The sequence below is a fragment of the Theropithecus gelada genome, chromosome 5 (genome assembly GCF_003255815.1).
Source record: "Theropithecus gelada isolate Dixy chromosome 5, Tgel_1.0, whole genome shotgun sequence".
Lineage (NCBI taxonomy): Eukaryota > Metazoa > Chordata > Mammalia > Primates > Cercopithecidae > Theropithecus > Theropithecus gelada.
This window is the reverse complement of record NC_037672.1, coordinates 107046199-107190377: the sequence shown is the minus strand read 5'-3', so window position 1 is coordinate 107190377 and position 144179 is coordinate 107046199. Positions and strand designations below refer to the sequence as shown.

General features: G+C 39.3%; 2 protein-coding genes and 3 pseudogenes across 2 annotated transcripts in view; 2 read left to right on the top strand and 3 right to left on the bottom strand.

The window, feature by feature from the left end:
• The window catches only part of MCUB (mitochondrial calcium uniporter dominant negative beta subunit), a 108162-nt gene extending 44055 nt beyond the window's left edge, over positions 1 to 64107 (bottom strand). The window contains exon 1 of the mRNA XM_025385309.1: positions 63853 to 64107. Within this exon, the coding sequence (XP_025241094.1) occupies positions 63853 to 63951 (99 nt within the window). The 5' untranslated portion in view covers positions 63952 to 64107. The remainder of the gene's footprint in view (positions 1 to 63852) is intronic.
• Positions 64108 to 67157: 3050 nt separating this feature from the next.
• Positions 67158 to 67727, bottom strand: LOC112625119 (annotated as a pseudogene).
• Positions 67728 to 68775: 1048 nt separating this feature from the next.
• LOC112625409 lies at positions 68776 to 69651 on the top strand (annotated as a pseudogene).
• Positions 69652 to 82451: 12800 nt separating this feature from the next.
• SEC24B (SEC24 homolog B, COPII coat complex component) lies at positions 82452 to 141573 on the bottom strand. Its single transcript, XM_025386313.1, has 21 exons — positions 141471 to 141573; positions 131757 to 131837; positions 127822 to 128063; positions 117266 to 117450; positions 113365 to 113467; positions 111362 to 111488; positions 109589 to 109698; positions 106834 to 106946; positions 102725 to 102843; positions 102014 to 102069; positions 101565 to 101771; positions 98207 to 98330; positions 97648 to 97806; positions 96696 to 96869; positions 95687 to 95797; positions 92360 to 92535; positions 91490 to 91627; positions 90265 to 90369; positions 89318 to 89410; positions 84376 to 84479; positions 82452 to 83349 (listed from the first exon to the last, which is right to left on the bottom strand). The coding sequence occupies exons 1-21, from the start codon at positions 141571 to 141573 to the stop codon at positions 83235 to 83237; spliced, it is 2745 nt and encodes a 914-aa protein (XP_025242098.1). The 3' UTR covers positions 82452 to 83234.
• On the top strand, positions 103942 to 104068 carry LOC112625664 (annotated as a pseudogene).
• Positions 141574 to 144179: the final 2606 nt, after the last annotated feature.

The window sequence follows — 144179 nt, the reverse complement described above, 5'->3', positions numbered from 1 at the left end:
AAAAAAATTTTGCAGCCAGATCATTTATGTATCATCGGATTCATATTATCTAACTGAAAAAAAACTCCAAAGGAAAAAACAATTTAGATAATGAAGAAAAAAATTTTTTTAGAGATGGGGTCTCACTTTGTCACCCAGGCTGGAATGCAGAGGTATGATCATAGATCACTGTAGCCTCCAACTCCTGGGCTCAAGTGATCCTCTCACCTCAGCCTCTTGAGTAGCTGGGACTACAGGCTTGCACCACGAAACCTGGCTGATGGTTTTTTATTTTTTCAGAGACGAGGTCTCGCTATGTTGACCAGGCTCGTCTTGAATTCCTGCCTCAAGTGACGCTCCTACTTCAGCCCCCCAAGTAGCTGGGATTACAGGCAGAAGCCACCGCACCCAGCAAGGATTCTTTTTTAATCTGATAAAAAGAAAAAAAGCAGCTATGTTTCCTGTGATACTGTGAAATATATATTTGGTCTACATCCCCGTTTCCTGGCAGGAGCTCTTAAAATCCCTGGAATCTTTAAAGTGATAAGTGTCTTTCTATATGCTAATGTGTTGACTGATAGCTGCCAGCTCCTAGGTGGCTTCAGGACAGGGGCTACTCATTAGAAGGACCAAGGCAGGATTAGAGGGTTGGGACTTTCAGCTCCACCACCCATTCTCCAGGAAGTGGGAGAGAGGCTGAAGTTAAGTTGATCACCAATGGCCAAAGGTTTAATGAATCATTCCTACATAAAGCTTCCCTAAAAATCCAAAAGGACTGCGTTTGGAGAGCTTCCAGGTAGTTGAACATATAGATGCTCCTGGGGGTGGCATCCCCAGAGAGTGGATGGTAGTGCCACACCCTTCCCACATGCTTTGCCTTATGCATATCTCCATCTGTATCCTTTGTAATATCCTTTATAATAAACTAGTAGATGTGTTTCCTTGAGTTTTCTGTGAGCCACTCTAGTAAATTAATAGAACCCGAGGAGAGGACAGTAGGAACCCTGATTTATAGTCAGTCAGAAGCACAGGTAAAACAACTAGGGTCTTTAGATTAGCGTGGGAAGCCATCTTCAGGTATATAGTGTCAGAATCGAATTGAATTAGAGGATGCCCAGCTGGTATCCATTGCAGAATTAACTGACTGATGGCTGGTGGGGAGAAAGCTACATTCAATTCTTGGTGACTAGAGGTCACAGAAGTCTTCTGTATTGATTGTTGTTGAGTAAGACAATAGAAAAAACACTGATTTTTATTCCTATATTTTCACATTCCTCGAATCAAAATTTCTAGTAAACAGTCTAGGCTGGACAAAAGCTCTAACTTAAGCTCTTCAGGCTGAGGAGGAGAATCACTTGAACCCAGAAGGCAGAGGTTGCAGTGAGTCAAGACTGCAGCACTGCACTCCAGCCTGGGGGATAGAGCAAGACTCCATCTCAAGAAAATAAAAATAAAAATTAAAAAATAAGAAAAAAATAAAAGTTCTAAGGAGGACTGACTGAAGTTTAATTTAGGGAGATGAAGAACAAAACATAATCTAAATATCTCTAAGACTCTACCTAACAGGTCCCACAAAATAATTCTATACCACCAAGTCCTAAACTGCTGCTCCAAATGTTTCACTCTTTGGTGGCTTCTACACCTTTGGCCATGGCTTCCTTTGCCTTGAATGCCCTTCCTCCTAGACTCTAGTCTGTAATTCTAACCATGAAGCCAAACAAGGGTGCAAGCTTCAGAGCCAGACTGCCTGTATCGAAGTCCTGGTTCTATCTGCAGGGCCTGTGTCCACGTTCTTAACCTTTTGGAACCTCACTTTGCCCTCTCTCAAGAAAATCTCAATTTCGCAGATGGGTAGAAATTATTTTCTCCCTACACTCAGCCCTTCACCTACTTTTCCCTAGCTCAGTAAGTGGTACCGCCATAGACCCAGCTGCCCAAGCCAAAAACCAAATTTTCTCTTTCAAACATACAATCCCTCAGCTAGTGCTATTGAGAGAAGAGAGACAGACCCTCTCATATTGTTTTATACTCAAAAAAGGAAAGGAAAGCAAAACAAAAGTCAGGTAGCCCAGCGCCTAGGAACCAGACCCGAAACCGAGGAACCAGATCCAAAACCAGGCCTGGGCCTGCCTGATCTAAGCCTGGTAGTTAAAGATCGACCCCTGATCTAACTGGTTGTTATCTATAGACTCTAGACATTGTATGGAAGGACACTGTGAAACCTCCCTTTCTGTTCTGTTTCACTGTGACCACTGGTGCTTGCAGCCCCTGTCACGTACTCCCTGGCTTGCTCAATCGATCATGACCCTCTCACGCGGACCCCCTTAGAGTTGTGCGCCCTTAAAAGGGACAAAAGTTAAGCACCTGACGAGCTCAGATTTTAAGACGCTAGCCTGCCGATGCTCCCAGCTGATTAAAGCCACTCCCTTCACTATCTCGGTGTCTGAGAGGTTTTGTCTGTGGTTAGTCCTGCTACACTATCAAGTCTGCTTTCAAAATAAACTCCAAATCAATCAAATCTGTTCTTATTTCCACCATTTCCACCCTTATCCAAGTCATCACCATCTCTCCCTGACTACTATGCCTCCTAACTGGTTTCCTGGCTTCTACTCTTGCCCTCTGCAATCATTCCCCATATAATAGCTAATGTGATCTTCTAAAAGCATAAATTAGATTGTTACTCCCTTGCTAAAAACTCAATATCCCACCATTATCACTTAGAATTAAATCTCTGCCTTGTCTGGCCTCTGCCTACCTCCTTTATTTCATCTTCTATTTCTCTTTCCTTCGCTCTTTCCTCTCCAGGCACACTGGCTTTCTAGTGTATTCCTTATATACATTCTTAAATACAATTTCATTGCTGCTTGTGGACTTTGCATCTGGCCATTTCTTCTGCCTGAGATGCCCTTCTATCAAATCTCTGTACCACCGACTCCTTATCATTCAGGACTCGCTCAAATGTTGCCTCCTCAAGAGGGTCTCTCTTGACCATCCTATCCAATGTTGCCCCTGCCCCAGGACTCTGTGTCCCATACTTCTCCTGTTCTAACATCTTCCTAATTCCTATTTCAACCTGAAAGCAAATGACTTGTTAGGTGTTCTCTTTTTTATTGGCCTCTCCCTACTAAAGCTTCAAGAGAGCAACGATCCTCTTTTTTTTTTTTTTTTTTTTTTTTGAGATGGGAGTCTCATTCTGTCACCCAGACTGGAGTACAGTGGTCTGATCTCAGCTCACTGCAACCTCCACCTCCTGGGTTCAAGTGATTCTCCTGCCTCAGTTTCCCGAGTATCTGGCATTACAGGCACGCACCACCATGTCCGGCTAATTTTTGTATTTTTAGTAGAGACAGGGTTTCACCATGTTGGCCAGACTGGTCTCGAACTCCTGACCTTAGGTGATCTGCCCACCTAGGCCTCCCAAAGTGCTGGGATTACAGGTGTGAGCCACTGTGCCCGGTCTAGAGAGTAACGATCTTGTCTCTGTGTTCTCAACTTTATCTGCAGCACCAAGGGCCATGCCTGACACATGGCAGGCACTCATGAAAATACCTGCTGAATGGAGGAATGATTGTATAAACAACTACAAGTTAATGTGACAGCCACTGTAATAGGGTTATGAAAAACTGCTATGGGAGCACAGCAAAAAGCTCTTCATTGCTGAAAATGCTTGACAGATTCCATTTGAGGAGGCAAAACCTAGACTCTTTCAGTTCCCTGAAATCATATATCATATCACCTTATCCTGAAGTAATTATTGAGATTAATGCCTCTTCAACAACAAAAAACCAAACTACTTCTTTTGTCATTCCTTCCAAAATGCTTCCAGATATATGCCAGCAAACATGGTCATCTTCTGTCAGTCACAAAAAAAGTGAAGAATTAGGATTTATTTGGGCATAAACGAAGTATATTGAGGACATTTCTGAAAATATGAAAAAATTAAATTTAGAAATAGTGGTAAATAATAGAAGACTAGAACTGAAAACTAAATCTCCCTAGCAAACGTTCATAATGGAATAATTCATCCATTAATTCAACATATAACATTAGCAATTTTAACATATTAATGCCTATGTTTTGTCCTCCTTTGCTCTATTTACCCCTTAATGTTGAATAAATATCTCTAAATAAAATTTGTTTTGTCCTAAAAGAAAGAAAATCAGGCTGTTTTAATTATAATGTGACAAAATGCAGCAAATGCTCCTCAAGTTGTTCACTACACTCTTGCAAGTACGAGTGCTATCCAGGCTTCTTTTTTTGAGTCGGAGTCTTGCTCTGTCACTCAGGCTGGAGTGCAATGGCATGATCTCAGCTCACTGCAACCTCCCCCTCCTGTGTTCAACTGATTCTCCTACCTCAGCCTCCCGAGTAGGTGGAATTACAGGCATGTGCCATCACACCCAGGGTTTCGCCATGTTGGCCAGGCCTGTCTAAATCTCCTGACCTCAGGTGATCCACCTGCCTCAGCCTCCCAAAGTGGTAGGATTATAGGTGTGAGCCACTGCACCTGGCCCAGGATTCCAATTTTTTTAAAAAAATCCTGATTCTCAAAGGACTTTTCATGAGCCTGTATATTCAGAATTATAACTACTTATCTGTGTAACGATAGAGATCATAGCACCTATGTACTACAGCCATGATTTCTGAATATTAAATTTTTGAGTATTAAATCTACTAAATCTCTTCTATAAAGCCTTTTACACTCTTCTTTAAAATAGCTTATTTATAATCACTGGAGAAGAATATTGATGAGAACTTTTTTTCTTGTAAATTTTCTCTGCCAGAAAAATCTTCCACATATTTCCTCTAAGAATTTCAGGAAAGAATTTGGGATTGGTGAGAACTGTAAAATTAGTCCAGAAGGAAATTATGTAGTAGAGAATCAAGTGCTTAGTGTAAACAGTGCTAACAAGTCAGTTTTGTCACAGTCTTAGAACTTAAATTTTACTTGGGGAGTTACCTCAGAATGCAGGACACTGGCCAACAAAAACCCTAATCTAGGACATTTATTTGTAACTAAAACAATGATAGAAAAAGGTTAGAACTCAATCCTGTCTGAGCTTTAACACTGAGGACCAGTGCATTCCAGAAAAATCATTAAGGAAAAGACAACAACCTAAACAAATTTTTTTATTTGAAGATAATTTAAGATAACCTAAAGAAATAATTTTCTGACTACTGTATACCCAATAGAAACTGCATTCCTCAGAATGATGAGATGCTGTACCTCACCCTGTATCCTCTTTCTCCCAAAACCATTTATTGACCACTTACTATATTTGCTATATAATGCACTAGACTCTGGAAATCTACTAGTAAACACGATACAGTCCCTACTCCATGAGATCAAAGAGTGATTGTAATTGTAATATGGATGCTCTTTAGCTTATGATGTTTTCATTCCAAGAACCCATTGTAAGTTGAAAATGTCATAAGCTGAAAATGCGACTAACCTATTAAAATAAACTTCATAGCTTAGCCTAGCCTACCTCAAACGTGCTCAGCATGCTTACACTAGCCTACAGTTGGGCAACATCTTCTAACACAAAGCCCATTTTATAATAAACTGTTGAATATATCTCATGTAATTTACTGAGTATTGTACTGAAGTGAAAAACAGGATAGCGGTATGGGTATTCACAATTAAGTAATGTACACAGGTGAATGCATACTGGGCCTGAAGAAAGTTTGAAGCATTAACTAAAATTAATTGCTGGATGATGGGGATGCTACTGCAACAGGGTCATCAATTTCTCTTCTGATGAGGCCTGCGATTAGTTTAGAAAATGCACTGGGGCATCGATCCTTTTTAATGGTTTAGCAGGCATAGAGTTCTTCGGGAAAACATCAAGGTATTTTTTTTTTATTTTTTAATTTTAATTTTTTTTTTTTTTTTTTTTGAGACAGAGTCTTGCTCCTTCACCCAGGCTAGAGTGCAGTGGTGCAATCTCAGCTCACTACAACCTCCACTTCCCAGGTTCAAGAGATTCTCCTGCCTCAGCCTCTCGAATAGCTGGGACTCAGGCGTGCTCCACCACACCCAGCTAATTTTTGTATTTTTAGTAGAGGCGGGGTTTCACCATGTTGGCCAGGCTGGTCTTGAACTCCTGACCTCAAGTGATCCACCCACCACCTTGGCCTCCCAAAGTGCTGGGATTACAGGTGTGAGTCACCAGCCTGGCTGACATCAGGTTTGGACTACACAGTTTGTTTCTCCTTTTCATTATATATTTCTCTATAGCAAGCAAGAGCATCCTGAACTGCATGTCAGCTCCTGTGAATAATGACATCTCTTTCCTTTAACTTCTGAATGACACTGCTGATAGTGACAAATATCTCTGCCAGTTTCTTTGCCGTTAACTTTCTTGGTGCCTCAGGTATAACTTCTTCCTCTTTCTCAATTTCTTTCTTCCTCCAGTTTGATCATCTCCTCACTGGAAAGCTCTTCAGTTTCAATGCCAAGAAGCTCATAAATATTCTCTTCACCAACGTCCAATTCTAGCTGTTCTCCAAGCACTAGTATCTTGTTACTGTTTCATCAACAGCAGAATCTTGCTAAGGCCTTTGAATGTGTTCACATGTCTTCAAAACTTTTTTCCAAATGCCATTCATGCATTGCTGTGTGACTTCTTCCCATGCCCCAGTGATATTCTGGATAGCATTTAGAATGTTAAAACTTTTCTAAAACTCTAGGAGCATTCAGCCAGATTCATTCACTTCAACAGCCTGAGAAAATGCCTGGCATAAATAGAGTGCTTTGAATGCAGCTATTGTGCCTTGGTCCACCAGTTGAATGAGTGTGGTTGTGTTTGGCAACAAATTCATAACTTTCCATAAGGATGCATGTCACCTATATGCTGTGGGTGCCCTGAAGCACTGTCTAAGATCAGAAGAATCTTGAATGGGGCCAGGTACAGTGGCTCATGCTTGTAATCCTGGTGCTCTGGGAGGCTGAGGTGGGAGGATTGCTTGAGGCCAGGAGTTTGAGACCAGCCTGGGCAACATAGTAGAAGACCTTGACTCTACAAAACATTTTTAAAAATTCAGTCGAGTGTGCTGGTGTGTATTGTGGTCCTAGCTACTTGGGAGGCTGTGCCAGGAGGATCATTTTCAGTCCAGGAATTCAAAGTTACAGTGAGCTATGATCACATCATTGCACTCCAGCCTGGGTGACAGAGCAAGACTCTGTCTCTCTAAAAATAAAAAATATTGAATGAAGTGGTTTTTTGCTTACAATAGTCTCTTGCCTGTGGAATAAAAAACAGTTCAAAAGTCAGTCTTCAAACAATGCTGAGGTCCTCCAGGGTTTCTTGTTATGGTGATAATAAATGAGAAGTGAATGCTTGCTCACTTGTTCAGTGTTCTTAGGTTCCCTGAGTTGTAAATTAGGAAAAGCTTTAATTTGAACCCTGCAACATTTCCACCCAAAAGCAGCATTACACAGTCTGAATGCCTTAAGTTCTTGATAAATGCATGTATGCTCTGGCATATGCTTCCAGAGCAACCTTATTTTATTGACACAAAATATTTGTCCTGGGAAGTATTTATTATCCACAATTATCCTCTACAGCTCTTCCTAAAAGCTTTGACACATTCAATATCAGCACTTGCTGCCTCTCTGCTGACCTTCACATTAAGAAAATTACGATGCCTTTTGAAGCACTAGAATCAGCCATGACTTGACATAAACACTTGTGTATACACAGGATCATCAACACATTCATTCACTCTTTTAGTGTAATCAAAAACACTTCTTGCCCTAGCTGGCATCATCAGTAAGTAGTATGCCCATCTATATCTGGTCTTACATCCACATGACAAGTAATTTTTCCGTATTATCAATCAGCCAAGCTCTTTTCTTCGTGATGATAGTGGATTTAACCAATGCTGACGATTTCACTGCCTCACTGATTCACTTCTTATCCTTTAAGATGGTTGACATCATGGATCATGAAAAGTCCCAACTCTTGTGCAATGGCCATTAATCGCTTGCTGCCTTCGTGTAGGGCAATTATCTTGAGTTTCATCTCAAGAGTAATTGCCTTTCTCTTCTTCTCACCAGAAGCAGGAGGCATAGATGAGTATACTGTAAACATGACAGGATGCAAAAGCACAAAACACAATGTCCAAGAAATGCCAGTCACACAGTACACAGGGGAGTGTTGTTTACCTGCATGATGTGTGGCTGGCTGAGAGCTGTGGCTTGCTGCTGCTGCCCAACATCGACAGAGAGTATTGTACTGCATATTGCTAACCCCGGAACAGATCAAAATTCAAAGTACAGTTTCCACCAAATGCACATTGCTTCACACCATCATAAAGTCAAAGCCATCATAAATCAGGCACCATGTGATAAGGTCTATGATGGATTAAGTTTGGGGTGCTGTGGGCACACCCATGGAGGCATACATAGATTTAATCTTGAAGTGATTGGAGTAGATTTTATCAAAATTACAATCTCAATTATTGGTTTTTAAAGTGCCTCAGAGATCCTCAATTTTAAATCAAACTGACATTTCTGCAAGAAATGAAACATCCTTGCAGTCCAGGATTGCTTTCCAAAATCTTAAAGTTCCAGAGATCTTTCTTAGTAGATTTTAACTTTCAGTTTCCATCCATTGAAATCTCTTGGCCAATAAATAATTTGGTTATTTTACATATTTTATCCCAAATTTCATAAACATTAGATTTTCTATCCCTTATTAAAAAAAAAATTTTATTTAAAATAAACAAATATACACTACAGGTTGCCATAGGATGTGTGAAGTGAGAGGCAATGTAGAGAACAGACTTTTGTCTTTGCTTTCTAACACCTGATCCTTCAAGTTCTTTTTACAAGCAGCATGTAGTCCTTTTGTAATTGAGAAACAAATACATATATTTATTAAAAATGGTCACTGGGCCCAGTGGCTCACGCCTGTAATCCCAGCACTTTGGGAGGCCAAGGCGGGGAGATCAGTTGAGGTCAGGAGTTGGAGACTAGCCTGGCCAACATGGTGAAACCCCATCTCTACTAAAAATACAAAAAGTAGCTGGGCATGGTGGCAAGCACCTGTAATCCCAGCTACTTGGGAGGCTGAGGCAGGAGAATTGCTTGAACCTAGGAGGCAGCAGTTGAAGTGAGCCAAGATCGTGCTTCTGCACTCCAGCATGGGCGACGGAGTGAGACTCCACCTCAAAAAATAAAAATAAAAATGTCCTAAAATCTCCACATTATTCAAGTTTCATGTTTTCTATGATGAACAACAGAGGTGTAAGTACACTAGTCATTTCATTGTGATTTAATTATTCCTCGGCAATAACTTGTAGTGACATTATAATTTTGTGACTTGACATTATGCAGGCCAAGTACAAAATAATAATGCTGTATTTAATATACTCTGCCCCTTATTTTATTACAGTGTAGAAGCTTAAGGGATAAAGTTTGCTTTATTTCTTCTGTGTATAGCCACTGTAGAATATTATGTTCTTTTCTCTCAGGATATTGTAATTCAATACTGCTGACGTAAATTCATGTCCTTTTTCTTCCAAGCATTTCAAAGTGTCATTTGCATTCATCTATCTTGTAACATTTCTGTGTGATATATTAGTAATAATTAGGGTAATCCCTTTTTTCCTCTAAAATATGCAGGGCAAAGATGGAGGATGAGTATATAAACTCTTTGTACCACCCAACTCTAAGAGTAGTCTTCAACTGTATAATTTGTAACAGTTATGGAATCAACTAAACTCTTTATAGTATCTCAATCATTACTCCTCATCCCATTCTTCCCTTCCAACCAATTCAGTCTATTAATAGCCACTGAAAAACAACAAAAAAATTCAATCAAACTGGTAAAACTTACTGTGGCTTAAAAGTTAGAATGAGGGGGCCAGGCGCAGTGGCTCACACCTGCAATCCCAGCACTTTGGGAGGGCGAGGTGGGTGGCTCACGAGGTCAAGAGTTCGAGACCAGCCTGACCAACATGGTGAAACCCCATCTCTACTAAAAAAAAAATACAAAAATTAGCCAGGCATGGTGGCATGCACCTGTAATCCCAGCTACTCAGGAGGCTGAGTCAGGATAATCACTTGAACCTGGGAAGCAGAGGTTGCAGTGAGCCGAGAGGGAGCCACTGCACTCCAGCCTGGGTGACACAGAGAGACTCCATCTTTGAAAAAAATTAAAAAAGAATGTTGAAGTTCCTGTTCTTTGAGCAAGATATTTAGCCTTTCTGACCTTCTGTCCCATAGCCTGTAAAAGTAGGGATAAAGATGCCTCTTGTCTACCTGGAGTTGCTCAAAAGCTTAGAGGAACGGGCTTTGTGAATTATAAAGCATCATAAAGACAATACGTTATTAATATAATCAATACTCTTTACTTTTAATCAACTGCCAGTCTCTTTACATCAACAACAAAGAGAAAAACAAAATTACTGCCATAGGATCATTAATGCACAGAGGCAGTTATGATAAAAACTGAATGCTAATTTATACATACATGAGATTATAACACCTAGCACTTGGGAGGCTCTCAGCAAACACTTATCTTCTACTGCCTTCTCCTGTTACATCTAGTATGTTACTTGAAGTTTCCTCATAAATGGCTCTTTAGGGCACATGTAAAATAAATTTTAGGGGCGGGGGGGGCAACTAAAATCCTGCTATAATTGAATAAAATTCTGATACAATAATTTATCATAATTAGTACTGTCCAGTGAGGAACTATTTCCTGCCCACAGTGTGCCATAAAGAAAGAAATCAGGATGTACAGACAGGCCTCACTTCTGACCTGTTACTGAAGTTAGTGTGCCTGGATTCGCCCCTCAGAAAACCTCTGTTTTGGGATATCAGAATTTAAATTTACACTGCAGTTAGAATTAATCGAGGCATCTGTCTGGCATTTGTTGTGCCTGTGAGCAAAACGAGAAGGAACAGAACGCTTGGTAGTTGACCATGAATCCACTCACAGTTCCTCCAACACGGTCCTTAGGGATATCAGACTGATCCCTAGAGGCCTCAGAAACTATCTGATGAGCATGAAGAGTTTAAGGCAGAGCTCAGTTAGGCAGGCAGGGATGGGTATCCACACTGTCACTCCATACCTATGTGACATAGGTACCTTAACTTCTCTAAACCTCAGTGTCCTTATCTACACAATGGGGATAACAGTACCTACTTCACAAGGCTGACACAGCATTAAAGATGAGCAGGCTTTGTGTAAAGTGATATATGCCACAATATCACTATTACTGTAACTATTATTATTATTATTTCTCAGGCAGAAGGAACATGTTCCCAAAATACAATTATAGACTAATGTACTGATGATCTAAAAGCTTTGTTATTTTTATCTTTTAATTTTTCAAGACGGAGGCCCGCTCAGTCACCAGACTGGAATGCAATGGCGTGATCTCAGCTCACTGCAACCTCCACCTCCCAGGTTCAAGTGATTCTCCTGCCTCAGCCTCCTGATTAGCTGGGACTACAGGTGTGTGCCACCATGCCCTGCTAATTTTTGTATTTTTAGTAGAGATGGGGTTTCATGATGTTGGCCAGGCTGGTCTTGAACTCCTGACCTTGTGATCCGCCTGCCTCAGCCTCCCAAAGTGCTGGGATTACAGTCATAAGCCACCGCATCCAGCCTTTGTTACTTTCAAGAAGAGCAACACATCATAGAAAGAGGTTTAATGGTCCAGGCATGGTGGCTTATGCCTGTGATCTCAGCACTTTGGGAAGCCAAGGCGGGTGGATCACCTGAGGTCAGCAGTTTGAGATCAGCCCAGCCAACATTTGAAACTGTGTCTCTACTAAAAATGCAAAAAAATTAGCTGGATGTGGTGGCAGGCACCTGTAATCCTAGCCACTCGGGAGGCTGAGGCAGGAGAATTGCTTGAACCTGGGAGGCAGAGGTTGTAGTGAGCCAAGATCACATCTTTGCACTCCAGCCAGGGTGACAGAGCAAGACTCCATCTCAATAAATAGGTAGGTAGGTAGGTAGGTAAAGAGGTTTAATGTTCAATAATGAACTTGAAACCAACTGGGATTTCTGGTGTGTACATTTACAGAGGGTAATAAGTGCATCTTCTAAAAACTTATTGTTATGTTGGCAATTTTATTTATTGCATGTAAGTAATAAGCAAGAAAGATTCTATAGAAAAAGACCATTACTTCTAAGCACATTTTAGACTATGTAACTATTTAAAGACTAATGGTATTTACTAGAAAATAATACCTTCGGTTAGGTCATATGATACTTTATTTCCCCTATAGGTTCTATTTAACTTTGGCCCACTGATTTTGTTTCTTTGCTAATTATAATCTGTTACCAGGCTGTTTTCTCACTTGCCATTTAGTTAGGTTAAAGTATATCATATGAATTTAAGAAGAAGCATAGTAAACAAAAAAGCCTTAACATACGAATCTTAGTTTAGGTTTCCCCAAAAGCAGAGCCTAAGACAAGGATTTGGGTGTAGTAACTTCTCTGGGAGGTCATCTTATAAAGCAGGAGAAAGAGAATGGGAGGCATGATATGGGAAGGAAGAAGAGCTAATGTAAGAGCATTACTGAGGTCACTGCTAGAGACAACAGGGGACTCATTCTGCCAGTACCTACGAGTAGCACTTAGAATATCACTCACAATTGTCCATCTGAAAGACAAGAGGCTGAAACATTTATTTAGCCATATGAGGGTTGTCCTCAGCTCCCTGATATGGGAGCAGAAGGGAGGTAGACAGGGGAAGGAGGGGTATTAACTTCACAGCCTTCCCCTGCTACACTTGGTACACAAGCTCAGCAAACTCCCCAGTTCCTGTGCTGCTGAAGAAGGCATTGAGCAGAATACAGAAAGACTAGGTATAGCTTGGGTTTGAGATGAAACACCAGCAATGGAAGGTGAGTCCGAATTTTTAAGAAACTATCCACCAGTTACAGATGAAATCAGAGGTGGGCAAAAATGGATGCATGCAAGGGCCAAAGGCATCTCCTACAAATACAAGAAATTACATGTGAAAGCAAGACTTCCCAGGCCTTTCCAAGAAATAAAGAGAAGCTACTCTTATCCTGATCTTCCCCAAGTAACTCTGAGAACATCTTTACCTAAAGTAGGTATAAAAAGAGATCAAAAGTAGAGAAAATAAAATTTTTACGTATTTCTTATTGTGGGTTTAATACATAATTAGATTTTATCTATAAAGATGTTAACTGCAACATTATTTATAACAGCAAAAAATTGAAAACAATTGTCCAATAATAATAGAAGGGTTAATTATGAATCTGTAACATATGATTATTATGCATTCATTACAATTGCTTTCAAGAAAATATTAATGATACAAGAAAAGATTCATGACAATGATACTTTGAAAAACTTTAGACCCAAAACTATACATAATGTTATTGCAATTGTGGCCTTCAAGTTTCTTAAACTTCAAAACCAGCACTTCCATAATTATACATTTTCACTTCTAAGCTACCTTTACATGAAATTTGGACTTCAATGCATCAGCTACCCAGCCATGGTCGTCCCTCCCATCCCACACACACTAAATGTGGAAATGTGTGGGGAGCCTTATTTGGTTGTCATATTGACTGATGGGTGCTAAAAACATTTAGTATACAAGGTCAGAGATGATAAACATTCTGCAATGCACTAAACAGAACATACCAAAAAATTGCCCTACCAAAATGCAAAGAGTACCACAAGTAAAAACAATGAGCTAAGGGAGTAAACACTTAGAATGATCCTATACCAGCCAATAGGCCAGTTTTGCAAGCATCTGTGCCAGAGTTGAGGCAAATTGGGTCTATTAATTTGCATAAATCATTATTTTATAAAACAGTGAAGAAAGGTAAATCAAAATGCTGATAGTACTGTGTTTGCTACAAAGCAGAGAGATCACAACAATATGGCTAGGACAAAGAAGGACATCAACTAGAGGTGCAAAGAATGGTGACTAACATAACATAGAATTAGATATTCAGGCTTTGGCCAACTGAATATGCATACATTTGGTTATAAATTTAAAAACTAAAATGAAAGCCCATGTTCAAATACTGGAAATCCATAAACACTAACTGTACCTAAAATACATAATTTGCAATTTTAATACATGTTCTTGCTTTTTTGGAAGAGGGCAAATCTATAGAAAGTATATTTTATACTTTTGTACCTCTGATTGTAGTACACGTTTTTAAGAACATATTATATACAAACATGCTTGTGCATAGAGAAGATTGGAAGGAAAGATACCAAAATATTAATATGGTTATTTCTGAATGCTGGAATTAAAAGAGGTTTTCCTTTTCTGTACTGAAATTTCTTAAAAGAAAGACCTACGGCTGCAGCTCTCTCAAGAAAATCCAAAAGTCAGCAAGACAGGCGAAGTTAAACATGTTTAAAGTGTCAGGTCCAAGTAAAAGCAAAATAGAGCTGGGCCACATGAAAGGAGAGGATGACAAGGTTTAGGGCTATGTTTTCTTCTCACAGCTGGTTATTCTGTTGGGTAATAAATGGCTTACGACTTGGACAATACAGCCCCATTGTGCATATTCCACTAGAGGTAGGGTACTGTGAAGAAATTCTCTGCAAGATTCATAGAAGTGAAAGGTACATTAGGCAGGACAGTATACATAATAAAGGCATAAAAAGCATAAAAATTGTCCAATTACTAAGATAAAGCAGTAAAAATAAAATGCAGAATTCTCCAGCAAGAGGTAGCTACAATTTAAGCAAAGCTGGTTCCTGGGAAAGGAAATAAGTTAATTAAAAGACAATCTAGAAATACGCACTGAAGGGAAAAAACAAGTAGCAAAATATTTATTTATCCACTCTGCAAATGTTTACTAAATGAGAACTAACTGTGAGGCACTATGGATCTATCACTCATCACTTCACATATATCCTTTCGGAACTGAAATTTTTGGCCGATGCCCTTTCTGTGGTAACCAGTTTCATAAGTTACTACTCACCATGTTGGAGGTACTTCCTTTTCTTGTCCTAAATGAACATGATGGTGCACAGGTGGTGACACCTGTCATTCATTGATCACCAGCACTGATGTGGACTGACAGGTGTTTCTAGTCAAAAGTCCCCTCTCCCTCAGCACTACATATAGTGACCCTTCTCAGATGTGCATTTGGAAAAGAGACAGTCTTTCACTGATAAAGGAAGACTCTTTGATTAGTATATTTGTCCTAAAACCACCTTCTTTAAATGAAATCTTTGTTTTAGCTTGCTGAGACCTATCAAATAAATTCACATCTATGATAGTAATATTGTTGAGGATTTCATACAATGCCAGTATCCTCAAGTCCCTTCTTTTGGGTTGGCCATATTCCCTACAAGAAGACTCTTCTCATCTGCTTGGAAAGTATAATCCTGGGGGTCGACATCTGCAATATGGGTAAAGAAACATGGTTCAACTTCACTAGGTTAACTTTCACCCGGTTGTTTTCCACAGAGTATGCAGGCTCTCAACTGTGTCAGGTATCATCAAGTCTAAAGAAATAAAACTGAAATTCCTTCCAGGTGGGAAAGAGAGCACTTGCCCAGCTGTGCAGAGTAGAAAAACAGTTTGGAATCTAATAGCTTCTTGAGCAGAATTTCAACCAATTATCATGCTTCTAGCCTACAATTTACCCCATATTTCTGAAAGCACTTGTTCTGTCAAATCCTAAGGTTAAATGGTATAAACTGGTTGATTCATAGCTTTTCCCACTGCTGCCTAATGATAAGCTTTCTGTGCTGTGTATCAGTTGGGTTCATCCAGAGAAGCAACTACTATGAATGTGCACGTGTGACTATACAAAGATTTGTTACAAAGACTTGGAGTTGTGCAACTGTGGAAACTGGTTAAGCAGTCTCTAAAGGCTGTTTTCTTCATGTCTGATTCCAGAGCTGAGGTCCACAGGGAAGGACGTCAGGAAAGGATGGATGCAAAGTGGGGAAATGCAAAAACAAGATGAAAACCACAAGCACAACCTTGAGTCCCTGGGGGTCTCAGTCAATACAGGATGCTGTAACAGAAAACCACAGACTAAGTGGCTTAAACAACAGAAATTTATTTCTCACAGTTCTGGAGGCTTAGAAGTTCATTAGGGTGCCTGCATGTTCGGTTCTGGTGTGGGTCATCTTCTGAGTTTGCAGATGGCTATCTTATTGTATGTCCTCACACAGCGGAGTGCAGGAAGAGGAAGCAACTCCATCCTGTTTCTTCTTATAAAGGCACTAATCCAACCATGATAGCTGTATCCTCATGACCTAATTACTTCTCAAGGGTCCTATCTCCAAAAGCCTCCATTGAGGCTTAAGGTTTCCACAGATGAATTTAGGTGACACAAACATTCACTCCTCAATCCTATAGCATGGGTTTATAGATGGAAAGAGACTGTATTTGGAGCTGTACTCAATACTGATTCAATTGACACAATTCTGAACTTTGAGCTGACGCTGTAATGTTCTGGACTTTGGGCTGACAATTTGGGGGCATTGGGAGGGGGTTAATGTATTTTTGCATTATGAACCAGTATTGTTTTGCATTGTGAACCATTGGGTAGACTGTTGCATGCAGCTTTCAAATACAGTCCTCTAACATTAGCAATCTCTGATTGTAGTGGTGGATACATGAACCTACACATGATAAAAGTATACAGAAGTAAACTCATGCACACAAGCACAAGTAAAACTGGGGCAATATAAATAAGATTGGTGGATTGTATCAACTTCAATATCAGTCAATATCCAGGTTGTGATATTATACTACAGTTTTGCCAAATGTTACCTTTGGGGGAAAATGGATAGAGTATATACCAGATTTCTCTGTATTATTTCTCACAAACTGCCTGTGAATCTGAAGTTATCTCAATAAATACTTTAATTTTTTTAAGAATATGGCACTCAGTGATCCTGCCTCCTGGTATTCTGACCCTTACGTAAGTGTAATTTCTTCCTCTTTTTTTTTTTTTTTTTTTTGAGATGGAGTCTTGCTCTGTCGCCCAAGCTGGAGTGCAGTGGCGCGATCCTGGCTCACTGCAAGCTCTGCCTCCTGGGTTCACGCCATTCTCCTTCCCCAGCCTCCCGAGTAGCTGGGACTACAGGCGCCCACCACTGCGCCCGGCTCATTTTTTGTATTTTTAGTAGAGACGGGGTTTCACCGTGGTCTCGATCTCCTGACCTTGTGATCCGCCCGCCTCGGCCTCCCAAAGTGCTGGGATTACAGGCGTGAGCCACTGCGCCCGGCCAATTTCTTCCTCTTGAATGTGGGCAGGACCCAGTGATGTGCTTCTATTAAATGGTACAGAGAAAATGATGGGCTGCGTCTTCCATGATTACACAACAAATGAATGACGTCTGTCTGCTAGATTCGCTCTGTTGTCTATCAGCTTGCATACTTTGATGAAACAAGCTTCCATCCATGTTGAAGAGGACCAGGTGGCGGTAAATTGAGGGCAACCACTGGGCAACAGAAAGGAAGTCCAAAGCCCATTCCCCGGTAAATAACTGAATCCAGCCAGCAACCAGTGAGTGTACCTGAAAGCTTTGCAACAGCCTTTAATGACTACAGTTCCAGCCAACACCATGATTTCAGCCTGCGAGAGACTTCAGCATACCTGGATTCCTACCTAGACTACAGAAACTGAGCTAATAAATGTGTGCCATTTGAGCCACCAAGGTTTGGCACATTTTGTTGGGCAACATTAGATAGCAATAGTAGATAATTAATAGAAGCTTGTTACTATTTGTCCCTCTACTTTCTACTCCAATACTTTGTTGCCATTGTCTCCTTTCCCAATCTGTTTATCCTTGTGGGCTGATATATTTTTTAATTCCTGTATTCTTGTTAGGATTTCAGGAAGGAAATTTATGTATTTGTCAAGCCTGACATCTTTTACTGGAAATCATCCCAGGTCTTCTGTTATGAAATAAATATATGTATGTCCCCCTCTCCCCCCATTTATATGTTGCAGCCCTAACTCCCAATGTGTTGGTATTAGGAGATTGAGCCTTTGAGAGATAATTAGGTTTAGAAGAGCTCATGAGTATGGAGCCCCCATGATGAGATTAGTGGCCTTTAAAAGAAGAGGAAGAGGCCAGGTGTGGTGGCTCACACCTGTAATCCTAGCACTTTGGGAGGCCGAGGCAGGCAGATCACCTGGAGTCAGGAGTTCAAGACCAGCCTGGCCAACATGGTGAAATCCCATATCTACTAAAATACAAAATTTAGCTAGGCATGATGGCAGGTGCCTGTAATCCCAGCTACTCGGGAGGCTGAGACGGGAGAATCACTTGAACCTGGGAGACAGTGGTTGCAGTGAGCCGGGATCATACCACTGCACTCCAGCCTGCGTGGTTGGCTGAGTGAGACTCTACCTCAAACAAAAAAAAAAAAAAAAAAGGAGGAGGAAGAAATACCAGAGCTTTCTCTCTCCTGCTGTTGAAGAATGCAACAAGAAGGTGGCCATCTGCAAGCCAGGAAGAGAGCCCTCGATAGGAAAACAATCTTCCCACACCTTGATCTTGGACTTTCCAGCCTCGTGGAATGCGAGAAATAACTGTCTCTTTATAAGCCATCCAATCTATAATATTTTGTTACAGCAGACTATGCAGACTAATACGCCCCAAGACTAACACAATTAATGGAGACAAAATTAACAAGCAGTCTGTTTTAAATGAGTTATTCTAAAATTTTCACACTACAAGCCTAGTCAAGGAGATCAAGAGAAATTCTATGTTACAAAATGTTCTTTCATTTTAATCACTTGATCAATGCAGCATCATCATAGGGCTTTATCTTCTTCTTATAGTTTTAGCCAGCAGTGGAATTTAAAATGCCCCAGTTTGCCATCTGCTTCATTTTCACAAGCATGAACCATACCAATAAAAAGAAATGGCCTTCAAATCATCAGCCTTTTTTTTTTTTTAACCAGAGAGAAAAGAAAAAGAGAGAAAAAGAACTAAATGTCTAGATTGTGGCTTCTATTTGAACTGTAGTGAGGTTTGGTCCTAATTTTGAGAAATCCTCACTTGCATGATATATAAGTAATTGAATATCCCTATTATCTCCACTAAGTCACAATTTTTTTGTTGTTAAATAATAGGGAACATCAGAATTGTGTAAGTATTCTTTGTAGATATGGGGAAATAAGACTTCTCTGGATTTTGCTTAGCTTCTGTAAAAAGCCCTAGCCTCCCGAGACATGGAAATATATACACCAAAAGCTAGAGAATTTGCTTTCACTTCCCCTAGAAGCATTTTACTTTTCACATAACCTGAGGATTAGCTCTGTAGCCATTTGTCTACTTAACTTGTCTAATCCAAAAGGATGATAAAACTTCTCTTATCTCGGCTGGGCGCGGTGGCTCAAGCCTGTAATCCCAGCACTTTGGGAGGCCGAAACGGGCGGATCACGAGGTCGGGAGATCGAGACCATCCTGGCTAACACGGTGAAACCCCGTCTCTACTAAAAAATACAAAAAACTAGCCGGGCGAAGTGGCGGGTGCCTGTAGTCCCAGCTACTCGGGAGGCTGAGGCAGGAGAATGGCGTGAACCCGAGAGGAGGAGCTTGCAGTGAGCTGAGATCCGGCCACTGCACTCCAGCCTGGGTGACAGAGCAAGACTCCGTCTCAAAAAAAAAAAAAAAAAAAAAAAAAAAAAAAACTTCTCTTATCTCTACAAGTGAGTCAAATGGTTAGAGCCCAGAATAGGCCCCTGGGCTAAGTTCCAAAGTGCCAGGAAGACTCTCTCTGGGTATTTACAGAAGCCTAGACCTTAGAAACATCTCCTGATAATAACTTCTCCACTCTCTCCATGATGGAGATGTTTATCTGGCCCTTGGAAAGTCATGTTTACATTCCAAATGGTTTTAAGAACTCAAGATTCTTCTTATCCTGTCTCAAAGGAGTAAAAGTTTTTCTCTCTCTTTTTGGAAGAGGAAGTGGGTGGCTACCTCTTTTCTGTATACAGAGAAAATACATTATGCTCTATCACTTTTCTGTGGGGTGAAACCTACCACCTACATAAAAAATTTCCATTGATTCTCATCACAGGCCTATGGATCTGGGTATGGGAGAAGATGCTCATCTTTCTGAGTTACTATATTTTTACTGTACATTATACATGTTTAGATACACAAAAACTTACCATAGTGTTGCAACTTCCTACAGTATTCAATATAGTAAGATACTGTATAGGTTTGTAGTGTAGGAACAATAGGCTATACAACATAGCCTAGGTGTGTAACAGGCTATGCCATCTAGGTTTGCATAAGTACACTCTGATGTTCCCATGATGATGAAATTGCCCAAGGATGCATTTCTCAGAATGTATCCCTGTCATTAAATGATGCATGACTGTTACCTATTTATGTACATCTCACGTAACTTTATAAATACACTAATATCATACTCTTGATAAAACAGTAGGGAACAGCAGATCTAAGATCAAACAAGCAGGTTAGAAAGGGAACATCCACTAGGAAATGAACACTATCTCTCAACATATTTCATCATATTCGTCTTAGAGAAAAGCTTCCCCAGAGGTGAGAGATGCTTATAGAATCATTAAATTAAAAGATGTAATAGGAGAGAGGGGCAGAGAAAATGGCCAGATCCAAGCTGCTACTGATCATCTCCAACCTCCAACAGGCACACCAAATTTAGCATCTACACAAAAAAGCCACCTTTGTAAGAACCAAAAATCAGGTACCCGTTCGGCCACAGAGGGTAGAGCACTGAGCAGGCTCCTGGGGTCTCCCATTCCAGTCACTGGCTCTTAGACGGCATTTCTGGACCTGCTCTGGGCCAGAGGCAAGCCCACTTCCCTGAAGAGTGAGTCTCAGGTCTGGTAGCATTCACCATGAGCTGACCGAAGACCCTTGGGCCTTAAGTGAACATTGGCAGTACCCTGGCTGTACTACCCACGGGCCTATGGTGGCAGTGGTTGTGGAAAGGGGAGGGAAGAGTAGGAGGAACTTTGTCTTGTGGCTTGAGTGCCAGCTTAGCTGCAGTAGAACAGAGAACCAGGTAGATTTCTAAGGTTTTCAATCTCCAGTCCCTGGCACCTGGATGGCATCTCTGGACCTGCTCCAGCCTTAGGGGAACTCACTGCACTGAAAGGAAGGACACAAGCCTGGCTTGCCTTGCCACCTGCTGATTGTAGAGTCCTAAGGTCTTGAGTGAAGATAGGCAGTAGCCAGGGAGTGGCTGCAGTGGGCACTGGGCAAGACCCAGTGCTGTGTTGGATTCAGGTCTGAGCCAGCGGAGTCCCAGTGGTGGTGACCGTAGGGGTGATTGTGTCAAGAGGCATTTGAGCCAGAGCAATTCCTTAAATAGGGACTGGGTAAAATAAGGCTGAGAGACCTGCTGGGCTATATTCCCAGGAGGTTAGACATTCTAAATCACAGAGTAAGACAGGAGGTCGGCACAAGATATAGGTCATAAAGACTTTGCTGATAAAACTGGTTGCAGTAAAGAAGCCAGCTAAAACCCACCAAAACCAAGAGGGCAACAAGAGTGACCTCTGGTCATTGTCACTGCTACACTGCCACCAGCACCATGACAGTTTACAAATGCCATAGCAACGTCAGGAAGATACCATATATGATCTAAAAAGGGGAGGCATGAATAATCTACCCCTTGTTTAGCATATCATTAAGAAATAACCATAAAAATGGGCACCCAGCAGCCCTCGGGGCTGCTCTGTCTGTGAAGTAGCCATTCTTTATTCCTTTACTTTCTTAATAAACTTACTTTCACTTTGCACTGTGGACTCACCCTGAATTCTTCCTTGCACGAGATCCAAGAACTCTCTTTTGGGGTCTGGATCAAGAGCCCTTTCCAGTAACAACTGTGTCACCCCACTCCCAGCTCCAGGCAGCTCAGCACAGAGACAGAGAGACCCCATGTGTTTGGAGAAAGTAAGGGGAGATAACAGAGTCTCTGTCTGGTAATCCAGAGAATTCTGGATTTCATCCAACATCAGCAAGACAGGACCTCTACAAGTCTTCAAGAAACAGTATTACTGGGCTTAGGGTGCTCCCTAATGCAGATATGGCTTAGATCACAACACCCAAGTCCGTTCAAATATTTGGAAGCCTTCCCAAAGATGGGTACAAACAAGCCCATACTGCGAAGATTACAGTAAATACCTAACTCTTCAGGCTGGGTATGGTGGCTCATGCTTTTAATCCCAGAACTTTGGAAAGCCAAGGCAGGCAGACTGCTTGAGCCCAGGAGTTCAAGGTCAGCCTGGGCAACATCGCAAAACCCTGTCTCAAAAAAAAAAAAAAAAAAAAGAAAAAGAAAAAATACAAAAAGTAGCTGGATGTGGTGGTGCATGCCTGTAGTCCCAGCTACTCGAGAGGTTGAGTGGGAGGATCGATTTAGTCAGGGAGGTCATGGCTGCAGTGAGCCATGACTGCTCCACTGCACTCCAGCCTGGGCAACAGAATGAACCCTGTCTCAAAACAAAACAAAACCTAACTTTTCAATGCCCAGACATCAATAAATATCTACAAATATCAAGACCATCCAGGAAAACATGATCTCACCAAATGAACTAAGTAAGGCACCAGAGACAAATCCTGAAGAAACAGAGATACGTAACCTTTCAGACAGGTATCTCAAAATAGCTGTTTTGAGGAAACTCAAAGAAATCTAAAATAACAACAAAAAGGAATTCAGAATTCTATCAGATAAACTGAACAAAGAGATTGAAATGATTTTTAAAAATCAAGCAGAAATTCTGGAGTTGAAGAATACAATGGACATACTGAAGAATGCATCAGAATCTCCTGCTAGCAGAATTGATCAAGCAGAGAATTAGTGAGCTTTGAGACAGGCTATTTGAAAATATACAGTCAGAGGAGACAAGAGAAAAGAGACTTTTTAAAAATGAAGCACATCTACAGTATCTAGAAAAGAGCTTTAAAAGGTCATATCTAAGAGTTATTGGCCTTGAAGAGGAAGTAGAGAAAGAGACAGAGGTAGAAAATGTATTCAAAGGGATAAATAACAGAGAACTTCCCAAACCTAGGAAAAGATAACATTCAAATACAAGAAGGTTACAGAACACCAAGCAGATTTCACCCAAAGAAGACTACCTCAAGGCATTTAATAATCAAATTCTCAAAGGTCAAGGATAAAGAAAAGGATCCTAAAAGCAGCAAGAGAAAAGAAACAAATAACATACAATAGAGCTCCAATATGTCTAGCAGCAGACTTTTCAGTAGAACTCTTACAGGCTAGGAGACAGTGATACGACATATTTAAAGTACTGAAGGAAAAAAAAAATCTTTTACCCTAGAATAGCAAATCCAGTGAAAATATCCTTCATACATGAAGGAGAAATAAAGACTTTTCCAAACAAAAGTTGAAGGATTTCATCACCACCAGACCTGTTTTACAAGAAATGCTAAAGAGAGTTCTTAAATTTGAAAGAAAAAGAGGCCGGGCATGGTGGCTCATGCCTGTAATCCCAGCACTTTGGGAAGCCAAGGCAGGTGGATCACCTGGGGTCAGGAGTTCGAGACCAGCCTGGCCAACATGGTGAAACCCAGTCTCTACTTAAAATACAAAAATTAGCCACGCATGGTGGCAGGCACCTGTAATCCTAGCTACTCGGGAGGCTGAGACAGGAGAATTGCTTGAACCCGGGAGGCGGAGGTTGCAGTGAGCCAAGATCGCGCCACTGCACTGCAGCCTGGGGGACAAGAGCAACACTTTGAGGAGAAAGAAAAGAAAAAAAGAGGAGATGGAGAGGGAGAGGGAGAGGGAGAGGGAGAGGAGAGATGTTAAATGAGCAATAAGAAATCACCTGAAGGTACAAAACTCACCAGTAATAAGTACACAAAAAAACACAGAATATTGTAACACTGTAATTGTGGGGTATAAACTATTCTTAGGCACAAAGACTAAAAGATGAACCAATAAAAAATAATAACTACGGGCCAGGCGTGGTGGCTCACACCTGTAATCTCAACACTTTGGGAAGCCGAGGCAGGTGGATCACTCAAGGTCAGGAGTTGGAGACCAATCTGGCCAACATGGTGAAACCCCATCTCTACTAAAACTACAAAAATTAGCTGGGCATGGGGGCAGGTGTCTGTAATCCCAGCTACTCGGGAGGCTAAGGTAGGAGAATCGCTTGAACCCAGGAGGCAGAGGTTGCAGTGAGCCGAGATCACGCCATTGCACTCCAGCCTGGGTGAAAAGAGCGAAATTCTGTTTCAAAAAAATAAACAAATAAAAATAAGAGTAACTATAAATTTTAAAGAGACAGTAAAATAAGATAAATAGAAACAACAATAAGTTAAAAAGCAGGGGGATGACGTTGAAGTGCAGAGTTTTTATTAGTCTTCTTTATACTTGTTAGTTTGCTTATTTATGCAATCAATGTTAAGTTGTCACCAGTTTAAAATAATAGGTTTTAAGAGAGTATTTGCAAGCCTCATGGTAAACTCAAATTAAAAAAAAATACACAAGAATGGACACACAAGAAACAAAAAACAAGAAATTAAATCATACCACCTGAGAAAATCTACTTTCACTAAAAGGAAGACAGGGAGGAAAAAAAAGAAGGAAGAGAAAACCACAAAACAACCAGAAAACAAATAACAAAATGGCAGGAGTAGGTCCTTACTTATCAATAATAACACTGAATGTAAATGAACTAAACTCTTCAATCAAAAGACATATAGAGTCGCTAAATGGATTAAAAAGAAAAAAACAGGCCGGGCATAGTGGCTCACACCTGTAATCCCAGCCCTTTTGGGAGGCCAAAACGGGTGGATCATGAGATCAGGAGATCGAGACCACCCTGGTAACATGGTGAAACCCCATCTCTACTAAAAATACAAAAATTAAACGGGCGTGGTGGTGGATGCCTGTAGTCCCAGCTACTCGGGAGGCTGAGGAAGGAGAATGGCGTGAACCTGGGAGGTGGAGCTTGCAGTGAGCAGAGATCGCGCCACTGCACTCCAGCCTGGGTGACAGAGCGAGCCTCCGTCTCAAAAGCAAAATGAAACAAAACAAAACAAAGAACAACAACAACAACAAAAAAAAACCAAGGCCCAATTATCTACTGCCTACAAGAAACATAATTCAAGAACAAAGAGACACATATACTGAAAATAAAGGGATGAAAAAAGATATTCTATGATAATGGAACCCCCCCATCAAAAAAGGAGTAGTTACATGGGACAAAATGAATCTCAAGACAAAAACTATAAGAGACAAGAAGACAAGAAGGTCATTACCCTAGAATAGGGTAATACTCTGTCTCATATAAGTGTGAGATAGCAGTCAATTCAGCAACAGAATATAACAATTATAAATATATATGCACCCAACACTGGATCATCCTGATATATAAAGCAAATATTATTAGAGCTAAAACAAGAGATAGACCCCAAAACGATAATAGCTGGAGACTTCAATGCCATACTTTCATCAATGGAAAGATCATCCAGACAGAAAATCAATCAAGAAACATTAGATTTAATCTGCACTATGGACCAAATGTATCTAACAGATATTTACAGAACATTTCATCCAATGGCTACAGAATACACAATCTTCTCTTCAGCACATGGATCATTCTTAAGGCTACATAATATGTTAGGTCACAAAACATGTCTTAAAACATTCAAAAAACTGAAATAATATCAAGTATCTTCTCTGACCACAATGGAATAAAATTAGAAATCAATAAATAACAAGGGGAATTTTGGAAACTATTCAAACACGTGGACATTAAACAATATGCTCCTGAATGACCAGTGAGTTGGTGAAGAAATTAGTAAGGACACATACAACCTACCAAGACTGAACCATGAAGAAATTCAAAACTTAAACAGATCAATAACAAGTAACATGATTGAAGCTGTAATAAATTCTCCCAGCCAAGAAAAAAAAAAGCCCAAGACCCAATGGCTTCACTGCTGAATTATACCAAACATTTAAAGAAGAACTAATATCAATCCTACTCAAACGTGTGAAAAATAGAGGATGAGGGAATATTTTTAAACTTATTCTAGAAGGCTGGTATTCCCCGACACCAAAACCAGACAAAAACACATCAAAAAAAGAAAACTGCAAGTCAATATCCCTGATGAACACTGATGCAAAAATCCTCAACAAAATGCTAGGAAACCAAATCTAGAACACATTAAAAAGGTTATTCACCATGACCAGGTGCGTTTTTATCCCAAGGAGGGAACCACTGTTTGACATATGCAAATCAATCAATGTGATACATAGTATCGCCAGGATGAAGAACAAAAACCACATGATCATTTCAATGGATGCTGAAAAAGCACTTGATAAAATTCAACATCCTTTCATGATAAAAACTCTCGAAAAACTGGGTACAGAAGGAACTTAACATAATAAAAGCCATATACAACAGACCCACAGTTAGTATCATACTGAATGAGGAAAAACTGAAAGCCTTTCCTGGATCTGGAACACGACAAGGATGCTCACTTTCACCACTGTTATTTAACATAGTACTGAGAGTCCTAACTAGAACAATCAGACCAGAGAATGAAATAAAGGGCATCCAAATTGGAAACGAATAAGTCAAATTATCCTTGTTTGCAGAAGACATGATTTTATATCTGGAAAAACCTACGGACTCCACCAAAAAACTATTAAACCTGATAAATTTCATAAAGTTGCAGAATACAAAATCAACATACAAAAATCAGTAGCATTTGTCTATGCCAACAGTGAACAATCTGAAAAAATAAAAAAGTAATCTCATTTACAATAGCCACAGATAAAATAAAATATCTAGGAATTAACCAAAGGAGTGAAAGATTTCTGGAATGAAAACTATAAATCATGGATGCAAGAAATTGAAAAGAACACCAAAAAAGGAAATATATTCCATATTCATGGATTAGAATCAATATTGTTAAAATGTCCATACTTACCAAAGCAATTTACAGATTCAATGCAATCCCTATTAAAATGCCAATGACATTCTTCACAGAAATAGAAAAAACAAATCCTAAAATTTATGTGGAACCACAAAAGACCTAGATTAGCCAAAGCTATCCTAAGCAAAAAGAACAAAACTGAAGAAATCACATTACCTGAGTTCAAATTATACTACAGAGCTATCATAATCAAAACAGCATAGCACTAGCATAAAAAGACACACAGACCAATGGAACAGAATAGAGAACCCAGAAACAAATTCACACACACTGAGCTCACTTTCAACAAAGGTGCCAAGAACATATGTTGGGGGAAAAGACAGTTTCTTCAATAAACGGTGCCAGGGAAACTGGATATTTATATGCAGAAGAATGAAACTAAACCCCTATTTCTCGCTGTTTATAGAAGTCAAATAAAAATGGATTAAAGACTTAAATCTAAGACTTGAAACTACAAAAGTACTACAAGAAAACATTGGGGAAACTCTCACTGGAGCGGGCAAAGATTTCTTGAGTAATACCCCACAAGCACAGGCAACCAAAGCAGAAATGGACAAATGGAATCACATCAAGTTAAAAATCTTCTGAACAGCAAAGAAAATAATTAAGAAAGTGAAGAGTCAACCCATAGAGTGGCAGAAAATATCTGTAAACTACCCATCTGACAAGGGATTAATACCCAGAACATATTAAGGACTCAAACAACTCTATGAGAAAAAAAATCAAATAATCCAACTGAAAAATGGGCAAAAGATCTGAATAGACATTTCTCAAAAAAAGACATACAATGGCAAACATCTATCAACATCATTGATCATCAGAGAAATGCAAATCAAAACTACAATGAGATATCATCTCACCCCAGTTAAAATGGCTTATATACAAAAGGCAATAACAAATGTTGGTGAAGATGTGGAGAGAGGGAGTCCTTATATATTGTTGGCAGGAATGTAAATTAATACAACCACTAAGGAGAACAGTTTGGAGCTTCCTCAAAAAACTAAAAATAAAGCTAGCATATGATTCCACAACCCCACTCCTGTGTCTATACCCAAAAGAAGGAAATCAGAATATCAAAGAGATAGCTGCACTCCCATGTTTACTGCAGCACTGTTCACAATAGTCAAGATTTGGAAGCAACCTAAGTGCCCATTAACAGATGAATAAAGAAAGTGTGGTACATATACACAGCAGAATACTATTCAGCCATAAAAAAAAAGAATGAGATCTTGTCATTTGCAACATGAATAGAAGTGGAGATTATATTAAGTGAAGTAAGCCAGGCACAGAGAGACAAACTTTACATGTTATCATTTATTCGTGGGAGCTAAAAATTAAAACAATTGAGCTCATGGAGACAGAAAGTAGAATGATAGTTACCAGAGGTTGGGAGGGGTAATAGGAGTAGGGAAGGGAGTGTGAATGGTTAACAGGTACCCCCCAAAAAAAGTTAGAAAGAATAAGACCTAGTATTTGATAGCACAACAGGGTGACTACAGTAAATAATAATTTAAAAGAGTGTAACTGGGTTGTTTATAACACAAAGAATCAATGCTTGAGGGGATGGATAACATTTACTCTGATGTGATTATGACACACTGCATGCCTGTATCAAAATATCTCATGTACCCCATAAATATATATACCTACCAATTACCCAGAAAAATTGAGAGAATAAATTTTTTTTAAAAAAGATACAATAGGCCAGGCGTGGTGGCTCATGCCTGTAATCCCAACACTTTGGGAGACCAAGACGGGCGGATCATGAGGTCAAGAGATCAAGACCATCCTGGTCAACATGGTGAAACCCCGTCTCTACTAAAAATACAAAAATTAGCTGGGTGTGGTGGTAGGCACCTGTAGTCCTAGCCACTCGGGAGGCTGAGGCAGGAGAATCGCTTGAATCCAGAAGGCGGAGGTTGCAGTGAGCTGAGATTATGCCACTGCACTCCCACCTGGCGACAGGACGAGACTCTGTCTCAAAAAAACCAAAACAAACAAACAAAAAAATATAATAAAAACACGTGTCAAAAACTCAAGTCACCTCATGGAGAGCTGGAGGTCTCTCAATGCTAGCCCGTCCTAACTAAATCTTGTTCTCGAAGCTAAGTTTAGGAACCAGGGTTTTTCTCAGTTCCCTCTCAGGCCTATTCCTACCACTAGCTGACAGAAACCCAGGAATATCCAATTATCTAAAGCAGTATTTCATTCCCAAAGAGCTAACCCCATTTAGGTTAGTGTGGGCTCTCCCAGAGCATCAGATGGGTGACTGTGTTAGACTGATCCTTAAATGGCTTTTAGCCTATGAATCTACCATTTCACTGTAATAAAATAGAAAAGCAGAAAGTGGAAAGGTAACATACTCATGGCATCTGAATGAGAAATGGGATTGTTACAGGCAGTAAGCACTCGTAAGAGAAGGAAAATTGCATCCTAGACTCATAGACTCTAGATCACCTACATCTATGTGTTGGGGGATCATTTTTCAGATAAGGGCTACATGGCCCAAAAAGATAAATGAATTGCTAAGGAACACAGGTAGTGGCAGAACTAAAACTAGAACCAAGATCTCTTGAATCACAATAAAGTGCCACTGCCATTTACTCACTAAAAACCTGTATTTCCAACAGTGGAAATGGGTTGTTCATCACAGGCTAGATAATATATTCCTTAAATCCTGGTCCAACAAACAGTTTTCTGATTGATTTGCATCTCCAAGATACCTCAATATTAGGAAAGCACTGTCCTGCATACGACATACAACACTTCAGACTAAATATCAACATGGGGCGAGTTGGCTCAAGCCTGTAATCCCAGCACTTTGAGAGGCTGAGGTGAGTGGTCTGCTTGAGGTCAGGAGTCTGAGACCAGCCTGACCAACATGGTTGAAACCCTGTCTCTACTAAAAATACAGAAAATTAGCCAGTTATGGTGGTGGGCGCCTGTAATCCCAGCTACTTGGGAGGCTGAGGCAGGAGAATTGCTTGAACCTGGGAGGTGGAGGTTGCAGTGAGCCAAGATTGTGCCACTGTTCCAGCCTGGGCGACAGAGTGAGATTCTGTCTTAAAAAAATAAATAAATATCAACATAATTTCAGTAAAAGGTATAAGTTTGGCCAGCATAGCCTAGTTTTCTCTAGGGCCAGACTACCCAAGGGAACTTACAAAACCAAGATTCTGAATCCTCAAGATCACTCACAGGATCCAGCAAAGAACAATCGAAAGCAGAGCTACCCCCAAGGACCTTCGAGACAGACTTCCCTCAACACTACTGAAGTATAAAGGCTTCAGATACTCTAAAACCACATACTTTGGAGGTGAAAAAATTAAGATTCAGAAAAAAGAATAAAGGTTGCAAAGTTGGTTCCTGTCGTTTCCGTCGTCTTCGTAACTCCCAAGATGTTTTCAATCACATAAGACACAGCCAAAGGAGGCTGAAGAGGAGGATCAAACAAAGCTGGGAGAGGTGGGAAGGGGCTTTAAATGGAAACTATCCCAAACAAGTTTCACCTCATTTGACATGCAAACCTAAGCAAAGCTCAGCACTTGATTAAGTAAGGCTTCAAATTCCACTGCAACCCGCGATATTCAATTCTGTTCTTGGACCACAGAGCTTAATTAAATATCCATTGTTAAGAAGACCTTCTCTACTTTCACCTTTTTCCCCCAGAGGAAGTGATAGGTTTTTAAAAATATATTAAATGTCAAGGACATTCAACACTTTTTCATCCAAAAGTCAAAATGTAAGCATCCTTCATAAATGATTAATGCCTAGCCTATTTATTCTGACAACATTTGGCTGATACAGAATAGCTAATTTACTATATTCAGAAGAGCTGAATATGTATTGGTCTATGGATATACTTTCACAATTATTTCTTTTGTTACCAATTTAGAGAAAATAAAATTAACCATTTGACTATGGAAAGAACAACTGCATATATGTATTCTAAAAGGAAAGGAACTCAATGAGAAGTCTCAGTTTGATGTTCTCGGACAAATTCTCCTTTGTAACGAGCAATAAGAAAAATCAAGAGCCCAGATCATAATTAAAAGAGAATTTGACCCACTTTTCCAGAGGCCTCTCCCTTCCATCCTCACTTCAGGCTGAGCTACTCTGTCTTCTTGAGACTTTCTCTCCAGGGATTATTGAGGGGGCTGCCTTTCCCTCCATTTTTTTTTTTTTTTTTTTTTTTTTTTTGAGACAAGTCTCGCTCTGTTGCCCAGGCTGGAGTGCAGTGGTGCATCTCGGCTCACTGCAACCTCCTCCTCCCAGGTTCAAGCGATTCTTCTGCCTCAGCCTCCAGAGTAGCTAGGACTACCGGCATCCGCCACCACACCCGGCTAATTTTTGTATTTTTAGTAGAGATGGGGTTTCACCATATTGGCCAGGCTGGTCCTCCCTATTTTTAATGCCAGTGTCTAGTAATAGGACAATGGGCTTCACTGTGCCTTTCACAGTTCTTTTGAAAAGCTTTGGGAATCTGAGGCTAATAGGCCACTAGGCCTATTATGACATTCCTGAAGAAAATATGCAAACTAGACCCCACTGTAACCCTCACAACAAAACTACACTTTTTGACAACCTTCACAGAATCTATGAAGCAATTTTTTAGACAGATATTTACTGAATGCCCAATATCCATGTAGACTGTATCCCATGGTAAATACTCTGTTTTAGAAATTCTCAGGGATCTGCTGAATTTGAAAGAGAAGTGACAGGCTAGCAGGCAGCAGGCTGCATTAAATATAAATGGAAGCATTGAGGTATACCGGAACTAAGGCTATACCTCTTCCCACAGGCTTTTCTTCTCTAGTGAGACTGAGTAACCCTTTGCCAATAATTCATGTCAAGGAAAAGTCAAGCTGACAAGTACCTCTAGAGTGCTAACAGTACCCTTGGACTGACTGGACTACATAGCATCCAAAAAGTACAGAGGCAGCACTAGGAAAATTTACTCAGACTTAAATTCTGCTCATTGACTTCCAATCTATGACATGATGCCAGGGAGAAATTGAGCTAAATGATCTGGGAAAAAAAAATTATTATATTTTATTACTAAAGATGATGAAATAAAGAAAAAATCAAGGTAGCTGAAACTTCTAATATGACATAATTAGCTCACTTTTATGACTAGATCCAAAGTGGGAGATGTAAGGGTATACTGCATTGGCAGTGTTAAGATAATCAGGTTTTCTTTTTTTTTTTTTGAGACGGAGTCTCGCTCTGTCACCCAGGCTGGAGTGCAGTGGCCAGATCTCAGCTCACTGCAAGCTCCTCCTCTCGGGTTCACGCCATTCTCCTGCCTCAGCCTCCCGAGTAGCTGGGACTACAGGCACCCGCCACTTCGCCCGGCTAGTTTTTTGTATTTTTTAGTAGAGACGGGGTTTCACCGTGTTAGCCAGGATGGTCTCGATCTCCTGACCTTGTGATCCGCCCGTCTCGGCCTCCCAAAGTGCTGGGATTACAGGCTTGAGCCACCGCGCCCGGCCGCTGATAACCAGGTTTTCTTATTTATAGAGCTGTTTTTCAAGTAAGTCTTTTCCTTCTTTCTAAGCATATTCACTTGATGTTCTAAACAAATTTCACTAAAAATATTCATTTCATAGTTTGGGCACTTTACCTGTGGATCATCGTACACACAGATACAGAAAGGAATGGACACACTTTTCAGAAGGCCCAGCATGGTCTCAGATAATCACCCAGTCCCTGAATCAGTCCGTCTTAGATATGCTTGAAAAAGGCAATAGGGTCGCATCAAGTGGGACTTAAAGTTCCAGTAGGTGCTTTCCCCAACTCCATGGGAACACTGGAAATAACTGACATTTGGTATCTTTTCCCAAGGCTACTTTACAATCAAAGACTGGACTATACTGTTTCTTATTATCCAAGTGATTCCCTATAGACTCATCCAATCTTTAGGGAAAACTCTTTTTTAAATTACATAGGAAAATATTGATTGACATCAAATAAGATTCCTGATATACCTTTGGGTATTATCCCAACTGCCCCTTTTCACCGCCCCCCATCCCTGCCAACACACAAGATGTATGCATTTATATTTGTACACACACACAGAGCCAACTTGCTCTAGCCTTGAAGTGAGCACTGGCATTTTCAGTAGTGAAAGAAGCATTTGTCTGTTTTCTAGAAATAACTAAAGAAAAAATTAAATCATGAGTGGTGTCTCCCAAGTAAATGCGTAAAAAGGAATTTATAACAGAACATACCTTAAAAATGTTTTTTCTGAATCTGTTACTCTCAAAATATCTGTGTGTATATTAGAGCTTTCAAATTCTCTCCATGACTAAGAGAAAGCATGAGAGAACTTGCTGGTGTGATGGAAATGTTTCATATCTTTATAGAAGTATGAGTTAGTAGGTCTGTGTATTGTCAAAACTCCTAAAAGTGTGCACACAGGATGTGTATTTCATTTAATGTAAATTTTATTTAAAAAAGAACTATAAACAAGTATGGAACTAGAGTAGATTTACTTTTTGCAGTGGTATGGAATAGCGGTTTAAAACTACTACTTTCTGTGTATTCTAGGCTTGAGTAAATGGTTAAATATAGTGAAATAATGGCTGACAGTTTCCTCCTATTAGATAATCAGTTACAGAAATGTGGAAGATGAGAACGTAACCTTAAGTGTGGCACTGGAGTTGCTGGTTTGAAATATTAACTTGTGGCATGTTTGTGTTACATAAAAATATCTACAGTGTGTTATAAAATATACAGAAATATATATACATATAATTTTTTGTTGTCTTTTTTTTTTTTTTTTTGAGACAGAGTTTCATTCTGTCACCCAGGCTGGAATGCAGTGGCATGATCTCAGTTCACTGCAACCTCCACCTCCCAGGTTCAAGCGATTCTCCCGCCTCAGCCTCCCGAATAGCTGGGACTGTAGGCCCATGCCACCATGCCCAGATAATTTTTATATTTTTAGTAGACATGGGGTTTCATCACATTGACCAGGCTGGTCTTGAACTCCTGACTTCAAGTGATCTGCCCACCTCGGCCTCCTTTCAAAGTGCTGGGATTACAGGCGTGAGTCACTGTGCCCAGCTGCATTTTTATTAAAGGAGGAAATTCAGCAAATAAAATATAGTTCTTGGAAATTAAAGAATTAAAACAGCAGAAAGAGAAACCTCGAAAGAACATTTAAAAGATCAAGTTAAGAAAATACTGCAGAGGCTGGGCACAGTGGCTCACACCTGTAATCCTAGCATTTAGGGTGGCTGAGGCGGGTGGATCACGTGAGGTCAGGAGTTCAAGACCAGCCTGGCCAACACGGCGAAACCCCACCTTTACTAAAAATACAAAAATTAGCCAGACATGGTGGCGCATGCCTGTAATCCCAGCTACTGGGGAGCCTGAGGCAGAAGAATCACTTGAACCTGGGAGGCAGGGGTTGCAGTGAGTCGAGATCGCACCACTGCACTCCAGCCTGGATAACAGAGCCAGACTCCATTTCAAAAAAATAAACAAACAAACAATGGGACTTAAAATATAATGGAGAAATAACTCAAAAATTCTCTCTCAAGTTACTGATGTAGTCAATGCAACCAAACTATCCACTATAGTCTTTGAAAAATATATACCACTCATATATATATATTTCCCCCTCCCCCAAGTCTACCGAAAGAGGTCTTCTACCAAGTTGAGTGACTGAACCAACAAAGTCTACACAACAGAATTTAACACGAGAGGCCTGACGCGGTGGCTCACGCCTGTAATACCAGCACTTTGGGAGGCCAAGGAGGGTGGATCACCTAGGCCAGGAGTTTAAGACCAGCCTGGCCAACACGGTGAAACTCTGTTTCTACTAAAAATACAAAAATTAGCCAGGCATGGTGGTGCACACCTGTAGTCCCAGCTTCTTGGGAGGCTGAGTTATGAGAATCACTTGCACCTGGGAGGTGGAGGTTGCAGTGAGCTGAGATCGCACCACTGCACTCCAGCCTGGGCAACAGAGTGAGACTGTCTCAAAGGAAAAAAAAAAAATTAACATTTAACATGAGAGAGGACAATGGTACAAGGAGAGAACAAAGTGGCAGTTGCTAGGAAAGGCATGTCAGAAGGCTTCAGGGAAGATTTCTTCAGGAAGATAAAACTGAAAGAATTTCCAATGAGTTTCAATGTATTTGGAGGAGATTTACACAGCTGAAGGAATACTTGAGATTTTGAGATTGAATTACTAAGCGGTATGAAGAGAAACTAATTGCAAATGTGGGTGCATGCATACCAACAATTCATGATTACCTTGTGTGGAAAAGACAATGTAGAGGCCGGGCGCGGTGGCTCAAGCCTGTAATCCCAGCACTTTGGGAGGCCGAGACGGGTGGATCACGAGGTCAGGCGATCGAGACCATCCTGGCTAACACGATGAAACCCCGTCTCTACTAAAAGATACAAAAAACTAGCTGGGCGTGGTGGCGGGCGCCTGTAGTCCCAGCTACTCGGGAGGCTGAGGCAGGAGAATGGCGTGAACCCGGGAGGCGGAGCTTGCAGTGAGCTGAGATCGGGCCACTGCACTCCAGCCTGGGCGACAGAGCGAGACTCCGTCTCAAAAAAAAAAAAAAAAAAAAGAAAAGACAATGTAATCATGGTTTTCTACATGTCTCACCAGTGAATAGCCTTTATGTAGTCACAACAAAGTAAACCCTGAAAAATGAGCTAAGATTATGGTAACACTTTATAGCGAGAAAGGGGAGACAAGTCTGGGGCAGGAGTAAAAAGAGCTAAATCCTCATCTTCTATAGAGGTCAACAGAAGATGCCTAAAACTGAAATATCAAGTGACAGCAACAGAAGTGTATCATTCAGAGACATGAAGGTAAGTAAAACTTACCAGCTAACAGTAGTAAGTGATTGCTTTTGAGGAGTGCATGGAGGTCCACTGTTTTTCAGAGCAATTTGTACAACTATTTCACTTGTAATGTATGCACATATAAACCTGATTAATAAAAACTAAATTTTAAAAACTCAATTTTTTTCTTTAACCCCTTTTACATGGGCTTTCCAATTATTAATAAAAAGCAGCTCAATTTTTAAAATCCCATAAAACAGCTAGATAACACATGGAAACGGCACTGGATTTAGTTTTCACTATTCTAATCAGTGTTTCAAAACTGGAGTAGAAAGTACTTAAACTATAAGCAAACAAAAGCAAAAGGGTAAGCCAATTATAGAGCAACGACGATTGTAAACACCATAGTGATCATAAAATAATTTCAAATATATTCCAGTTTTTACACAAAATTAGCAAAGAAATTGAGGATTATGGGGTTATTACTCAGAATTAAGAAAAATAAGGATTTATTATTTCTAGCATAATTCTAATGGCCTTTAAAAATGTCAACTTTTAAGAATATGTCTTTCTCACAAAATAATAAAAACGAAACAGATAATTGATAGGAATTAGTCTAAACTGAGGAATATTCCTCCCTAGTTAAAAAAAGGAACAACATAGAGAGCTTACCACTAGACAAATTGGTTGATGGTAATTTTTTGGATCTGCATCAACTAGAGGAAAGAAACACAAGATGTTCCTAGCATTCTTATCTAAGATATGATAAGGCAGTGCTAAATAACGGCCACGTCTGAGAAAGAAGTGTGAGGATTCCCGCACGGTCAGGCAGATGGACAACGGTCAGGCAGATGGACAACAGTCAGTCAGGTGAATAGCATGTACAGAGCACCCACTCTGTGCCAGGCACCCTGCCAGCCCCTGAGGATACAACAGTCAACAGGACGTAATCCCTCCTCTCATAGATCCTACTGGTCACATCTAAAAGGAAGAAGAGAGGAAAAAAAAAAAAAAACCCACCACCAGAAATACGCTGATTTCAGTAAGCTGCAATTAAAGCTTACCCAGGCATTTGTGTGACTACTGAAGAGACTCAATTTAATAAAACAATCTGTCTCTGTGTCTCCGTTTCCACATCCCAGCACAGGGGATGGCAACTAAAATGAATATTATTTATAGGATTCTGCCGAAATCCCTAAACCTAAGGGCTTTCTCTACTGCTCTAAAGTAAGTGGGGTGAAGGCTGAAGTATCCAGCACAGGATTCATGTTTGCAGAGAGACAGGAAGAACTTCCTGGGTTAGAGTAAACCAAGGTTTCGGTAAACTCCCTGGAAAGTTATTCTTAGAGGGGAGATAAATGCCAGAATGTAGATAATGAGCTACACCAAGCAGTCAAACTAGTTCTGCCCCGTCTTCTGGCAAACAGAGTTCTCTGGGAATGTCCACCCTACTCATTCACACAAGGAGGAACTGCTGGGCCAGGCATGGTCTGCACCTTGAGGCAAAAGAACTGAGTAAAGACCTTATACTTCAGGTTCTACCTTACAAAGAGATCTGTAGCAGCACCGGTAGCTCTCACTTGCAGGACTATCAGAAGGATGCCAACATAGTTACACAAAAGTAATTTCAAAAAGCACAATATATTAAATGCTGCCCTGTGTTAATTATGGTTGCCTTAATGACATCTGTTAGGACAAGTCCCTTCTCATTATTTCTTTTTCAGAATTTTCTAGACTGTTATATCTATTCTTTTACCAATGAATTTCAAAAATGGTTTACCAGGTTATATGAAAATTTTTATTATACTGCCTTTTTATCAGTCATTCTTTATATCCAATTTACTCCCCAGAAAAATACAGATTTACCAGAACTGAAAACAAAAGCCAAGATTTGATGGTATAGACAGACTATGGAGAGCTATCAGAGTGAAGCATAAAACTTGGCCCTGTCTTCTTGATCCACATGACAGTGAAAAAGGTCAGGCTGATTTATTTACACTCCTTATCTAAAAGAAAGATGTCAGTTTTTCAGGAGAGAATTTTTCGCTGATATTGAACTAAGAAATGTAACCCTTCATAAGAGATAAAATAGCAGATGAAATCTTCAATTTGGGGGGTGGCAGTGGCAGTAAAACAAAATTTTTTTTCAAATGATATTAGCCATTTCCAATATCAAACTTTGCTAAAAGCTGACGGTTTTAGCATCAGAATGCAAACATCAGAATCTCCACAGGAACACTGAAATGTCAGATTAGCTGGCACAGAGTAAGATGCAACTGAATCCAGTGACTCAGATACCGAGCTCATTCTCATTGCAGTCACACAGCAATGTCTCGGTTGCTGCCCAAGGACACAGAATGAGTTACCTGACGATTTGCATCACCACCGCAAAATGAGAAACACATCTATTGGTTGCAAAATTTCACCCTCACTTCAGTGTGTCATCCTTCAGCATGAATATTTTTAAACAATGAGAAAGAGATGGCACATTGTTAAAGATACAGTCTTGACAGTTCAGCCACAATCCTACCTTGCCCTTCAGTTAGGACACTAATGTGAAGAGGACACCACAAAATTTTATTTTGGCTTCTACAGTTGTGAAGATAAAGGCTCCTGCGAAACTAAGTAGTTAAAACTAACTCCTTAAAAGAGAAACAAATGAATCTTTTTAGCTCTGTCCATTAGATACTTAATGCAATGCTCTAAGTTTCTGTATTTTAAATTATATTATAGTTACTAACCACTTAGAATTTTGCTTCTAATTATTTCAAATATATGAAATAGCTATCAAGTTTTCATTTTGACTTGTTATTTTTTTCAGTGCAATAAGACAGTCCAATTATTACTTACAACATCTGCGAAAAGACTTTTGAATTCATTTACAAAGCTTCCAGGAGAGGCTTGTATCTCTTATTTTTATGAGTCTATTTCTTAGAAAAAGTTAAGGTTTTGATCTCAATACTCAGGCAACACTTAAAACAGTTTTATAAATTAGTTATTTTATGGTTGTTTCTTACTAAAATCTACAACCCTTTTTTTTTTTTTTTTAAAGATATTCTCATTTCCTATAAACTTGTTTCAAATCTGTACAAGTAATTTTTTTAAAAAAGTTTTTTGGATTTCTGTTCCAAGATGGCCGAACAGGAACATCTCTGGTCTGCAACTCCCAGTGTGACTGGCGCAGAAGATGGGTGATTTCTGCATTTCCAACTGAGGTACCCGGCTCATCTCATTGCGACTGGTTGGACAGTGGGTGCAGCCCACAGACGGCAAGCCAACGCAGGGCGGGGCACTGCCTCACCCAGGAAGCACAAAGGGTCAGGGGATTTCCCTTTCCTAGTCAAGGGAAGCTAGGACAGATGGTACCTGGAAAAACGGGAAACTTCCGCGCAATACTGCACTTTTCCAACAGTCCTAGCAAACGGCACACCAGGAGTTTATATCCCACGCCTGGGCTAGTGGGTCCCATGCCCACGGAGCCTTGTTCACTGCTAGTGCAGCAGTCTGACATCAACCTGCGAGATAGCAGCCTTGCAGGGGGAAGGGTGTCCACCATTGCTGAGGCTTGAATAGGTAAACAAAGCAGCCCAGGAAGCTCAACTGGGTAGAGCCCACCGCAGCTCAGCAAGGCCTTCGGCATCTGTAGACTCCACCTCTGGGGGCAGGACATAGCTGAACAAAAGGCAGCAAAAACTTCTGCAGACTTAAACATCCCTGTCTGACAGCTCCGAAGAGAGCAGTGGTTCTCCTAGCATGGCGTTTGGGCTCGGAGAAAGGACAGACTGCCTCCTCAAGTGGGTCCCTAACCCCCATGTAGCATAACTGGGAGACACCTCCCAGTAGGGGCCGACTGACACCTCATATAGGCAGCTGCCCCTCTGGGACGAAGCTTCCAGAGGAAGGATCAGGCAGCAATATTTGCTGTTCTGCAGCCTCTGGCGGTGATACCAGGCAAACAGGGTCTGAAGTGGACCTCTGGCAAACTCCAACAGACCTGCAGCTGAGGAACCTGACTGTCAGAAGGAAAACTAACAAACAGAAAGGAACAGCATCAACATCAATAAAAAGGACATCCGCACCAAAACCCCATCTGTAGGTCACCAACATCAAAAACCAAAGGTAAATGAAACCACAAAGATGGGGAGAAACCAGAGCAGAAAAGCTGAAAATTCTAAAAATCAGAGAGCCTCTTCTCCTCCAAAGGAATGCAGCTCCTTGCCAGCAATGGAACAAAGCTGGATGGAGAATAACTTCGACAAGCTGACAGAAGTAGGCTTCGGAAAGTCAGTAACAACAAACTTCTCCGAGCTAAAGGAGGATGTTCAAACCCACTGCAAGGAAGCTAAAAACCTTGAAAAAAGATTAGACGAATGGCTAACTAGAATAAACAGGGTATAGAAGACCTTAAATGACCTGATGGAGCTGAAAACCATGGCACAAGAACTATGTGACATATGCACAAGCTTCAATAGCCAATTCGATCAAGTGGAAGAAAGGGTATCAGTGATGGAAGATCAAATTAATGAAATAAAGTGAGAAAAGAAGTATAGAGAAAAAAGGGTAAAAAGAAACGAACAAAGCCTCCAAGAAATATGGGACTATGGGAAAAGACCAAACCTACATTTGATTGGTATACCTGAAAGTGACGGGGAGAATGGAACCAAGGTGGAAAACACTCTTCAGGATATTATCCAGGAGAACTTCCCCAACCTAGCAAGGCAGGCCAATATTCAAATTCAGGAAATACAGAGAATACCCCAAAGATACTCCTCGAGAAGAGCAACCCCAAGACACATAATTGTCAGATTCACCAAGCTTGAAATGAAGGAAAAAATGCTAAGGCCAGCTAAGCCCAAAATCTCCTAAGCTGATAAGCAACTTCCCACAAAGGGAAGCCCATCAGACTAACAGTGGATCTCTCAGCAGAAACTCTACAACCCAGAAGAGAGTGGGGGCCAATATTCAACATTCTTAAAGAAAAGAATTTTCAACCCAGAATTTCATATCCAGCCAAACTAAGCTTCATAAGTGAAGGAGAAATAAAATCCTTTACACAAGCAAATGCTGAGAGATTCTGTCACTACCACGCCTGCCTTAAAAGAGCTCCTGAAGGAAGCACTAAACATGGAAAGAAACAACTAGTACCAGCTACTGCAAAAACATGCCAAATTGTAAAGATCTTCAATGCTAGGAAGAAACTGCATCAACTAATGGGTAAAAAAACCAGCTAACATCATAATGACAGGATCAAATTCACACATAACAATATTAACCTTAAATGTAAGTAGGCTAAATGCCCCAATTAAAAGACACAGACTGGCAAACTGGATAAAGACTCAAGACCCATCAGTGTGCTGTATTCAGGAGACCCATCTCATGTGCAGAGACACACATAGGCTCAAAATAAAGGGATGGAAGGAGATCTACCAAGCAAATGGAAAGCAGGAAAAAAAGCAGGGATTGCAATCCTAGTCTCTGATAAAACAGACTTTAAACCAACAAAAGATCAAAAGAGACAAAGAAGGCCATTACATAATGGTAAAGGAATCAATTGAACAAGAAGAGCTAACTATCCTAAATATATATGCACCCAATACAGGAGCATCCAGATCTGTAAAGCAAGTTCTTAGAGACCTACAAAGAGATTTAAGACTCCCACACAATAAAAGTGGGAGACTTTAACACCCCACTGCCAATCTTAGATCAAGAAGCCAGAAAATTAACAAGGATATCCAGGACTTGAACTCAGTTCTGGACCAAGCAGACCTAATAGACATCTACAGAACTCCACCCCAAATCAACAGAATATACATTCTTCTCAGCACCACATCACGCTTATTCCAACATTGACCACAGTTGGAAGTAAAGCACTCCTCAGCAAATGTAAAAGAACAGAAATCACAACAAACTGTTTCTCAGACCGCAGTGCAAACAAATTAGAACTCAGGATTAAGAAACTCATTCAAAACTGCACAACCACATGGACACTGAACAACCTGCTCCTGAATGACTACTGGGTAAATACTGAAATGAAGGCAGAAATAAAGATGTTCTTTGAAACCAATGAGAACCAAGACACAACGTACCAGAATCTCTGGGACACATTTAAAGCAGTGTGTAGAGGGAAATTTATAGCACTAAATGCCCACAAGAAAAAGCAGGAAAGATCTAAAATTGACACTCTAACATCACAATTAAAAGAACTAGAGAAGCAAGAGCAAACAAATTCAAAAGCTCCCAGAAGGCAAGAAATAACTAAGATCAGAGCAGAACTGAAGGAGATAGAGGCACAAAAAACCCTTCAAAACAAATCAATGAATCCAGGGGCTAGTTTTTTGAAAAGATCAACAAAATTGATAGACTGCTAGCAAGACTAATAAAGAAGAAAAGAAAGAATCAAGTAGACGTAATAAAAAATGATAAAGGGGATATCACCACTGATCCCACAGAAATACAAACTACCATCAGAGAATACTATAAACACCTCTATGCAAATAAAATAGAAAATCTAGAAGATATGCATAAATTGCTGGACACATACACCCTCCCAAGACTAAACCAGGAATCAGCTGAATCTCTGAATAGACCAATAACAGGCTCTGAAACTGAGGCAATAATTAATAGCCTACCAACCAAAGTCCAGGACCAGATGGATTCACAGCTGAATTCTACCAGAGGTACAAAGAAGAGCTGGTACCATTCCTTCTGAAATGATTCCAATCAATAGAAAAAGAAGGAATCCTCCCTAACTCATTTTATGAAGCCAGCATCATCCTGATACCAAAACCTGGCAGAGACACAACAAAAAAAGAGAATTTTAGACCAATATCCCTGATGAACATCGACGCAAAAGTCCTCAATAAAATACTGGCAAACCAAATCCAGCAGCACATCTAAAAGCTTATTCACAATGATCAAGTCGGCTTCATCCCTGGGATGCAAGGCTGGTTCAATACACGCAAATCAATAAACTTAATCCATCACATAAACAGAACCAACCACAAAAACCACATGATTATCCCCAACAGATGCAGAAAAGGCCTTCAATAAAATTCAACAGCCCTTCATGCTAAAAACTTTCAATAAACTATGTATTAATGGAACATACCTCAAAATAATAAGAGCTATTTATGACAAACCCACAGCCAGTATCATACTGAATGGGCAAAAACTGGAAGCGTTCCCTTTGAAAACTGGCACAAGACAGGGATGCCCTCTCTCACCACTCCTATTCAACATAGTGTTGGAAGTTCTGGCCAGGGCCATCAGGCAAGAGAAAGAAATAAAGGGTATTCAATTAGGAAAAGAGGAAGTCACATTTTTCCTGTTTGCAGATGAGACGACTGTATATTTAGAAAACCCCATCATCTCAGCCCAAAATCTCCTAAGCTGATAAGCAACTTCAGCAAACTCTCAGGATACAAAATCAATGTGCAAAAATCACAAGCATTCCTATATACCAATAATAGACAAACAGCCAAATCATGAGTGAACTTCCATTCACAATTGCTACTAAGAGAATCAAATACCTAGGAATCCAACTTAGAAGAGATGTGAAGGACCTCTTCAAGGAGAACTACAAACCACTGCTCAACAAAATAAAAGAGGACACAAACAAATGGAAGAACATTCCATGCTTATGGATAGAAAGAATCAATATCATGAAAATGGCCATACCACCCAAGGTAATTTATAGATTCAATGCCATCCCCATCAAGCTACTAATGACTTGCTTCACAGAATTGGAAAAAACTACTTTGAAGTTCATATGGAACCAAAAAAGAGTCCACATTGCCAAGACAATCCTAAGCCAAAATAACAAAGCTGAAGGCATCATGCTACCTGACTTCAAACTACAAGGCTACAGTAACTAAAACAGCATGGTAGTGGTACCAAAACAGATATACAGACCAATGGAACAGAACAGAGGCCTCAGAAATAACACCACACATCTACAACCATCTGATCTTTGACAAACCTGACAAAAACAAAAAATGGGGAAAGGATTCCCTATTTAATAAATGGTGCTGGGAAAACTAGTTAGCCATATGTAGAAAGCTGAAACTGGATCCCTTTCTTACACCTTATATAAAAATTAATTCAAGATGGATTGAAGACTTAAATGTCAGACCTAAACCCATTAAAACCCTAGAAGAAAACCTAGGCAATACGATTCACGACACAGGCATGGGCAAGGACTTCATGACTAAAACACCAAAAGGGATGACAACAAAAGCCAAAATAGAGAAATGGGATCTAATTAAACTCAAGAGCTTCTGCACAGCAAAAGAAACTACCATCAGAGTGAACAGGCAACCTAAAGAATGGGAGAAAATTCTCACAATTTACCCATCTGACAAAGGGCTAATATCCAGAATCTACAAAGAACTTAAACAAATGTACAAGAAAAAAACAACCCCATCAAAAAATAGGGAAGAATATGAACAGACACTTCTCAAAAGAAGACATTTATGCAGCCAACAGACACATGAAAAAATGCTCATCATTAGTGGTCATCAGAGAAACGCAAATCAAAACCACAATGAGATACCATCTCACACCGGTTAGAATGGCAATAATTAAAAAGTCAGGAAACAACAGATGCTGGAGAGGATGTGGAGAAACAGGAACGCTTTTACACTGTTGGTGGGGGTATAAATTAGTTCAACCATTGTGGAAGACAGCGTGGCAATTCCTCAAGGATCTAGAACTAGAAATACCATTTGACCCAGCAATCCCATTACTGGGTATATACCCAAAGGATTACAAATCATGCTACAATAAAGACACATGCACACGTATGTTTATTGTGGCACTATTCACAATAGCAAAGACTTGGAACTAACCCAAATGTCCATCAATGATAGACTGGATTAAGAAAATGTGGCACATATACACCATGGAATACTATGCCGCCATAAAAAAGGATGAGTTCATGTCCTTTGCAGGGACATGGATGCAGCTGGAAACCATCATGCTGAGCAAACTATCACAAGGACAGAAAACCAAACACCACATGTTCTCACTCATAGGTGGGAATTGAACAATGAAAACACTTGAACACAGGGCGGGGAACACCACACTTTGGGGCCTGTCATGGGGTGGGGGGAGGGGGAAGGATAGCATTAGGAGAAATACCTAATGTAAATGACGGGTTAATGGGTGCAGCAAACCAACATGGCACATGTATACCTATGTAACAAACCTGCACATTGTGCACATGTGCCCTAGAACTTAAAGTATAATAAAAATAAATAAATAAATGTTTCATGTTCATTTTGGGGGATTTGGTTCATTATTTCTTCTTTAATATAACTGCTATTGTCAGTCAGACTTTAAATCTCATTTTTATTCTGACTCATTCTCTGGATAAATTTAAAGTTGGCAATAATATACAGCTCTTTTCTATGTGGCAGTGGTCAGGATTTTTGCACTGATCCTTAGGTGTCTTTGAGTGAATTTAAAAGTTGGCTTCCTTTCCTCGATACATTCATGGTCATTTGCCAGAAAAGCATAATAAATTTACCTATCCACAATGCAAATGCCATGTCTTACATGTAGCACACTAGATTAAGTGCAAAACCTGCCTAATGCTACGTGGTGGTCCTGCTTTAAGTGTGAGGTTTACACTTTGGGAGGCCGAGATGGGTGGATCACAAGGTGAAGAGATCGAGATCATCCTGGCCAACATGGTGAAACCCCGTCTCTACTAAAAACACAAAAATTAGCTGGGCGTGGTGGTTGGCGCCTGTAGTCTCAGCTACTTAGGAGGCTGAAGCAGGAAAATCACTTGAACCCGGGAAGGGGAGGATACAACAGTGAGCCGAGATTGTGCCACTGCACTCCAGCCTGGCGACAGAGCGAGACTCCATCTCAAAAAAAAAAAAAAAAGTGAGGTTTTAATCAGAGTCTTAACAACTAAAATATGCTATGGAGGAAAAAGAAATCAACCCATACACTTTGAGTTTCAAATCCACAACCATACATTTTAAAGTAGAAAACAGAAGTATCACACATGGTCTCTGACCTCAGAGAATGTCTAGTCTAACAGAAGTAACAAATCATGGGAAAAACCAATGCTCTGTATAGTGTGTCACTGACAACCAAGGCAGTGGAAGCAAGTGTGAAGGAATACTGGAGGCAGGACTCCAGTGAACAGGATATGGTTATGCAAACAGAAGGAAAGTAAGACATAAAAGTCCTGGTACTTTCAAACTTCAAGTTGATTTTTCTTGTGACTTGTTCATTTTTATCATCCAGGAATTAAGGGGATTTCCTTCATAGGGTTTATCTTCAGTTTGCTCATGTCTATTTCTGTGCTTCAAAAGAAAGAGAGGAGAAAAATAGGGCAATGTCGTTTTTTGAAAGCATGAGATTCTTTGGGAGGCCGAGGCAGGAGAAGCGCTTGCGCCAGGAGTTCAAGACCAACCTGGGAACACAGTGAGACCTTGTCTCTACAAAATATTAAAAAAAAAAAAAAATTGGCCAGGCATGGTAGTGCACACATGTAGTCCCAGCTATCTGGGAGGCTGAGGCAGGAGGACTGCTTGAGCCTAGGAGGTTGAGGCTGCAGTAAGTTAAGTAAGCCATGATAGTATCTCTCGACTCCAGCCTGGGTAACAGAGTAAATCCCTGTCTCAAAAAAAAAAAAAAAAAAAAAAGTATGAGATTCATTATGAAGACTTGGACTTAAGTTCTGGCTCCACTACCTACTGTGTGAAACATTTATTTAATCTTTCTGGGCCTCACTTTTCCCATCTATGTAAGATGTATGTCAAGGCCATGTAGAAATTCTATGAGATTGTATGTACAGAAAATACTTTGTAACAAGTTATTTTTAATGAGTTATCAAATTTTCATACATCAACCAACCATTGAGATGTCACGAACTATATTCCTATATATTGGTTTATGAGCACTTAGGAGAATAACTTTAAAATTTAAGATACTGGATTTTTTGTGTGTGGAGGGAGGAGAGATTGGTTTTAAGCAACAAAAGAGATAGCTATGTACTAAACTCTCATTTTGCTACAGATATGATACTGAGCCAAACTGTCTTTTGAAGTTCCTTGCCCAATATTCTTGGATTATTTGAAGTCATACTTGACATCTGACTATGCAAAGAATTAAACTCTCTTTTAATTAATAGAAGTTTTCCACATAAAACTGATGTGGCTAGGTCATTTTTGTGGTGCCTTTTAATATTTAATCTCATAGCTTTTAAAGAATTCAAGTACCTATTTTAGGCTATGAAACGATCAAGTTTTAGCAATATTCAAAACTCTTCTTCAATTAAGTCAGGTGACAGGCTGGGTCTGAGCCTTAGTTGCTTTATCAGCCGATCAGTAAATACAGGGTAATATCAGTACCTATTTCCTAGGACTCCCAGAAGTGAGGGGGACTGAGTGAGACAAAGCTCATGATATCGTGTGGCACATGCTCAGCATTAACTATTGTTTTCCATATAATATTATTATTACTATTTTTTGAGACATAGTCTCGTTCTGTCACCCAGGCTGGAGTGCAGTGGTGCGATCTCGGTTCACTCCAAGCTCGACCTCCTGGTTCACGCCATTCTCCTGCCTCAGCCTCCCAAGTAGCTGGGACTACAGGCGCCCACCACCATGCCCGGCTAATTTTTTGCATTTTTAGTAGAGATGGCATTTCACCGCATTAGCCAGGATGGTCTCGATCTCCTGACTTCGTGATCTGCCCGCCTCGGCCTCCCAAAGTGCTGGGATTACAAGCATGAGCCACTGTGCCTGGCCTTGTTTTACAAACATTATTAATGAAACAAAAGGAGTGCTGACTTCAAAAGCTGCTGGTATTAAAAACTACACAGGATTGACTTTGAAAAAATTAGCTCTGTCATTAAAAATGATTGAATAAAGCACCTGAAGTTTTAACCTGGACTGAGGATTTTTCCATTTCAGTTTTAATGAATGTGTTACAAAGTTCATGATTAAGGGAACCATAAAGAAATAATTTCTGGCTGGGTGTGGTGGCTCACGCCTGTAACCCCAGCACTTTGGGAGGCTGAGGCAGGCAGATCGCTTGAGGTCACAAGTTCCAGACCAGCCTGGCCTACGTGGTGAAACCCTGGCTCTACTAAAAAGTACAAAAATTAGCTGGGTGTGGTGGCACATGATTGTAATCCCAGCTACTCAGGAGGCTGAGGTGGGAGGATCACTTGAACCTGGGAGGCAGAGGTTGCAGTGAGCCGAGATCACCCCACTGCACTCCAGCCTGGACGACAAAGTGAGACTCCATCTCAAAAAAAACAAGAAAGAAAATAAAGAATTTCTGAGTGTCTGGCTTGGCCCTTGACACAGGGTTGTGGTCCACAACCCCTTCATCTTGTCGCCCCCATCAATACTAGTCCAAGGTTAGTATACCATCCCTAGTGGTTCCCTTGTGCCCACATCTCTGTGAATAATCCTTTGTGTATAAACTTCCCTCTAATTATCCTAATCTCAGTAGGCCATCTGTTTCCTGTTGGACCACGAATTATACAATCACTTTACACTCTCACTAGCAACCCAAAAGAGTTCCCACATCATGCCATGCTTTACGCTTTGAGTTTTTTGTTTCTCTTTGGCAATTTGACAGGCCAAAAAAAAAAAAAAAAAAAAAGGCAAATGTTTTCTTTTTCTACTATTGTTTTTGCATTTTTTGACTATCAGTGAGGCTGACCACTTTTCAGGTTTATTTACATTTTTGTTCCCTGTTCTGAAAACCACTCATGTCTTTTACCCATTTCTTAATGTTTTTCTGATAAGTTGGAATGATCACTTCATATATATTTGTTATTTGGACAAAAGAAACAAATACCTACTTGACTTACCGTAAGTAAAAATGGAAATTTACTCTGAGAACTTAGGAATATCTCTTATGGAGGCTACATAGAAGGATTTAGTTAAGCCTCAGGAATGGACTCAGGAACAGCAACTGGAGTGTTATATTGAGGTTGGGAAGTCCTCTTGATCCACATTTTGTCTCCTCCTGTCTGCCTGTCAGCATCATTCTGCTTATTACTATAAAATCAATTGTTACTGCTTCTTGGTCCACATGGTAGTAAATGGTCACCACCACAGGTACCAAAGTACAACTCCACTATTCAAAAGAGCAGCCAGCAGAGGTAAGAATCCTCAACTTAATTCTAAATTTCTGGGTCAGGTGGTCAGTTGAATGAAGGTCAGATTGGACTAAGATGGCCAATTAGACTAAACCAGGTAGATAAGAGTGAAAAGGTTCCCAGGAAAGTAGTGTGACTAGCACAGACTACAAAGCTGTTCTAAAAGATTCAAAACCAAGAACACTACTATGCTATTATTATATTATACATAACTATTATATTAATAATTTTAATGGTCACTGCTATACTTATGAAATGACCTTTTTCTAATGCCCTACATAAATGGGATAACTATAAATATTGAGATATTTCATCCTAATTTAGTGTGAAAGATGTATTACGGTAGTATATTTTCTCTCCAAGAGAGGTGAGGCTTTGGTATCAGTTTTCACATAATTGCAGGCATAACAACTGTTGATTACAATGCTTAGTCACTGGCACAAATTCAGACTCCACTAATTAAACGGCAGCACAATTCCACTAAATTGAATAATCTAATTAAATGAATCTGGCTGGATTCGTTATAAAGTGAATTTCATATGCCAAGATGGACTATAACCTGTCAGTACAGCAGCCAAGCTTAAGCTCAAATGAACAACAGTTATGAGTAGTACACTTGTGTTGCTTTCAGGCAAATCCTCACAACAAACAATCTAACCCCCAACGACCTTTTACAGAAAGATTAATAATATATCAATAAAAAGCTAAAACAAAATTACTCTCACTAAATAGTACACTATAAATAAGCCAAAGCTTTTCCTTGGTGGGGAAGGCAGATGGTAAGGAGCAGGCAGAACAAGGGATGAACATCAGTAGGCTAATTTTAGCAAGGCATCTGAGTTTTATCAATCTCCAAACCTCAGTGGTTTCTGACACTGTGATGGATGTCAAATCTGGGTACCCAAGGGACCTCAGAGAACATCAGAGATAAAAGGAGCTTAGAGATCAAGATCACCTCAGCTTCCATTCTGACCTGGGGCAGCCCTGAGTCTCAAATGCCCCTACTCAAGCAAACTTTTTGGCTTCTCAATAATCTACCCATCTTCCTTTCTACTCAGTCTAACTTCTCCTGCAATTATAAGTCTCATACTTTTTTGGATCTCTCTGTCTTACCCAATCCATCTTTGGGTTGGATTCTCTGACCCTGGAACAAGTGCTGCTTCCCTGATTTCTATTCTAGGCACTAACACTGTATTTAAAATGAGCACTTTCTTATCAGTGCTTGACCAGTCTGGGTCTGTCTCCCATCCCTCCTTGGCCTGACCAGCGTGGCAGTGCTCATGAGTGCAGCTGCCACCTTCAAGCACTGCACAACAGCTGCTGCCTCATTCCTCATATGATGGTTATTAACGTCTTGCATATGTCCCCAAATTCTCCCTTTTTGACTGCTCTGTGAAAACAGATCTGGGACCTTTAAATATTTTTCCTTTGCTGACTGGCACTGAAGAGGAAACTAGAGGACACTAGAGCGACACTGACAGAGGAAAAGATTTTGCTTCCTGGTTCGGGTGTGTTCACTTCGCAGGCTCCTATTGCATAGATATAGATGGCTTCTCCAGCACCAGGCTCTAGCTGTGTTGGTAGTTTTTCCAGTGCTTCTTTAGCTTCTGCCTGAGTTCTTTTAGAAACATGGGAGTCCTGTACTTCAAGAAGCAGTCTATTAGGGAACAGCCAGAATGGATACAAAAATTTTCTTGAACTGAGCTGAACTCTGCCTACCTATTCTGCTCTATCCTGGGAGTAATTTCCTTGCTCAGAAGCAACACAGAATGACAACCTTCTTTCACATGATACCATCTCAGATATTTGAATACAAGTATCTTGCTTTTCCTTAGCTTCCTTTTCACTAGATTAAAAATATGCAGCCCCAGTCGGGCATAGTGGCTCACACCTGTAATCCCAGCATTTTGGGAGGCAGAGCCAGGAGTTCAACACCAGTTTGGCCAACATGGTAAAACTCTGATTGTACTAAAAGCACAAAAATTAGCCGGGCATGGTGGTGGTGCGCCTGTAATCCCAGCTTCTTGGGAGGCTGAGGCAGGAGAATCACTTGAACCTGGGAGATGGAGGTTGCAGTGAGCTGAGATTGCGCAACTGCAATCCAACCTGAGCAACAGAGCGAAACTCTGTCTCAAAAAAAAAAAAAAGAAAAGAAAAAAAAGAAAGAATTCAGCCCTTTTAATCATCTCCTAAAAGAACTCAATATCTTAATCATCTTCTGAATGCACCTCCCTCTCCAGCTTTATCAGTGTTCTTTGTAAAGTACTGCCCCAGTAACAAAACACAATGCCCTTGATGCAGTCTGACAATCAATGTGACAATCCCAATATAATGAAATGGAACTGTTTCTTGCTGTAATCAGATGCTACACTTCTCTTCAATTAGTTAGGAGCCATACTAGCTTCTAGAATCCATCATTCATGAGTGGATCAACGGAAACTCCCAGATCCTGTGTACAGAACTACCAAGCCAGGACTCACTCATCCTATACATACTTTTCGCCCCCATTAAGAGAAACAACCTTTTCCTAGCATTGCTAAATCAGTTTTGTTCCTACTACTCTTTTTTTTTTTTCCAGACAGAGTCTCGCTGTGCTACCCAGGCTGGAGTGCAGTGGCGCGATCTCCGCTCACTGCAAGCTCCGCCTCCCGGGTTCACACCATTTTCCTGCCTCAGCCTCCCGAGTAGCGGGGACTACAGGTGCCTGCCACCACGGCCAGCTAATTTTTTTGTATTTTTAGTAGAGATGGGGTTTCACAGTGTTGGTCAGGATGGTCTTGATCTCCTGACCTCGTGATCTGCCTGCCTCGGCCTCCCAAGATGCTGGGATTACAGGCGTGAGCCACCGTGCCCAGCCTGTTGCTAATACTCTTAAAGCAATGGTTAATATGTGCTTACTAAGCCCAGATTAGTCTGGTGCAGTATGGGATGAGAATAATAAGACTCCAGAAAAAGACAATTCCACAGGACCTACAATGATATTTTATGTTTTGACACTGCTGGGCACAGGTACAGTTCATAATGTTTATATCAGTAATAATATTAAATACTTCCAATACTACATATATGTACATATTATAAATAGCACTTCGGACAACTCATTAATTGAAGCCTTACTAATGTTCCACAGACAATACACAGAGTGACTAGTTCAAGAAATATATATGTAGCTATGGCAATCTAGCCATTTCATTCTATAAAACAATAATTATATTGCAGTAGTATGAAAAGCCATTAAACATTTCTAGTATCTCAAAGTTATACATTTGAAACTGATCAATAGTGACATCCAAATCTGACAAATTAAAAAACTATGTATATAAGTCAAAAGTGACGTGATTAAGTAAATAACATGACTTCATTATAGGATGTCATGCTAATAAATCTCTTTCTAAATATACCCTGAACTAGCGTGAATTAGTCTCAGTTATATTACATACTAAGACACATTTTATTCTAAGATACAGCTAGTTAACATCTTTCAACTATCCTAAATATCTAAGATTTCCTGTTTTTAGAACATATTTATAACAAGCTTGTCTGTAAAATGCTACTAAAACATACTAGATATGCATAATACTTTTAATAACTTTTATTATTGTTCATTTAGCTATCAGTCATCAGAATTCCTCTAAAGTAAGTCCTCCCTAAAACCATATCGTCAGCATCTTTTCTCAGCTATATTTATTTTCTTTCTTATCAGATGTCATTGCATAAACTTCAGTTCTGGCCTCAAATTCTAATTTAACCATTATAATGTATTTCTCTCTCTTCCTTAATGTGTAAGTGTACAAGACTATATCCTTTTCTATTATGGTACAGCCTGGAGGGCAGCTTATAATGAACCCAATAAGGTGTCAGATGTTCCTGTTCTAGCTCAAATTACTTTTTACGTTTTTCAGAGAGAAATAAAGTTTCCTCGCAAATATCTATTGCTGAGGAACACTCATAAGTGAGGCTCAATAGTGTCTTGGAAATTCAGTGGCCCCCAAAACAAAACTACCCTGTTTCTGGACAAGGGGACTGTGGCAGATATAACTAAACATCTGCTAGAATACATTCTTCCTTTTCCCACAGTAATGAAGTTTTAGCTAGAATGTGGTTCCTGGCCAGGACTACATATCGCAGCCTTCTTGAAGCTAAATGTGGCCATGTGACATATTCAATAAAATGTTCAATGGAACACAAACACAAGATATGTAACACTCCAGGCCTAGGCCATAACATCTTGCAAGACTCAAACATCCTCTGTGCACTTTTGCTTTTGGAGGTCACATGTAGAAGATGACAAGGAACAGGTCAGCTGTTCCTGAATGACTGTGTGGAGCAGAGCTACTGTTTGACCTGTAGGGTTCATTGCAGAACCATTTCCTAAGAGGGAAAAAACTGGCTTTAACAATAGCTGGGCGCGGTGGCTCATGCCTGCAATCCCTGCATTTTGGGAGGCCAAGGCAGGTGGATAACCTGAGGTCAGGAGTTGGAGACCAGGGCGACCAATGTGGTGAAACTCCGTCTCTACTAAAAATACAAAAATTAGCTGGGCGGGGTGGCATGTGCCTGGAGTCCCAGCTACTCAGGAAGTTGAGACAGGAAATTTGCTTGAACCTGGGAGGCAGAGGTTGCAGTGAGCCAAGATTGCACCACTGCACTCCAGCCTGGGTGACAGAGTGAGACTTGGTCTCAAATAAATAAATAAATAAATAAATAAATAAATAAGGTTTAATCATGGGGTCCTTTGTTTCAGCGGCATAGCTTACTCTGAATAAGAAAGATATACAAAATTTGTTTCTTAAAAAATGGTTTGGGGAAGGAAAAAGAAGGAAAAACATACACATACTAAGTTCTAATATTGGGCTAGATGAAAGATACCCATGGTTTAATGATTCCAAAGAGAAATAAACCTATTGGAATAAACACCTGTGCCAATGCACTGCCTTGAATGTTCCTTACCCAAGCCTTTTCTTTTTCACCCATCATGTCACTTCTCCCATAGGAAATGCAACTCACTACTGACTCTGATTCTTCCCTTGACTTCAGACAGGAATTCGTTCCACATCTTAGTCCTAGCATTCCCATTCTCTTCCTTCTCTCATACTTGCCAGGCATTGTGGCCTCATGGTTAGGTATAAGGCTCACACAGAAAACTGCTGAAATCTCTACGTATCTTTACATTCCTCCTGTTTTTCCATTGTATCCACTCCTGTTATTCCAGCTCCATGTACAATAATCATGACTTCGTGATTGGTCCTTATTAACGTACTCACTTATCTCATCCCACTACACATATACAGGATTGCTACATCTAAATTAGTCCTCTAGCATAACATCTGTATTAGCACTTCCAAATCTTGATATTGAGTCTATAGACCAGAGGCTGGCCAAAACTACAGCCTATGGGCCAAATCTTGTCTGTGACCATTTCTGAAAATAAAGTTTATTGGAACACAACCATGCTTATTCATTTATGTACTATTTATAGCTGCTTTTGCACTACAATGGCAAAGCTGAGTAGTTTGGACAGAGGCCAAAGGCCACCAACAGTGAAAATGTTTACTATTTGGACCTTTATCGGAAAAGTTTACCAACCTCTGATAGAGACCAACATCATTTCTCATAAAGACAATGATAGCTATCTCCTTATACCTCATTAGTTTAGCACTAGGACAAGTACCTGTTTTAGCAGAATAAGAAATAAGAAGATACACATGCCCAAAGATATAAAAGATACAGCACTTGATCTTCGAGATTACAATGTACAGAGAAAGAGAAGGTACATGGGGGGATGCAGGCACGCTGGTAAGCTCAATACACAAAAAGCCCTAATACAAGGGAGTACAGAAGTACCAAATGAGCAGCAAAAAGAATAAACACTATATGGAGATAGAAGAAGGAAAGATAATTTTCATCTAGGTAATCAGGAAAGGCTCTATTTGTGGAAGCAGTGATGTCAAAGCTGGATTTTTAACCAGAAATAGTATGGGTGAGTGGCAGGCCAAGAGAGCATGAGACAAAATGTTATGCTCTATAACATGCATTACATCTCCTCTTCTATTTCAGGTTTGACCATGGATAAGCATTCTTGGAGCTTCTGTAGTATTGCTTCCTGACAGCCTCCAACAGCATTCATCTCACAATGTCTCAATCTATTTAGAAACTTTTGGTTGGCTGATCAGCCGCTGAACAAGATAAGGCACAGGCAGAGCTGCTGTAACACAGAGACCTGGCCAGGAGCAGTGGCTCACACCTGTAATCCCAGCACTTTGGGAGGCCGAGGCAGGCGAATCACCTGAGGTCAAGGGTTCGAGACCAGCCTGGCCAACATGGGGAAACCCCATCTCTACTAAAAATACAAAAATTAGCCGGGCGTGGTGACGGGCACCTGTAATCCCAGCTACTTGGGAGGCTGACACAGGAGAATCACTTGAACCCAGGAGGCAGAGGTTGCAGTGAGCCAAGATCGCACCACTGCACTCCAGCCTGGGCAACAGAGCGAGACTCCATCTCAAAAAGAAAAAAAAAAAAAAAAAAAAAGGATAGCCAAGAAAATACTTATATGCCAGGCAGTCCTTCAAGAATTTACGTTTTGTTAAATTTTGTTAATTAGGCCTTTTAAAAATCCTGATATGAAAGTATATCTGAAATAAAACAATTAATCAAAATATGATTTGAGACTACTGTTCACAGCCAGGTGCACTGGCTCAGGCCTGTAATCCCAGCACTTTGGGAGGCCGAGGCAGGTGGATCACGAGGTCAGGAGATCAAGACCATCCTGGCTAACACGGTGAAACCCCGTCTCTACTAAAAATACAAAAAATTCGCCGGGCATGGTGGCGGGCACCTGTAGTCCCAGTTACTCGGGAGGCTGAGGCAGGAGAATGGCGTGAACCCGGGAGGCGGAGCTTGCAGTGAGCTGAGATCGCGCCACTGCACTCCAGTCTGGGAGACAGAGCCAGACTCCATCTCAAAAAAAAAAAAAAAAAAAAAAAGACTACTGTTAACTTTTAATAGAAAATGTAACATGTATAAAGGTTCTTTTTGTTAACTGTTAAAAAATCTTCAATTATTCAAAGCTCATATCACAAAAAGTAGACAAGAATGCTTCAGGTTTTCCCCCTAGATTAAGTGGAGAAGAGGAAATTGCGAAGATAAAACCTGATCAGAACACACCATTAAGGAACTTTATATACTATTTTGTTCTTTCTCATCTACCCATTCATTCATTTGTTATGTACCTACTGTGCCAGGGCAGAGGTGATCACAAATGGAGAAGAAACAGTTCCAACCACAGACTGCTGAGAGTCCAGGTAGGAAAGTCATACAAGCACAACTAACTATAATGTGTGGTCAAATGATGTAAGTTCTGTAAGTATTGTGGGGCTGAAAAACAAAGTATAATTGAATCTGCCTGCAGAGATCTGAAGAGACCTCATGAAAACTGAAGAGGGGTCAGTGGGGAGGTGGGGGTTGGCTACTGAAACTCAGCCTTGAAAAAAGAGTAGACGTCAGGAGGGTGAAGAAGAGGGGTAAAGGGAGAGAGAGGCACTACCGTGCCTATAATCCCGCCACAAAGGCCGGCTAATTTTTTGTATTTTAGTAGAGACCGGGTTTGGTTTCACCATGTTGGCCAAGACAGTCTTGATCTCCAAAAACAAACAAAATGTCTAACAAAGGAGAGAGCCCCACAGGAATACATACAGTACCACGCAGAGTCAGAGAAAAAACAAGAAGGACTTATCAAAAAGAATAATGCCTTCTTCCTTCCTCAGCACAGGAACAGGGCATTCATTATTTACTGTTATGCCCAAGAGGTTGAAAATAAGCAAATTCATCTTTAGGTTCCAGAAATGTGATTTGGGCATTCATTATAAACAGTTATATATGCAGTTGAATATAATACCACCTGTGTCCACAGTACTTTTTTTTTTTTTTTGAGACAGAGTCTCGCTCTGTCGCCCAGGCAGCAGTGCAATGGGACCATCTTGGCTCACTGCAACCCCTGCCTTGTGTCTCAAAAAAGCCATCTACTCTTCAACCAATTCTCCTGCCTCAGCCTCCCGAGTAGCTCGGATTACAGGTGCCTGCCACTGCACTCAACTAATTTTTTGTATTTTTTAGTAGAGATGGGGTTTCACCATATTGGTCAGGCTGGTCTTGAACTCCTGACCTCGTGATCCACCTGCCTCAGCCTCCCAAAATGCTGGGATTACAGGCGTGAGCCACCACGCCTGGCCCACAGCACTTTCTAAAAAAAAAAAAAAAAGTAAAGGAAAAAAGCAGACCTAATCATCTACTCAATCTAGTAAATATTGTAAGATCCTCAGGAAGAACTCATATTTGTGGGGTGACCCTTGCCAGCCTTCAACATTTTCCTCTCTAAAGTTTACCACAACAAAGCTTTGCAAACCTGTCAGTTTCTTGATATGAGGGTCAATGTTTTATGTCATTTCGTATTTCTGCTTACAGGCTATATGCATTTTCTTTTTTCTTTTTCTTTTTTTTTTCTGATACAGAGTCTTGCTCTGTCGCCAGGCTAGAGTGCAGTGGTGCAATCTCAGCTCGCTGCAACCCCGCCTCTCGGGTTCAAGCGATTCCCCTGCCTCCGCCTCCCAAGTAGCTGGGATTACAGGCACGTGCCACCATGGGGGCTGGTTAATTTTTTGTATTTTAGTAGAGACCGGGTTTGGTCTCACCATGTTGGCCAAGACGGTCTCGATCTCCCGACCTCATGATCTGCCCACCTTGGCCTCCCAAAGTGCTGGGATTACAGGCGTGAGACACTGCGCCCGGCCAGCTATATGCATTTCAAGTCTAGCCCCGTATCTTGCCTCTCTTTCACTGTTCCCTATTTCTTGCCCTCAAATCTATTCAAAAAAAATTATCTTCAATAGACCTTGTTTATCATGTAGATTTCATAGATCATTTCTCATCAATATTGTGAATCCTGAACTGAAATCTATTCCCTAAAGAGCTGCCAAAATACAAACCTGGTCTGCAATACTTGTGGTGAACCTGTAATTAAGGTAAAAATTACGTAAAATCAACACCATTTGGAAGTTTATGAAACAGGAAACTCAGAGCAAATGGATTTATAGGGCTTGGTAGTTGATGCAAACTATATTTAAACTCAGGTGGGGATGAGGTAGCAAGGAAATAGGAAGATTCAGAGCAGGTGAGGGCAGCAGGAAGAAAAGAGGAATCTATTTCCATAAGTGAGGAGAGTGAGTAACTTCAGTACTACCACCTTTCTTTAAGAGAGAACTATAGCATCAAAATTAGATTCTTACAGCAATGCCATGCAACACAATCAGTATGTATTGAGCACCTTTGATGGGCAAAACAGCAAAAAGACAAAGTGAACAAGAAAGAGACTGGTCTGCCACACTTCCACAATGAACTACTTAGAATATTTGTTCAAATATTAAAGAGTTGATTTTTATTTAAAACCTTATTTATGCATTACTTTTTTCCCATTCAAAGATGCTTCTGGAAAAATGGGTGATGACTAGAGGAAAATGAAGGTAGAGAAGATGAAACTATGAGTACTGTAAATACATAACATGCATGGTATAGGTCTTTCACATTTGTTAGAGGTGGGTCAAAAATCTGATCCTCAGCGTTCTGACGGCCATTGCATAACACCACCACTGCCTATACTCTTCACTGCCTGTATAATGTACCCTGCATCTGCTCTGGAGAAACCCAACTATTCTAATACTAAGACCAGACAGCAATTTCTTCCATGGGTCCTCTTAATGGGTACCTTTTAACTGACTACCGTGTTTCATCAACCTCTTTTTTAAAAGGTATATGCCAATGTGGAAAATTCAGTGAAAACATTTGGGTGAAGGATCCTGTGCTACAAATTAAATACACAGCTCAGAGAACACAGAGCTGGTATGTGTTTAAAAAAAAAGGAAAATTAATACTGTTAAAGTAAATGGGATTAAAAAAGATTCTTCTAGAATATGGCTGAGATAATGCTGTTTTGCTTATTACCTAATGGTTGATAACTTGTAGGATAACCTAAGAGGTCTATTATATAATGGTTTTAGGGTTCTGAAGATAATCCTGAATAAGATTTCACAGATAAAAACACTGATAACAGAATGAAGCATTAGAGAGAGACTTACTCTAATTCATTATGATATGCGAACCCCATCAAATAAATTTTCTTTTCTTTTTTCTTTTTTCTTTTCTTTTTTTTTTTTTTTTGAGACAGGGTCATGCTCTTGTTGCCCAGGCTGAAGTACAATGGTGTAACACAGTTCACTGCAGCCTCAACCTCATGGGTTCAAGCGATCCTTCCACCTCAGCCTCCTAAAGTAACTGGGACTACAGGCAGGTACACACCACCATGCCTGGCTAATTTTTCGTGTTTTTTGTTTGTTTGTTTGTTTGTTTTTGTAGAGACAAGGTCTCACTATGTTGCCCAGGCTGGTCTCAACCCTGGGGGCTCAAGTGATCCTCCTGCCTTGGCCACCCAAAGTGCTAGGATTACAGGCGTGAGCCACTGTGCCCAGCCAAGTTTCAATTTCTTTTGAAAGGAAAAACAGTGGCCAGGCACGGTGGCTCACACCTGTAATCCCAGCACTTTGGGAGGCTGAGGAGGGCGGATCACAAGGTCAGGAGATCGAGACCATCTTGGCTAACACGGTGAAACCCTGTCTCTACTAAAAATACAAAAAATTAGCCGGGCGAGGTGGTGGGCGCCTGTAGTCCCAGCTACTCGGGAGGCTGAGGCAGGAGACTGGTGTGAACCCGGGAGGCGGAGCTTGCAGTGAGCCGAGATTGCGCCACCGCACTCCAGCCTGGGCGACAGAGTGAGACTCCCTCTCAAAAAAATAAATAAATAAATAAATAAAATAAAAGAAAGGAAAAACAGTTATTACAACCACTAAGTAAAACTACCACTCTATTGACTGCCAAAGATCATAAAAGATAATTTTTCAATCATTAAGACTATTGTGACATTGACAATACTTTGTTCAATGGTATATTTAGATTCCCCTGGTAAAACAACAAAATAGCAATTTTAGGGATGAAAAGGACTTTTAAGATCAGTTAGACATATCTCTTTGTTTTGGGAAGGTGACAAAATAGGCCCAAATATACTGAATGACTTTGGCTAAGTTCACAGAGCTAAGTGGTGGTAGGGCCAGGTTGGCAGGCATTCACGTGTCGCATTGCTAGCCTAACACCAACCAAATTAGTTGCTCACTTCTATTCCATGACCCAAACACATTTAGTTTACATAGCAGATGTTAGTTAGATTAATCAATATTTAGCTCGAGGTTTGCTACCTTAGTTTCACAGGTACCTCATTCAACAAATACCTGTCTGCCAAGACACAAATGATTTCCTAGCTTATAATTTGCTGTAAAACAGCACTAATACCATTTAATCATAATAACAAAAAAGCAAAAAAAAAAAAAAAAACACAAAACAAAACACTAATACTTAAGTGCTCTAAAGGTGGTAATATTTAATATTTAATAGACAAGCTGGTCTGGCATTACTTTGAGATAAAAGCATCAATGTCTTTTCCATAGTGTAAATACAATCGCCAACACACAACCAATTGCTCTCCTCAGGAGAGGGCTCTGAAGCTAGTTTTATAGAATAGAATACAATGCACCAACTGCAAATACAAGAGATAGTAGGAACATGTCAAACAAGAACGATATGTTCATTAAATTAAAAAGATGAAAACAATTTCTAAATTGACATCTTGTGGTGGAATTTAAACATCCATATGCTTTGTTTCTAGAAGTTAAAAAAAGCACACTCGATACTTAAGCTGCTCTGCAAAGTGCTTGATGTAAAAAATTTTTAAACATAGCTTATGAAGGGACTCAAATGCTGTATTGGGGACATGAAATCGTATCAGGGAGTTTCTCAATCTAAGTAGCAGAAAACCCGAATTAAGAAAGGCACATTTAAGCAAGGGCTTTCTGTTTAGATGTAATTCACCAAGCACCACAGTTACTCAAAGCTGAGTCCTTGTGCACAGAAACATCAGCAGGAGCCATGGATTGCCCTGACAACCACTCAGCTAGAGTGCTGACAAGCAGAGATGCTGCCACCAGAACGCGATTATGGCCACCAGGCCATGCCTTGCCCAAAGATAATACAATATGTTCTTGCTCTACTGCACTTCAGACTAAATGTGTTCTTTAAAAAACAATTCTGGCCGGGCGCGGTGGCTCAAGCCTGTAATCCCAGCACTTTGGGAGGCCGAGACGGGCGGATCACGAGGTCAGGAGATCGAGACCATCCTGGCGAACACGGTGAAACCCCATCTCTACTAAAAAATACAAAAAACTAGCCGGGCGAAGTGGCGGGCGCCTGTGGTCCCAGCTACTCGGGAGGCTGAGGCAGGAGAATGGCGTAAACCTGGGAGGCGGAGCTTGCAGTGAGCTGAGATCCGGCCACTGCACTCCAGCCTGGGCGACAGAGCCAGACTCAGTCTCAAAAAAAAAAAAATAAAAAATAAAAAAAAATAAAAAATAAAAAACAATTTTGTATATCCATGTCAACAAACTGTTTTTTTCCCCTCACCCAGAAAACACTAGCAGACAATTGCTCACATACAATATGAAGGATGAGAATTGTGTATTTTTCAAAGTTATTAAATGCTCTTATAAGGCACACTCATAGAAGTGTGAAAAACTTCAGAAAGACCAATTATAGTTGGGAACACTTATCTGAAATACTGCTTATGACAAGTCCTTGCAAGCTAAGATTTTATGAGCTGTCAGGTCACAAACGAGTTTTTCTAGCTGCTTCACAGGCTCTAGGGGTCTGAATGTTTATGGGAAAAATATATAGAAATAAAACTTGCCTTTAGCCACAGGACGTTTCATAACAAGTGGGAAAACCACAAAAGAGTGAAACCTTAGAATGGAAAATGTCCGGATAGCCAGGTAATTTGATTAGCAGAAAATGGTTTAGTAGTCCTAGTTAAACTCCTAAAGAGCCAGAATATTTCTATCGGTTTCCTCATGGTAAAATTTAAAAGCTGCATATAAAGCAGCAGCATTTCCACTTCTCAGGTTCTGAAAATTGTCTTTATAGCTGGACAGTTGGCTTAAAACAAAAATTTGCAAGTTAGAAACAGTCAAACATAAGGCTTCTTACGATGATTCCTAACTACTGTTTCCCTGTTATTAGGTCTAATAAGCCCGATCGTACCATTTTCTTTTAAAAGGGTATCCACATTCCTGCTGAGGTATGCAATGGCACCACCCTAGATAGCATCAGATGGGAAATATGGAGAAAAGGGATTGGAGTTGATAATTTGAGAAAGAGCAGCGAGTCGCGGGATCCATAAAAATGCTACTCAACGTATTAAATGGACTTAACAGAAAACACTTGGGGCTGGTCGCGGTGGCTCACGCCTGTAATCCCCGCACTTTGGGGGGGCCGATGGGGGCGGATCACAAGGTCAGGAGTTCGAGACCAGCCAGTCTGGCCAACATGGTGAAACCCGGTCTCTACTAAAAATACAGAAATTAGCCGGGTGTGGTGGCGAGCGACTGTAATCCTAGCTACTGGGGAGGCTGAAGTAGGAGAATCGCTTGAACCCAGGAGGCGGAAGTTGCAGTTAGCCGAGATCACGCAACTATACTCCAGTCTGGGTAACAGTGCAAGACTCCGTCCAAAATAATAATAATAATAATAATAATCTGTGTTTAAAATGGTGTGTGAAAGAGGTTCCTTGTATTGGGTTGTTTTAATGTTTGGTATATCTTTGACTATGAAATGCAGCACTTACAGTAAAAGTAACAATCTTTAAAAGTGTAAAAAGCCCATCTCCCCAATGACTTTATAAGTCTACCATTTTACATTTTAGGGAGTTTGCTCCTTTTCTTACATGTAGTAACAACATGGCCTTCCTCATTCTCTTTCAAACATTCCGGGAATTAATTTTCTAAATGCATTTAATCCTTTGGTCACAAACTCAATGAAAAGGAAAAAAAAGAACGCACTTAAATATTCCCTGCATCAATTGAAACTGAAGCCCTGAGCCAGTTGGAGGAAAAGGGGGGAAAGGGAAAAAAAAGAACAAAATAAACAGGAAGTGAAAGTGACAAGAGAATCACACTGCTTACTTTTGGCTTTTAAACCTTCAACAATCTGAAACTAATCTAACAGCCTAGGGGAGGAACAAGCTAAAACTCAGAAAACAGCTCCCTCCCCCACCACACACACCCTGAAGGCTTTTTTTAAAGGCTGTCTTTCCTCATCTGGGTCAGAGTTTGCGCTCCCGGGCTCCTGTCAGGCTCCATCGCAATCCTAGTTAAACTCAAGTTTCCGAGTTTCCCCCTCTTGTCTTTTTTGGTGCACATTCAGTCTCTCCTCCTCCTTCAAGCCACGGTTCTCCACAGACCACAATACAACGGTGTCAGGCCAACTGTTACTCACCAGCCCACACTCATGATTCACCCGTCTCTCGGGTGTCTGAACAAAACGCTAGTTTTTCTTCCCTCTGGGAAAGGGAGGTGCTCCCAGATTTCAGGATGGAAATTTCACTCTTCTGCGACCGTCCACACCCGGGACGGTCACTGCCCGGTTCAATGTTTTCGGGCTCCTTAGGGGCTCCGGCACTGATCACCGAGAGGGAACCGGCCCCGCGGCGCAGCAGCTTTGGAAACTTGCTCCTGCCCGGGGGCTGCAGCCCAGAAACTGCCTCCCAGGTTATTCTGCTGCTCCCAGGCCGAAGTCTGGTGGTCCCCGCACCCCATCTCGGCCCGGGTGAGGCGCCCCCAGCCGCGGCGCTCCGGCTTCACCTTTCCCGGGCCCGCATTCCTGACCTCAGCCCTGGCCTCCGTGACCCACGTCGGCTGCCCGGCCACCACCTGTCGGGACCGCCCCGCGCGCGGAGCCCGGCAGCCAGCAAAACGCAGTCGACTGCTCGGCCGCTTGGCTTTTGCTCCCGCCAAAGTTGTCCAACGCAAACTTTGCACCCGCCTACTCCGGACCCCACGGCCCCGCACCCGCTCTTACCTGGGGCGGCGGCGGCAGCGGCCACGGGCGCGCTGGGCCCCAGGTGCCAGGGGTTGGCAGCAGCCGCGCGCGCCACGGCCAGAGGCCCCTCGGGAGCATCCTCCCGCCCGGGCGCGCAGCTCCCGCAGGCGTCACCCGCGCATCCTCCCTCAGCCGGGTTCCTCGTCAGCGCCTGGCGGCTCCGAGCTGTGGGCGCTCCCGCCCCGCGCCTACCCCGCCCAGCCTGCTCGCTTAGCGCGCCGCGGCTCCAGCTGGGGCGGGCTCACGGGAGGGTGTGTCCTTGTTTCCACTTGTCGGCTCTCTACGCATCCGGGCGCAAGGCTGTTTTCTTTCCTCCGACCAAAAAAAAAAAAGGAAAAAAAAAAAAAGAAAAAAAGAAAAGAAAAAAGAAAAGGAAAAAAAAAGAAAAAAGAAAAGAAAAGAAAAAAAGAGCGGGAGCCAGAGAGCGAACCACCCTCTGCATCTTAGGTGTCGAGGGCCCCCTCCTCCTCCAGCAGAAGCCCCTGTGGAATGAACAGCAGCAGGCGTCGCACACCTTGCGACCTCCAGATTTTAAAACTCGCTGTTAATTCCCGGCGCTGCGTGCTCTGAGCGCCGTCTTCTCCATCCGACCCGCACGGGGAGAGAAGTGGGGGATGAGAGGAAAAGAGCGTCCAGCATCTGGAGGGGGCAGGGCCGCTCAGGAAGTTGGTCTTCCCCACCGAGCTTGGAGAAGACCGAGCGAAGCAGGTCGGCCGAGGGCCCCCACCTCTACAACCTCCAAGGCCTCCGCCCGGGCTGTAGCGCCCGGCCCCTGCTCACTGGCGAGCATGGTGTCAGGCGGACAGCCCCGGGCCTACCCCTGCGGAGGTTTGTAGTTCACGGTATAGTGACCCAAACCCGAGCTTTTTGGGAAAGTATCTCCCACAGAATTGACTTCTCTTTTGAAGCATCTTTTTAATTGAAGAAGCTTCGGAACCGGAATTGAGTTCTTCTGACTACTGGGAAATCAAATACTTTGAGACTACTTATTTTTGAAAAAAAAAAAAAAAAAACCAAAGGCATTTAAGAGCAACCTAAACCAAGCTTTCGCACAGCTAGCTTACAGTAGGGTTGTTAGATAAAATATAGGATGCCCAGTTAAACTTGAATTTTAGATACAAATAGTGTTTTAGTATAAGTATGTCCCAAATATTGCATGGGTCACATTTGTTCTTTTAAAAATGAAATACCTGGGATATACTAAATTATTTGGTGTTTATCTGAATTCAAATTTAACTGGGCACCCCGCATTTTTATCTCCTGAATCAGTAAGAGGCTTCAGTTAATGAATCAAAGTTGGCAAACATGCAACAAATGGCAAATCACTCCTGGCGGTCTCCTTTCCTTATTGAAAAGAGAAAGAATCGCAAGTTTCTACGATAGTAAAAAACTTCATCACCATTAAAGACTGATTCACCTGTGTTCACTTAGCGTCTGTCTTTCAAAATACAGTTGCCCTAGATGGAGAGTGACACATTAAACTTTAAGTTCATATGGGAAGGTAAATTACCTTACCTGAATCTTTTCCTCCTATTAGCTAGTGCTCCAAGCAAAAGAAACGTGTATTTTTTTGTTTTTGTTTTTTGTTGTTGTGAAGGGTTTTTGTTTAATAGATCTGAAAAGAATGCCTATACAAAGAATTGACATGAGAAAGCATTGATTCAACACTCATGAGCTAGGTTCTGAAAGGTGTAAAAAATTACCTAAACATTTTTAGAAATTGGAAACTACAACTGAAACTGATAAAAATCCCTATTAACATTTATGAAGAATCTCGATAAGATTCTTTCCACAATTTTTATTAAACCAGAGAGCCGGCCAGGCGCGGTGGCTCACGCCTATCATCCCAGCACGCACTTTGGGAGGCTGAGATGGGCGGATCACAAGGTCAGGAGTTCAAGACCAGCCTGACCAACATGGTGAAACCCTGTGTCTACTAAGAACACAAAAATTAGCCCGGCATGGTGGAACGCGCCTGTAGTCCCGGCTACTCGGGAGGCTGAGGGAGGAGAATTGCTTGAACCCGGGAGGCAAAGGTTGCAGTGAGCCGAGATCGCGCCACTGCACTACAGCCTGGGGCATAGACTATGTCTCAAAAAAAAACCAGAGAGCCTCATCTGGCGGCTCTTGGGTTCCTCGTCTGCGAAACAGAAGTGAGGGGATTCCCCTGTCCTTATGTTGTTAAGTGTTCTATCCATCCCCACTACACCCCAGCTTCTTCATGAAGCAGGTCTCCATCCTTGTAACTTGAGAGGCTGTGAATCATTCTATAGATATCAGTCTTCTGGTACCGCTCTTCACATTCCCTCTACATACCAGGTCTTCAGCTGCATTCTAGAAATATCATATACTATTGATTGCAAATCTATAATAAGCAATATAAGACAATGACTGACGGGGAAAAATGTTTTTTAAATTACAAACTCAATCCACTCGTTGCATTTCAAAAGTGCAATACTTTTCTTTATTCATCAGTGAAAGAAGTTAGAAATTAACTTCCCCCAAAATCAGCAACTGGCAAACAAATTTCCTTGAAAGTCACAGTCACGTATTTAGTGCATCCCTGAAAAGAACAGGGGCAAGACAATTTCCACCCACTTTCATGAGTTTCATCAAATACTGAGCCTACTCAAGGGTGGAGAGAAAAGGTGACTTTCAAAAAGGAGTATGTTATTAAATAAGGCATTTACTATATTCTTTCCTAAAAGCACCCCATATAGGGAACATGTTTTTTAAGCTAGATCTAAGAAGTCGAATATGGAATCAATCCATGCTGCTCTTTTTAAGGACTAACCACTGGTTAATGAATCAAAAAAAAAAAAAAAAAAAAAAGAAAGAAAGAAAAGAAAAAGGACTAAAAAACAAACCCTACAAACACTCCTCCTCCAAGAAAGAGAAAAAATAAAACCCCACTAAGATGTCCCAGATTACCCTCCAGAATGGACTCAGGGAGCAGCTTCAACAATTCCGATTAGTCTGTTACACAGTCATCACAAGCATGCCTTGCTTTTAAGTAAAAACAGAATTGTTTTTTGAAACGAAAAGCAAAAATGAGTACTGATCACTTTTCTAAGAATACACAATTACTCAGAATTAACTAGTATTGGGAGGGAGAAGGGGGCCATACCTATAATCCCTGTCTCACAGGGATGCGTGTGGGTTGGTGCAGGGTATCTGTCATTATTGCAGAAATGCATTTTAATGTTTAATCTTTGGTTTGATTTAAACATTGCTTTTAGTATGATGCCTACACCAGCTGTGCAGAAAGGGCTCTGGAGAGATGTTCACAGCAGCATAGGCTTGCAGCTCCTCTTCAGTTCTGGAGGCTCCAGGTCAGCCAATATTGCTTTGTCAAATCCATTCTTTAGGTCTTGCTGTGTGGGTGCAGGACCGTCCATATACTAGACAGCCTTCAGGTTGTGGGCTGGCTTTTCGGCAGTCTCTGAAGTGATAGGCTTCTGTTTGTTTTTGGTAATTTTCTCAATAATAGACGGATCATCTCTGAGATCAATTTGGGTCATGACAAGCAAGAAAGGAGCCTTTGGGCAGTGGTGAGTTATCTCAGGCCCTCACTTTTCTTTCACACTTTAAAATGAACATGGAGAGACCACTGAGAAACAGACTAGAAATATATCTGTTGTGGGTAACTCTGCAGTTATAACCTGTCATAATCTTCTTGAGGTGCAGTATTAAAAGTCCAGGAGTATATGGCTCTGCACCAATCCTAACTGTGAATGCATAGTTGTCAAAAACAGTCTGTACCTATTAGGATGGAAATTTGTTGTGTAGGATATCAGGAGACATGTTTTACCAACAACTCCATTGACCACAACAATGCACCTAATTGTCTGCATTGTTGAAATAGTTTTGTATCCACTTTAAATATTTGAAATTTGATGTTGACCTCAGCTTCTCCAGAAAAGAGTTTTATTAGGAAGAAGGGGACTGGAGAAGAGGGGGAAGAGATGTCCATTTTGCAGCACAGAATCTGGCCACAAAGGTGGGATCAGCAAACTGCTGTGGGAGAAGCTCCGGACACTGCAGACAGAGCGGGTTTACCGGGGAGGCACTGTCCACAAAGTCGCTCAGCACACATAGATGTTTCAGGTGCACGACAAACTTTCCCACAGTATATAGGACTCTTGATGAGACAAAACGATTACTCAGTGTGAGCTAGTTCATAAGTATTATATGTCACAGCCTTTTCACATTTGAATCTCTGATCTCACTTTCAAAAAAAACCTTTGTAAACAGCTCTATTAAGGTATGATCTACATAACTTTGACTTATTAAAAGTTATGTTTGGCAAATTTACAGAGTTATGCAACAGTCACCACAATCAATTAGAACATTTCCATCACTCTAGAAAGATTCCTCAGGCTCATTTGCATCACTCTCCACTCTTACCTCCAGCCCCAGGCAACTACAAATCTACTTTCCGTCTCTCTAGGAAGCAAAGAGCAAGCTGAGCTGGAGACACATTTACTTTGGGTTTAGTGGGATATTTTTGTGCGGTTCATGGTCATTTCCATGTACTGTTAAGATATTGCTAGTCATGCCCATGTAGGAATGGCTTCCAGGAATACTCCTGTTATCCATTGGGCCTCCCGCTTTGATTGAATTTTAATGGTATATAGAGAAGGATATTCCTTTCCCTATTCTGCCTCCAGGTCCTGGACCTCCATTTCTAATAGAGTCATAAAGAACTCTGTACCCAAATGAGAGTACACATTATTTCAAACACATATGGATGATTCACAATGTAATGACCACATGGTAGGCCTCAAAGGGAATCTCAAAAGTGACCTTAAACTTGCTAACATATAAGCTAAGTTCATGAAATTAAATACAAGAAATTAGAGTTTTCTGCCTGCTTCCTGAAGAGCAAGAAGACTGGTGGTCTGGTTCTTGGGCTTCCCTAGCAGCATGGCCCCCAAATGCCAGTCTCCCCTCCTGTCTCAAAAGAAGACACCAAGACCACCTCCTGCTCTGCAACCAGAGGAGACTTCGGCCTCTGTAGGCTTGCTGAAGAAGGGCAAAAAAGAACAGCAAGAAGCAATTGAACACATTGATAAATACAAAATGAAATAGACAGACTTAATGAACAAGACAGTGAGGAGATTTTGAAAGTAGAACACAAATATAACAAACTCTGCCAACAATTTTTTTAGAAGAGGTCAGAATTGATCTCCAAAATCCTAAGTTTTGGGGTAACAACGTTTGGCAATCATCCACAAGTGTCTGGACTGCTGGGGAACGAAAACGAAGAGGCATTGCATTATTTGACCAGAGTTGAAGTGACAGAATTTGAAGATATTAAATCAGGTTACAGAGTAGATTTTTATTCTGATGAAAATCCTTACTTTGAAAATAAAGTTCTCTTCAAAGAATTTAATCTGAATGAGAGTTAATCCATCTTCAAAGTCCACTGAAATCAAATGGAAGTCTGGAAAGGATGTGACTAAACATTTAAGTCAAATGCAGAATAAAGCCAGCAGGAAGAGGCAGCATGAGGCACCAGAGAGCTTCTTGACCTGGTTTACTGACCATTCTGATGCAGGGGCCGATGACTTAGGAGAGGACATCAAAGGTGATATTTGGCCAAACCCATTACAGTACTGCTTGGTTCCCGATATGGATGATGAAGAAGGAAAAGAAGATGATAATGAGGAGGAGGAGGAAGGATTAGAAGACATTGATGAAGAAGGGGATGAAGATGAAGGTGAAGAAGATGATGATGAAGGGGAGGAAGGACAGCAGGATGAAAGAGATGACTAACAGAACACTGACGGATTCCAACCTTCCCCCTTTTAAATTTTATCCAGTCCCTGGGGGCAAGTTGTAGTCTGTTTTGTTTTGTTTTTGCCTCTTGTGCTCAGTCGCCTTATTCTTGAGGTCTCCTTTTTCTACACTTATTTGGGGGAAATATCTTGAGCAGAATACAATGAGAAAAGAGTCTTTACCCCTTTCTGTTTGAAATTCATTGTTATCCCTTCCTGCCTGAATAAAAACTGTATGGAATCAACACCACCGAGCTCTGTGGGGAAAAAAAAAAAACCTGCTCCCTTCGCTCTGCTGGAAGCTGGAGGGTGCTAGGCCCCTGCGTAGCAGTGCATAGAATTCTAGCTTCTTGCCTCCTTTCTCTGTATACTGGGCTCAGAAAGTACACTGTGTGTCTATGTGAATATGGACAGTTAGCACTGACCAACATGTATCTATTTTCTCGTTTAAAAAAAAAAGAAGAAAAAAACCTTTAAAAATGGGGTTGGCTGGGTGCGTTGGCTCACGCCTGTAATCCCAGCACTTTGGGAGGCCGACGCAGGTGAATCACTTGAGGTCAGGAGTTCAAGACCAGCCTGGCCAACATGGTGAAACCCTGTCTCCACTAAAAAAATACAAAAATTATCTGGGCATGGTGGCAGGCACCTGTAATCCCAGCTACTCGGGAGGCTGAGGCAGGAGAATTGCTTGAACCCAGCAGGTGGCGGTTGCAGTGAGCTGAGATGTGGTTGGTTGTGTTAACTTCTACTTCCTGCCAGTTAGCCCTTATCTGCTTTTTTTTTTTCTCCCTTAGCATTTAATCATTACCTGACATATTACATAATTTTAAAATCTGTCTCCCCCAACTGGAATGTAAGCTCCATGACAGAAGAGACCTTGTCTGTTTTGTTCACTGCTCTATCACCAGCACCTAAGTAGTAGGTTCTCAAATATCTGCTGAATAAACTTAATAGATCAATAATAAAACAGGGCTTTAAAACTACAACCACCTTTAGGCCGGGCGCAGTGGCTCACGCCTATAATCCCAGCACTTTGGGAGACCAAGGTGGGTGGATTGCCTGAACTCAGGAGTCTGAGACCAGCCTGGGCAACACGGTGAAACCTCATCTCTACTAAAATACAAAAAATTAGCCAGGCATGGTGGTGTGCACCTGTAATACCAGCTACTCGGGAGGCTGAGACAGGAGAATCACTTGAACCAGGGAGGCGGAGGTTGCAGTGAGCCGAGATCACTCCATTGCACTCCAGCCTGGGTGACAGAGCGAGACACTGTCTCAAAAAAAAAAACAAAACAACAACAACAACAAAAAAAACTACAACCACCTTTAAAAATAATAGAAACACACAAACTTGTGGTTAGTAGTACATGGGGATTTGCCAGACACTGTTCTAGGCTGATGGTAGAGTGATGAATAAAAAAGATGAGTTTCTATATTCACAAACTGTGTATTTGACAAAGGACTAATATCTAGAATCTACAAAGAGCTCACACAAATCAACAAGAAAAACACAAATAATCCCATCAAAAAGTGGACAAAGGATGTGAATAGACAATTCTCAAAAGAAGATATACAAACAGCCCACAAATGTCAAAAAATGCTCAACATCACTAATTATCAGGGAAATGCAAATTAAAACCACAATGAGATATCAACTTACTCCTGCAAGAATAGCCATAATTAAGAAGTGAAAAAACAATAGATGTTGGTGTGGATGTGGTGAAAAGAAAACACTTTTATACTGCTGGTGGTAATGTAAACTAGTCCAACCACTATGGAAAACAGTATGGAGATTCCTTAAAGAATTAAAAGTAGATCTACCATTCAATCCCGCAATCCCACTACTGGGTATCTACACAAAGGAAGAAGTCATCATATGAAAAAGACACCTGCACACACGTTTATAGCAGCACAATTTGCAACTGCAAAAATATGGAACAAACCTGAATGCCCATCACCCAATGAGTAAATAAAGAAAATGTGGTATATATATATTTATACCACACACGCGCGCACACACACACACACACACACATACCATGGAATACTACTCAGCCATAAAAAGAACAAAATAATGTCCTTTGTAGCAACTTAGATGGAGTTGGGGGCCATCATTCTAAGTGAAGTGACTCCAGAATGGAAAACCAAATACAGTATGTTCTAGCTTATAAGTGGGGGCTAAGCTATGAGGATGCAAAGATGTAAGAATGATATAATGTACTTTGGCGATTCAGGTGGGGGGAAGGTTGGGTGGGGATGAGGGATAAAAGACTACATATTGGGGCCAGGCGAGGTGGCTCATGCCTGTAGTCCTAGCACTTTGGGAGGCCAGGGTGGGTAGATTGCTTGAGGCCTGGAGTTCAAGACCAGCCTGCCCAACATGGTGAAACCCCGTCTCTACTAAAAATACAAAAATTAGCTGGGCGTGGTGGTGTGTGCCTGTAGTCCCAGTTACTCGGGTGCCTGAGGCATGAGAACCACTTCAATCTGGGAGGCAGAGGTTGCAGTGAGCCGAGATTGAGCTACTGCACTCCAGCCTGGGTGACAGAACAAGACTCCAACTCACAAAACAAAAAAACAAAAAACAAAAAACAACAAAAAAAGACTACATATTAGGTACAGTGTATACTGCTTGGGTGATGGCGATGGGTGCATCAAAATAACAGAAATCACCACTAAAGGATTTATCCATGTAACCAAAACCAGCTGTACCCCCCAAAACTATTGAAATAAAAATAAAAATTATTTTAAAAATTGAGACTTAAGAAATTTTTTTTTAAAAGATGAGTTCTGTGTTCTTACTTTACACAGAACCTAGTGGGGAAGCTTGTTCACCTAGTGAACAAGTAATTAAGTAAAGTGACATAAAGGTTAGAATAGGAAAACTAACTGTAAGGGCGTATGGGAATATACAGCAGGGAGACCCCGCCTAGGCTAGTGGTAAGGGACAGGCTGGCTTCAGTATACACTAATAACTGAAGGAGGAAGAGCAGTAAACCAGATAAAAAAGTAAAGATGAGTTCTTAGCAGGAGGAACACCATGTTTACAGGCTCAGAAGTTTAAGAGGTCATAACCACTATTTTAATAAACAGGTAGGTCAAAAGCCTGAGATAGTCTTTTTAGAATAAACCTGGTAGCAAAACAAACAAACAAAAAACAAAAACAAAAAACCCACAATTGTGGCTTACTGGTAAGCATCGAGTTTTGAAGTCTGATGCTATGTACATGCAATGAACTAAGACTACTTGCTTCTTTCTGTATACCCATCTGTACTGGAGAGTCTGAAGCAAAAAGTGTAGTTAATACATCGATCACAGTCAACAGTGGAGGAGGCAGCAGCCCACATGATAATATTTTGGTTTTCCATGTCTAGTGTGGAATAATTTTAGTGAAGGTGGAAAGTGATAGGAGGGCAAAGGGCAGGCTCGATGTGGGAGTATTATTACTATTCTTATTGTTGTGCTGTTATTTTGTTAAGACATTGACTGCCATTTATCAAGTATTTACTACAAGCTGGGTGCTGCACAAGAAACTTTACATACTCGTTCCATATAATTCTCACAAAACTCTTACCAAGGAACTATTATTCTCTAGTAGGGATATGAAGGCTCAGAGAAGTTTAGAGACTTGCCCCAGGTCACACAGCTAACAGAGGAACTATAATTCAAATTTTGTTGTTTGGCTTGCAAACCCATATTCTTTCTATTACAGTCAGTCTAACATACTGTGACAGATCTAGTGCTAGAACTGAATTCTTTTTCACTATCAAATTTATTCCCATTATGCCTCTCAGATTGTCTTCTAATTTCCCTTCAGCACAGTATGGAATGTTGGTTGGTTGGCATTCTTTACCTGGTGGGAGATGCAAATCTTACTTTTGAAGAGTTTGAATCATCAGTAATCCATTCTTTTACTAGGCTATTATATTTCATTAACTTTTAGTACTGAACATAGAAGTATTAAGAGGCACTCTGGAAAAATCCTCTAGACACAGTCCTCCTTGCCCAGTTACGTCACAGCAAATCAATTCCTCTTCATAATCCAGACGATTCTCCTTCTGGTTGTTGACAGAAGAAGCCCCAAATGGCTACGTAATACTCATAACTTCCAATACAGTTGGAACGATGCTGTGTCCCTTTGAGAACTAAGCATCTCTCCTTTGTAAACTAAGACCCTAAAATTCGGGGACTATATTAAGGGAATGATTTCACTTTCAATTCTTGATTCTCAGACCTGTGTGTCTGGCTACAGTAGAAAAATGTTGGTTGCTTATTCAAAGCATATACTGTATCCTGTAGGATGATACTCCAACCATCACCATAACTGAGTCTTCAGAAGAACATTCCACCTTTTTGCCAGGTCAGCTGCTTTGGGGGGTCTGTAGTAGTCTGTTCCTGCATTGCTATAAAGAATTACTTGAGACTGGGCAATTTATAAAGAAAAGGCTTAACTGACTCACAATTCCACAGGCTGTACAGGAAGCATGGCTGGGGAGGCCCCAGGAAACGTACAATCATGGCCAAAGGTTAAGCGGAAGCAGGTACGTTTTACATGACCAGAGGAGGAGGAAGAGAAATCAGGGGTAGGTGCTACACACTTTTAATCAACCTGATCTCATGAGAACTCACTATCACAAGTACAGCAAGGGGGAAATCTGCTCCTATGATCCAATCCAATCACCTCACAGCAGGCCCCTCCTCCAACCTTGGGGATTACATGAGATTTGGGCAGGGACACAAATTCAAACCATATCAGGGTGACAGGTTGTAGTAACAGCAGTGAATTCCCATTAACACACTTCTTTTGCTATGAGTTCCTCGATCAGAAGCAATGTTGTGGAGGTCATATGGCAATGATGAAGGCATTCTGTAAGCCCACAGATGGTGGTGGTAGCAGAAACACTGCAATCTGGGCAGGCAAATCCATATCCAGATTGTGTGTCTATTCCATTGAGGACAAATGCTCCATATCAAAGGGGTACAATGTAATCAACATATCAGGTGGCTACCAGTTTTCCCCAAGGAATGATGCCATATTGAGGAATCAAAGTAGGTCTCAGCTGACAACGCTTAGAAATAACAGTGGCAGTAGCCAGATCAACTTTGGTGAAGGGACATCTATAATATTTAGCCCACACATAGCTTCTATCCTTACAAGTATGGTAACTTTGTACATGAACCATTGAGCAAATGCTGGGGTGGCTACAGAAAGAGGCTGATATTCACAGGATGGGTCACCTTCTCCACCTGATTGAGATGGACAAATTTTGCTGCAGATGCCCTTTGGGGTGCATTGATATGGAACACAACTATCTCATGTGCTGTGTCCATTTCGTGAAGTTCATTCAAATCCCTCTTCTCCAAACCTCCTTGTCCCCAATTTTCTAATCCTGTTCCTGCCAAGACCTTTGTCATCTAGTCATTTGCCATTGCCTATGAAGCTACATAGATCTACATCTTTTGAGATCTACATCTCATAAAGTGTCAATCACTGTACTGCTTGAAGTTTTGCCCACAAAGAGGATTTATTATGAGACTAATACTATAGCAGACCAGTTGATGCCAGCACTTTGTCTTAAATTCAGGTTTTAGTTTCTCCCTTAACTGATTATAGGAAAACATCCCCATAAGGCCATAAATGTGAATGCAGGGAAAGGAAGCGGTGTCGAGTCGGAGCTGCCTGCTCATGCAACTGACTTTAGGATCTGCTGAGCCTGATCCCTTATATACTAACGTTAAGCAGCCACTTATCAATAGATCGCTACTGTGCATATTCACTCCTACTGCTTGGTTCACACTGGTCAGCATAGATCCCAAGGACATTCGACATCCTATACTAGACAGCTCAATAACAATCTAAGAGCTACTCTCACAAAGGTAAGTTTTGTTTTTTGTGTTTTTTTTTTTTTTTTTTGCAGAAGAGGTCATGGCTCTGCTCTAAAACCCTAGAGAAGTCCGACTCTCCGGTTGAGGCTTGTTATGGCATTTGTATTTGCCACAGACCCTGCTGAGTTGGATGTGCTGCGTCAATAAAGCCCAAGTGGCAAAACAGTTTGCACTGAAGTCTGAGTTGATGTAGAGCCTTCTTTTGCTCTAACCACACCTCAGATTGGCAGCCTTACAAGTTACTTGGTTATGGAGTAGAGTAGCACACTGAAATGTTGTATACATAGCTTCCAAAAAAAAAGCCACCAAGCATTGTGCCTCACATTGTGGAAAGTGGCAAAGGGAGCAGCAACTTGTCTTCTATATTAGTGGGGATCTTGCAACATGCTCCAGACCACTGAAACTCAACTTCAGAGGTGGTATACGCCTGAATTTTCATAAGGTTTATTATCCATCTTCTGGCACCATTCTCATTCTATGCCAGATTTTCTTTCAATTTCTATCTAGCGTATTATAGTATGTTTCTCCTCTTATCCAACTGAAACTGTCTTTTATTCACAGGTCTTCAATGCATTTTCTCTCTAGCTTGGCATAACATTGGTTCTGCTGGACACAGTGGCTCACACCTGTAATCTCAGGGCTTTGGGAGGCTGAGATGGAAGGATCGCTTGAGCCCAGATGTTCAATATTAGCCTGGGCAACATAGCAATATCTTGTCTCTACAAAAAAATAATTAGCCAGGCATGGTAGTACATGCCTATAGTCCTAGCTGCTCAGGAGACTGAAGCAGGAGGATCCCTTGAGCCCAGGAATTTGAGGCTGCAGTGAGCTATGATCATACCACTGTACTCTAGCCTAGCAAGACCCTGTCTCTAAGGGGGAAAAACTGGTTCAACAAACATTTACTAAATGCCTACTGTATGTCAGGTATAGGGGGCACTATGACTAAGAGAACCTGGTTCCCACATTTGAGAGAGAATGTCAATTGTAACACAGTCTGATGGGGGCTATAGTAGAGATGAGAATGTGTTATGGATACACACAAGAGTATTTAACCCAGATGAGAGAGCCATCAGGAGAGGCTGCCAGGAGGTAATGATCCCTAGGCTGAATTCTGAAGGATAAGGAGGAGGAAGTGCTAAGAAAGCCAGGAAGGGAATGAAAGACAGGGTTTTCCAAGCAGGGGAGCAGCATTTGCAAAGCCTGGATGTGAACAAAGAACAGGCCCTATAATGATGTACATTTACCTTCTTTTCCTTTCAAAGTTATTCTTCTGGTTACTACTCATTCTCCACCCCAATTTTGTCCTCACTCCTCACAGATTATGACCCAAAAGAGTGCCATAAATGCTATGAAGACAATTTAGGTTCATTACATTTTTGGTAAAAACCTTTTGAAAGACCACTTTTTGCTTGTGAACACAGTATTCAGGTCCTAGTTATTAAATACAGCTTTAAATTTTGACCTTTCTTGTTTAAACATCTTATTCATCCATTTCTCCATTTACCTCTATTATTCTTAACTCTGAACATAATTACTTACCAGCTTTTGATAACTAATAGGAGACAGGCTAGAGAAACAGTCATCTTCCATTCTATTAGAATTTTTCTGGTTCCATAGGAAGTGCATGTAATAGGCATTTTCTATTGTTACTATGCAAGTCATAAGACCTAACCCCCAAAGAAGCACAATTTGAAAGAAATCGACTACAGGGGGAAAAGATCCATAAAAACTTTCATTAAAAATGGGAAAAAGTCCTCCTAACTGGTATAATGTTTTACAGATTTCCCAAGGGTCACTGTGAAATGACTCCACTATAAGAAAGGCTAATAAGCTTTTCCAGTTGTTCAATTAAATTAAATGTGTTTCTGCCATGTATCCTGTCTTGGGAAGAGTACCTGGGGATATGTGAAGTGGGATAAGAAGTTTAAAGAAAATCCAAAATACAATCCCTGCTCTAAAGCAAATTCCTAAGTAATAAAGACTTGAGAGGAACATATAGAAATTGCTTGTTTATTTTTAAAGAGAATGAGCTTAAACATATGATTTAATATTATAAAACAATATCCTATTAAGTTAAAAAGAACCCAGTTATAATATGGCAGTTGGCTTAATTCTATATACAAGTTATTTAAATTAGCACATATTCACTGGCTACATCATCAAAATGTTATAAGCAATATAGAGGGGTATTTACTTTTAGCAATGAAAGCATATTATTCTACCAAAAATATTTAAAACTCAGTTATAGAAAACTAGAAAAATATAGTGAAATATGCATATATACATCATTATACACAAATCAAATAATCTATAGCAATCTCAATGGTTATCAAGCTAAAATAATACATATCTGAAATGCAAAAATAGCAGAAAAACCATGAATACCTCCCAACAGGATGATACATTCATAAGAAAATGCTTGAGTACTGACCGTAGGATAGTTTCTGTCAGTTGTCTGACCTGCTGTGTGACAACACCTGTATAAACACTTGTGCATTCTTGCAAAATTATAAACCTTGTACAGGAACCAGGCATCTTATAAGTACAGTCCTAAGCAAACTCTAATAAAACATTGATTTTCATTTGTGGAAACACATTTTAGTGGTCTTTAGTAATTTATTTATTAGTAAGTAATAACATTACTAGTAAGTAATTACTTGTAAGTAATGCTCATTGGTCCAAAAATGAAAATCCACAGAACTGTGCATTGTTTACTAAACAAAAAAAATTTTAATTTTTGGATCTGCCCATGTCTAATCTGAAGGCAATGAATACATTAATAGCTTCTGTGTCTCCTGATTATGATTACCTTCCCAACTTAAACCAAGTACACAAACATACTTCCCACCCACTTGTTTTATATTAAGTATTACTTCTTACAGTTATTATAAGAATGCAGGCGGGAGGAGGATACCAATTTTTTGGTTGATACAGATCCTGTCTCTGAATTCAGAGGCAAAAGATGAATGAATTATGTAGTATCTCCTATTTTTGTTTTTCAGATTTCACGTGCCAAAGCTTGAGTGTTCTTAATTTTTTCTTTAAAAATTTGTGTTTTTTTTTTCTTTGAGACAGAGTCTTGCTCTGTCATCCAGGCTGGATTACAATGGTGCAACTGTAGCTCACTGTAGCCTCAAACTCCTGGGCTCAAGTAATCCTCTCACCTCAGGCTCCCAGGCAGCTAGGACTACAGGCACATACCACCACAACTGGCTAATTTTTTATTTTTATTTTTTATGGAGATGGGGTCTTGCTATGCCGCCAAGGCTGGTCTCAAACTCCTGGCCTCGAGAGATCCTCCCACCTCGACCTGCCAAAGTGTCGGGATTACAAGCGTGAGCCATCACACCCGGCTGAGTGTTCATTTTTTTCATAACTCGTCTTCTTTCAGTAAGTTTTAGTTTTCTCTAGATAACGTCTGCAATGTTATTTTCAACTTTGTTGTGAGTTTTCATCTTTTCCTATGTCTTCAAAAGTATTTTAGTGAGAAGATATTTAGAAGAGGAGGGCTCACGGTTTATTTAATATAACACTTTGCTAATATGTGCATTTCCTAGCCTCACAAGTTGAATACGTAACAGTCAAATCCCCAAATAGCTATCAAATAGCATTTGCCACACACATATATACATATTAATGTATGAATACTTTTAATAATTAATGTATGCGTTTTAATGTATCTCTCGCCAGGTCCCTAATCAGGTAGTGAATATGAATTGAGGTATCCAAAAAGCTCTCCCAGGAAATTCTGATCCGATCCCTACCACTAACACTAAGAACCACTATCTGTTTTTAGTTAGTTGAAAAAGCAGTTCACAGAATTCCTGACAATCTTACCCCTTGATCTCACCCAACACTCCCTGCCTCACAAAGCAAATGGCCAAAAGACGGCAATGAGAATGAATTATCCACTTCCCATCAGGATTACTCTTCTCATGACTATATTTTTGGTTTATGTCAGTCTCCACACACGCTAACTGAAACCTGGCTGTCTTGAGGATATTATCTTCCTCCAAACCTGTCAAAGGATGGCTGTGTTTGATGCTAAACCCCGGGCAGGCATCTCTCAACTCCTCTGTAGGCATCTGCATTATTCTTCCTCCTTACCTACCTCACGCCCTCAGCATATCCCCTTGCCACTCCTCCTTATTGCAATCATTTACAGTCCCCGTGTCCCCAGGATTATTCCTGTCATTTTTGGGGGGAAAATTTTAATAATCAAATAGATGATCCATTTGAAACCCTGAGCTCTAAGTTCTCACATCCCTACCTCTAGTTATCTTTAATAACATCTCAACCACTTATTCCCCTTAGTCTTGTCGTTATCTAAACTTCCCCCAAATCTCAATTCCAAGCTTTTCATATCCTAACCACTACATCTTATCTTGCCAACTCATTCTTTCTGACATCTATACTCTTAAAAGCTCTTTAACCTCAATGGGACCTCCAAACAACTAAGCCCACTACCCATCACTACCCATCTCTATCCAGTACCCATTTTGTGCTCTTGTAGCTTAAATGAGAGTCACTCCCTTGTATACATTCTAAATTCCCTTGCTCCTCCTCTATTCCTTGTATCCAACTGTGGTTAAACCCAACTTTCTACCAAGCACTGAATATAGCTAGAGGAAAGAGGTACAGTTATCTGACCTGCTGTGTGACAACACCTGCTTATTAGTTTCATTTTAAGTTCGACTCACAGCCCAAGATGGGCCCTCACAATCCTACTACATACCACTGGTAAATTCAACATCTTACTCTCCTAGACTATTTTGCAAAACCTCTAACCCTCTTACCCCTTCTCAGCTGATAATTCTGCTGCTTCTTTCACAGAGAAAAGAGCAATCAGAAGGTAACTTCTGCATTCATCTACCACAAAGTTCTCCTATTTGGACAGCTCTTGTTCCAGGTATCTATGTGGCTTCAGCTCTCTACTCAACTCTCATCTTCTTAAAAGAGCCTTTCCTGGACACTATCAAAAACAGTATTTTCCATCTCCTTTCTGAGCTTTATTTTTCTTCATAACATTCATCATACTTACATAGAATTATACATCACACTTACAAATTATATAAAATGATTTTTGCCTCTCCCCAGTCTTCTATGTTCTCACTTTAGAGTATAAGCTTTGTGGAAGTGAGGATTTTATTTTGTGCCTGGAACAATATCTGGCAAGCACTAAATGCTTATAAAGATTTATTGAATGAGTGACAAAATATCCAAAGACAAAAGATTTTTGTCTTTTATAAAGAAGAATTATACTTTTTAGGGTGAAATTGAAGTACTTAGTTGCCCTTAGAGTACTATAGTTTCTCTTTTTTTTTTTTTGAGTTGGAGTCTGGCTCTCGCCCAGGCTGGAGTACAGTGGTACAATCTCGGCTCACTGCAACCTCTGCCTCCCAGGTTCAAGTGATTCTTCTGCCTCAGCCTCCCGAATAGGTGGGACTGCAGGCAGGCACCACCATGCCTGGGTTAGTTTCTCTTAATGTTCAGATTCTCTCTTGCTGGAGGCAGCATGGTATAGGGACAAGTATGGACCTGTGGGTGGGGGGTGGGGTGGGAGTAGGTTGTGGGTAGGGAGAACATTTGGATTTTTACTATTAGCATTGTCACTAGTTAGTAAGTAAAGTCATTTAGGGTGAGTCATTTAACCTCTAACTTCCATCAGCGGATGTGAGAGTACTTTTTTCCCCCAAAGAAATGAGATCCACGAAAGCACAAAACCAGTAAAAATAAACCACTACACACAGCAAGTCTTTTTCTTTTCTTTTTTTGAAAGATTCCTTTTTTTTTTTTTGAGACAGGGCCTCACTCTATTGCCCAGACTGAGTGTGGTGGTGTGGTCAGAGTTCACTGCAGCCTTGACCCCCTCAGCTCAGGATGTCCTCCTACCTTAGCCTCCTGAGTAGGTGGGACTACAGGTGCACACCATCCCTGGCTAATTTTTTTGTATTTTTGTAGAGGCAGGGTTTCCCCCATGTTGCCCAGGCTGGTCTCGAACCCCTGGGCTCAAGTCATCCGCTCACTGTGTCCCCTCAAAGTGCTAGGATTATAGGTATGAGCCACCAAGCCTGGCAGAGTCTTTTTCCTTCCAAAGTTTGTTGATGGGGACTTTCATAGTGTACAGAATAAAATTTACATCACATAATCTAATGGATCCTTAACAGTTTTTTATAGCAAACAAGTTGACACTGAATGAGAGGTTTCTGGATCAGACGAAAATCACTTTCAAAATTCAAGATGGCAATCTTAAAGTCAATTAAATAAATGGGATAGTCACATGTGTTACTAAAATTTTCTTGCTATAAGTGTGCAGGCAAAAACATCTAATATAAATGAAAAAGACAATTTAAGATTATACTTACTAATTAAGAGTATTTTTGAAAGTAGCACCATTTGTTTTAGAATACAAACAGAATAAGTACTTGGTAATGTCCACAGACTAATGAAAATGTATTGATTCATATATATTACTTTTTTCTTTCTTTTTGATACGGAGTCTCACTCCGTTGCCCAGGCTGGAGTGCAGTGGCGTGATCTTAGCTCACCCCAACCTCAGCCTCCAGGTTCAACCGATTCTCCTGCTTCAGTCTCCTGAGTAGCTGGGATTAGAGGTGCCTGCCACATTTGGCTAATTTTGGTATTTTTAGCAGAGATGGGGTTTCACCATGTTGGCCAGGCAGGTCATGAACTCCTGACCTCAAGTGATCTGCCCGCCTTGGCCTCCCAAAGTGCTAGGATTACAGGCATAAGCCACCATGCCTGGCCTGATTCACATATATTACTAACTGAAATGCAGTATCACTGCACTTCCCCAATTAGTAAATTCAATACATTCTGTATATAAAAAAATCCACCAATCCCCACAAAAAACCAACCAAACAAAAACCCCAAAAAATCACCAAACCATACTGTCAAGCGAAATAGTTTTAATTAGTAGGCTGATCATAAATAAATCCACATAAAAGATTTAACAGAATTACAAATAGTTTTGTGTTCCTTTGTGGACTCAATTCATAATACGCATTAGTCAACCTCATTCTCTAACTGTGACAAAAAGAGTTGTCATCCAACAATGCAGCACAGTTTAAGCAATTCATATTCTATAGTTACATTTTTACATTTTTTTTACAAATGTAACATTTATGTACATTATATATAGATTTTTTCTATAGTTCATGTACTGAAACTCTATTGTTTTTACAGGGAAAATGTTGAATTCATTTAATGAATAAGAAACATTCCTTGTTAAAAAGTAATTCATATAAACAAATAACATGGTACCACTGCCTTTTGGCATCTCTTGCCAGAGTTCGAGTCCAGAAATGTTATATTAATTATAAGAAAAAAGAATTTATCTAATTTTACATTATGACGTATCATTCCACATAGCTACATAAATTTGCCAGCTTGCAATGAACAGAGCACTGTACTGCCATACTACTGGAAATGTGTAGAAACCAATTCAAAATATACTTGGTGAAACAGCATCATCGTTACCATTAATTTGAGTTGAAAAAGATCTGTCAAGTTCTTTCTTCCCCGTTACTTTTTACCAAAGCCTCAGACAGAGTGCTGTGCGTTGCATCTTGTATTAACAAATGCCTTCATTTCAAATTTCCCATGTGCTTCTCTGACAGATTATGCTTTACCTAGGTTACAGATCTTTTTCTTATTCAATTTTATTCTACTTCACTTACAAATCTGCTGTTGAACATGAAGCAAAAATTCATAGTAAGAAAATGCAGCTTCTGTCCGGTCTTCAATCAAATGCTGAAAAAATTCTGCTTTGGCAGGACTCTCATCTCTGGAAGAAAGAAAAGGGCATTTGTCTAAACATATTTAAAAGCCCTGATTTCACCACTTTGTAATCTATCTCATAAAATTACACTTGTATCTTGTATATTTATACAAATAAAATAAAAGCGCATATTTCTAAAAAGAGTAACTGTATATTTTAAAAATTACTGGGCTGGGTATGGTAGCTCACACCTATAATCACAGCACTTTAAGAGGCTAAGGTGGGAGCACTGCTTGAGCCTAGGAGTTCAAGACCAGACTGGGCAAAATAGAAAGAGCCCCACCGCTTAAAAAAAATAATAATAAAAAAAATAAAAAAAAAATTAAAAATTGGCTGGGTGTGGTATCTCACGCCTGTAATCCCAGCACTTTGAGAGGCCGAGGCGGGTGGATGACCTGAGGCGAGGAGTTCGAGACCAGCCTGGTGAAACCCTGGTAATGGTTTTTCACCAATGGTGAAACCCTATCTCTACTAACCAACATGGTGAAACCCTGTCTCTACTAAAAATACAAAAATTAGCTGGGCGTGGTGGTGGCCGCCTGTAATCCCAGCTACTTGGGAGGTTGAGGCAGGAGAATCGCTTGAATACAGGACACAGAGGTTGCAGTAGGTTGAGATCATGCCATTGCTCTCCAGCCCGGATGACAAGAGTGAAACTTCGTCTCAAAAAAATAAAAAAGAAAAATGAACAATTAGCCAGGTGTGGAGGGAAGTGCCTGCAGTCCCAGCTACTTGGGAGTCTGAGTTGGGAGGATTACTTGAGCATGGGAGGTCCAGGCTGCAGTGAACCATGATAGCAGCAGCCCTGCACTCCAGCCTGAGTGACAGAGACTCTATCTCAAATTAAATAAAAATTAAAAATTACTAATATATGGAGATGTCAGAAAATGGAATACAGGGGATATAAATCAAGTAACAACATTTTACCACCAGAATATATTTTGATACTATTTAAAGTTTGTTTTGAAGACAAGCAATTCCACAGACTACATAGGAAAGACAACTTCACAATTAAGTTACAGAAGTACTTACTTTACTATGTGAAGGATTGGACTTAATGGTCTGCTGTCTCTAAGCCAAGTTATGAAGGATCTGGCTCTTTCTGATGAAAGTGTATCTAGCTCTGGAAGATGTGTCTGGTAAAAGAAATACAATTAGGAAACTATTTCCTTTCTCATAGACTTCAGCAGTATTAGAACAAAATCATGATTCCTACTATCACCCCCAACTGCCAGCACTCTATTTCTTGGCTTCAACAGCAGCAACTACACAAATTATTTAAACTGTTGAAAAATCTGTTTATATTTTTCTGGATAAGTCAATAAAATATGTGCAATGATATGTCACTGACATTTTAACTGACTATATTTTTCTTGCTAAGTCAATAAAACATAAATGATTAGCATGTCACCAGTATTGTGTGGCGCCTTTATGCTTCTTCCAGAGGAAATGTTCAAATGAAGGGGGATACCATTAAATTCCAAATTCCCTTAGCAATTATATATTATATCCTATTCTAAAATTAGCCATTCTGGGAGAATTTCACGTTTCCTTTAATTTAAAGGCAAAGAATTTTAAAGTACAGTGTGGATATGTAAATATATTTTAAAACTATATGCAAGATTATTTTAAAAGGACCTAAAAGTCTATTTTTTTATACACATACATACATAAGAAGGTAAGATTTACTTTTCTTTATCAAAGTCAACTGTAAATTAAATAGTAAATGAACAGTAAATTAAATAATTCAAGAATGTAGTATATAACAAAATTTAAATAGACAAGTTTGGAATAATTATGTTTGTAATTCCTGTCAATATTCTAAAAACCATTTCTATTTTGATGTGAATTTTTTCAGCTGTTTTCTAAATTATTACTAAGTATACAAACACAGTTTTGAAAATACAAATGGGGATCATATCATGAATACTATTCACTTCAGGCTGTATCCTTCTTCTTCTTTTTCTTTTTAAGAGATGGGGTCTTGCTACGTCACCCAGACTGGAGTGCAATGGCTGTACACAAGTGCAGTCATAGTACACTACAGCTTTGAACTCCTGGGCTCAAGCAATCCTCCTGCCTCAGCCTCCTAGCCTTCCAAGTAGCTGGGACCACAGGTGCATGGCACAGTGCGCCAGACTGTATTCTTTTTAATAAATGCACAGGTATTATTTAATACTATAGCATGTGTGTATATATGCCTATTTCCATGAATACATCTACAGGATATATTCTTTGCAGAATAATTTACTGTGTCATAAAGAACATGATTTTAACAGACATTGTCAAATTGCCCTCTAAAAAGGTTGCATAAGTACTATATATTCCAGTCAATAGTGTTCAACAGTGTCCATTGCCCTGTGCTGTCTACATGATTGTCCATTATCAAATTTTAAAATTTCTGACAATCTGGTAAATGAAAGAAATGCTATATTACTATTTTTTTCCTAATTATGAGTGAGATTAAATATTGTTTCATATGACCTCTACTTTATTTTTCCTTTATGAATTTCCTGTTAAAATCCTGTACCCAGTTTTCTTTGGAGGAGGTCGAAAGGAAGGAAGTAGGTCTTCTTAAAGATTTGTAAGAGAACTTTTCACAGAGAAGTTAGCCCTTTTTCAGTCTTATGAGTTACAGATAATCTTAAGATTTTGTTGTTTGTATTTTGGCTTTATTTATTTATTGTTACCAAATAGAAATGTTTTATATTTGTGCTTTCAGATGTATTTATCTTTTGAATCACCGACTTACAAAGGCCTTGCATATTTTAATATTATTAAAAAAAAAAAAAAAATTCGGCGGTGCAGTGGCTCATGCCTGTAACCCTAGCACTTTGGGAGGCTAAGGCTGGGGGATCACAAGGTGAGGAGATTGAGACCATCCTTGCTAATACCGTGAAACCCCAACTCTACTAAAAATATAAACAATTAGCCGGGCATGGTGGCGGGCGCCTGTAGTCCCAGCTACTGGGGAGGCTGAGGCAGGAGAATGGCGTGAACCCGAGAGGCGGAGCTTGCAGTGAGCTGAGATTGCACCACTGCACTCCAGCCTGAGCGACAGAGCAAGACTCCATCTCCAAAACAAAACAAAACAAAACAAAACAAAAATTCACAAATATTTCTTCTAGTGATCTGCATGGTTTCCTTTTTTACATTTAAATGTTTAATCCATTTGAAAGTCATTTTGATATAAGGAATAAAGTAAATATCGTCTTGTTTTTTCCTTAATGACTAATCAGTGGTCCCAAGATTATTTTTCTAATATTCCATTTCCCCACAGTAATTTAAATTCAATCTTTACCACACTGTATTTTTCATTAATTAGACCTGTTTCTGAACTCTATTCTGTTCCACTGATCTGTTTACAGTGCCAGTATCATGGTACTTAAATAACTACAGCTTTAGAATAAGGCTTACTATTTTACTTAGAATTTATTTTTCATATATTTCCCCCTTTGCTGACATTATTCTCCCTTTTCGTTTCCTTATTATCCTCGTTTGTTGAGTTTCAACAATGAACTCTTGGATTATTTGTCAATTAAAAAAAAAATCAAACAATGACAGATTGTAATAAGGATTACACTGAATTTATATTAATTTCAGGAAAAAGGATATATTTACATTATCTAACAATAAGGTAGGCCAGCTTTCCTTTCAATTAATTAATTATACAAATCTGTTTTCAGAATCATATTTCCTTAGTATTGGTTAGCATACATTCAGTAAAATCCTACTGAAAAATTTGTGTTTAGTATAAGCAAAGTAACTTTTTTTTTTTTTTTTTTTTTTTTGAGACAGAGTCTCGCTCTGTCGCCCAGGCTGGAGTGCAGTGGTGCGATCTCGGCTCACTGCAAGCTCCGCCTCCCGGGTTCACGCCATTCTCCTGCCTCAGCTTCCCTAATTGCCGGGACTACAGGCACCTGCCACCACGCCCGGCTTTTTTTTTTTTTGTATTTTTAGTAGAGACGGGGTTTTACTGTGTTAGCCAGGATGGTCTCGATCTCCTGACCTCGTGATCTGCCTGCCTCAGCCTCCCAAAGTGCTGGGATTACAGACATGAGCCACCGCACCCAACCACTTTTTTTTTCCCCCAGACGGAGTCTTGCTCTGTCGCTAAGGCCGGAGTGCAGTGGTGCAATCTCGGCTCATTGCAACCTCTGCCTCCCGGGTTCAAGTGGTTCTCCTACCTCAGCCTCCCAAGTAGCTGGGACTACTGGCACCCACCACCACACTCGGCTAATTTTTTTTGTATTTTTTAATAGAAACGGGGTTTCACCATCTTGGCCAGGATGGTCTCGATCTCTTGACCTCGTGATCCGCCCGCCTCGGCTTCCCAAAGTGCTGGGATTACAGGTGTGAGCCACCGTGTCCGGCCCAGCAAAATAATTTAAATCCAAAGTTAAAGTTGTTGGAAAACAGTTTGGCAGTTCCTCAAAGAGTTAAACATAGAGTTATCATGTGACCCAGTAATTCTAATCCTAGGGATATGCCCAAGAGAACTGAAAACATATATTCACACAAAAACTCGTACATAAGCATTCATAGTAGCCCTATTCACAATAGCCCCAAAGTAGAAACAACTGAAATATCCATCAATGGATGAGTGGATGATCAAAATGTGGTATGTCCATACAATGGACTACTTTTCAGCCATAAAAAAGAACACACTGGTCAAGCACTGTGGCTCACACCTGTAATCCCAGCACTCTGGGAAGCCAAGGCAGGAGGACTGCTTGAGCCCAGGAGTTCAAGACCAGCCTGGGCAACACAGGGATACCCCATCTCTACAAAAAAAAGTTTTAAAATTAGCCAAGTGTGGTGGCACACTCCCGCGGTCCTGGCTACTCAGGAGGCTGAGGTAAGAGAACTTTTTATAGAGAAGTTAGCCTGTTTTCAGTCTTATGAGTTACAGATAATCTTAAGATTTTGTTGTTTGCATTTTGGCGTTATTTATTTATTTTTACCAAATAGAAATGTTTTATATTTGTGCTTTCAGATTTATTGATCTTTTGAATCACTGACTCACACATAAAGGCCCTACCCATTTTAATTTTTTTTTTTTTCAGATGGAGTCTTGTTCTGTCGCCCAGGCTAGACTGCAGTGGCGCGATCTTGGCTCACTGCAAGCTCCACCTCCCGAGTTCACGCCATTCTCCTGCCTCGGCCTCCCGAGTAGCTGGGACTACAGGCGCCCGCCACCATGCCCGGCTAATTTTTTTGTATTTTTAGTAGAGACAGAGTTTCACCGTGTTAGCCAGGATGGTCTCAATCTCCTGCCCTCGTGATCTGCCGGCTTCAGCCTCCCAAAGTGCTGGGATTACAGGCATGAGCCACCGTGCCCGGCCTGTTTTAATACTATCAAAAAAAATTTTCACAAATATTTCTCCTAGTGATCTGCATGGTTTCCTTTTTTACGTTTAAATGTTTGATCCATTTGAAAGTTATTTTGATATAAGTACTATTGATTCCTACTCAGGAGGCTGAAGTGGGAGGACCACTTAAGTCTGGGAGGTCGAGGCTGTAGTGAGCCATTATTGAGCCACTGCACTACAATCTGGGTGACAAAGCAAGACTCTGTCTAGAAAAATAAATAAATAAATAAATAAATAAACAAACTACTAATATAAGATACAACATGAATGAATCTTAAAAACATTACAGAAAGTGAAATAAGTCAAATACAAAAGGCCACGTATTACCATTTATATAATATATCCAGAACAGGCAAACCCAGAGATAGAAAGTAGGTTACTAGTTGCCTGGGGACAAGGATAGGGAAGAACTGGGAGATATGGGGTTCTTTTAGGGTAATAGAAATGTTCTGAAATTAAATAGCGGTAATGGTTGTAAAACACTGTGTAATACCAAAAACCACTGAACTGTACATTTTTAAATGGTGAATATTACATGAATTTTACATCAATAAAAAAAAAACGAGCAAACAAAACGTTATAGGTGTATAAAATCTACTGACCATTTTCTGTGGTATTGATGCAAAATTAGGATATCCAAGCACATCCTCTATGAAGTTATTGTCAGAGCCTTTCCCAACCCAAATGTAGAAAACCTAAAAACAAAAAGCAACAAAATATTAAAACTCCCTAATAGTCAAGAGAATTCATTTTAGCTAATGTTCTCAGACCTATCACCTCAAATAAGGTAGGAACAAACATAAGAGTAAAAAGGAAATCTATAACTGTTACATTGTGAATCTATATGTAAGAATCCAGAGTGGTTCACATCTTCTTTGATTAAATGTTAAGGCTTCCCATAAAATATATTTTACCTTTTGCAGTTATTTTCCCAATAGAAATATAATCCTTTAATCAGTATAACTGACTCACTGTATTTCCCATCCACTATTTCATTACTGTCTGTGTATTTTCACTCATGCATTTCTCCCTCTTCTGTAGCTATCCAAATCCTTTTTCTGCTCATAAGGTATCATTTTGAAGCCATCTTAACCATTCTGACACCCTTCAACAACTACCCCTGCCCAGTGATTTCTCTTGAACTCCTAATCATTAATTAGGTTTCTGACAATGGATATAAGTTGAACTAGATAAACTCTTGAAATACTTTTAAATTCTAGACTCTAGATGGTAAAGTTCCTGAAGATAGGAATTTACCTCATTAGTTCTCTTCATCAAGTATACATAATTCATGACGGTAAATAATCTATATTAAAATGTATTACTCTATCAGTATTATTAATACAAGTATCAATAACATCAGTATAAAATGAAGTCCAAATAGAAAACTTTAAAGTAAATTGACCTCTAGTGCCAGTTACCAATTTCAGCTCCTAATCCTAATGCACCTTTCACTGCCTGCTCTGTGATAACAGCTGGACCCTAGAAGTGTTTCTTTATTTTTGGTCAGCTCAAACAGTGTTAAGCTTTGCCAGTAGAGGGTGCTTACAGAGCCACAGTCCATAAGGAAAGCACCTTCTCTTGTCAGCTTCTCTGCAGACAATTTTTGAAGAGGTGGCTGTGGTACAACCCTGTCATTAACATGTATTGCACCCTGAAAAGAAAAAGACAGAATGTGAGTGAGATTACATTACTATCATCGCAGTTTGGGGGCTAATGGTCACTAACCCTTTATGAAGCATTGGAAAATAACACTTCTGAGTTTGCATGATATAAAAAATACTGATTATATGCTACCACCTTGGCTGTAGAATCAACACACTCAAATGTATTCAAATTTAAAAAGTAAAAACATGAATACATAAAATGATCAGTCACATTCCCTTCCCTTTTAAGGTGGGGTCATAATATATTACAAGTATGACTATTGGCTCTGATGCATAGCCAGCTACTTTTTAACATTTCTTTGGCAACATAACATTATGTTTGGAATTAATACTAATTCCAAAGAATACAGTTTTCACACGGGGAAGATAAAAGACACTACATATTTGCACATTAAAATTATTATTGGATACCAGATTTGGTTTACTATATAATCACAACTGCAAATGATCTGATCAAAAGCAGTCAGTATTGGCCAGGCACGGTGGCTCATGCCTGTAAACCCAGCACTTTGGGAGGCCGAGACGGGCAGACCACTTGAGGTCAGGAGTTTGAGACCACCCTGGCCAATATGGTGAAACCCTGACTCTACTAAAAGTACAAAAATTAGCCAGGCGTGGTGGCATGTGCCTGTAATCCCAGCTACTTGGGAGGCTGAAGCAGGAGAACTGCTTGAACCTGGAAGGCAGAAGCTGCAGTGAGCCGAGATCGCACCACTGCACTCCAGCCTGGGCAACAGAGCAAGATTCTGTCTTTAAAATAAAATTTAAAAAAAAGGAAAAAAAGAGAAGCAGTCAACATCTACCAAATATAAATGGAAATGTCCACTCTATAACTTAGGTTTGTAATACATATTATAACCAAACCTACAAGACAAATTACTTCCAATGTGAAACTATTTTTTAAAACTCCTTAACCACTGATGGTATCTGAGAGTCCTGCTTTCCAATCAGATCCACAGCCAGTGTCCTTCTTTAATGTATTACTACCACAAGGGGGAAAAGAGTTAAAAAGAAAAACCAGTTGATAGTATATTGTCATTTTAGCTGTAGAACAACACACTCAAATATATTCAAATTTAAAAATTTCAAATGCACTAAAATGCATACCTCATCTGTCAATCTGTCTATCCTGTATAAGTTGGGATGAATCATTCTCATTAGATGAACAAGTGGCTGAGACTTTATCTGACACATGGCATATACACGATCATCCAGCCGTGTGCTTGTACCCGTTCTAAATGCTTTCTACAAGGAAAAAGATAAATGTTTTCAAGTAAAATACAAATATGGTGGACAAATATAAAAACAAATATACACTATCAATCATGGAAAAAGCATGACCTTTAAATCAGACAGACCTGGATTCAATTCTCAGCTCTGACATTTAACAGGTATGTGATGCTGGAGCAAGTTACCTAGCTCCTCTGAGCTATATTGTCATCATGAGAAAAACAGGGAAAATAGTATCTCTTTAGGTTGTTGAAAGGATTAAATAAAATGATGCATTGACACCTTTTATGGTGCCAGAGACATGGAAAGATGCTTGATAAATATTAGTTTCTGTCCTTAAAGAGTCTCTTTCCAGAAGGACATATTAAGAGTGAGCTATGACTGCACCGTTATGCAAACTGCTCACACACATTAAAGAAGAGAAAATATGGTTTCACTAAAGTCATCATGTATTTGTATACCTTCATTTTCCACTGATCTTTTTCTTTCTTATGTTGGCCAGGCTGGTTGCGAACTCCTGACATCAGCTGATCCGCACACCTTGGCCTCCCAAAGTGCTGGGATTAGAGGCGTGAGCCACCATGCACGGCCCCATTGATCTTTTTCTATTCTTCAAAACCCTTTCAATGCCAAAGTGAATAATCCTCTAGTTTATTAGAAAACGACAACCTAGATTTCCTTTCTTCATATAAATATCTTAGAATTTTAAAAAACAATATTAAATATACCAATGTATAAAAAAGCTACCTGTTTGAGAAGGGCCAAAACATAGAGAGGAAACAACTTGAGGGAGCTGGGCGCCATCAATGCAGAGTGCTGTAAATTTGAGACCGTTGAGCCATATGCAGACAATGAGTCCACTACAGCATTCACTAAGGCATCTCTTGCATCTGATAGACTTGATGAAATGGACCGATCCACAGCTATAAAGCAACCAAAGTGAAAGGTATTTTAACCATTAGAATCCAATGGGCACTCTAAGAGAGAAAATTGATATGCATTATTTAAGAAACAAAATTCAGCTAAGTTTTTAGGATAGAAAAATGTATTTCATCTGCTCCCTCATTTCAAGTGTTTTCTTATACATCTTTTTCTGAAATAAATGTGACAATCAGAACAAGTCTAGATTCTTTTGGACATTTTTGTTTTAATCTCTTAAGTCTAAAGACATTTAGCCAGCCTGGGCATGGTGGCTCATGCCTATAATCCAAGCACTTTGGGAGGCCAAGGTGGGAGGATCACTTGAGACCAGGAGTTCAAGACCAGATTAGGCAACATAGTGAGACCTTGTCTCTACAAAAAATTAAAAAATTAGCTGGGCACAGTGGCATGTGCCTGCAGTCCCAGCTATTTAGGAGGCTGAAGTAGGAGGACTGCTTGAGCCTGGGAGGTCAAAGCTGCAGTAACCTGTGATTGTGGCATTGCACTCCAGCATGGGCAACAGAGCAAGGTCCTGACTAAAAACAAAACAAAACAAAAAAACCCCAAAACATGTAGCCCCTGTTGACATTAATGAAATATATATTTACCATTTACTTATGAAAAAGCCTTGGAAAGGTTTCCATTACTCAAATGCCAAGTCACATGTATCATTTTTTTCTGCTCAACCAATATAATTTCTGCAATCTGAATTATACCTTGTGATCCTCTACAATTTTTTTTTTTTTTTTTTTTTTTTTTTTTGAGACGGAGTCTCGCTCTGTCACCCAGGCTGGAGTGCGGTGGCCAGATCTCTGCTCACTGCAAGCTCCGCCTCCCGGGTTTACGCCATTCTCCTGGCTCAGCCTCCCGAGTAGCTGGGACTACAGGCACTCGCCACCTCGCCCGGCTAGTTTTTTGTACTTTTTAGTAGAGACGGGGTTTCACCGTGTTAGCCAGGATGGTCTCGATCTGCTGACCTCGTGATCCGCCCGTCTCGGCCTCCCAAAGTGCTGGGATTACAGGCTTGAGCCACCGCGCCCGGCCGATCCTCTACAATTTTTGTAAAGCATTCCAAGCCAACAAATTTTGTGACAGGGAAAAATAAACACAAGTTTTCATGCAGCCACTGAAGAGACAGATAATGTGAAACTTATTTTTCTACAATAATACATTCTATTAAAATAGGGATAACCTATAATATATATGCCCAACCACTAAAATTAAAATTATATTAAAAAACAACTGGTTATGGCATAATTAATTCAAAATCCATATATAAAATTATACTTTAAAAATATGAATCCTGAGGTTTGGGGTACAAATTATCCCATCGTAACAAACCTGCATATCCCTGAATCAAAAACAAAAGTTAAAATTAAGAAAGAAATCTGATATATAAGCTTTTGATTTTAGTTAAATATTTAAGACAATCTGATTAAATCCTTCTTCCCCACCAGCCACCAAGACAGAGTCTCCCTTTGTTTCCCAGGCTGGAGTGCAGTGGTGCGATCTTGGCTCATTGCAACCTCTGCCTCCTGGGTTCAACAGATTCTCCTGCCTCAGCCTCCTGAGTAGCTAGGACCACTTGTATGCACCACCATACCCAGCTAATTTTTGTATTTTTAATACAGACAGGGTCTCACCCCATTGACCAGTCTGGTCTTGAACTCCTGAAGTCAAGTGATCCTACTGCTTCAGCCTCCCAAAGTGCTGGGATTACAGGCATGAGCCACTACGCCCGGACTGATTAAATGCTTCTGTTATTTAAAAAAATTTGGATCCTTTAGTAAATGCTATTATAATTTTTCCCAAATTAGTATTAATGACTCTCCTTCCCTAGGACTGTATGGGAAATAGCAAGGCTTGTTTCATGTCTGAGTTCATCTACAAAGCAAATTCATTGAAAACATTTAAGTGCTATGTTAATTCTCAAAAGGATTTTTTTAGACTTACATATAATTAAGTACCGTTCTGTAGTGGTTATGTGTCAAATGCGTAGCCATGTAATCTCTACCACAATCAGGATACACAATAGTTCCATCACTCCAAAATTATCCCCTTACACTTGCCCCTTTGTAGTAAAACCCTCCCTTGGCCTCAACCCCAATTATTCACCATTTGCTAATTTTCCCTTTTCTTGAATGTCATATATATGGAATCATTTGTATGCAGCTTTTTTTTTTTTTAAGATGGAGTCTCACTCTGTCACTGAGGCAGGAGTACAGTGGCGCGACCTCGGCTCACTGCAACCTCCGCCTCCTGGGTTCAAGGGATTTTCCTGCCTCAGCCTCCTCCCAAGTAGTTGGGATTACAGGCGTGCAGCACCACACCCAGCTAATATTTTTCTTGTATTTTTAGTAGAGACAGGGTGTCACCATGTTGGCCAGGCTGGTCTTGAACTCCTGACCTCAAGTGATCTGCCCACTTCGGCTTCCCAAAGTGTTGGGATTACAGGCGTGAGCCACCACACCCGGCCTATGCAGCTTTTTGAGTCCAGCTTCCTTCATTCAGCACAATGTCTCTGAGATGCATCCATGTTTGTTTAAGTACTGACAGTTCATTCCTTTTTATTGCTGAATTATATTTGATTGTATGATTGTACCGTGGTTTGTGCATACATTATTTGAAGGACATTTCAGTTTTTTACCACATTTTTAGAGATTATGAATTCTCTCAAAGATTCTGAAAGTAAGATTAAGCAAGAAATGTGAGGACAGTCTGATTCACATTGCAGTAAATAAAAATATAAAACATGCTTTTTAAGTAAGAGAAAACCCTAGCTTCAGTTTCTTTTTTTTTTCTTTTTTTTTTTGAGATAGAGTCTCGCTCTGTTGCCCAGGCTGGAGTGGAGTGACGCGGTCTTGGCTCACTGCAACTTCCGCCTCCCTGGTTCAAGGAATTCTCCTGTCTCAGTCTCCTAAGAAGTTGGGATTACAGGCACCTGTCACCACGCCCGGCTAATTTTTCGTATTTTTAATAGAGACAGGGCTTCACTATGTTGGCCAGGCTGGTCTCAAACTCCTGACCTCGTGATCTGCCCACCTCGGCCTCCCAAAATATTGGGATTACAGGCGTGAGGCCACTGCCCCCAGCCAAGCTTCAGTTTTCAAGACAGAAAAATACATTTCACCTGTTCCTTCAATTTTTACTCACCCATGTTTGCCAGAAGGCAGATGGCAGCTTGTACATCCACTCCCGCATATACATCTGCTAGTGAACTTACCACTGGCAAACAAAGTGTATGTACTCTAATTCTCCGCTCACCTAAAAAAAAAGTCATTGAAAATACATTAGATCAAAAAGGAAATAAAACAAAGCAAACAAGTCGAATATTTTCTTTTTTTTTTTTTTTTGAGACAGAGTCTTGCTCTGTCTCTTAGGCTGGAGTGCAATGCTGTGATTGCAGCTCACTGCAACCTGTCTCCTGGGTTCAAGTGATTCTCCTGCCTCAGCCTCCCAAGTAGCTGGGATTACAGGTGCCCGCCACCATGCCCAGCTAATTTTTGTATTTTTAGTAGAGACGGGGTTTCACCAGTTGGCCAGGTTGGTCTTGAACTCCTGACCTCAGGTGATCCACCCACCTCGGCCTACCAAAGTTCTGGGATTACAGGCATGAACCACCGCCATGCCCGGCCACAAGTCGAATTTTTATTCAAGTTATTGTTTTGGCTAGATTATGTCACCAACAGGATTTTGAGATGTAAAAACAAAGTTTTACAATTAACATTTTTAAAAGAAAATTAAACACTCTCCAAATCTGCAGAGTATGAACATACGCTATATCACTCATTCTAAATTATATCCCAGAGTAAAATATCAGAAAACTTAACTGTCAAGTAACAAATGAAGGCCTTAATTGCTAAACAGTTTTTTACTTTATGGAGCAAGAAATAATACAAAGAATGGCATAGCTGGATTTAGCATGAATTGTTTTGAAACAAGATTCTAGGAATACAAGTCTTCCATAAATTAAAAAAGTGTACTGTTTAAAGACTCAAAAGTGAGAGTAAAAAAAGAAAGAAAATAACAACATATATTTGATTAATACATATTCCATTACTTCCCACTGTGTATTCTTTCTTTTTCCCCACTCCACCAAAGGCCATGTGAAAGGAGGGGAGAATTACTGCTGCAGACTATATTTCATTTCTGTTAACATTACCTTTGCTTGATGTATATAATAGGGCTGTTTGAAAACATACTAAGGAAGTATCTGTTAAACTTTCTTCAATTGACAACTGCACTGCAAATCCAGCATCAGGATTGATGTTGGCAAGGGATAACAAATCAGTAGAACGGACAAAGAAGTTACCGTGAAAAGTGTGCATTGAAAGACCTAAAAAAGAGAAAATGATGCAAAAAAATGAAGTTAACAATAATATCTTCACCTCAACCTAAAGTTACTTTTTAAAGTCAAAGATGTTTATGATTTTGAATCAAAAGGATAACTGGGGAGTAAGGTTCAAGTGTAGGCAGAGTTTCTAAAATATCAATTCAAAAAAACCAGTGGACATTATATAAAAGGCAGACTATACATTTCAGTTGTATTGACACCTAACCTTATTTACATTTTCTCACATGTGACTTGAAGTCAGACATAATCTGACTAAACATTTGTTTAATTTGCAAAATTAAACAAATGAGGGTTTAATTTGTAAAACAAATGAGGGTTTTACAAAACAAATTTTGTAAATTAAACAAATGAGGGTTACTATATAACTCATCCTAGGTTTAAAATAAAGGATTAAAACAAATATTCACATAAAACCAAGGAAGTGTACATTAAATGATTATGAAGGCAAAGACCCTTCATTTGACAATTCTTATTTAAGATCTTCCCTATTCCTCTAATTCTCCTTCTAAAATCATTTCTAATATACGCTTTCCCTTAGGTTCTTCTGAGTAAACCAAACATTACTTTTGTCTACTTATTCAAGTTATTTTTAAAAATTGGGCAAGGATTATTCAATAACTATTATCTATTTAAAACATGGTATGGCTAACCAGATCAAACAGTCTTCCGTAATGAACAGTCAGAGGTAGTCAATACATGGAATGCTCACTGACTTTGATACAAGTATTTAATATAAAGTGTAAGTTTTACAACTTCATACCTTTAGTACACCTTATTCTCATAACAGCTTCAAACCCAATTTTTCTTGTGAGATACCGTTTTAGGTCTTTTTGTAACTTTTCTGCTTGTGAAGGATTGTGAGTATAGTGGAATGATGGATAATAATAGATGCACCCTGCAGAATACTTGGACATGCAAGCTTTAGAGAGAAATACAAGAAGTTTTAGTTATAGAAATAATATTCTACTTGTCCAACAGTAGTACAGATTCACATTACGAAGAAATCTAAGTCACGAGAAAACCTAAGACATCAAAATAAGAACATACAAATCTGAGAAAACAGTAATATTTATAAAATATACGATAAAGTTTACTGTTGAGCAGAATGGTAAGGGAATCATGCTATATAAACAAAATACTAGTGACATTTTATATTTGTATAATGCTTTAAACTTTACTGGTAGTTTTCATAGATATTGTCTATCTAATGCACATGTCTTTCTCCCTAAAATATTGAGAATGCTTACTGAAGAGTTTAGATTTAAGTATGCATTAAAAACGTTTATTTAAACAAATGTACACATGATGACTTTCCTTACCTAGCGAAGCAAGATCAGAATACTGTGAACTTAAAAGGAACAAATCCACTGCAGTTTGCTGTCCTGAGCAATCTAATGCAAGCTTCTTATAAAAATCAGTTGCGGGGCCAAGATGTTGTACCACCTAAGTCAACAGATCATAAAGTAAGAGCTAGAAATCTTTATGCTCATGTTTTTATGTCACTTTTATAATAAAAAGGATGTCCTCTGCCTCCCTACCAAACTAAGGAGTTTTTTAAATGTCTAGGCATTTGGTGCAGATTTCCTATGATAATAACAATGATAGATAATCTTTATAAAAAACACTTATGTGCCACCACTAAGATGTTTCACACAAATTAAATAATTTTCATAACACATCTCATATGGTTTTTATTATCTACATTTTCAGATGAAGAAACTGAGGCGATAACTGATTAAGTAACTTGACCAAGATTACACAGATATTGAGGGGTGGATATTGGAATATAAACCCAAGAAATCTGGCTGCAGAATGAGTGCTGTTAACCATTATTAAATATTGTTACATAACTTAAGAGTAAAAGATTAAGGAAGGTGTTTCTTTTTGGTATGAGAAGACTTGAGCTGAGAAGTTGACACTAGAGAGAGTCTCCAAGTTCTGAATCACCATGCAATATTTCCTAACAAAATGTTTCAATCCTCTTAACTACACTGTATGATGATTATATTAGAGCTTACTCTAATATAAGGAATTAAGGATATGAAGGAATATGTAAACCAGAACAGATACTGAAACTTTAGCGTCCCAGGCAGGCAGACAGAGAATATTTTTGAAAGTTAAATGAGAAAACAAAACAAAACTCTATCAAAGGATTCAGTAAATATATAACAGCTTCCTGTGTTCAAAACACCACAGTAATTTATAATGGATTGTAATGGGTCAACGAACTAAATGCCAGCTAAACTTGTTAATGAGTTTAAAATATACAATTATTTTAAAATTAGCTTCCTTCTCAAATGCAATTTTAAAATACAATTTCTTTAAGGAGTGAAATACGCTTCCTTTTTTCTCTAGCATATTGGTGAAGAATAAAAAAAGCAACACTACGTAATGGAGGTTACAGGATGAGAGTCCTTAAGAAGAGAGGTTGATTAAAAAACCCGAAAAAACAAAACATTCTTTAATAACTTAAAGATTATGCCCTTTAACCCAATAATTTCACTTCTAACAATTTATCCTAAGGCAAAACTGGATATGTGGCTAAAGATTTATGACACTATTAAAACTGTTTAATTTGCACTTATAACTACTTATAATGACATGTTCTCAAATATATGTTGAGGCCAGACAGAACTTGTACAAAAGAAAAATGACTATTGTAGTTCATTTATTATTTGAAATAAGGGTTTAAAAATGCCCTGACCAAATCTTCACATAAAACCCAAGTAATGTCCAGCTTCATATATTCCTTTCATTATTATTATTGTTTTTTTTTTTTGTTTTTTTTGAGACAGGGTCTCGCTCTGTTGCCCAGGCTGGAGTGCAGTGGCAGTGATCACAGCTCACTGCAACCTCTGCCTCCCTGGTTCAAGCGATTCTCCTGCCTCAGCCACCCAAGCAGCTGGGATTACAGGCATGCACCACTGCACCCAGATAATTTTTGTATTTTTAGGAGAGATGGGGTTTTGCAATGTTGGCCAGACTGGTCTCAAACTCCTGGACTCAAGTGATCCACCCTCCTTTGCTTCCCAAAGTGCTGGGATTATAGGTGTGAGCCACTGCACCTGGCCATTATTGTTATTTTTTAAGATGGGGTCTCGTTACATTGCTCAAGCTGGTTTAGAACTCCTAAGCTCAAATGATCCTCTAGCCTCAGCCTCTTGAGTAGTTAAGGTTACAGGCAGGTGCTACCACACCTAGCCCTTTTTTTAAAAAATAGTGCAAATACAGCTCTGGCTCACATCTGCAATCCCAGCACTTTGCGGGACTGAGGCAGGGGTATTGCTTGATCTCGGCAGTTTGAGGCCAGCCTGGGCAACACAGCAAGATGTTGTCTCTACTTTTAAAAAACAAAAGAAAAAAATTCTGAAGACAACTATTTAATAGCTCAAAAGCAATCAATTAATTGGTTATTTTCACATTTACTTTCTCTGTGACTTCACAGAATGCTCACAATATATTCTCCAATGAAAAAGGTCAGTTAAAAACACACACACACACATATATATATACACACACACACACATGTGATGCCCCATTATGCTTATTTGTATGTTTGTATAACTAAATGCTAGTATCGTTAGATTATTGGTGATTTATGCTTTTCTCCACTTTCCAAGTGTTATACAATGATCTGTGTTATCTTTATAATTAAAACATTTATTAGTATGAGGATGTTGAATTACAATAGATACATTTAGTAAGTTTTACCACTTACGTAATAGAAAATAACACTGGAGTCAGAAAGTCAAGTCGCACTACCATTACCATTAAATAGTTATTTAACCTTTACCTAGATACTCTACTTCCTCATCTATAAAATGAAAGGGTTATACTAAATGATTTATAAATTTCTATGACTTACAAAGTAATAAAAAGAACATACTGTGACACAAAACCAAAAAGGTAATTTGAGTTTAAAAACTCTCGCCAGGCGCGGTGGTTCACGCCTGTAATACCAGCACTTTGGAAGGCTGAGGTGGGTGGATCACGAGGTCAGGAGATTGAAACCATACTGGCTAACACTGTGAAACCCCATCTCTAATAAAAATACAAAAAAATTAGCGGGGCGTAGTGGCAGGCGCCTGTAGTCCCAGCTATTCCAGAGGCTGAGGCAGGAGAATGGCGTGAACCCGGGAGGCAGAGCTTGCAGTGAGCCGAGATTGCGCCACTGCACTCCAGCATGGGCGACAGAGCAAGACTCTGTTTCAAAAAAACAAACACACACACACAAACAAACAAAAACAAACAAAAACTCTCTGGCGGCCAGGCGCAGTGGCTCATGCCTGTAATTCCAGCACTTTGGTAGGTTGAGGCAGGAGGATCACAAGGTCAGGAGTTCGAGACCAGCCTGACGAACACGGTGAAACCCCCGTCTCTACTAAAAATAAAAAAATTAGCCAGGCATGGTGGCGCACACCTGTAATCCCAGCTACTCAGGAGGCTGAAGCAGGAGAATCTCTTGAACTCAGGAAGCAGAGGTTGCAGTGAGACAAGATCGTGCCACTGCACTCCAGCCTGGGCGACAGTGTGAGACCACGTTTCAAAAAACAAAACAAAAAACAAACAAAAAACCCCAACTCTCTTGCCAGTTTTTTATTATTAATGAATTAGAAAAGTAGAATAAACAAATAATTACACAATCTTGAACATGACAAAAAGCTAAATATAAAATACCTTTGTACTTGATCTCTGATTAGGATCTTCTCTGGATTGCAGAAGTCCTGCACCCAAGGAAGGTAACTGTGTCTGAAATACAGACACACGGCCACCTGTTGGAGACATTAATTTAAAGGCAGCCTGAAGTGCAGGACCAAGGGCACTGTGTGTTTCTCTTGTATTGGTGAACATATTTGGTAATGCATTCAGTAAGTCTTTTATAAGCTGAGAAAACAAAGATCAAAAATTGAATTACTGAGAAGGCAAAGGAATAATCTTCTTTTAAAACATTCCATAGTGTATCATGCGTCACTGTATTTCTGGGGACTGGAACTGAGGAGTCAATAAACATGCCATTTACATTGTCTATTATTTGTAATATTAATATATCAAGTAAATAAATGTTAAACATTTTAGTTACCAGTCACAATATATTTTTATGCTTTAAGAAAATAAATCAACCTTACCTCTTTACTTTCATATAGATTCACAAGTAAACTATCCGGTGTAGGTAGAAAAACATCTATAGGGAAAACATATATTTTAATCAACAAATCGGATCAAAAGAATACATTAGAAAATCCTAAAGTTTTTATCAGGTCACACATGTAATGTGTACTATAATTTTGCTTTATTTTACTTATTTTATTTTTTTGAGATGGAGTTTCGCTCTTGTTGCCCAGGCTGGAGTGCAATGGTGCAATGGTGTGATCTCAGCTCACTGCAACCTCCACCTCCCGGTTCAAGCAATTCTCCTGTCTCAGCCTCCTGAGTACCTGAGATTACGGGCAAGCGCCACAACGCCTGGCTAATTTTGCATTTTTAACAGAGACAGGGTTTCTCCATGTTGGTCAGGCTGGTCTTGAACGCCCGATCTCAGGTGATCCGCCCACCTCGGCCTCCCAAAGTGCTGGGATTACAGGCGTGAGCCAGCGCACCCACATAATATTGCTTTATTAAATATACACACTCTGCATATATTATACATACATGTGTATAATACATACACAGGCATAAATAACTTAGAATCAAGTATTTCCAGAAAAACAATTATTTTGAACAAATACTAAAGTGCATGACATTATCCTCACAGCATATAGCAAGATGTATATTAAAATAAAGTAGCCCCCATTTCAAAGTCCGTAGTCAGAAAGGTTTTTATTTTACTGACTGCTTACCATCTATATCAGACACAATCAACATTTGAGGCTGTGATAATCCTTCTTGTAAATTGTAGAAATGAATAGTGCTATCAAAGGTCATGAATCCTATTCTTGTTCGTGAATCTCCAGGAAGCCTAAAGATAAAAATGACAATTTTAAATTCAGAGTGCTCAGTAACATATTTCATTTCAGAAAATAATGAAATAGTAATTTAAGTCCAAGGATAATTACACATATGCTTTTCTACAGGGGACAGAAAAATTATCCCTATCTAAACAAATATATATCAGAGAAGACGACCAAGGTGAAAACTTACTTCCAGTTCCAATATTAGAACAATAGTATATCTTGCTTAAGCATTTTAAGGGCAGAATGAGAAATGAGTACTTTCCAAGAAAAGACTGAATATACTGCAAATCAGATTTTAATGTGTAAAATTTTACACAAAAACCACATTTATGAACACTGAAACATTTTATCTATCATTAATCTTTTAAAATGTTGTTAGAACTGTTTTCAAAAGTCGATGCCACAGTATAAAAGAATTACCATTTCACTGCCTGTCAAGCTTTATTAATAAGATAGATGTCTCATCTTACAGAAGCATATTACTAAGTACAACCAACTATGTTAACTTGAGTTATGTGATTTATTGTTTTAACAATGCCTTTAAAATATCTTTGGATATTATAGGATGCCAAAATAGAATATGCATCAAAGCAAGAAGCATTATCACTGCTATGGATGACTAATCAGGGTATTCAGATATAGTCTGCAAGGTGGGTCAAGAGTATTTCAGAGAACAGAATGCCACAAGTTATGTGGATGTTCAGCTTACCAATATGGTCAATATTTATGATGTTTCCACACACTAATCTTCACTCCTGTGAGACTTCTAAGATCACTGAGAGGTGGGGTCATTTATTACTGGTTAGAGAAGACTACTGACCTACTCCAAGCTAAAAATAAACGAAGTTGAACTGAAACTGCTCCAGCATCAAACTCTTCTTTCTCAAAGAAGTTTCCAGAGCCCTTTCCAAAAACGTATTATACATTTGTTGCTATTCTATCACTTTCTTTTTCTTTTACTTTCCCAATGCTTCTATTTTCTGCTGTAATCAAATAGAAACATTTTAAAAACATTTTCCATTCCCAGTTTTACACTTTTGGTTTTGCACAGTCTATTTAACTTACAAGTTGTCAATCATCTCTCTCAGTGTGGCTCCTATTTCATACTTTTCCATGCAAGGCTAATAGATTAAATGGATTTCTGGAGCATAGTGATGCAATAGGAGCTTGCTCCATTCACTCTATGCATCAACCTGGCATTTTAGTACCTCCAAGAATGGTGTACCCTCTTGGGGGATTAAAACTTGGTATTTAAAAACAAAAACAGGCCAGGTGCAGTGGCTATAATCCCAGCACTTTGGGAGGCTGAGGTGGGTGGATCGCTTGAGCTCAGGAGTTCGAGATCAGCCTGGGCAACATGGCAAAACACTGTCTCTACCAAATATACAAAAATTAGCCGAGCATGATGGTGTGCGCTTGTAGTCCCAGCTACTCAGGAGGCTGAAGTGGGAGGATCACTTGAGCCTGGGAGGTCAAAGCTGCGGCGAGCAGAGATCACACCACTGCACTCCAGCTTGGGGAACAGAGCAGGCCTCTGTTTCAAAAAAAAAAAAAAAGACAGAAACATCAACAACAAACCAACAACAAGCCAACCAATCATCTCTGTAGAGTAGTCTTCCATTGCCACTCACTGTTAAAGCTATTTTTGAAGCACTTGTGACTAAAGTAGGGGCAAATACTTCAAGGGTTAAAACATGAAGCAACAAACACTAAAAGCAAATCTCTCAATATCTCTGAATTTTTAAAATCTTGAACATCTTAATGTCATCAGTTTCCTTTCAGGCCAAGATCAGTGATATGAAGACTATGGTGACTAGAAGTAGCATTCAACAGGGCAAGGACTCTTCAAGCTCATATGGTAGAGGAGAACCTTTTGGAACCACCAAAGTACTTGGGACAGAGTACTCATATATAACAAGCCCCACACCTCTACACATGTTGAGAACCACTGCAGTGGTGAACCACTCTAACAACCTGAAGTCACATCTCTTGTGGGTGTTGGAGTGAAACAGAAATGTGCAAACAACTGTATTTTCCAGAGATTTGGACAGTTCATTTTTAAAGCTAGATGAGAGGCTCCTTCATGACTAATCTTGGTAGACACAGAGGAGGGAATTAGATCCAGGTATAAGCCACATATACTATACTCGCTATTTCCATTTCCACAATCCAGCTCATTACTAATGTGCCAAAATGCTCAGTTTCTTAGCCTGGTGTGGTGGTGGGTGCCTGTAGTCCCAGCTACTAGGGAGGCTGAGGCAGGAGAATTGCTTGAATTCACAAAGCGGAGGCTGCAGTGAGCTGAGATTGCGCCACTGCACTCTAGCCTGGGCAACAGAGTGAGACTCTGTCTCAAAAAAAAATAAATAAAATAAAAATAAATAAAGAAAATGCTCAGTTTCTGGCTTCCTAACATATTAAGCACAAAATCAGTTTCCTCCTTCCCTTTAAACCAGCTCATTCTGTCATCAGTGCAATTAAAACAAGTTCATGAAAAAAATTCCTTGCTCAGCCATAAATTACAGCCAGATTTCTCTCATCCAGATTCTTTTTAAAAAAATCCTTTTATCTTTTTAAATGTTATTTAAACTGACAGATAAAATTGTACGTATATGTCATGTAAAACATGTTGTTTTGAAATATATATATATATATCTACACACACTGTGGAATGGCTAAATCTAGCTAATGAATATATGCATTGCCTCACAAAGTTATTATTTTTGTAGTGAGAATACAACAATTCTAATCTCTTAGCATTTTTCCAAGAATACAATATACTGCTATTAACTACAGGCACCATGTTGTACAACAGATCTCTTGAACTTACTCCTCCTATCTTTTACACTTTGGCTAGCATCTCTCGAAACCTCCCACCCTATCCCTGGTAACAACCACTGTACTCTCTACTTCTGAGATTTACCTTTTTAGTTCCCACAAATGACTGAGAACATGCAATGTCTGTTCTTATCTCGCTTAACGTGATGACCTCCAGGTTTATCCATGGTATCATAAATGAGAAAAATTTTCTTTTTAAAGGGTGGATAATATTCCATTTGCACATATACTGGCTTCTTTATCCATCCATCTGTTGATGGATACTTAGTCTGATTATGTATCCTGGCTCTTGTGAATAATGCTACAATAAACATAGGAGTGTAGATATATCTTCCACACACTGATTTTTCTTTTTTTTTTTTTTTTTTTTTTTTGAGGCGGAGTCTCGCTCTGTCGCCCAGGCTGGAGTGCAGTGGCCAGATCTCTGCTCACTGCAAGCTCCGCCTCCTGGGTTTACGCCATTCTCCTGCCTCAGCCTCCCGAGTAGCTGGGACTACAGGCGCCCGCCACCTTGCCCGGCTAGTTTTTTGTATTTTTAGTAGAGACGGGGTTTCACCCTGTTAGCCAGGATGGTCTTGATCTCCTGACCTCGTGATCCGCCCGTCTCGGCCTCCCAAAGTGCTGGGATTACAGGCTTGAGCCACCGCGCCCGGCCCACACACTGATTTTTCTTTGGATATGTTCCAAGTAGTGGGGTTGCTGGATCATACAACAATTGTTTTAAATTTTCTGAGGGACCTTTATACTGTTTTCCATAATGGTTGTACTAATTTATATTCCCCGAAGTGTAGCTGCCCTTTTCTCCACATCCTCACCAACATGTTATCTTTTGTCTTTTTGATAGTCTCATCCAGATTCCCGATACACAGGCTAACTCAAGATTTCTGGCCCCGTGTTCAGACTGGCTAAGTCAGACAGTTAGATAAGATCTAAATTCCTGACTAAATACTAGATTTTTATGATTCTATAATTCAGATACCAAGTCATAAATCATAACTCGAGTATCTAGATCCTTATTCTATGGTACATAAGTAGTACTCTTTTTAGTTGATAAATATAACCAAACCCAATCCCACAAACTGTGAACACTTCATATTTATATCCATTTATATATATAACATACACACATGTATAGTATGAATTAAAAGTATTCTTACTTGTCTAGATTTTCTAAGAGTGACTGGCACAAAATTGTCAAATATCCAGCTTCCACTGCATTATGAGACACATCTAAAACAAACAAGTAAACTGCAGGTTGAGGAGGACGCAGCTGAAAGGAATAAAAATAAAGTAATTTATTGGGTATTTATTCTTTTTATTCTTTATATATAATTTATTCTTTTTATATATTCTTTTTATATATCACTATTACTACTGGTTATTTACTGAATATATTAATACAAAAAATACACAAATAGGATTGCTGTTTTGTAATATGTGCTCATGAAAATGATATGCTTTTAATTTTTTTTTCTATTCAGTTGGTTGTGGACTAAGCATGACAAGGCAGTTGACACACAGCCACAGTTAAATAGATGGGTTAAATGTTTTTCTGATAAGGAGTGTTGGCTAAGCTCTCTAGATGTACATCCCTTCCCCTTTCCTAAATACAAAATTTAAACCCAACAACTTGCCATTAGTACCAGCTATTGGGTTACCTGGAGGTGAGTGAATCCTAATGTTTAAGTGCTATGTGTAAAGGAAGTCCTTGTGATGGTATTGTAAATACTTTTTTTTTTCTTGGAGACAGAGTCTCACTATGTCATCCAGGCTGGAATGCAGCGGCATGATCTTGGCTCACTGCAATCTCTGCCTCCCAGGTTTAAGCGATTCTCCTGCCTCAGCCTCCTGAGTAGCTGGGACTACAGGCACATGCCACCACGCACAGCTAATTTTTGTATTTGGTAGAGACCGGGAAGTTTCACTGTATTGCCCAGGCTGGTTGCGAACTCCTGATATCAGCTGATCCACCCGCCTCAGCCTCCCAAAGTGCTGGGATTACAGGTGTGAGCCACCATCCCTGGCCTGTAAATACATTCTTTGAAAAGTCCTTATGGTTGATAATTGTTGAAGCTTGGTGATGGGCAAAGGATGGTTCACTATACTGTTTTCTTTGGAGTACGCCTGAAAACTGCTGTTATATAAAGTTGAAATAGGCCAGGTGCAGTGGCTCATGCCTGTAATCCCAGCACTTTTGGGAAGCCAAAGTAGGTAGACTGCTTGGGCCCAGGAGTTTGAGACCAGCCTGAGCAACAGGGTAAAACCCTGTCTCTAGCTTGGATGACAGAGTGAAACTCTGTCTCAAGTAAAAATTAAATAAATAAATAAGTTAAAATAAAAGAATATATGAAATATTTTCTGAAAAATATGCTAACCGGGCCGGGCGCGGTGGCTCACGCCTGTAATCCCAGCACTTTGGGAGGCTAAGGCGGGCAGATCATGAGGTCAGGAGATCGAGACCATCCTGGCTAACAAGGTGAAACCCCGTCTCTACTAAAAAATACAAAAAAATTAGCCGGGTAGGGTGGCAGGTGCCTGTAGTCCCAGCTACTCGGGAGGCTGAGGCAGGAGAATGGCGTGAACCCGGGAGGTGGAGCTTGCAGTGAGCCGGGATCATGCCACTGCACTCCAGCCTGGGTGACAGAGCGTGACTCCATCTCAAAAATAAATAAATAAATAATAAAAATATGCTAACCAAGGGCCATATGAATCATATGGCAAAACCTGAAAGATTATTTTCTGCTTTACCACTTCAATTAGATTAAGATTCCTAAGAACCCAGAATGGAGTGGGAAAATAATCATAAAGAAGGTAGAGCTTGAGAGTAAAAGTGATCAAGAAAGTTTATTATAGTTAATACAGAAACAAACATGAAAATGGAAGTTAGGTGGGCATATGCCAAATCAGACACAAAAGAATACAAAAATTACAAAAATAAAGATGAACCAGGTGTCAAAAATTTAATGCACATCAGTTACTCCTTTTCACTAGCAGCAGTTTAAGTTTTGCAGACAAGGATTAGAGATGCAGCTACAGAAGATAAAGTTTTTTGGGTTCGTCTGTTTTTGAGACAGAATCTTGCCCTGTTGCCCAGGCTGTGTGCCATGGCGCGATCTTGGCTCACTGCAACCTTCCCCTCCCACGGTCAAGCGATTATCTTGCTTCAGCCTCCCTAGTAACTGGGATTACAGTCGTGCGCCACTACGCCCAGCTAATTTTTGTATTTTAAGTAGAGACAGGGTTTCACCATGTTGGCCAGGCTGATCTTAACTTCCTGACCTCAGGTGACCAACCAGCTCAGCCTCCCAAAGTGTTGGGATTACAGGCATAAGCCACCATGCCCAGCCAACACAGTTTTTATAAATATGTTAAAAAGAGAAGATATGATAAGATGAGCAAAACTTAGGGTCAATAATTCGTTTCTGAAGTGAAAAGAAGAATGAGATCTTAGAGTTCATATAATTAAAGAACAGATAGAATTTCCTAATTGGAACAGAAGAAAAAATTAGAGAGAAGTCCATATCCACTTATCTTGATATCTGTACTTGGCGAAAAAACTTACATTTTGGGCAAAAACATGCATTTCTCTGTTTTGAGAGTCTTAAATGTTAAATGGTAAAAGGGTACCTATATCCATTCCATGCAAGGAAATAAAAATGGCAACAAATCATAGATGCTAGTGCCCATCATCAGACAGACAGAACTAACATTTCTTATTCATAGAAAGCCTTCTAGGAGATCAAATAACCTTTAGAAAGATTTTCTCTTTGTTAAATATAAACTTTCAGCATTAATTTGTTTTTAAAAATTATGAGTATAAACAATTTCAAAATCTCAATAAGAATTCACTTAACAGAAAATTACAAATGATCAATATGTGTTCCACAACAAATCTTAACACTGAATAGTTACCATGTAATCCGAAGAAGCAATGAACTCCACAGTTGAATTCTGAACTTCCGGTCGTTTATGAGGCTCTCCATAAGATCGTGTAAGGGGGTTATACATAAATTCTTCAGGAACTAGATAAGAGGTCCCAGTACAAATTTAGAGACACAATTTGTAACTAAACACATATATACACACCTAAATATCTATTATCAATATTTACATGAGGTTTAGCAACAGTTCTGTGAACATTTAATGGTAAAAATCAATCCCTTAAGCCCTCCTTAAAAAATAGATCAGGGCGGTGGCTCACGCCTGTAATCCCAGCACTTTGGTAGGCCACGGCAGGCGGACCACGAGCTCAGGAGTTCAACACCAGCCTGACCAACGTGGTGAAACCCCGTCTCTACTAAAAAAACAAAAATTAGTCAGGTATAGTGGTGTGCGCCTGTAATCCCAACTGCTCAGGAGGCTGAGGCAGGAGAATCGCTTGAACCTGGGAAGCAGAGGTTGCAGTGAGCTGAGATTGCACCACTGCACTCCAGCCTAGGTGACAGAGTGAGATTCTGTCTCAGGAAAAAAAAAAAATCAGGGGGCCAGGTGCAGTGGCTCACACCTGTAATCCCAGCATTTTGGGAGGCCGAGGTGGGGGGCAGATCATGAGGTCAGGAATTCGAGACCAGCCTGGCCAATATGGTGAAACCCCATCTCTACTAAAAAATACAAAAATTATCCAGACGTGGTGGTGGACACCTGTAGTCCCAGCTAGTCGGGAGGCTGAGGCAGAAGAATTGCTTGAACCCGGGAGGCGGAGCTTGCAGTGAGCCAAGATTAAGCCACTGCACTCCAACCTGGGTGACAGAGCGAGACTCCATCTCAAAAAAAAAAAAAAAGATCAGGGTTGGGCGCAGTGGCTCATGTCTGTAATCCCAGCTCTTTGGAGACTGAAGCCTGAGGCAGATGGATCACATGAGCCCAGGAGTTCAGGACTAGCCTGGCCAACATAGCGGGAACCCATTTCTACTAAAAATACAAAAACTAGCCAGGAGTGGTGGTGCAAGCCTGTAGTCTCAGCTACTTGGGAGTCTGAGGCATGATTAGAACTTATAGCTTGAACCTGGAAAGCAGGGATTGCAGTGAGCCATATCACACGACTGCACTTCAGCCTAGGTGACAGAGCAAGACCTCATCTCCAAAAAACAAACAAACAAACAAACAAAAAAACCTAAAAAAAAAATAGATCAGAAGGATAAAAAAACTTATGTTCTGAAATCAGGTGAGAAAACCAGGATGCAAGTAACCTTCCTTCTTAGACTTGTATCCTAGTTATTATATCAAATGACATGGAAAAAAATCAGACAGAGAAACAAAAATTTGAAAGCAACTCTAGTAAGGGAACCAAAGAAATAAATAAAGGGAACAAGAGACAGACACATATACATGCATGCATCTAGATACACTGGCAAAGTTCTACCTGAGTTGAATGAACCAAACAGACAAATGTAAGACAATCTTACTGTCAGGGGCAAGCATAACTAGTCTGCATAAGCTCACCTGCATGAGTGTCACTGTTCCTATTTTTTTTACTTTGTCCTCATTGTTACTCTCCTCATTGTCAATTATCCCTTGGTCAGCCAAAATGAAGAATCCCTAGTCCTTGCCTCAGCCTATATTCCCTCTACTAAAGATTGCATGAAAATTCTTTTTAAAGCAATGAAGAGAGAAACCAGGAAATCATAAAATGTCAAAAAAATGTTGAAAATAGGATTAAAACACATTTAAGAATCTAAAACTCACCATCATTAACTCTATAGCACAAATTGCATTTCCATCTACGTTGATCAATGAAGGATACAAAGGGGTTAATGTATGTTCGACAGGATCGGCACCTCACAATGGTATTTGATGTTATCACTGGTAATTGCTAGGAAATAAAATAAAGAAGTTGTAGCAGAAAAAGGCACCCCAAGGAAAAAGAGAATGTATACTGCTCTGTTCCTTATATAGAACATAAACCTTAACTTGAACCTGGAAAGCAGAGATTGCAGTGGTATTTTTGTGGTTTTATATGGAAGCATATTAACAAAATCCAGGGACATGCTGAGCAACACATGTAGCCATCAAGTTTTCTCCCTCTTGTCACAAATCATAACACTAAAATAAAGTCATACCAAACACTGGCCAAGAAAATAATGTAAATGAGATCTTATCAGCTGACCTTTAGAAATAACAGTGAGAGAGAAATACACCATATACAAATACCTTTGTCTTTGTTGACTGCACCCGGTACTAGACTATTAGGCATTGCTCATTAGACTGCCACAGCAATTTCTGACAGAAGCTGAGGCCAGAAGCAGTCAAACACAATGTGCCTTTTTAAAAAATTACATCTCTATGCTTAGTTTGGGAAAGGAATTTTATATTCAAGTAGAAAATTTAGAAAATATGAAAAAAGATTAAGAGATCACATATTATTCTATGTCCCTGAATTAACCTGCTATCATTTTAGTATATTTCATTCTGTTTTTTGTTCTATCTGCACAGGAACATTTTGATCTTTGTATTTAATTTTTTCACATATGATTATTGTTATGCAAGTAACCACATTATCTGTTGTAAAAAAAACAATCAGGAAATACAGTTAACTGAGAATGAGAAAATAAAAAATTACAGAATTCTACATCACAGAGGATGTCACTGTAAACAATTTAGTATATATGCTTCCAGAAGGTATTTGTATGATCCTCATATTTACAGAAAAACTCTCACATATATATATGTGTGTGTGTGTGTGTGTGTGTGTATATATATATGAAATTAACTGTCTTGGTTTACAGATAAGGTTTTAAGAGTATTATAGGTGATTAAAAATATTTACTGAATAAATTCATGTACTTACTATATACTACAATTTTTTTATTTTCTATTCATTTTGATCTTTCCTATACTTCCTAGTAGAAAAATAAACTTCACAGGAAAGCTTTTTAACCTTTGTATCTCCAGCTTCCAACGTGAAGGTAGTCAATCAATATTTTTTGGATGAATGAGAGCAAAAGAAAACTCAGAACCAGTAAGAAGGGTAGTAAACAACAGTAGTAAAAAAAGTTTGAGAGAGAAATGCAACTTATGAAGTACAAATAAAACAGCCCTGAATAAAATTATTTTTGAAGTTTTCAAAATTTAAAAGTTTTAAAACTTTAAAGGTTTAAAAATCCCTACTGTTACAAAGTTTTTTGTTTTAATTAACAAATCTGTTTAATTTGTTAAGGAACAGACAGTTTTCCTGTCTAAGTGGACATCATTGTTGGTGTTTCCTGTGTGTTTAACGAAGAACTCCTAAAGTGTATCTACCTTCCATGGCCATTCCACCTTCCAAAACTACTAATCTTTCAAAATCCAGGTCAGACTTCATCACTTATAGAAAACTTTTGCTATTGTATCCACAGGGAATCACTTCTCATACTGTACTCACTACCTAAGTATCTCATAGAATTTGATTAATTACATGTATTAATTATCCTGCACTGTAATTATTTTTACATCTTTGTCCCCTGTTAGATAAGAACTTTTTGGAGGCAACTTCAATGACTTGATCATCTCTGTACTAACAGTGCTTAGCTTAGAGCTTGTCACAAAGTAGGTGTTCAAAAAACATTTGCCAAGTTGAATGTTATGGAAATGATTATTTCTAACTTCAAATAAAAGAAGATAAAGAAAATTCTAAGGAAATATAAAATTTAAGTACCTTGTACATAAGCATACATATCAGTACCCATAAATAATATAAAATGTTACTTTACCGTTAGGTCTCTGAAGGGATGTAACAACAATCCTAAAGGAAGCTTAGCTTTATTCAGTAAAGCCTGTGTCTGTGGAATATTTGTCAAAGTACACCGAAATGAACTGCAAAAAACATAAACAACATGAAAGATATTAGCTATCAGAGAAAAATACACTGAAGTAGATAAGATAATTAAGAGCATTTAAGGACACAAGTGAAAATCATTTGGGCATGTTGTTATAACTGTAAGCAAGAAAGTCCTGATTAATTAGGCAAGTATGTAATATATGCCAAAAGATCTAAATTAAAGAGTCAACACTTTCATGGTGGAAAAGTAGTACACATTCAGGGAAGACCAATTGCTCCATTATGATTAGCCTGGAGGAGATGAATAGGAGCACATAGAAAACATGAGTGAAAAGGCCTATTTCTTTAATTATTCTGTTCCTGCTTTACTGCCCCCTTTGCACCTGTCAAACTCCCACTCTTACTACAAGACTCATGAAGGTTATCGCTCGTAACCACCCTCACCCCTAACTCCCCAAGTTAGAAGGAATGACTTCTTTCTCTGTGCTCTGAGATATGTGTATGCTTCTAAGATATCAATTAGTCTGATTTACTTTAATTGGTTGTTTTTCTTGTCTGTCTTCGCCACTTGAGATCAGAGATAATTTTGTCTTTGTATCACCCTAGCCCAGTTTGTCTCATTGAGAAAGCGCTTATAACTTAGTAAGTTTTTTTTTTTTTTTTTAGATGGAGTCTTGCTCTGTTGCCCAGGCTGGAGTGCAGTGGTGTGATCTCGGCTCACTGCAAGCTCTGCCTCCCGGGTTCACGCCATTCTCCTGCTTCAGCCTCCCAAGTAGCTGGGACTACAGGCGCCCACCACCATGCCCGGTTAATTATTTGTATTTTTAGCAGAGACAGGGTTTCACCATGTTAGCCAGGATGGTCTCAATCTCCTGACCTTGTGATCGGCCGTCCAAAGTGCTAGGATTACAGGTGTGAGCCACTGCGCCTGGCCAAATAACTCATGAAGTTTTAAGGTCCATAAACAAAGAATGAATAAAGGAGAGGCCAAAGAAGTAAAAAGCAGAAGTACTGAAAGCCAGGCAAGAAATTTTAAGAAGAGTCATTAATATCATGTACAGATATAGAGATATCTATTTATTCCAGCCTTAGTGTTGTTCCTTGAACACAAAAAGCTTGTTCCTGCTTCAGGACCTCCACATTTGCTATTCATGCAGCTTGGAACCCTTTTATTCCCAGAGGAGTCATATAGCTTACTCTCTCACTTCACCCAGATCTCCACTCAAATGTTAAAAGTAAACCTGTCCAGACTCTTTTATTTACAAGAGTCACCCTCCACCCGTACTCCTTATTCTGATTTATTTTTCTTCACTGTAATACCCTGAACATTACATTATATATTTACTAGTTTGACTGTTCATAGAATATAAGTTCTGTGACTCCATAGAGATCAGGAACTGTGTTTTGTTTACAACTTTATCCCCAGCACATAGAAAACAGTGCTTTGCATTTAACTTACAAGGCATTCGATAAATATTTATTGAATTAATGATTTATCTTAGTATGTTGATACTATTATTATTCCTGTTTTACAGTTGACAAAACTGAGACTTTGAGAGGTTAAGTAAACTGTACAGTTTTATAGCCACTTAGGTCTGCTCAACTCTAAAGCCTGTACTCCTAATTATTTATTTTGATAAAAGAGACATTTTCGCAATACACACATAACTGGGTAGAAAAATGTATGCCTTCCCCTTACCTATGGGTTCTCTTATACGTATGCAACATACTTTCTTTTTTTTAAACAATTTTTTTTTTTTTTGGAGACAGGGTCTCGCTCTGTCACCCAGACTGGAGTACAGTGGTGTGATCTCGGATCGCCACAACTTCCACCTCTTGGGCTCAAGGGATCCTCCTACTTCAGCCTCCAGAGTAGCTGGGACCACAGGTGCACCGCACTATGCTCAGCTAATTTTTTTGTTTTTTGGTAAAGAAGGGGTTTCACTATGTTGTCCAGGCTGGTCACAAACTCCTGGGCTCAAGTGATCCACCTGCCTTAGCTTCCCAAAGTGCTGGGATTATAGATGTGAGTTACTATGCATGGCCCATACACTACATTTACCTACGGAGGGGGTGCCTAACCGTTTATACTACAAGGTCATAATTTACAAACTTATCAACCTGATAGCAACTTATATTCAGAAGGATGGGCAGCTGTTTTCAACCTATAATCCATGATGCCCTATGCTTTTATGGAAATGATCTTGGCAGTACCTGAGGCACTGATGGTATGTGGATGGTAGAGTACAGTAGAAGAAGAGGGGAAATTCTCAAAGCAGCTCCACTTCCTATTTTCTATATTGGAATTCTATATAATATTTTGGTTGAAAGAGTGGTTTGCAGCTTTTTTTAAAAAAGCTGGAAAACTATTGCTTTAAGAAAAGAGAAATAGGCTGGGCACAGCGGCTCAGCCTGTAATTCCAGCACTTTGGGAGGCCGAGGCAGGCGGATCTCCTGAGCTCGGGAGTTCAAGACCAGCCTGACCAACATGTCTCTACTAAAAATACAAAATTAGCTGGCTGTGGTGGCATATGCCTTTAATCCCAGGTACTCAGGAGGCTAAAGCAGGAGAATCGCTTGAACCTGGGAGGCAGAGGTTGCAGTGAGCCGAGATGGTGTTATTGCACTCCAGCCTGGGCAACAAGAGCGAAACTCCATCTCAAAAATAAAAAAGAAAGAAAAAAAGAAAAACAAAAAAAGAAAAGGGAAATATTGGCTCTAAACAATACTAATTCTCCTAACGCAAGAAAGAAGACAATGTTGGCCAAGTGTGGTGGATTACGCCTATAATCCTAGCACTTTGGATTATAGGCGTGTCCAAAGGCCAAGGCGGGCAGGTCACCTGAAATCAGGAGTTCGAGAACAGCCTGCCCAACATGGCGAAACCCCATCTCTACTAAAAATACAAAAATTAGGCATCATGGTGCACACCTGTAATCTCAGCTACTCGGTGGCTGAGGCATGAGAATCACTTGAACCTGGGAGGCAGAGGTTGCAGTCAGCCAAGATTGGGCCACTGCACTCCAGCCTGGGCAACAGAATGAGACCCCATCAAACAAACAAACAACAACAACAACAAGAAAGACAATGTTGTTCTGTGAATCAGTGTTTACTTTATGAGAAGGAGAAATTCCAGGAGCAGGAGGATGTCTTCTAAAAAAAAAAAAAACAAAAAAAAACTAAGACCAGGGGGATATCCTATTCATAGGATACAGAAGAACTAAAAGCATACAAGAACAAAGACATGAGGCACTGTGAAGTGAGTAACAGAGCTCATTCACACAAAGGTACACCAGGGATTGGTGGCTGCCAGTGCAGTCTACCAGCTAAACTTCTCTATTAAAGGAAATCCGATCTAGATTCAGACTGGATTAGTAAGCCTGGGAGTCTACTGAGTGGGAAAAGAAAATTCTGAGATAAACCATTTATCTAAACCTGTTCTTGAGATTACGTAAGTGAGGTCTATGTTCTTTTCAAGCAAAGCCTGAAATTTTAAATATTTGTCCTTATTTAAAAGATTGATTATTATTATTGAAAAGTGAGGAAGAAGACTTATGAAATAATAAATATAGTTAGATTTGGGTTCCTGAAACCCTTCATTCAAATAGAAATAATTTCCCTAACATTAGGTGATGGGGGAAGGGACTGGACTGAGACAGAGATGGGAACAAAAACAGATTATCTAAATCAAATTTTACATCTATACAAACTAAAATAGAAAAGTCAACATTAACAAAACTTCCAACCGAAGAAATAACATACTACTTTTACTATTTTTGAAAGTCATACGTTTTCATCACTTAAGAAAGATTATAAAATAAATAAATACCTACTCTGGGCTACAGTTTAATTTTTTGAGGTCTGCATTCAAGTTAGGTACAGGAGCCCAAACAGGAGTCATAGGTAAAATATTCCTCTCCTGAGTGAGGTTTACAGGTCTCAGGCTTTCTGGTTGTGGAGAACTCTGAAGACTCAATCCTCCTAGACTGGAGGACAGCTGGTTTACACCAGGATACTGCTGAAAGAGCAATTCAAAACAAAAGAACAATAAAACATAAATAAATATTCTTATACTATATATACTACATATCTCAACATACAGAAAAAGCAAAAAGGTAAGAAAATTTAAATCTGGCCTGGTAATAGAATGACTTAGTATGCAGTCAATCTTAAAGCACACTTGAAAAAAACTCAAAGCAAAAATACTGAATAAATTTGAATCTTATTAGCAAGGTTAACCCTCGTAATGAAATTTCAGCAACAATGCTTTTCAACATTAGCAATTTGGTTTCCCTGAATACAGTTTATACTTGAAAAACAGAATAAATGCCCCAATAGTCTCAAGGTTCCCCTTCCCCACTCCCAATTATCAAGTTTCACAATGAGTTGATACCACAGAAATGTACAATGGTGTTCAACAGGTTTTGCCTTATTTTTTTGTTTCCTATATTTTTACTATTATCATGAATTCATGGCTTTTTGTTAACTCAAACTGATGTAATGAATTATAGTCATTATTCTTATGTTCAAACTACCCAATCTTTAGCCAGTGACAGCCCTTTCAAGATGGCCCCAGTATCCTTTTATATGAACCTAACTAGCCTTTGTTAGTTTCCCCGCTTTCTTACACAGTATTTTATACTCTTTTACTTCAAACCTAGAATTGTTTGTCTAAAAAGGAATCTTGGCTCCTTTTCAGTAGAGATGATATCTAAAAACCATAACCTGGATTACAAAGGTGCTTATTACTAGTGTGCTGTTATTACTTCCAGATACTTGCAATAGGTAAAGATGGAAAATATAGAGGTTAAAGTAGAAGCAAATAATGAATCCATGTTGACAGTTCCAATTCAAATTTAAGATGATGGGGTTTTTACTTAAGTTCTTTGATTTTATACTGGTATCTCTGTTCTCTTTTGCTACAAATCTTGATTTCTAACGGTAACAGCATTATTTTATCCTATAATATACATTTATAACACTATCATGTCAGATTATTAAATTTTTCATAGTTCTTTTTGTCCTTACATTATATCCCACTGAGATGTATAAAATACTAGGTTTTAAGATCAGCTTGAACAGTACTTTTCCTGACATTAGAATGTATCCAACTTGATAAACAGGTTTTTTAAAAATTTTATTTTGTTTTTCATATTTAAGAATCATTTTTAACCTTTTTGGTTTTTGAGTAAACATGACATTTACATAATTCTAATGTCAAAAAAATTATAATAAGGTAGTAATACAGTAAGGTATTCAGAGATATCTTATTTCACTCTTAGTCACCTCTGCCTATTGTTAACTATTTTTATCAGCTTATGGTTTAATCCTTCCATTGTTTCTATTTATATAAGCTAAACATACATGCTGTTTTAAATATAGCCCCTTTTTCAACTAAAAAAATGTCCTGGCAATAACTCTATGCTTTTCTTTTTGCATTTCTTTTTGCAGCCACCGAGCACTCCATTATGTTAATGTGCTATAGAATTCCAGCTAATATATGGATAATGATACATTCAGAAAAATCACTATTTTAACAATCCACACTGAAATAAATGATTCAGGTAGTGGTCACTTGTAATGGAAGACCATAGATATCAACAGATGATAAAGCCACTGGGTGAAAGCTTAATGAGGAACTTCACAATTAAAGGATCAGGATGTCACCATATGAGGTACTAATCAAGCCTAGCACTGGTATAAGTTAAATAAACAGATATTATTTTGAAGTGTATATCTCCAAAATATATATTAGGACCTAAATAAACAAATAATTGAAGTAATACACCTAAATATAATCAACCATTAGATCTAACTCCCAATCCACAGAAAATGAAACAAAAATAAGTTAAATGACACCACAAAGAAGTAAACAGCTAAATTCGGAATGCGGGACATTCTACAGAACAACAGACTCAGTTATTTTACCAAATCAAAGGCATTAAAAAGAAGAGGGGTGGGGCTTGTTTTAAATTAAAACAAGAATTAAGAGACATAAGCAAATGAAATTAGTAAACTATTATTTGGGTTTTAATGTGAACAAAGTATACAAAGGCATTTTTGAAGTAGTCTGGAAAATGTGAATATAGACTGAATTTTAAATGACATTTAGAAGTTATTAATTTTGTTGGCTATGATAGTAGTATTGTGATTATGTAAGAAATGCTGTCTACCTCCCTAATTTTAAAATCCTCAGCAAGAAAAGTGGTGGTGGGGTGGGGGCAGTGTAGACCCTTATGAAACAAATATAGCAAAATGTTGACAGTAACTGAAGGTGGTGCTGTTAAGGAAAAAAACTGGATAATAAAAAGGATTCTCTGAGTTTTCTGTAGAGCTGTAAAGAATCAGAAAAAAGATCACATGAATTAACAGTAGTATATAACAGAAAACCGCCCAAAAGACCCAGTTTTCTAAGAATTTAGGACATAAAATAAAGGTGGGATATTTAATCAGAGAGAGAAGACAGATTATCTAATAAGTGATAGTGAACTAAGGGTAAACCATTTTGCAGGTGAAGGGGAGAGAATGAGACTTCTTATTTACATTATGTACCAAAATAAAACCTTAGACGGATTAATGATGCAAAATCAAAATCATCAAATAACTAAAAAAAAAAAATAGCTAGAATATTTTCCTAATCTTAAGGCTGAAAAGACCTTTTAAAGGATACAAACAAAGGTAAAAACAACAAAAGAAATTATAAAATGAGGCCAGGCGCAGTGGCCCACACCTGCAATCCCAGCACTCTGGGAGGCCGAGGTGGGCGTGTCACTTGACTTCAGGAGTTCGAGGCCAGTTTGGTCAACATATTGAAATCCCATCTCTACTAAAAATACAAAAATTAGATCGGGCGCAGTGGCTCATGCCTGTAATCCTAGCACTTTGGGAGGCTGAGGTGGGTGGACCACGAGGTCAGGAGTTCAAGACCAGCCTGGCCAACATGGTTAAACCCCGTCTCTACTAAAAATTCAAAAATTAGCTGGGCATGGTGTGGTGGGTGCCTGTAATCCCAGCTACTCGGGAGGCTGAGGCAGGAGAATTGCTTGAAACCTGAAAGCAGAGGTTGCAGTGAGCCGAGGTTGTGCCACTGTACTCCAGCTAGGCAACAAGAGTGAAACTCCATCTCAGGAAAAAAAAAAAAGAAAGAAAGAAAAGTTAGCTGGGCGTGGTGCCACATGCCTGTAGTCCCAGCTACTTGGAGTCTGAGACAGGAGAACTAGTTCAACTTGTCTTACTTCACAGCACTTGTAACTACTTGAAATAAACTATTTGTTTACTTATTTATTGTCTTATTAATCCTGACCTCCCACCAACCTTCTTAAGAGCAGGAACTGTTTTGCTCACTGAGCCTCCTCTCGTATTCTCAGTGCCTAGAATAGTACTGACACAGAGTAGGAACAAACTTCTATTTAGTAGAGAGAAATTCCAAAGTCTTAAAAGAATTAAATGCTGGCCGGATGTGGTGGCTCGCGCCTGTAACCTGTAATCCCAGCATTCTGGGAGGCCAAAGCAGGTAGATCATCTGAGGTGAGGAGTTTGAGACCAGTCTGGCCAACATGGTAAAGCCCCACCTCTATTAAAAACACAAAAATTAAGCTGGACTTGGTGGCACGCGCCTATAATCCCAGTTACTCGGGAAGTTGAGGCAAGAGAATCACTTGAACCTGGGAGGCAGAGGTTGTAGTGAGCCGCGATCGTGCCACTGAACTCCAGCTTGGGACACAGAGTGAGACTCCATCTCAAAAACAAAAAACAAAAAACAAAAAACAAAAAATAATACCCATTAAATAAATGTTTTGATTCTGTAATTCCACTTAAGGAAATAGTTAAGACAAATGTACAAATGTGTGTGTGTAGTCACGTCGCTTAGTGATGAGGACATGTTCTGAGAAATGTGTCATTAGGCGATTTTGTCCTTGTGTAAACATCACAGAGTGTACGCACAAACCTAGATGGTATAGCCTACTACACACCTGGGCTATATGATATAGCCTCTTGCTCCTAGGCTACAAACCTGCACAGCACTGTTACTGTGTTGAATACTGTAGGCAACTGCACACAATGATGTTTGTATATCTAAACACAGAAACTACAGGAATAATATAGTATAAAATATACAAGATGGTACACTTGCATAGGGTACTTAGTATGAATGGAGCTTACAGGACTGGAAGTTGCTCTGAGTGAGTCAGTGAGTGGTGAGTGAAGGTGAAAGCCCAGGACACCAGTGTACTGTAGACTTTAAAAACACTGCACATTTAGGCTTTATCAAACCTATAAAAACACAGTTTTTGGCCAGGCATGGTGGCTCACATCTGTAATCCCAGCACTTTGGGAGACCTAGGCAGGTGGATCACTTGAGGTCCAGAGTTTGAGACAAGCCTGGACAACATGGTGAAACCCAGTCTCTACTAAAAATACAGAAATTAGCCAGTTACGTGCTGGCAGGTGCCTGTAATCTTCCAGCTACTTTGGGAGGCTGAGGCACGAGAATCGTTTGAACCTGGGAGGTGGAGGTTGCAGTGAGAGCTGAGATTGTGCCACTGCACTCTAGCCTGAGTGACAGAACGAGACTCTGTGGGAAAAAAAAAGTTTTTCTTTCTCCTATAATACATTAGTTTACTGTAACTTCTTTACCTCATAAACTACTTATTTTAATAGGTTGGTGCAAATGTAACTGTGGGTTTTGTCATTACTTTTTTTTTTTTTTTAAAGACGGAATCTTGCTCTTGCTGCCCAGGCTGGTGTGCACTGGTGCAATTTTGGCTCACTGCAACCTCTGCCTCCCGGGTTCAAGCAATCCTCCTGCCTCAGCCTCCCTAGTAGCTGGGATTACAGGCGCCCGCCACCAAGCACAGCTAATTTTTGTATTTTTAGTAGAGACAGGGTTTCACCATGTTGGCCAGGCTGATCTCAAACTCCTGACCTCAGGACATCCACCCGCCTCAGCCTCCCAAAGTGCTGGGATTACAAGCGTGAGCCACTGCACCTGGCCTGTCATTACTTTCAATGGCAAGAACCACAATGGCTTTTGCACCAATCTAAATAACTTTTTGACTTTTGCAAAAACAGTGTAAAACACACATTGTACAGCTGTACAAAAAATTTTCTTCCTTTTACAGCCTTATTCTATAAGCTTTTTTCTATTTTAAACTTTTTTCTTTTTAAACTGTTTTGTTGAAAAATAAATACACAAACACATACATTTGCTTAGTCCTACACAGGATCAGGATCAATAATCACTGTCTTCTACCTCCACATCTTGTCCCACTGCAAGGTCTTAAGGTATAAAAACATGTAAGGAGCTGTCATTTCCTGTGATAACAATGCCTTCTTCTGGATACTTCCTGGAAGACCTGTGTGAGGCTGCTTTACAGTTAACTTTTATTTTTTATAAATAGAAGCAGTACACTCTAAAATAATGATAAAAAGTTTAGTATAAGTAAATACATAAACCAGTAGTCATTTATTTTTGTTATCAAGTATTATGCACTGTGCATAACTGTGCTACGACATTAGCACAGCTACGAAGACAATAGGTGACAGGAATTTTTCAGCTCCATTATAATCTTATGGGACCACCATCATATATGTGGGTCCATCATTGACTAAAATGTCATTATGAAGCACATGACTGTATGTATGTGCATTTATGTATGATAAAGTGTGTGTGTGTGTGTGTATGTGTGTGTATACACATACAAGGATTTTTTTCTTTTGTCACAGGTTCTTGCTATGTTGCCCAGGTTGGTCTCAAACCCCTCAGCTCAAGTGATTCTCCTGTCTTAACTGGGATCACAGAAGCACACCAAGCTTAAAAGGATGCTGATTTTGAAACTGAGTTATGCCCCGCAAATGGGAGACTCATTATAAAACATACAAGTACCAAAATGATGAAAGATATTATAAGAAAGGTTTCTTCTTATACTGTTAAATAAATTTAAACATTTTCCAAAGTGATATTTGTATTTTTCAACTTCTTTTGTTTGTTTAAACAAGTCATCTAGACAATCAGCTTCTTTCCTGGCTTCCCTAGCAAGGTGTAGTGAAAGAAACCTGGAAAAAGAGACTCCAAGCATTGCTGTCTACAACCTGGTAGAAATACTGGTTAACATTTATTAATATTTTACCTTTTGTTTATCTGCATTTTCTCTAATTGATCTCACTAAATTTGTAATTTTAAAAAGCTATTAATATTTTACCTTTTGTTTATCTGCATTTTCTCTAATTGATCTCACTAAATTTGTAATTTTAAAAAGCTATGTAGTATCTATATCTGGTTTTTCATATATTCATTGAAAATATTTTTCTAATTTTCATTTTTGTTTTTAAGCATCAGCCTTTTTCCTGTTTTTCAACCCTATAAAACAAATTTTAAGGTGTTTTTTTTCCTTCAAAAACCAACTGTTAGGGTTTCCCACTACTTAATAAAAGTCATCTCAAATTTATCAATACAAAGAAAAGCCCTTACACAGAGCTCTTTCATTGCACTACATTAAGTACAACATTTAAAGCCATTTCAACTTTATTATGACTGTTAAGACTGTTTAAAGCTAAGCTAAGATATTCTTACCCTACCTGGAACTTCGAAATTAAATGGGCCAGGCGTGGTGGCTCACGCCTGTGATCCCAGCACTTTGAGAAGCCAACGTGGGCAGATCACAAGGTCAGGAGATCCAGACCATCTTGGCTAACACAGCGAAACCCCGTCTCTACTAAAAATACAAAAAACTAGCGGGGCGTGGTGGCACATGCCTGTAGTCCCAGCTACTTGGGAGGCTGAGGCAGGAGAATCGCTTGAACCTGGAAGGCGGAGGTGGCAGTGAGCCATGATCCGAGATTCTGCCAATGCACTCCAGCCTGGGCGACAGAGCGAGACTCCGTCTCAAAAAAAAAAAAAAAAAGGCTTCTTTTAAAAAAGTTTGATAATTTTAATCTTCGATGAAAATTTATCATCTTTTTTTAGTAGATAAGAATTTAAATGTAGGTCCTAGCTGTATACCTAAATCATTACTGTTCACTGACCCTAAAACAGTAGTGTTCAAAAAATGGTTTTAAATTCAGATCAGACAAAAATAAATAGCTGCTTGTAATCTTCCTTGGAAAGATCCATATATCCATATAGCTACAGTAAAAAGTCTGAGTATGACTTTTTACTGTACAAATCCTTATCAGTTAAAGAGAAAAAAAGTGCTTAATTCTGAACTGCAAGGTCTTTTGCATTCTTAGAACCAAGCGTGGTACTGGACAGGTGATTTCACTTATTTGAGTTTCTATTTCCTCACAAAATGAAAGGAAGGTGACTATTTAAAATTTAAGAAGTCAAAATTCCAAGTGTTGACAAGAATGTGAAGCAACTGTACTCTCACATGCTGCTATTGAGGTATAAATCAGAACATCACTTTGGCAAACTGTCTAGCTTTAACTGCTAAAGTTGAAAAATGAGTATCTAATGGCCCAGCAATTCCATTCCTAGATATATACACTCACTAAAAGACAGGGACAGAAATGTTCACAATAGCATCATTCATAATGGCCCCACACTGGAAAGTTACCCCAATGCCCATCAACCATAGAACAAATAAGCAAACTGGTCTATTCACATGATTGAGTACCACAGAACAATGAAAACGAATGAATTACAATCACACAATAAGCATAATGTTGAGCAAAAGAATCTAGACACAAGTACATATGGTATGCTTCCAATTATGTAAAAGAAAAGAAAGGTGGGAATGGTTCTTTTCTAACAGTCTACTTCTAAATATTTTGGCTTTATGATGCTCACTTAAGTGTGATTGATAACCCAGGTTACTTTTTAGTGTATCTTTGTCCCCTTTATCCAAATTTTTCTAAAACTTGTACTAGACCCAGAATATAAAAAGGATTGTGATTATGGAATAAAATGATGTTGTATTTTTTAATTCCGGTAGAATATTTTTACTCTTATCCCAAAGTTAATTTCTTGACACTTCTAAAATAACCTCCCAAATAAAATACGAAATAAAAAATACTTCCTATACTCCTTTGTCAGGGGTGAGCAAACTTTTTCAGTGGATAGTCAGATGGTCAGTATTTTAAAGCTTTGAGAGCCACATGATCTCTTTTGCAACTACTCAACTGTACTACTGCAGCGCAAAAGCAGCCATAGACAATAACATAAAAGAATGGGCATGGCTGTATTCCAATAAAACTTTATTTACAAACAGGCAGTGGGCTCGATTTGGCCAGAGGGCCATGGTTTGCGGACTATTATCCTAAGTCATTATTTAAAACCACTTACTATTTCAAAATAATTTTTTTTCTCCTTGCTCAACACTTCCAAGAATCAACCTTTTCTTTGAACCTGGTTTTCTTGTCATAAAAATTCTAAGTAAATAATATGTTGCAACCCCAAATAGGAACTTGCCTAAAAGTACAAAAGTCAAACAAGACAGACTTAAAAATTGTTTCACATGGCATAACAGAGCCATAAATAAAATCCAGCAAATGGGAGGCAGAGAAATCTGTACTAATCAACCATATTCCTCTAATGTCTCTCTCAGTTTTCTTCCTCCCTTTTTCCTCTGTACTTTAATTCTAAGGTTAAATTCCAAAAACAAATAATTTTCCTTTTTCTTTTGCCCCACCCCCACTCACGATGGCTTCCTGGTATGTCACCCAGGCCAGATTCAAACTCCTGAGCTCAAGCAATCCTTGTACTTTAGTCTTGAGTAGCTGGAACTACATGAGTGAGCCACTGCTCCTCACTGATTATCCTATTTCTCATTTTCATTCTTACTTCACCATAAAATTTCTATAAGGTTAGTCAACTGAGAACAGTTTTCTGTAAGTAGCAATACTCTTGTCATTAAAATTGTTTCCTGGCCAGGCGCGGTGGCTCACTCCTGTAATCCTAGCACTTTGGGAGGCCGAGGCAGGCGGATCACTTGAGGTCAGGAGTTCGAGCCAGCCTGGCCAAAATGGTGAAACCCCATCTCTACTAAAAATACAAAAATTAGCCGGGCATGGTGGTGGGCACCTGTAATCACAGCTACTTGGAAGGCTGAGGCAGGAGAATCGCTTGAACCTGGGAGGCAGAGGTTGTAGTGTGAGCCGAGATCGCGCCACTGTACTCCAGCCTAGGCGGTAAAGTGAGACGCCGTCTCAAAAAAAAAAAAAATTTGTTTCCCTGTATTTTATTTTCTTCTCAAGAAATACAGATGTGAATGAAATACTGTCAAGTATTTCACTGTATAAATATCGTATCAGTTGTTAAACTGCTAGGTTTATAAGATGGCTCCAGAAAAGGTCATGTCAGAATGGGTCCTAGCAGCAGTGATAGGAGTTAAGAAGAAATAACTTAGGCAGATAGTGAGGGTATGTGAATCCTCAGTTAAGGCTTTTCTTTTTAATGAAAAGCAGCCCCAAACCATTCTCTAAGGAAGAGCAGCCTGTAAAGTGGAGCTGCAGACATAGACAAGCAAGCTGGTGGCCTCCAAGGGTGAATGTTGGCAGGAACTAGGGGCCAGACATGTTCAAGATGGCGGCTCCATCATTCCCTTCTCTGCCAGTCACGTGTACAGTAAAGAGCAGACAAGATGGTGCTGGCCAAGGATAATTTATTTGCATAAGAAGATTAGGGTAGGGCAACCAGCCTCTCCCCCAACGCCTTATGTAAAGGTAACAACTAATTGAACCGATCTGTGAGCCCTAAGTAAATAAGACATTGCCTCCTCAAGATGGACTATAAGATTTGGTGCATCCACCTCCAGCCAGTGTTTTCCACTTGGAGGCCCCTCTCAAGAGAGCTGTTTCTCTTTCTCCTCTCTTCTGCCTATTAAACTTCCACCCATAAACTCCTCATGTGTGTCCGCGTCCTAAATTTTCCTGGCTGCAAGATGACGAACCACGGGTTTATACCCCAGAAAATGTAGCCACTTCAGCAGTAAATAAGCATGTGAACCTATGAGCATATTTATGTGCGTGGAGGCTCTCATCAAGATGAGTTATGTGTCATAAAGTTCTTTAAATGCAGGGTAGGGACCAAATCACATTTTACCTGTCATTTTCTAAGGAGAATGCCAGCTTGATAATACAAAATTTTTTTAAAAACTTAACATTCACTTAAATTTTCTGATTATAAAATTAATACTTGCAATTGCAGAGTGAAAAATAAAGATACAATGAAGAAAAATAAAATCATAGCTAATATCTTGATCTAGATTTAACCTTTTTAAAAATGTGATATTTATATTTCATTTAATCTTTTTCTACATATATACACACAAAAAAGCTGAGATCAAATTCTATGTATGTTTGATCTAGGCTGACATGTAATTCCCACCAGGAATTTGTCAGAATTAAGTTTTATAACTGTTACAATGTGTGTATACGACTGAATACATACTTGAGGATACTGCTGGAATCCAGAATATATCGGGTTACTGGGCTGTACTCCAGAAGTAAGTGGTGCTGTAGCATTCTGATAACCAGGCTGAAGTGTTGGATAGCCATAGCCAAAAGGCTTAGCCATTTTTGAAGGCTGAGGGATGACAGGAGCTGCAGCTGAAGCTGGAGCTGGAGCAGAAGCAGGATCAGGTTCAGGGGCGGGATCAGGAGCAGGACTGCTTGCTGATGAAGAAAGCATATCTAAAAAATGGAAACACATGGTGTTAACAACTGAAAATCAAGACTCCACAAAGACTGGACTCCTGATCCAGTCCATAACCCCTGACATGTCCTTTTTTCTTTTTAAAGCTTTTTATTCTAAGAAATTTTGAACACACGCAAAGTAAGGAGAATGATGAACCCCATATACTTATCACTAAGCTTCAATAATCATCAATATTTTGCTAATCTTGTTTTTAAAGATGTTGTCATACTACATCTTTTTTTTTTTCCTTTTTACAGGAGTATTTACCAGAAAACTCTACCCCATATTTTACATAATGTCACCATCTTCTTTTTAAATAGAGATAGGGTCTCCTATGTTGCCTAGGCTGGTCTTGAACACCTGTGCTCAAGAGATTTTTCTACCTTGGCCTCCCAAAGTGCGGAGCATATAGGTGTGAGCCCCTTGAGATGATAATTCTAACAGATAAGAATATATTTGTATAATACACACACACACACACACACAAAGTTAATACAGTTTTAAAAAATGCTCTCAGCAGACACTAAGCACCACAAAACAAAGCAAGCAATAAAAAGGATGCCAACTACTCTTTTCTCCAATTTTCTTTATCTAACCCTACCATCTATATAGAAACTAACTCTATGGAAGGAGTAGCATGTTTCCATAATCCTCTATAAATGTGCATTATTTGCAGTAGCAAAACTGTTAGTCAAGCATGAAAGATAGTGTCTAGAGGCTGGGCGCGGTGGCTCACTCCTGTAATCCCAGCACTGTGGGAGACTGAGGTGGGTGGATCATGAGGTCAGGAGTTCGAGGCCAGCCTAGCAAATATGGCAAAACCCCATCTCTACTAAAAATACAAAAATTAGCTGGGCGTGGTGGTGGGTGCCTGTAGCTCCAGCTACTCAGGAGGCTAAGGTTGCAGTGAGCTGAGATTGCGCCATTGCACTCCAGCCTGGGCCACAGGGTGAGACTCTGTATCAAAAAAAAAAAAAGGATACTGTCTAGAATAGCGTCCTGCTCCTAGTACAATGTTTAGTATGCAATAAATGTCAAGTAAAATGTATTTAATAAATAAATGCCCTTATTTAAATTTAAAACAAAGTGGAATTAAAACAAAAAAACTGGAGAAAACTTGAATATCATATACAAAAACAATAATAACAAAAAGAAGCTCTAAAAGTTACTCTACACATAACCATTATTAACAGTTTGGCATATTGACTGTTTAGTCCTATTATGAAGTCAAATCTACAATGTGCATTCATTTTAGTTCATAAGATATCCTTCACCAGCATTTGGATTCTGCAAAAATATATTCTTAGAAACTTTAACTGAATCAATCTTTTTTTTTTTTTCCCCCTTGAGGAATCACATCTCCTTATTGGGTCTAATTCTGAAGATACATTCCTAGACATTCTGCTATCATCTTGTGCTGACTAGGCAGGGATCAGCTTACTGGCCTTCTGGTAACCTCCCAGACTTCTTAAGAGGATAAGACCTTCAATACGGTGTCATAATCCTTAGATCTCTTGCTTGTCTCTCCTCATGGTGATGGAAACATAGGCAGAAAGTTATTGTAACATGACAATTTATCAGCTTAAGAAATAAAAAAAATGGGGCTGGGTGCAATGGCTCATGCCTATTATCCCAACACTTTGGAAGGCCGAGGTGGAAGGACTGTTTGAAGCCAGATGTTTGATACCAGCCTGGACAACAAAGTGAGACCCCATCTCTACGAAAAGAAAAAAAAAAAAAAAAAAAAAAAGCTGGATATGGTGGTGTGCACCTGTAGACCCAGCTACTTGGGAGGCCGAGGAGGGAGGATGGCTTTAGCCCAGTAGTACCAGGCTGCAGTGAACCATGATCACACCACTGCACTCCAGCCTGGGTGACAGAATGAGACCTTGTCTCAAAAAAAAAAAAAAAAAAAAGGAAGGAGAAGGAGGAGGAGGAGGAGAAGAGGAGGAAGGGGAGGAAGAAGAAGGAGGAGGGAGGAGGAGGAGGAGGAGGAGGAGGAGGAAAGAAAACTGGAGTTATAAACATGAAGGTCTAAATCTTCTCCCCTTCTTCAGGAAAGAATTCTACAGATCTATCCTAGTACCTGACATATAGTAGGCCTACAGTTCATTTAACATTACTGCTATAGATGCTCACATAGTTCTTTAATTTTGGTGCAGTGTAATAGGAAGAAAACTTGTCCAAGGTTACTGAAATACTTTCAACACATAGGATTACAAGATTAGAATTTGTTGACTGAATGAATACAAAGAAACCAAAGTCTGACTGCAGGGCCAGAATCTTTCAACTATACTACACTAGACATTTTTCGTTTCACATTAATTTAGAGTTCATGGGATACTATATGGTTGTTCATCTTTTAGTGAATTAAGCAACTCTTCTAGACTATCTTGACAAGAGATTGTTTTTGGAATGGTTTACAACTTCTTACACACACACACAAACAAACAAAATTCCTAGGGGCAAAAATCCTTAACTACAAAAAACTGAGTCATTTATTCAAGTAGTTAAAAAATTTTTTTTTTTTTTTTTTTTGAGACGGAGTCTCGCTCTGTTGCCCAGGCTGGAGTGCAGTGGCGAGATCTCGGCTCACTGCAAGCTCTGCCTCCTGGGTTCACGCCATTCTGCCACCTCAGCCTCCCGAGCAGCTGGGACTACAGGTGCCCGTCACCATGCCCAGCTAACTTTTTGTATTTTTAGTAGAGACGGGGTTTCACCATGTTAGCCAGGATGGTCTTGATCTCCTGACCTCGTGATCCGCCCACCTCGGCCTACCAAAGTGCTGGGATTACAGGTGTGAGCAACCACACCCAGCAGTATTTTTAAAATATTACAAGGTAATTCCATACTGAGCTGAAAAGACTGAAGTTTTCTGCTGATTCACAGAATAGTGATAGCAAGACAGTATTTTTTTTTTTTTTTAAGTATAGAACATTCCCACTTCAATTAAACTTCATCCTGGATCATCAACAAAGAGATAAGAAATAAAGAGAAGGGCAAAACTGCTTTTTCTGTTAGTTTTGAAGCTTGGAATCATTAGAAAAAGAGAGACAGAGGTCAGGTACAGTTGTCAGGTTGTCAGTGATAGGAGACAGGAGAGCAAGAAAAATCACAGGATAAGATATTAAAATGAAATGATAGTTTTTTCTTTCAATACTATCCACTCCTGTACTTGAATGTAATGGCTAAAGTGATTTCAGATATGGTTAAAAGTGATGTCTCCAAAACCCACCCCCAAGTTGGGGGTAGCATCTATTTACCTACTAGAGGCAGCCAGAAGCCACTGAGGGAGCAAAGAGTCAAAGACTATATTCAGAGGCTGAATTCAAAGCCTCTGAATGGTTGAAAAGAATTCAAAGACCTAAGCATGAGATTAGAAATATAAAATTTATTTAAGGAGCAGTTATTCTTTAAAAAGAAGGGGAAAGAAGAGAAAAGCTATTGACAATCTTTTAGAAAAAGAGTATGATAACAACAAAAAATAATAGCCCCAGAAACAACCTTCATAGTTGTTAGTGACAATTAATGCTATTAAGTTGCGGCTGAGAAGTGCCAGAAAAATGTTCTTTTTTTTCTTGTTAAAAAGATAGCCTGCTATTTTGTGTAATACATGTTCACATTTGAAGGCAACTGATGGTCAATAACTTTTAAAATGAAGAACAAGCAAGCACAAAACAACAAATTACCTGGGTAACTGCCTCCTTCCAGGGCATCATAACTGTTGGGCATTGGAGAAGCACTGCTTGTGGTAGAAGAGCTGTCAACACCTAAAAAGAAAACCAAAACATCCACTAGGTTTAAAATGACAAAGTATCTTAAAGCAGCCTTTGGCAATTTTGAAAAAGATGTTTTTGCTGAACTAGGAAAATTCCTGATTCTAGTAAAAAAGTGAAATGATTGATGTCTAGAGACATTTTAAAAACCAATGAATTTCTGTTAAGAATAGAAGATGAGAGTGGAGAGAAAATGAAGCCGATGAGTGGGATAAAATTCAGTTAAACATGTAAGGCATCTTAGAGAAGAACAGATATTAAACTATTAAAAGTAGTCAAACATATATATAAAAATTTTAGGTTGATAGAAATGTTAATATAGTCACATCTTAAGGATTACATCTACCAAATATATTTTATCATTAATGATAAATACTAAATACATTTGATCAATCTTAGGGTATATTAAGGTAATTAAATTTTAATGACTTATTTATATCATAGCGCACTGTTTGAGACATTGATAAATGAGGAGTCTGTAGCTTAGGTTGCTATCTGGCATGCTACTAAGCTTTTCTGTGTCTTTTCTATAGCTGCAGAATAGAGATTAAATAATACCTGCCATATTTAATAAGGTAATATAAATGAAAGGCACACTAATTTATATAAATGTTAGACTATAAGAATTTTTATTATGTGTGCTCATTCAAAACCTGTTAAGATGAGAATTCAGTAGCAATTTATGATGAAATCTGGTCACAGGTCACATGAATAGAACAAACAATATACTTCTTCCATTCATTCAACACATATTTTGAGACCTACAATTATCCTAGGTACATATGCTAGAGTATATTATGATGAAGAAAACAAAAAATCTGCATGATCCCTCTATTATGTTACAGATCTTGCTCTGTTTCACAGTAAGACAAAATTCTGTGCTACAGAAGTTATCCTTTGCTCTTAATACCAATATTATAACTGGTATTTAAACTACATTTAGGTTAATTTTCAACTGTGATAGGAAAAGAACAGGTATGTATAATTATCTTTCATTGAATAATTTTAGATAAACATGAGAACTAGGTATACTGACTCAGGGCATAACAGCTAATGCTTTTTGTGTAGGAACATTTTCTTATTAGCAAAGAACATGATTTGGAGGCAAAGACTGCAGTTACCTCAACTCCATCATTTACTTGCTATATAACCTTGTGGTTTCTTTCTCCTGAGAATAAATGAAGGTAACTTGCTATATAACTCTTCTGCAAAATGCTAACGATTTTTTAAATGTCCTATGTGTGGTTTTTTATGTTCTTATAAGGTCTAAATGAGACAGAGGATATGAAGACACCCATAAAATAAGTAATAGGTAGAAGACACTAATATTTACGAAGTGCCTTCTTCGTGATAAGTAGAAGAATTTTGCACATATATTTTTTCTCTTAATAAAGTAATGGAAAATAACGCCCTTTCCTTTTTGTTCCTTTTATTTGTGAATTTTAAACTAAAGCAGAGGGCCGGGCGCGGTGGCTCAAGCCTGTAATCCCAGCACTTCGGGAGGCCGAGACGGGCGGATCACAAGGTCAGGAGATCGAGATCATCCTGGCTAACACGGTGAAACTCCGTCTCTACTAAAAAATACCAAAAAACTAGCCTGTAGTCCCAACTACTAGGGAGGCTGAGGCAGGAGAATGGCATAAACCCGGGAGGCGGAGCTTGCAGTGAGCTGAGATCCGGCCACTGCACTCCAGCCCGGGCAACAGAGCAAGACTTCCGTCTCAAAAAAAAAAAAAAAACTAAAGCAGAATGCTGATATATCAGGTCAAAAGTCTCCAAATATTCATCAACAGATGAATGAATAAACAAAATATGGTATATCTATAAAATGGGATATTTAGCCATAAAAATGAAGTATAGATGCACCCTACAATGTGAATGAAACCTGAAAATTTGCCTAAGTGAAATAAATCAGACAGAAAAGATCATATATATTATATAATTCTATTTATATGACATATCCAGAATAGGTAAATCCATAGAGACAGAAAGTAGATAGTTGTTGCCAGGGGCTGGGGGGAGGGGAAAATGGGGAGTGACTGAGTGTAGGATTTTCTTTTGGGATGATGAAAAAGTCTAGTACTTCACAAAGTTAGATTGAGCTAAATAGAAGTAGGGATTACACAACACTATACATGTATTAAATGCCACTGAATTATACACTTTAAAACAGTTAATTTTATGTTATATATATTTTTACCTTAATAAAACTAAACAATTTACCATGACATTTCAATGGGGAAATAATATTCTTTTCAGCAAATGGTGCTGGAACAACCAGGCATATCCACATGCAGAAGAACAAAGCTGGACCCCTTCCTTACACCTTACACTACAACTAACTCAAAATGGATCATAGACATAAAATGTAAGTGCTAAAACTACAAAACTCTTAGAATACAGGAATAAATCTTCATGACTAAATGAATTTTAAGATATGACATCAAAGGTACAAGCAACAAAAGAAAAAAAATAACTTGGACTTCATCAAAATTAAGAACTTTGTGCTCTAAAGGTTACCATATCTTCAAGAAGTAAAAAGACAACCCACAGTATGAGTAAATATTTGCAAATCACATATCTGATAAGGGGTTAATGTTCAGAATATGTAACAAATTCTTACAACTCAACAATAAAACAACAAATAACCAAATTTAAAATGGGCAAAAGATATTTATCCAAAGAAGATAAACAAATGACCAATAAACACATGAAAAGACACTCAACATCACTATCCATTAGGAAAATGAAAATCAAAACAACGAGATACCACTTTACATCCACTAGGATGGTTATAACCAATCCAATGAGGATTCCAATTTTTCCACATCTTTGCCAAAACTTATTACCAAAGATGTGGAGAAATTAGAATCCTCACTGGATTGTAAAATGGTGCAGTTACTTTGGAAAACAGTTTGGCAGTTTCTCAAAAGTTAAATACAGAGTTCTGACCCAGCAATTCTACTCAAGAGAAATGAAAACAGAAACCCACACAAAAACATGTCGACAAATGTTTACAGCAGGATTATTCGTAACAGCCAAAAAGTAGAAACAACCCAAATGTCCATCAACTCATGAATGGATAAATAAAATGTGATATATTCACATATGGAATATTTTTTGGCAACAAAAAATCATAAAGTACTGACATATGCCATAACGTGGATGAACCTAGAAAATATTATGGTAAGAGAAAGATGCAAGTAACAACCACATATTATATGATCTCTACATATAAAATGTTCAAAATAGACAAATCTATAGAGACAGAGGATTAATGGTTGCCTAGAGCTTTGTGTGGCTGTGCGGGGAGGGTAGAATGGGAAGAATGCTAAAACGTATGAAGTTTCTATTTTGGGGTGAAGAAAATGTTCCGGAATTACATAGTAGTGATGGTTGCTACTTTGCGAAAATGCTAAAAACTGCAGAACAGCACAACTTAGATAGGTGAATTTTATGGTATGTGAATTATTTCCCAAAACTGCTATTAAAAATATCATGGGAATTCTAAGAAAAACTTTTAAATGTATATATCAAGAAATAACCACTCTTGAAAAAAAATAAAGTCCAAAGATAAAAGATTACTTATACATCCACTTATTCCAAAGAACATACTACTCAATTATGCTGTTTAGCTTCTTTCATGTCAAATCAACTGCTAATATTTTAAAGATTGTTCATTTTAATAATGCTATAAGCTTTAAAGTATTAATTTTTTTATTCTATTTTGTTTACTAGTTTGAAATCTGCTAGTTCACTTTAAATTCACTTTCAGAAGAAAAAATAACTGCAAATCTCTATTTTTGAACTTGTCAAAAATAGCAAAGCAATGTTACAAACCCAAATAAATCAGTAAGATAAACAGACTCATGACATTTTGCTATTTAGATTAATGCATTCTAATTAATGCATTAATTAGAGGTCATGCCATTACTGACAAACAAATCAAAAAGGTATTTTTAAAAAACAGTACCTTATTGAAAACTTGTATGTTAACATTCTGAACATGCTTAAAAACAACCTTCACTAATTTCCCCACCATCTTAGTGAATAAGGTCTAAATGCCTTCACATTGTCATAAAACAAACTTCAAAAATTTGGCTTCTACTTGTCCTTTTCACCTGCATCTCTCACCTGTCCCTTTACCATCCTCCTTGTTTTACCTTATGATGCAGTTACACCCAACTTCTGACTCTTGACCCAATACTACATTTTTTCTTCTGTTTATGCATGATGCATGTTGGTCTGTTAGCCATAATTTCCTTTCTCCACATGACAAATTACTACTCATCCTTCAAATTTCAAATCCTTTGTCAAACTTTTCCTGTATGCCCACAGAAAATCATTTCCTCTCCTATGCAGGGGCACATTCTCAACCCTGAATTAATACACTTTTCTTTTCTCTTTTTTTCTTGAGACAGAGTCTCACTCTTGTCACTCAGGCTGGAGTGCAGTGGCGTGATCTCGGCTCATTGCAACCTCTGTCTCCCAGGTTCAAGTGATTCTCCTGCCTCAGCCTCTAAAGCAGCTGGGATTATAGGCGCCGGCCACCACGCCCAGCTAATCTTTGTATTTTTAGTAGACATGGGGTTTCACTATGTTGGCCAGGCTGGTCTCAAACTCCTGACCTCAGGTGATCCGCCCATCTCGGCCTCCCAAAGTGCTAGGATTACAGGCGTGAGCCACCGTGCCCGCTTACACCTTTCAAGTTGTACTGTAATCATATGGTATCTGTTTCCCTATCATATAAGTATTTGATGGCCATAGCTACGCTAATATATTGATCTTTGGAATCCTGATAGCAAGCAAAATACTGCTTTCAGCATACAAACTGGTTTCCACTCAATCAATAGCTTTGGTACTTGTCCCATGCTTAATGCCTAGATAGTATCGATTTGCCTCAGTCACTTCACATTGCAATTAGTGATATTAAGTATTCTGAGATCAAATGGGGGTCAAGTATGAAACGCAGTAGTTGGAAGCAATTTTCTCTCATTCTTTTACTGGCTCTACATTACAGCTTGAAAGAAGAAAAAAGGAAAGAGAAAAAGAGAAGGAGCTGAAATCTAAAGAAGTAACGAGGAGAACAGATAAGAATAGCTCAGAATCCTTGAAGCTAGGGAAGAGTATCAGAAAGCAATTAAGCCTTTAAAAAAAAAAAGGCTTAAGCTGTTCTCTCTCTCTAAAAGACAAGCAATATGGGTCAACAAAGGTAATATACTTACTAGTATTGCTAAACTTTTTGAAATTAACCAGATAATCTGAGATTTCCTCATGTCCACTCCCTACCAGTTGAGGGAAAATAGACACCTGACATCTCTGAGCTACTCATTAGTAACAACAGATCTCATAATAACACCTACTCCACAGGGCTACAATTACAACTTAACAGATATCACAGGTGTAACAGATATTAGCAAGAGACTCAGGAAATGTTCTTCCTGTTCTCTTTTCCCTCAATCTCCAAACAGTGCTACAGAGTGGGAAAAAACAAAACAAGACAAATACTTCCTGATAGATTTTCCAATTGTTTTTTTTCCTCAGCTTTCAGCCAAACTTTCCTCAATACTTAACACTGCTAACGCAATACCTTCTGATTCTCCAACCTGCTGGTTGATTTTTCATCACAGTTCAATGAAATTTTTTCAAAGTTGGAGAACAATCCCACATAAACTAAACACACAAAAATCTCACAAATAAAGGGAATAAATGTCACTGAAATGCTTAAGAAGTAAAGCACTCCAAATCGCTACTTTATTAGACACTTACATGTAATCCCCACACCAATTTCAGCCACTTTCTTTTACCTCTGTACATATGAAAAAAATTATTGTAACTGGGCAGGGTTTAAAAAAATAAAATTCCTTTTAAAGCTAGACTTTCTTCCCATCCCACCACTGAGAATGTTTCTTTAATTTGCAACCAACAAAGATATTATTTTTAAAAACCATGAATACAGAACACCAAGACTATAGTAAAAACGTCAATAATATAGTCTTATTTTGTGAAACAGAAAAAAACACAGGAGTAAGATAACATCTAAATTTAATACTGTAGTGACTACCGTCACGTGCCCTTTACTTCCCACCTACTCTGGCGGTTTATGTTCTCTCACTGGATAGGAAGACACCTTCTTTTTCATACTTTCCTGCAGAGAGACCTCAGTTTGAATCCCTACTCTGCCTACTGAGCAGCTGTGTGACCACAGACAAATGTTACTTAACCTGTTCAGGCTGCAGTTAATTCATCTGTAAAATACAGTTGATTATTTCTGCCTTGCAGAATTGTTGAGAAGAACAGATAAGAACACAATTTCAATGCTGGTAACGACAGCTAATCTTTCTGAGTGTTCACCATTTGCCACACACTGTTCTAAGCTCTTTACAAACAACATCTTCAGTCCTTAAAACAACTATATGTAATTGTTAGCATCATTATCACAAAGCTAGAAAGTGACAAAGTCGGGATGTGAGTCTAGAAAAACTGACACAAAAGCTCTGTACTGCTATGACAGGCATTCAGTAAATGCTAAAAATGTTAGATATTATTAAAATCCAAATGTCATAAAAACTCAAGAATTTTAAATTTATAATATACTCAAGAAAAATAATAAACAAGACATTAGAAAAAAGCCATAAATGCTAAAATTTTTTTTTTTTTCTTTGTGAGACAGAGTCTCACTCTGCCACCCAGGCTGGAGGGCAGTGGCGTGATCTTGGCTCCCTGCAACCTCTGCCTCCCAGATTCAAGCGATTCTCCTGCCTCAGCCTCCAGAGTAGTGGGGACTACGGGCGTGCGTCACCACACCTGGCTAATTTTTGTATTTTTAGTAGAGATAGAGTTTCACCATTTTGGCCACACTGGTCTCCAACTCCTGACCTCAGGTGATCTACCTGCCTCGGCCTTCCAAAGTGCTTGGATTACAAGCATGAGCCACTGCACCCAGTCGCCAAATCTTTCTGATCTCTTTTTTTTTTTTCTTTTTTGGAGAACAGAACATTTACATAGTCTCAAAGAATCTCCCCACAAATTACTTATTAATTTTAACAGGGAAAAATAGTAACTTTATGGTGGAGAAACCTGGCAGATACCACCTTATTCAAATAATAGAAGTTAACCTCATCAATATGAGAACAAATTGACACCATGTGCCTCAAATAGGATGCACTGAGAACACAACATTGCTTTAGTGATAATCCTCCGAAAAATGCATGACCTGAACGTAATCACGAGGAAACCTCAGATAAACCCACATAAGGGAACATTTTACAAAATAACTGGTCTGTACTCTTTGAAAATGTTAAGGCAAGGAAAGAGAAAAGGCTAACGAACTGTTGGAGACTGAAGAACTCCAACATGACAACTAAATTCAATGCATGATCCAGATTGGATCCTGGACCATGAAAATAGCTATAAAAGATCTACTTGAGACAACTGAGATTTGACAATGAACTGTGTTATCAGCTATTATTGCATCAATGCTCAATTTCTTGATAACTGTATTTTGGCTATGTAAGACACCTACCTTATGATTAGGAAATATAAATAAAGTATTAGCGGTAAAGTTCATGATGTCTCCAATTTACTTGCAAATGGTATAGAAAAAAATACATTGATAAAGAATTATAAAGCAAGTGTGGCAAAAATGGTTTATCTGGGTAAAGTGTACATGAGGGGTTCTTTTACACTTCTGTGAGTTTGAAATTTTGTTAAAATTTAAAATTACAAAAAAAATTTCAGAAACATAGATGGGTACTTACATATCTAGAGCAAGAAAAATTATTTCCCACCACTCCCAATTTGTATCCCCTCAAGTCGCATATAATGATTTACATATTTTTAAATGCACAGGAAATAGAAATTTTTTGTTAAAATGATTGTAGAACAGATCTTCCCATTTAGAACAGGAGAATTATGGTCACATATAATAACTTGAAAGATCATCACTTATTGGTTCAGTCTTAAACTATAGGTTGAGCATCCCTAATGTGAAAATCCAAAATCTTAAAATGCTCCAAAATCCAAAATTTTATGAGGGCTGACATGACACCACAAGTGGAAAATTCCACACCTGACCTCATACGACAAGTCGCAGGCAAAACTCTGTATCATGTACAAAATTATTAAAAATATTGTACAAGACCGGGCCCTGTGGCTCACGCCTGTACTCCCAGCACTTTGGGAGGTAGAGGCGGGCAGATTATGAGGTCAGGAGATCAAGACCATCCTGGCTAACACGGTGAAACCCTATCTCTACTAAAAACACAAAAAATTAGCCAGGCGTGATGGCAGGCGCCTGTAGTCCCAGCTACTCGGGAGGCTGAGGCAGGAGAATGGTGTGAACCCAGGAGGCGGAGCTTGCAGGGAGCCGAGATCGCTCCACTGCACTCCAGCCTGGGCAACAGAGCAAGACTCCATCTCAAAAAAAAAAAAAAAAAAAAAAATATATATATATATATAGTACAAGCCTGGTGAGGTAGCTCATGCCTGTAATCCCAGCACTTTGGGAGGTTGAGGTGGGTGGATTCCCTGTGTGCAGGAGTTTGAGACCAGTGTGGGCAACATGACGAAACCCCATCTCTACAAAAACTACAAACATTAACTGTGTAGGGTGACCTGTAGTCCCAGTAGTCCCAGTTACATGGGAGTTGAGACAGGAGGATGGTTTGAGCCGGGGAGGCGGAGGTTGGCATGAGCCATGATTGTGCCACTGCACTCCAGCCTAGGGGACAGAGTGAGATTCTGTCTCAAAAATAAAAAACAAAACAAAATAAAAAATACATAGAGTACAAAATTACCTTTAGTTTATATGTATAGGTGTATATGAAACATAAATGAATTTAGTATTTAGACTTGAGTCCCATCCTCAAGCTATCTCACTATGTATTTGCAGCAAATAGTCTGAAATCTCAAAAAATCTGAAATTTGAAACACTTCTGGCCCCAAGCATTTCAGATAAAGGATATTCAACCTGTATTAGAATTAATGGAGGAACTGAACTGCTTAATTTTTAGCAGGGTTCTACCTATCAAAGGCAGAAAAAGATATTAAACAGTTTGCAACACATAACCATATGCACAACTTCTTCAACTAGCAAGATATGTACTACTTCATGAAGCAGGAAAATAACTACACATTCTGGGCCTTCCAAATACATGACAAGAAGAGCCAAAAGGACCTCACTAAAACACTGTCCTATTTCTCTATCCCTATTATAAAATCCGCATGGCTTATTTTGATTAGACTAAAGTAGCATGCAAAGCAGAAAATGAAGCATTATTCCTAAAATGATGCTAGAGCAATCATCAGCCAAAAGCTTCAGTCAGGACTCATTATTTTGCATGTGACATGGAAGGAAATGCATTTCTGAAAGAAGAATGCACTCTACTATCATGAAAGAGGTATTCTGATTCTATTATTTACAATATGGCAAAGATGCCTAAAGGAGGAAAAACAAAACAAACACACACCTCATTTTATGTGACACACCTTCTATAATGCAAACCTCGTAAGTTCATCATGCTAAATCTTCAAAGACTCTTTTTTAAAAGGCTAAGAAAGACTGTAGAAATAAAAAGAAAACTTGAGCAGGAAAAGATCAAGAACTGGTGTAAAGCTAAAGCAGACCTGCTTCCTCATCCTCCTCCTCCTCTTCCTCATCATCGGAAGTTGATGACAAGGGAGTTGGTGCGGAGCTAGCTTGGTTATTAACATATTCACCATACTGCATGCCTGTAAAGTGGAAAGCACAAACATAAGAGTCAAACCAACAGGAAAGATGAGAAATAAAATTTTGACATTGCATTAAAAGTGAGAAAGAATTCTGACATTCCAAAGAACATCCCAACATGCATATTAATATTAGCAAATTTATTATCAAAACTAGAACCATTAGAAAATCTCTGCAAAGCAGTTTAGTAAAAGCAGCTTTAATATGAACTGGCTTAAGTGTGAAAAGGTATCTATCATGTATTGTCCAATACAGTTAGTATTTAGGAAGCTGCAATAATATTCTCTGAAAAGTTTACTGAACTCTATACATGTTTATTTTCTTTGACCTTATGGCCCTGTGATATATTTCCTTTGGGACTGTGCATTTTTGGTGGGCAGTGATCATTATAGTGAACTGATTTTGTACAGCATACAAAACACATACTTGGTACCTTCCTTCTGCTAATGTTACCTTGATGGTAAACTCAGTTCCCATAACAGAAAAAGAATGACAGTTAAAGAAAAAAACTGTATTCGGCATAGTTCTCTGCTAACAGTAGATACTCTGGGAGTGGGGGGTCGACGGGGCAGGGGGGCTGGGAGACTTATTAACTGTGACCATACAAGTGTGAGAATTACAGAAAACTGAATTTTCTGAGACAGCCAGTCATGTCAGTGTCATCCTATTGCCTACATGTGAGTCTGAAGCAGGTGATTAAGACTGATCCTTTGTGAAATACACCAAGAGAAGGCAGATTCTGTGGAAAAGGGCATAATAAACTGATAATGGTAACTGTATACTACCTCCCTTTAAAAAATGTAATTGGGTATTTCTATTATTTGATCTGGTAGAATCAGGACTTCAAAAATTAACATCTATACAATTTTTAACAGGGAAAATAAAATAATCTTAATAGAAAAAGAAGGCTGGGCGCAGTGGCTCACGCCTGTAATCCCAGCAGTTGGGAGGCTGAGGCGGGTGGATCATGAGGTTAAGAGATTGAGACCATCCTGGTGAAACTCCATCTCTACTAAAAATACAAAAATTAGCTGGCCGTGGTGGCGCACGCCTGTACTCCCAGCTACTCGGGAGGCTGAGGCAGGAGAATCGCCTCTCCCGGGAGGCAGAGGTAGCAGTGAGCAGAAATTGTGCCACTGTACTCCAGCCTAGTGACAGAGCGAGACTCCACCTCAAAAAAAAAGAAAAAAAGAAAATGAAAACACTTCATAAATAAGAATAAACATCCTTGTACGGAAAATCTCACAGCTCTACTTTGAAAAAAAAGAAAAAAGAAAGCCCAAAAACATAGTGGGGATTTTCAAGAACATTTCCTAATATTGGGGGTACAATGAAGCCCTGCCTCGCCAAAATCACATGCATGGTAGTGCTCTAACGCTTTATTTTTTTTTCAGGTGACTAGCATACTTGATTAGCATGGGTAGACAACTCTTCTCTAGAGTAAGAAAAAAGCTATTAAGAAAAAAATTTGAGTTGGTAGAAGCAAAGGTTAAACTGTAGATGAATGAAGCTTTGATCTTTCAACAATGACTAAAAAGTCATGGAAAAATCTGCTAGCTTTGCTGAAACATCTTTTAAAATCGGTAAAATAGCAGCATCACAAATTCATCTGGGAAAATAAAAATCAACGTAAAATAGGTTCAGGTAATACAAGAAACAAACTTAATACCAAAAACAAATTCAGAGTGGCACATTCTTCTGACAAAAAAAGCCCAATTAAAATAAAAATTTGAGCCAAGCACAATGGCTCATGTCTATAATTTGAGCACTTAGGGAGGCTCAGGCAGGAGTATCACTTGAAGCTGGGAGTTCAAGACCAGCCTGGGCAACATATTGAGACCCCCCCATCTCTGTAAAAAGTGAAAAACAAATTAGCCAGGCAAGGCACCCTGCTCTAGGTTGGGTATAGCACATACGGACTACAACAAATGGGGAGCTACAGCCGGCAAGGGGTTGACGGCCAAGTCATCTATTCTAGGATACGTGAATGCTTCCTGAAGTGCCTCTAATTCAGATTCTCTTTAAGAGCCAAACTCTATGTATGAGATACAAAGCTCAAATATATAAGGTGGTAAAATAGGACATCCTTTCCCAGAGCTCAGCCTGAAACTCACTGTAGAAATGTATGTACACTGAGTATCTACTCTACCACCACCAAATGGAAAAGAAATGTTATATCATAATTTATTCTATCTTAACCAGAGCTTCCAAGGTATAAATCTACTAAACCAAGAAACATGAAACACTTTATAGACTCTAACATGACGTAGCACTCTGTTATTCAAAGGGTCCCAATATTTTCGAAAAGACATTTAGTTTAAATTACCTACCATTAAAGTACCCTCAGGCAAACCTTTCCAGGAGAACATATCCTTGGTGCTGCTTAATATTCTTCAGTGTTCCCTAGATACAGCTATACCGGGAATAAATCAAACTAATCTTAACAGAACAAATCTCTTGTGGAGATTAGCTTTTTTAAATTCAGGAGTTCAGACTTTTGAGTAGCTGCTCTCTTTCCTGAACTGGAAACTAGGTGTACACACTAGAAGACTTTTCAAGGGTCCCCACAAAAGAATGGTTTTAAGGAAATCAATTTTCAGATGTCG

Bases quoted from the DNA above. Each gene is read 5' to 3' on its own strand.
- SEC24B (XM_025386313.1), bottom strand. From the start codon at position 141,573: ATGCAGTATGGTGAATATGTTAATAACCAAGCTAGCTCCGCACCAACT. The intron at 98,331-101,564 runs GTATTTTATATT...CTGTTGACTTAG, and splicing joins ATCAGAGATCAAGTACAAAG to GTGGTACAACATCTTGGCCC. The intron at 89,411-90,264 runs GTAAGCACCCTC...TTTTGTTTTTAG, and splicing joins TCCTTATGGACTGTGGCTCT to GTTTTCTACATTTGGGTTGG.